The sequence below is a fragment of the Dendronephthya gigantea genome, unplaced genomic scaffold, assembly GCF_004324835.1.
Source record: "Dendronephthya gigantea isolate DGI-Jeju-01 unplaced genomic scaffold, DenGig_1.0 000076F, whole genome shotgun sequence".
Classification (NCBI taxonomy): domain Eukaryota; kingdom Metazoa; phylum Cnidaria; class Anthozoa; order Malacalcyonacea; family Nephtheidae; genus Dendronephthya; species Dendronephthya gigantea.
Genome location: NW_021163086.1, coordinates 158,727 through 291,426, shown reverse-complemented (window position 1 = coordinate 291,426; position 132,700 = coordinate 158,727). Strand labels below are relative to the sequence as shown.

The window sequence follows — 132,700 nt, the reverse complement described above, 5'->3', positions numbered from 1 at the left end:
AGCCTGCGCGCAAACGCTATATAGTAATAATTTCCGGGCGCCAACATTCGGGCTACAAATATTTGAATAATTGTGGAACGTTGTATCGTTTTTCTCACCATCTATGTTACATAGGCTAAGGTGAATATCGCTGAATTAGAACCGAGTCGCGAAGTCGAGTCGGTGAATAATTGTTTTAGGGAATGGTCTCCCAAGTGCAAATCGATAGTTCGAATCCGACTATTTATAACTGCATTTCACTATGACCTTCGACAAAAAGATAAAGTAAATCAAATAACCACATGCAGCCGTTCGTTCAGCTCAAGATCTCGTGGTCTAGCGCTGAAGACAGTGGTCTCACAAGTGGTAAGTCCATTGCTCGGATTCAAGCATAAAGATTCATATAAGGAACCCCCAATTTTCTTCGCCGTTGAACACAAGCTTAAATTCCAGCATTTTGGCATTGAAAAAAGCTTGAGCGTCCTTCAGGATTTCAACTTTGATATAAAGGCAAGTGAAATGGCATTTTTTATGGAAATGGAAAACTAGTATGGAAATTCTATAGAACTTTCAACATTTTCTTTCTTCAATTAAAATCATAGAGCTCGGTGATTAAAATTCAATATTTCCACCGATATAAAGAGACTTTTTGGGATTGCAATGATAATTGACAGATTATGTTTCATCTTGGAGTTGGAGGGTGGGATTTTTTATTTAATTAAGCAATACTAACGCATAATATGGCTGTGCAAACTCTGAAACTTTTAGAAACTTGAAAATGAAATACAAATTTGTAAGGTGTGTGCTGCAATCTCTGCCGCATTACGTGTTTTTTATTGGTTTTAACTTTTAATACTGTAGTTCAATATACGCCACCAGATGGTGGTTGCGGTGGAAAGCTATAAATGGTCCAATTTTAGTCCTATGTAAAGATTCCAGCATGTTTGGCGTTAAACAATATAACCATGCTTTGGTTATGATGTCAAATATTTCAATATGGGTAACCACGCTGTTTTAATGCCTTTAATATTCAAATTTTTGTCCTATGTAAAGTTGCAAGCATGTTTCGTGTTCATATACAAACATAAAACAATAAACATGCTTTGGTTATAATGTCAAATATTTCAATATTGGTAACCACGCTGTTTTAATGCCTTTAATGGTCAAATTTTTGTCCTAAGTAAAGTTGCAAGCATGTTTCGTGTTCATATACAAACATAAAACAATATAACCATGCTTTGGTTATGATGTCAAATATTTCAATATGGGTAACCACGCTGTTTTAATGCCTTTAATGGTCAAATTTTTGTCCTAAATATTTTGACATGGATAACCATGCATGCGGTTTTATTGGTCGAATGTTTGTCGTATCAGTCTTAGTCCAATGGTGAAGACAATGGCCTCGTAACTTTTAGGTCGGTGATTCGTTCTAATGAGACGAATATATTTTCATTATGACTTTCAAAAGGGATTTAGATAAAAATAAATAAATGTAGCCTTTAACAACAAGCGCTTATGCTCTTGTAGCTAATCCTTGAAAGACATGCCTCGTGCATGCATGCATGTGCGCGTACTGTATTTAATTATCAACCTTTGTGATCTGTGCACTATTGCAATATTAAATCAAGAATCAAGAATGTTCTTTATTCACATCATTTCTTAACTAAATCAACCTTTTTAGCTTATAGTAAATGCAGTGAGGGAAAAAGGATACTTACGGTTATTAAACATACTTAAACGCTATTAGAAAACGATAAAAAGTCGAATTTAGAAGAAAGAAACCCCGCGCAGTCGCAGGGAACGAATAATAATACCACAATCTCCACATAGATCAATGTCATATCGCATGTCTTAATTATAAGCGGAAAGATTGAGTTATGCTTACATAATGTTTTTCATTCATAATGATTCGAAAACGTCGTGAAAAGGAGTGGTAAATCCATGGTTCGAATAGTACCATAATCGTATTCTATTATCTATGAACTTCGTGAAAAAGATAAAGTAAATTAAAAAACCATTGCCGTTCAGCACAAGACCTTGTAGTCTAGTTGCGAAGACAACGGTCTCCCAAGTGGTAAATCGATTGTTCGAATCCTACCATAAACGTTTTTCAATATGAACTTCGTGAAAAGGATTAAGTAAATTAAATAACCATTGCCGTTCTGTAAAAGATCTTGTAGTCAAGTGGCGAGGACAATGGTCTCTCAAGTGGTAAATCGAAGGTTCGAGGCCTAACTTAACTGTTTTTTATTATGAACTTCGTGAAAAGGATTAAGTAAATTGAATAACCATAGCTGTTTAGCACAAGATGTTGCAGTCTAGTGGCGAGAAAAATGTTCTCCCAAGTAGTCTATCGAGGGTTCGAATCCTACAACAACCGTTTTTCATTAGTGAACTTCGTCAAAAGGATTAAGTGAATTAATAACCACAGCCTTTCAGCGGAAGATCTTGTAGTCTAGTGGCTGACACAATGGACTTCCAAGTGGTAAATCGATGGTTCGAATCCTACACTAACCGTTTTTCATTATGAACTTCGTTAAAAGAATTAAGTGAATTAGATAACCATCGCCGCTCAACACAAGATCTTGTAGTCTGGTGGTCAAGTTGTTGGTCTTGTGTGTTGACTGTCGAGGGTTCGAATCTCGTTTTAGATGGAAATTTTCGTTATTGCTATTACATATTAAGGTTATGGAGAATAAGTTAGTGGAGGCTTCCAACAATCGCCAGTTAGCCTTGTGGTATATTCGTGGACTATCAAGTACAAGATCGTGGTATCAAGAACAGTATGGTACGTTCCTCATGGCGGTGGCAAGAAAAAGAAAAAAAATAAAGAAAAAAAATGGTAGGAATGTTGCTCGGGAGAGGTTTGTACTCGATTAATCTTTGCAAATCAAAGTTAATCTTTAGGGAAATTTAGGGGAATCAGGGGATAGGTAGGGTGAATGAGGGGTATATGAGTACAAAAAGACTTAGTAATTGGGCGGCCTCGGGTGGCCTCGGCTCCCGGGGCAAGGAAAAGGGGGGATAGGTGAGAAAACAGTATATAAAATGATTAAGTCTTTTTGTACTCATTTAAACCTCTTTACCCCTATTTATCCTCCTATTTACTCCTATCTATCCCTACTTTTAATTATCCTCATGTATCCCTAATTAACCCCTAACACAATTAAATGATTGAAGAAAGCTTGCTTTGAAAGTCAGGAAAGCCGGGGGAAAGAGAACCCCCCTCAGTCTACTCCTCGCCCAAGGCGAGGGCATATTCGCCCTCTCGCTCTACTCCTCTCACACTCACAAATTCTCACTTTATCATACCTTGTTCTTTTTCCGTTTATCCGGGGGCTTGAACTATTGACTGTATACTTTGCAGATCACCGTCTTCACCACTACACCACCAGTTCTTGACGTGTAAGCCTAGAGTTTTTTATTTTACTTAATCCTTTTTGGAAGGATTTTTAATGAAATAGAAGAAAAAAACATTCCCATCTGGGACTCGAACTTTCGCCTTAAACTCGGAGAGCACTGCCTTTACCAGTAGACCGCACGATCTTGCGATGAATGACTCTACTTTTTTATATTACTGAATACTTTTTGGGTAGGATCTCAAATGAAATAACAATTCAAAGGAGTTATCTTTATTTGTTCATGATTTATTTTCTTGTCTAAAACACGCACACAATTGTATCTTACGCGTAGCTTGTAACCTAATATATAGTAGCCATTTGTGTTCTCGCTAAAATATCACAATCAGGTATGAAGTGCCTTAAAGCATTGTTGTTTCCATAAGTTAGTTGTTATATGCGGCCCAAGTGAAGTTAATGGTTACGGTGCGATGGTTTTGTATTTTTAATGAAGTAGATTCAAAGTAAAGTACAAGAATTAGGAAAAGCCGAATACTCATGTTACTGAGACTGGAAAGTTGATAGCCGTAAAAACACGTGTGAATTGGGATCTGGAAATATACGTGTGATGATGCATGGTTCGGGTTATGGGTAATCATTACGATAATAATTGTGTTTATTTTCCTTAGCCTTGTTCCGTCCTTGCATGACCGTGCTAATATTTCTGAAACTCAGTCTGATTTATCCGTCTAATTGCGAATTTAAGACGAGTTTCTCTTCCAGACGGAATTCCCGTCCAACTTACCCGACTCTATTTACTACGGGAAAATTCGGACCGCAGAAACCCGTCTGTAATTCACATCAGACGAGTTTCCCGTCTTCGATGAATTCTCTGTCTCTAATATATGAACTCGACTAAATGTATAACAACTATTTAACGACCACATCGTTTGTCGATATGCTATTGTTCTTTATTTGACTTAATCGTTTCTTCGAAGAACTTTTAAATGAAATAATTATGAATCGTTGTTGTAATATTGTTAAGCTGCTGTTTGTTTGTTACCGCGGTTAACTGCGGAAACTTGTGCTTTGAACTGAACATGATAGAACATCGACTTCGTTTTTCTTAGCGTATTTAATATTCGACGAACCAGCTAGACAAGCTAGTATTTCGACTCTGTATACAACAAAGCCTTACAGAAATAAATAGTCAATGCTGTTTAACTGGATATTTGCTTATCAATTGAGATTTCAGATGTGATCTATGAGAGTACGAGGTTCAGGTGTTTGTTGCCTCATGACTATACGCGTTATACACATTGAAATACATTCTTAATTTTTGTACTTTTTTCTTTTAAACCTATTTTGAAATGCACTGTTAATTCTTACTTTGACTTCACTTCATTAAAAATACAAAACAATCGCACCGTAACCATTAGCCTCACTTGGGCTGCATATAAACAACTTATGAAAAGATGGTGATTTAAAGCACTTCATACCTGTATGTGATATTTTAGGGACAACAGAACTGATAGCTAATATTAGGTTACTAGCTACGAACAAGATACAGTCGTGTGCGTTTTAGACGAGAAAATTAATCATGAACATTAAAATGAACTTATTTAATTGTTATTTCATTGAGATTCTACCCAAAAAGATATTAAGTCATAAAAAAGTGTAGCCTTTCACCGCAGGTACGTGTGGTCTCCTGGAGAAGGCAGTGCTCTCTGATTTTAAAGGCGGAGGTTCAAGTTTGGGTTGAGGATGTTTTTTTCTTCTATTTCATCAAAGCTCCTTCCAAAAAAGGATAAAGTAAAATAAAAAACTCTACGATTACACCACAAGAGCTGGTGGTGTAGTGGTGAAGACGGTGTTCTACCAAGTATACAGTCAATGGTTCAAGCCCTGAATAAAACGAAAAAGAACAAGGTAATGAAGTGAGAATTTGTGAGTGTGAGAGGAGTAGAGCGAGAGGGCGAATATGCCCTCGCCTTGGGCGAGGAGTAGACTGAGGGGGTTCTCTTTCCCCCGGCTTTCCTCACTTTCAAAGCAAGCTTACTTCGAACATTTAATTGTGTTAGGGGATAGTTAGGGATATCTCAGGATAGGAAAAAGTAGGGATAGATAGGAGTAAATTGGAGGATAAATAGGGGTAAAGAGGTTTAAATGAGTACAAAAAGACTTAAACATTTTATATACTATTTTCTCACCTATACCCTCTTTCCTGCCCCCGGAAGCCGCGGCCGGCCGCCCAATTACTAAGTCTTTTTGTACTCATATACCCCTCATTCACCCTACCTATCCCCTGATTTCCCTAAAGATTAACTTTGATTTCCAAAGATTAAGCGAGTATAAACCTCCCCCGAACAACATACCTACCATTTTTTTACCGCTGTGAGAAACGTGCCATCCTGTTCTTGATACCCCGATATTGTACTTCATAGCCCACGACTTTACCACAAGGCTAACTGGTGATTGTTGGAAGCCTGCACTAACTTATTCTCCATAACCTTAATATGTAATAGCAATAACGAAAATTTCCATCTAAAACGAGATTCGAACCCTCGACAGTCAACACATAAGACCAATAACTTGACCACTAGACTACAAGAACTTGTGCTGAACGGCGATGGTTATTCAATTCACTTAATCCTTTTAACGAAGTTCATAATGAAAAACGGTTATTGTAGGATTCGAACCTTCGATATACCACTTGGGAGACCATTTTCCTCGTCACTAGACGGCAAAAACTTCTGCTGAACTGTCATGGTTATTTAATTTACTTTATTCTTTTCACGAAGTTCATAATGGAAAACGGTAATGGTAGGATTCGAACCTTCGATTTACCGCATAGGAGAACAATGTCCTCGCCACTAGACTACAAGATCTTGTGTAGAACGGCTATGGTTATTCAATTTACTGTATCCTTTTCACGATGAGTTCATATAATAAAAAACGGTTGTGGCAAGATTCGAACCGTCGATTTACCACTTGGGAGACCATTGTCCTTGCCACTTGACTACAAGATCTTTTGCGCACGACTATGGTTATTTAATTTACTTTATCTTTTTCACGAAGTTCATAATAGAATACGATTATGGTGGGATTCGAACCTTGGATTTGCCGCTTGGGAGACCATTGTCTTTGTCACTAGACTGCAAGATCTTTTGCTGAACGGCTATGGTTATTTAATTTACTTAATCCTTTTCACGGATTTGAAATATCGATTTACCACTTGGGAGACCATTTTCGTCGCCACTAGTCTAGAAGATCTTGTGCTGAATGGCTGTAGTTATTTAATTTACTTTATAATAACCTTTTCACGAAGTTCATAATGAAAAATGGTTATGGTAGGATTCGAAAAATCGATTTACCACTCGGGAGGCCATTAGACTACAAGATCTTGTGCTCAAAATTAAGGTAAAATGCCCTGGGAACGAGGTTGAATGGATATATCGATGTCATGGGTTAAGATCCGCATGCAGCACCTGCAAGCTCTCGTACATGGACACGCGGTACTTATTTTAAGACAGAAAGACTGCAGTTTTAATAAAATTATGTCAATATTTCTCTTCGCCGTCTGACAGTCGATTCGTGGGATGCAGTTTGTATCACTTCTTTAATAGATGTATATAATCATGCGTCATGATAGTGAGAACTTTGCATGGCTACAATAAACATTTTCGGTTTATTATTTTAAGAAAAGCAATACTTCAGCTTTGGAACCAACAATTATGAAAGAGGATCCTCGATTCAGTTACGAATACTGATATTTAATCAAGGTTATACCCAACAACAGGCGATTTTAAAGCAATTGAAATTGCTTTAAAACTGTCACCACTATCCAGTGGATAGCATAGCGCTATCCGGCTTTCAAACAACCGTCCCCTGAGCATTCGCATCTACTCCTTCATATGGACCAAAAGACGAAAATCACATATAAAATTGCACCTAGAATTGCAAGTGAAAACGGGCCTTATATGCATGCATGCATAAATTTAGATTTTATTAAAAGTTTAGCTTCCTCTCATATTTCCATGACAGGTGTTATGTCAAAATGAGAAGATAAATATTTTTCACGAGAACGAAACAGGTGCATATACTGCTTGTAGAGCCGCTAAATTGAATACGCGACGCCGTGTTTAACCATTTTCCCGCATATATCAGTAACGGCTGTCAAAATGGAACCAGGTCTTTCATTCAACGGAGTATTTCTTTGTGTGATAAATGTATTTTTTATGATTGCGGGGATGTCATTGAATATGGTGGTCATCATCAGTCTGAGAGGATCGTCACAAATTCGAAAAAGCATTTGGTACTTTACAACTTTTGTTTTGTCTTGTTTTGACCTTATTGTAGTGTGTATCATTCATCCACTTACCGTAGTGGAAACAATCCTTAATCTTACAACGAATTTGTATCGGGAAATCAAATTCATTCGACTGAAGATATATCCATCCGTTTGCATTCTCGTTGCAAGTTTTTCGATGTTTTCTTTGTTAATACTCACACTCGAGCGATTTTTGGCACTTGCATACCCGTTCTTCCATAAGACATCAGTGACCAAGTCAAGGCTTATGATGTTCCTAGCAATTTGCATTGGCTTCGAGCTACTCCTTTTGCCAGCATTACTACATTCAAACATGGATGCATTTGACAACATCTATGTATCTATTAGTATTCTATTTCACTTGTTCATTTTCATTTTCTTGAACTACAAAATGTTAAACATTGTGCGGTCTAAACGAAAAAAAGACAGAGCTGCACCAAGCATGACAAAGTCGACTGGTTTGAAAAGACGGAGGATAACCTTTAAAAGTATATCTACATGTTCGTTAGCAATTGGTTGCTTCTCGATTTGCTATTGTCCACTAATGATTTTTTGTATTTTACATCTGACATTAGCCCATAGCAATATAACAGATGACTACATTTTATTTTGGGTTGTTACATTGGTGGCTATGAACTCCACATTTAACTGTCTAATTTTTTTTTGGAGGAACTCGATTCTACGACGCGAAGGAATAAAGTTGCTAAAGCGATTAGTAAAACCTTAAGACTTCGCGTACTTCAATCATTGGATTAATAAATACTTTTCCCATGCCCTACACAAGGCCCTGTATATTATGCAGACTGTGGCGATTGACAGCTTGCAGACAAACTGCACGCAGTAATATAAATGTAATCATTATGTGTAGACATGCGAGACCGCATCATGGGTAGATTCTTGTTTACGATAGAAGGCCATGATAGGCTACTTTTTTTTAAAAGTATAATGTCCAATAGAGTTTGCGCGTCGGTCCCACTTAAAACAATACGGGACCTGATAAAAGTGCAAATTTGTAAATTTCTGTAAATTGCTGTATGTTTGAAATCAAGAAATTGACGATTCTCGCGAGAAAATTAACTGTATTCTAGACGAAAAACATTGAGAAAACACAAAAAAAGTTGACTAATGTTAAAATACGTTATACGGTATATAATACGGCTATATATAGAAATACTTTTATGAACAGCTTTTACAGTATGTTTGGCTATTCTACAAGTTCACGATATTTTTTCGGTATAATATATCTTTTATAGACCCTCCGCTCCGGGGATTATCACCAGTTCGGGAAATATTTCGCCGAATCCTCCTCACTGCAGGTCTATCAATGATAAATATTCGCCCATTGTCGAATATACCGTTTCCCGGTGTACCCGACCATGACTGAATATGCGGGGAAAATGGTAAACGGCAAACGGCATATTCGACCATGGTCGACTATACCGGAGAGCGGTATATTCGACAAGGTCACGGGTATACCGGAAAATGGTATATTCGACCATGGTCGAGTATACCTGAAATCGGTTTATTCAGATACAAACATGTCTTAAGCGGAAAAATTAAATCATGAGAGGAACCACGCTGTTTTAATGGTCAAATGCTTGTCCTATGTAAAGTTTCCAGCATGTTTGGCGCTCATATACAAACATTAAACAATATAACCATGCTTTGGTTATGATGTAGAATATTTTGATATGGATAACCACACAGGTTAAATGGTCTAATTCTGACGCCGGAAAACGGTATACTCGACCATGGTCGAATATACCGGAAAACGAAATACTCGACCATGGTCGAACATACAGAAAAACGGTACATTCGACCATGGTCGAATATACAGGAAAATGGTACACTCGACCATGGTGTAATTTTGGCCACGCTGTTTTAATGGTCATGCAAATGCTGTTCCTATGCAAAGTTGCAAGCATATTTTTTGGTTATATACAAACATTAAACATTTTTTTTTAATTTTCTAATAATTTGTCACATTTTAATAAACAAAACATTGAAGTTGAAATTTAAATATAGTTGCAGAATTAGATTCTTTGATATGAGATGGCAGAGTGTTCTAAAGTTCTACTGATCTGACGAAGAACGAATTTCTAAAATAGTCGTATGTTGGTGTCGTATTTCTATATCACTGGGGTGAAAAACAGAGTGAAAAAAGCATTCAAAAGATTAGCTTTCTCGTGACTGTTGGTGATATACGATCGTCCGTTTCTTAGAAATTTAATAATTTTGAGTTTGATTGGATCTTGTTGTTGGATCTTGGGTTTTCGAAAATTGACTCTTTTAACATGTTTACGTTTCCATAATCTCTTTTCTTCTTACAGATAAGGATCTTGGATTCACGACGTAACTGTTTCAACTTTTCAATGTCAACAGGACTCTTTGATTTTCGCAATTTCTTTCTTATAACCATATAAACAATATAACCATGCTTTGGTTATGATGTCAAATATTTTGACATGGATAACCACGCAGGTTAAATGGTCTAATTCTGATGCTATGTAAAGCTTCAAGCATGTTTGGTGCTCATATACAAACATCTATATATAGTTACAACTTGCAACCATCGAATATGGCCGGAAAACGGTGTACTCGACCATGGTCGATTGTGCCGGAAGACGGTATACTCGACCATGGATAATCACGCTGTTTTAATGGTCAAATGCTGGACCTATTTAAAGTTTCAAGCATGTTTGGTGCTCATATACAAACATCTATATATAGTTGAACTTGCAAGCATGGAATATGGCCGTAGAACAGTATACTTGACCATGGTCAAATGTGTCGGAAAACGGTATACTCGACCATGGTCGGCCCTGTTTGAATGTGACAAATTTACTTCTTGGAAGTCCTGGTCTTCGTCGGCGGGTTGGGGGTTATTACGTGCAATAGCATATAATCATACATATCGGACCTAAATTTGCAGTAATGCAGTCAAGTCTATAACGTTCAAGCATATCAATATTAGAAATTTGTTCCAGGAACTAGCCATCGAAGCTGTCATTTGACATTTGTTTTATTTTATGTGGGTATCTATATTATTATTGCGAATTTGGCGAAAAAAAATACTGCGGCCGAAATATTTTTCTGGCATTATCTTGTCGCCAATATTAATACCTGGTACTTGTGCTGTCAAAATGTCCGCCGTTGATGTTTGTAGAAAATTGGTAAATATCACCTATAACTTTACTGTTACTAGGATAAGTTTAGTTGAATTTGGATGTTTAGAACACTCAAGATATCTACTTTCTAAATTTTTATATATTTTTGTATGAAACCTAGGGAGAGGACGGACGCGATCTCAAACTCGCTGGCAATGTCGGCTTTGTCAGCCTCCCTGATCAGCTTGTCAACAAAAGAGTGAATTGTGGATTCTACTTTAATATCTTGTGTGTAGGTTAGTAAGGTTTCGTCAGATTTACATAAATTCACCGGTCATTTGTGTGTGATTGTCATTTGTAATGTATCAAATTATTTGTGCGACACTGTAAAAACCACTATGCGAGGCATTTCCGGTCAAATTTTGTGTGTATATTGCACAAATTTTCCTTTTATTTTATACTTATTTAGTGATTGAAATGATTTTTAATACCTGGATAAATCTTCTCGTTAAATTCACCCGTCACCTGTGTTTCAGTATTGTTTCTAGAACTAGAAGTATATATATAAAAAAAGCAATAATAGATAAACCATGAAATGTTGATGTTTTGAAACATAGCGAGAGGGCGTGTTATTTATAATGTAAATTATTAACAGCTGGTTAATTTCAATTTGTACCATATAAAAATTGATTTTCATTGTATAGTGATGCAGTGATTGCCCATTTTATGCTATATCCGGGCATTACAACTGTATAATCACTCTTTGGTTCATGTTTACAATTTGTTTATAGGAAGTAAACATGTTAGAAAGGCAAACTTTAAAGAGTCTTTCTACTCATATGTGATTATTTATACTAAATTAATTACATAGTGAAAATAAATATATTTCCTAGTTACTATCCAGTTGATTTATTTTCATAGGGGAAACAGGCATTGGCAAATCAACATTAATGGATTGTCTTTTCAAGACAACATTTGACAGTAAGTTCACTACATGCTAAAATTTAAAAATTGGTAATACTTTCACATATCAAATGCAGATGCAATGAACAGGGTTGAAATTAGAAATGCTATACCTTCACATATCAGAGTAGATGCAATGAACAGGTTTGAAATTAGAAATGCTATTTAAGTATAACATATAATTTCACTGTGATAGTACTGACTAGAAAGTAGAAACTTGCTATTGTAGATAATCCCACCTTTAAGGATTTTTTATTGTTTCATAATTATGTTCAAGTTTTGGACATTTCCTTCTTCATTTTAATACTATATTTGGTACACCGAATAGTGCATTTCCCAAAAGCAGTGTTCTATGTAGTTGGATCAATATACTTTGCATCCCAAGTGTAATTTAGTAGTCAAGATTGAGTTCAATTCCACATTAATAGTTATAAAATTATAGGCATAATGATCTTTGAGCATATTTTCTGCAACTCTCAAACAAATGTGAAAAATAAAAATCTTTGAAAGGTAGATAAGTGCCTATTGTTGCATGTCATAGGATTCTTAAATATGATTGATTATAGAACAGGGCCAAAATTTTATATAATATATTATTGTAAATTAATGGATTCTTCAGGGCTTGACCTAATTTCCAAAGTCCAGAGCAGTAGGCTGCAAGTCTTATTTTTTCGATAATAAATCCATGTTCAACATGTTGAAGTCATGGTCAGGCAACATTACAACTAGACTTATGAAATGAAACTCCAGTAACTCCAAAAAACTCCAGACTCATGAAATCACAAATTTTAAACTCTTGATAAAGACAGTCATTAGCGAAATATAACATACTATACCAGCTGCCCCTGAGTCATAATCTTCATACAGGCTGGGATTCAGATGAAGAACCTTATTTCAATAGTATTATTCTATAGTATTTTTCCTTCAAGTAAGATTTATCAAGAATAGGGCAATGTTTTAAGTTTAAAAGTGCTTTATTTATAGTGAAACAATTTTCATCATCTTAAAAAGTTTTTCTAGAGATTATAGTGTTTTGAAATTAATTTTCCATGTCACAATTCCAAAATTCAAGGAGTAATCCTTCCAGTAATAGGATAATGAGTCACACATGTGCAGTTTGGTAAACTGTCAAAACTTGACTCGGTTATCCAGTAACATTTACTGGATGGTGATTTTTACAAACAATAAATGTTTGGCATATGAAAATCTTTCACCATTTTATAGATTATGGATGAACTCAATCTGTCTTAAATGTGTCAGGCCTTTTTAAACGTCGTGTTTCTCATATGTGCTGAGTTTAATAGTTAATTAATCTATTGTTGTTATTAAATGCGTTCGGAAGATGAGAAGCAGGACGTTTAAAACAGGCCTCTACAGGCTCTAATTTTCGTTGAATAAATTCAATTCATATTTATTCTCTCAGAAACACAGCTTACTTAAAGCTTTATCACAAAGTTTTATCGAATAAGTATTACTGGATTCTTTTGTTTAAAATGCAAACGTTTACAGTACCTATATGTACATAAAGTCATTGACGTTGTTAAAACCAGGCGCTCGTAGCCTCATGGCTTATAGTTATACCTATGACTATGTGAAGATTTTAATCTATACCGTCGCTTTCCTCTAGCAGATTTGCAAAAATAATTTTCGGTAACTGTTACGGATACTGTATATATAAATGAAATAAAATCGGGAAGTACCTTAAAACATCAAATATAATCAGCTGGCTTCCAAACACTCCCCTAGGCCTAGCTCCCATTTTCCACTTCGCTGAGAGCAAGTCCGATCAGGTTAGCCTGATCAAACGGGTTGAGCCAAGTTATTTTTGATTTGAAATTTCTCACTTCTATTGTCGACCGATAGTTTAATATCGACAACTTATTAGCCTTTCCAAAACATGTTACACCTGCAGTGCATGGTGGATTCAGGGTAAGTCCGAACAAATTACACGGCCTAATTTCCAATTTAAAATACTTTATTGAATATTGGTTATTCATATAGTGGATTAGTGGTGTAGTGTAGTAATTTATTCTGACTTACGGCGGTGTTACACTATGCAACTTTCCTTGCAACTTGCAATGCAATTCGATCTATACTCCTGAGGCATCTAAGGTTGTCAAATATGAATATTTCTTACGATCTGCTAACGTTTTCTTAGCTTTTCGAACGCTCTTCACAAATTAATATCCCTCCCAAAATGAAGCGCATTGCAAGTTGCAAGGAAAATCGCATAGTGTAACAGCGCCTTTACCCTGGACCACCAAATTCGAAAGTCCCATGGGAGATATGGACAGACTAGCTGGCGCCTATCATGCAATGGCCTCCAAAAATGTATCAAAAGTATTTACTATACGACCACATATTTGACATAAATATTAAAAACGACATTTTAATTTCATTTCAAACCTCCTTTTTACATTGTATTTTTGTTCCACCGGTAGAATAAGCTTAATAAAGATCACTCCCCTTGCGGCGGGCGCCACTTTGTACGAACAATGTAGGATTGAATACTGTAATTTATGAAATTTTAGACTATAATTGTGAACTTTTTAATGCACATAAGCAGCAAGGGATTTCAGTGTTGATATACTGAACCCTCACGATCCGGGTAACGAAAAATTTGTGTAACCACGTGGTACAATGTCACAGGACTTCTCTTTAAGAATAAATGCAGTTAAATAGCAGACTTTGCAGGCTTACAGATTATATAAGGATTGTTTTGTTAAAGAAATCTAATAGATAGACGCAAAAACGTTATTTGGGTTTGGTTAGAGGTAATCTGGAACATGTGAGGCAACTATACAGTTTTAGCAGTTTTAACTGCAACTATACAGTTTCTTATACAGTTTTAACCACAATGTCAATGAAAACTGCTTTAATAATGAGCCTGATTTGCTAATTTGGTTTATTGCATTATTTTCAGGTGTCCCTCACACGCATCATTCACCTGATGTTGGTATTGAAGATCATATGTATGGTGTGTAATTTTTGTAATTAATTATAAGGTTGTCCGGTTCAAACTATTAAACTCTAAGCGTCCTAGATACTATGGAATATTTGCTTCTATAGGCTCGCCGAAATACAAGACCTACAAAGATAGACCTACAAAGTTTTCCCCCCTCTAATTTAGCCTTGTAATTAATACACGCTCTATACCGACATAACACAATACTACGTAATTCGTTTTCAAATTCCATGACCATGTCATTGGACGTTTTCACACTAGAGACGCATAATGCGTCTTCAATATTTTTTGAATTGTTATTCGTCTTCAGTATAAAGACGGACAAACAGACGCATTATCCGTCTAGGCGAACTATATACCGTTGGTTATGCGTCTCTAAGACGAAAAACTGAACATTAATCTCCTCGACGTATTATGCCTCTGTTGTCCGTCTTTATTGTACTGAAGACGAATAATCAGTCAAAAAATACTGGAGACACATTATGCGTCTCTAGTGTGAAAACGGCCATTATTTTATGTAGAAAATTAACAGTGCATATTGGAATATGTAGTTCTGTTTGTTCGCACAGTAGAAAACTGACGTAAAAACTTCTGCTGTTATTTTTTTTGTTTGTGCAGAAATACAAGAAAGCAATGTGAATTTAAAGCTAACAATTGTCGATACAGTTGGCTACGGAGATCAAGTGGATAAAACAGACAGGTACTGTCACTATTGTACTTCGTTTTCTACTTCCAAGCTATAAACAGGAGAAATCCCAACAGAGGACAGGCATGAGTTAATTAGAATTGACTGTTGTTCAGTGAATGAATTGTGTAATATTATATATATAGACATAGACTCTATAATACCATTAATGCATAGCTATATTAGTATATATGTTTATTTTTCACATTTCACAGCCACCAGAAAGTTGTCGAATACATTGATAAACAGTTCGAAGCGTATTTACAAGAAGAGCTAAAAATTAAAAGATCATTGAGCACTTATCACGACACCAGGATTCACGCTTGCCTTTATTTCATTTCTCCAACAGGGCACTCGTAAGTATCTATAAATGTGTGCAAATACGGCGTAAATTCATAAAGGATTAAAGGTGCATGCATAGTTCCGGTTGTATTCTTCGCGACTTACAGTGTATGCTGAGATTGTATATGTACTGTACATATATTATTTAATTTACATGGAATCAAACGTTCACGTGGAATTCTCAAATTGTCAAGGACCATCGTACTACGCTTTTGAAAATGGGAAAAGCGGTTTCATTCTAAAACGTTAATGCGTGACTATATATATATACTGTTTCAATTTGCAGCTTGAAGTCATTGGATCTGGTCTGTATGAAACAGTTGGATAAAAAGGTATATATATGTAAAAATTACATATTGTAATTCGGAAGCTATATATACGTGTCCTTCATGCACACGTTCAAAAACAAGGGGCAATTTCGTTTTAGAGCAATCCGCGGGTTTGTTTACATTTTCAATAACCCAATCAGAAAGCATGAATTGTGACTTCAAAGTATTAAAAATTTAGGCATTCTGATTGGCTTATATATTGTAAGATCGACAAATATGCCAATTAGTTTAAAACGAAATTCCACTTGTTACGTACAAGAGTTTAAATCCAATTCTTTATAAAGACATTTAGTATTTTTCAAAGATAAACAATATATATTTATACATATACACATGTAAGGAACTACGAAAAACTGAAACTAGCTCCTACTGTCAATAATTTGTTTAAACTGCAGGTCTGTAGCACCATTACCAATTGCAATTTTTATGCAGAATAACTGATATTCATGTCGTTGTCGTTTTCAATATTTGTCTGAAAACTCGGTGGATTGAATATACCATAGAAATCCTATATGTAGCTGGTGTTTAGGATTATCCTTCTGTAAAACAGACGTGTTCTTGTTCCGTATACAGGTTAACATCATCCCGATCATTGCTAAAGCTGATACCATCTCGCAATCGGAGCTGAAGGAGTTTAAAGAAAAGGTATATAACTTACTGATGCCATGCAATGGACACAACTACGACAGCGGCTAAAAAATCTTTATATCTTGTTTCTATAATAGGCGTACAAACGACTGAATAACTATATACGACAGTAGTCAGTACAGTGAACTTTTTTACTACTTTTTAATATCGTTGCATTTATCACCATTTTATAGATTATGGATGAACTGAATTCAGATGATGTGCAAATTTACAAATTTCCGGTCGATGATGAAAAAGAAGCCGAACTTAACAGCTCGATGAATGTAAGTCATGCTATATGTTAAGTCATGTTAAAATCTTATTGATTACAAATTCATTTCACAAGTTGCGCCCTCGTGATTGTATGTATATTCGATACAACACGGCCTCTCGTGTTGTAAACATTACTTCTAATTCAATATTGTTTTGCTTTTAGATTAAAACACATTAAATTAATAAAGTTATGCAATAAATATGTAAATCAGTTACAAACACTATATAGTAGTTGTATTTTTGCGATATTATCAATTTTTATCAAACTTATTTTTGTGGGGCCGGTATACAGGGTGTGCATATGACCTAATTCACAAAATTTGGTTGGGTATAAAGCTCATTAACTATTCTCATGAATATAAGGTGTTTTCAAAAGGCGTTACAAAGGTTGCTGCATGTACTTTTCATTCGATTTAGGAACAAATTCCGTTCGCTGTTGTTGGCAGTCGAGATGAAGTGACTGTTGGTAAAGACAGAGTTCGTGCCCGACAATATCCATGGGGCACTGTGTTAGGTATTATAGTTGTCAAATGAATTTGGTGTTTAGTCCTTGGAAATGCAACCTCGAAATAACACTTGCACCTTTTTTCTTTAGTTGAAAACGAGACTCACTGCGACTTCGTTAAATTACGTGAGATGCTTCTAAGGTATATAGACGCACTGTTGGTTTCAGGTTTTATCATTGTATATGGTCTCCCATTTTTCAAAATAAGCAGCTCTGATTGGAAATGGCTAGTTCTAAAACTGAGAACTACGTTTCCAGAGAAATTGTTTCAAAACTCCTAAATGCAAACGTGAACTTTTCTCAAAACGTCCACTCAGAATGCTGAGATGCCATTTCAGATACCTTAATTTCACTTATTAATTAGCAATTTCTTAAACTGACCCCGCACAGTTTTTTTGATCAATAAATTAAGCCGTTATAGCCCAATATATAGGGTTTAATCTCAATATTTTATGGTTCATAAAAGCGAGGCAATTTAATATGTAAACGCTATTACTTTAAATAATTTCCTATATATTTTGAGGGTATACCATGCCTTATATACATAGGACATCAAGGCAAACAATGCCATTGTATGTATGTCGAAGGTAAACAAAGTATGCCGTCTATATAACGTAATGATAACACTTTTCGTTATTTGTTATTTCTCAGGACTAACATGGCCGATCTAATCGAGACAACCCACGAAAAACATTATGAATTGTACCGTAAAAACAAACTTGCTGAAATGGGCTTCGCGGACACTGATTCCGAAAGTCAACCACTAAGGTGATTGGAAGTGTTTTGTAACCATGTGAAATCCCGTATCTAAAAAACTAAATGCATCGCTATATATACGCCCCGCATTTCACCATCATATTTATTAAAAAAATTACCAATAATTTTATGAGTATAAATTGGCTGAGCGATTTAGTCGGCAAACCTACAGCACTATCATGCATGCAATCCTTGCGTTCAGAATGAGCTCTGAATGAAAATGCATGGATTAATTTTTTAAACATATTTACAATACAGAACCATCATAAGTTAATAGCCAAATTTATGAGTTATATAGCATGCATGTTTTGTCAGGCATGCAACGTTTCTGTGATTCGTGAGGATTTCTTTATTTCGAAACAAAGTTCGCGGCCTACACATGCAGTCATATATACTTATAGTATTTTTTTTTATTTTTTAAAGTTTGCAAGAAACGTATGAACAACGACGCAAAGATTACATGGGTGAACTTCAGAAGCGTGAAGACGAAATGAGAAGCAGTTTCATTAAGAAGGTGAAGAGCAAGGAAGCAGAACTGAAAAAAGAAGAGCAGGAGGTATTGTTGTGTTGTAACAATCAAACGATTAAACAGAATTCTCAGCATCTTGAACAAATTAGCCGTGACGATAAAAACACGTCCAGATATAGGAAGAATTATCTTCTTTTCATAGTAGCCAATATATACTGTACATCGTCGGCCATTTTGAGAATGTTAATTCAAATAATTACATGCGTGTATCGTTTTTTTATCTGTTTCTTGCTTTCTAGCTTTATGCAAAGTTTGAACATCTTAAGAAGGAACAAGCCGAGAAGAAGAAAAACATTCAGCACGAGCAACAACAATTGGTATGTGTTTTTTTTCTTATTGCTTATAGTTGCTTTATTTTACTTTATTTTTTCTTTTTTGGTCATTAATGCAGGACGAAGAAATTAATCTTTTTGAGCAACGCAAGAAGCAAGCAACATTAATGGCGCAAGGACAAAAAGACAAAAGAAGAAAATAATGGTTTGATATATTAACAATTATTTTTGTATTCAATATTTTGAAAAAGTTAGTGGACAACAGTACATGCATATATTTGTAGTTTTGAGGATATGTTATAATGCACAAGCTACTTACCTATATAGTATACGTCCTGTGTATTTAATCTAATGGATGCTGGTGAATCAAACTTATTCATTATTGCCTAATCCATTCTATATTATAATACGTTTTAACGCCATATACATAATATGCATTGAAATATTAATTTCCTTTAAAATGTGTCTTAATTGTGTATAACAATGAATATACACGCGCGGCGCACTTGTCGGGCAAAGCAAATGAATATCACCGTCAAAAAGCGATTTTCTTCCCATATTTTTCGTGATTAAACCGCAGCCACTTAATTCGCGATATAAAACCGTATCACGATGTACGAGTTTTGGTAACGGCATTCTTTTCTACTAAAAGAATATAACCACAAGTATAAATGATTTCAATTTTATTTAATCTATAATTAGGGAAAGCAAATGAAGAAATGAAAAAAAATTATTATCTCAAACGTGCTATATTTAACGTAGAAGTTGAAATTTAAGTGCTGAGAAAGTCTCCATGTATCGATGCATCACTACACGCTGACCCTAAAACAACCTCTATGTCCAATCCCGTTTCGCCTGTAGAAGTTACCCAGCGTTGCCCCTTGGATAGAGTTCTCCCGAATAGGTACCAATCTCACAACAGCGTTACTACCTCCCTGAAAAGTAGAGGCGAATGGGTATTCGTCACAGTTGTAACCAGCTCTACGACCAAGCTGCCGACATCCTGACGCACGCCTGTTTCTTCGTATCTGCGATGAGTCCGTTGTCCTCAGCAAAACCGTCGGTTTTCCCATTCTTATGGCGTTTCTCATGTTAGCACAAACGTTTGGCATTTGAGAACACGGGAATCTGATCGTAGGGCATCGTGAAGCCGGCCGACGAGATCGACGAGATCGACGAGATCGATGAGGTCGACGAGTTCGACGAAGGCGGAAGCGCAAAAATCGTGGAGAACGTTCCCTGTTTAAGTGTACCTGTCCTTTTTCATCGTCAGTTAGTGAGGACAAAGATCGACCTTTGTCGTCATCTAGAATGGCAAAAACATTTTAATTTTGGTATGTATTGTGAGAACCAATTTGAATTGGTTCATGCATTTCAAATACATCATATTTATTGATTCATTTTATTTGATAATACATAATGTCGTTTATAAAGCAGATAAAAACGTGCGGAAATCATTAAACACAATCATGAAGACATGTTGCAAATTGTGCGTTTTTGTGCGTGAATGATAGCAGGAAGGACCATAAATGATCACGGAGAACGCGAACATGCATTCCTACAATTAAGAAAGATATATAAACTGTACCGGTCAGTGGCGTCGTAAATGCAATGAACACACTCACGACGCATAGAAAAGCCAACATAACTTTCATTCTTCTTAATTTGACAGGAATCGAATCAACAAAGTTATACTCTGTAAAAGAAATCATTAGGATTCCGCGTTAAAAAAAACTGATCTATCTTCAATCAACCCTGATTCGTCCATTTCGCATATTAGCATGCATATAGCTCAGAAGTTCACCTGAGGTCCGCGATTGTATAGCCAAACTCCTTTCACTATTTTTTTCTCCGTTCTTGAATATGGACTTTTCTGACGAAATGTTATAACTAACGCCAAGTGCAAAAACGGTCCTTACGCCACTGATATATATAGGCGATGCCGAGTGCGGTCAGCAGTTGTTGTTGGATATATACATATAATTAATTGAAGTGTATTAACAGGATGAGTGGATGACGAGTCTCACAAAAAAGAGTTACAAACTTCCGTTATAGCAGTTTTTCTCTTTAACTTTCCGCAATTATGGCAGTTTGTACATTTGCCAAAGTTTGCATGCTCTTCTTCACGCATCTTTTTGTATTGTATTGGATTTTGTTCACGTGAACACTTCAAATCAACATTCGCTTTCGATATCTTATTACAAACGTACAACAGGAATCAATAAGTCCATCGTTGCTATATCTATATATATACTCCAACTCCAGTTATATATAAGATAGATTGGTATGTTTTAACAATTGGTATGAGTAATTTCATTTCGGGCATGTGGCTGCGAAAAAGAAAGCTTGTTACATGCCAATCATGAAATAAGCCAAATAGATTAGAATCGGCAAATAACGACATTCAATTAAATCTTTATGGTATTGATGGTTTTCACTAAGCATTTTAATCAGTGATTTCAGTAGATGGGTCAGTGTCGAATGTTTTATTTTGTTTCATAAATATTGTTGAAACTGAATCGGGTGTGACAATATTGTTCGATGTTGATAACAACTCTGAACAATGTGGGCAGCACAACATTGTTCCATCCTGTTCATATCAATATTGCATCAACCTGATCGTTTTTAGGCGTGTATAGGCGATGCCGAGTGCGGTCAGCAGTTGTTGTCGAATATATACATATAATTGAAGTGTATTAACAGGATGAGTGGGTGACGAGTCTCACAAAAAAGAGTTACAAACTTCCGTTATAGCAGTTTTTGTCTTTAACTTTCCGCAATTATGGCAGTTTGTACATTTGCCAAAGTTTGCATGCTCTTCTTTACGCATCTTGTTGTATTGTATTGGATTTTGTTCAGGTGAACACTTCAAATCAACATCCGCTTTCGATATCTTATTACAACGTACAACAGGAATCAATAAGTCCATCGTTGCTATATCTATATATATACTCCAACTCCAGTTATATAAGATAGATTGGTATGTTTTAACATTTGGTATGAGTAATTTCATTTCGGGCATGTGGCTGCGAAAAAAAAAGCTTGTTACATGCCAATCATGAAATAAGCCAAATAGATTAGAATCAGCAAATATCGACAATTTAACAATCTTTATGGTATTGATGGTTTTCGCTAAGCATTTTAATCAGTGATTTCAGTAGATGGGTCAGCGTCGAATGTTTTATTTTGTTTCATAATTACATGTTCAAAACAACTACTCGATGCACTTTGTCAGACATCTACAGAGCGGGCTTTAGTCCCCTCTCTAAACTATGTATTTTAGGCCATCAGGGTCATCCGTGGCTACTATTCAAACCTTTCAAGTTGGTAATTAAGGTACCTATCCAAAATTCTCTCTTTGTCTAACATTCTCATGATGTTGATCTATCAACATAAATTTAAGACTTGAGTGACCAGCCCCATGACAATCGATAAAGTGATTAACTATCACACACGTTCGTTTCTTATGCTTAAAATGTGCTTGTAATTAGCCAATCTAAGTTTAAAATTAGCAGTTGACCAAATCCTTGAAAATCACAAGCCACACAATGCATGGGCTAGATAAACAACATTCTGCGAGGTACACGTAAGCGACTTGCAAATATTGTACGACCTACCAGTGATGGTATAGAACGAAAAGACACACTGGGGACGAGAAAGTTTTTACAACAATCATACCTCCCGGCCATGGCCGTACATGCAAAGCAACGCTTAACAATTAGCTCCTTACTACTTAGTTCTAAATGGATTAGAAGGAGCCAATAACTCTTTTAAATTGCTAGACCGTTTATATGAAACACGAATAGCACCTTCCGGCAGAATTTGTTTAACCAGCCCATCATGTTGAATAATGTTTCTATGCCAACGAAATATTTTGCAAGTGTCCGGTGCTTGAGGATTGAACTTGCTAGTGGAGGCGCAAGGTCTGCCCTCGTTCTTACGTTTACTCCTACGCGCTTCCTGACGTGTCATATACCTCCAATTTCTTCGAGTACGTTACGAACGTGCTCACCGTCATGCCCACAATCAATCAGATATTGATAGTACTCTTTATAATTACTTTTTTGTTTAAATTCATCCTCATCCGAACATATCCTTCGCAATCTCAATGCAACCCCTCAGTTTTGCAATAAATGGGCATCCGTAGGCTTACTGTAGACAGATGTACAAAGCTTATTGTCCACTATGGTAATCAAAAGATCCAGAAAATGTAAACTTTTTCCTCCGATCTCCATAGTAAATTGATGATGGTTAACAGTAAATGTATTGAGGTCATGAAAATATGCTTGGAGTCGTTCCACCGAACCTCGCCATAAAACAATAGTGTCATCTCGAAACCGAAAGCAGCATTTTGAGTTCGGGATAAATAGATTGCGATAATAAAACTTATTTATCAATTTCTCCCGTTACAATATCAGCATATGAGCAGGCATTTTTAGGGCCCATAGCTGTAATGTTTTTTTGTAACCAAAATTATCCACAATACGTGGAAGGTATTAAGGTATGTAGGTCTTAAATTTATGTTGATAGATCAACATCATGAGAAAGTTAGACAAAGGGGGAATTCTCCTTCGTACCATGTCTCACACTCCGGGATTCATTATGCATTTTCCATCATCGGTTCCAGTTCACCACGACGTTTAAAGCCATTGTGATGCAAATAAGGCCAGGTAGATTAGTAGATAGCTGGCAGCTACACACAACCACGCCATTCTTTCTTTCACGTGCTCAGTTAAATCGTCCGTTCAGTAGACTCATGGCGGACGAAGAACCACAAATACTTGAAACCGAGCCAAGCTATCCTTCTGCGGAAGGTAGTGTAGCTCCAACGGTTTCGGTAGAGCTTCGGCTCAATGCTTTAACAGAATCAGTTGACCGTTTGGTCCACTGTTTGTCTACCGAGACTGGTTTGTCTCATAGAGAGGAAGAATTGCTTCTTGCAAGTGAAGACGGTTACGACCCTACTCGCTCTATAACTGCAGATGATGTCGATGTGGAAGTTGCTGTTCATTCAGAGTTAGACTTAAATGCTCTCACAGATTCAGATTTATTTAACGACCCAGACGAATGTGGCGACGAAGTTTCTAAAGAGTTAGCTTGTATTCTTCAGTTATATTAAAATAGTTGAAGATATTTTAGCGTTTTTAAAACGCAAACGCAGTATGTATTGATATATATATATATATATGTATATATGTGTATATGTATATATATTTATATATATATATATTAATATATATATATATATATATATATATATATATATATATATATATATATATATAATAAAATTTGAGGGGATCTTGAAGACACCCTATGCAAGGTGGTGCGGTTCGTTCTATCCAATCAGCGTTGTAGGTTGCAAGTATGTGTTGGCGTTAGAAGCTCGATCCAGCTCTCATACTTTGTTTACTTAAGGGCGGTGACGCACTAGTCGAGTTGGTTTTTTACTTAATCGATCACTATTAAAACTTAAAATATTTATCATTAACTTAAAGTACAATTATCAAATTATTACTCTGTGAACCGAATCTTAACTTACAAACTATTTTACTAATAATTTGATCGAATTAAGCTTTTCATGACGTAAGGCTTTAAGTGCTTAACCGAGCAAAATATAACAAAGTCAAAGAAATGATTGACACAAACTAGTATCCGCCTAAAACTTATGTTCTTGAGTCGTGACACTTGTACTTTGTACAACATACTATTGTTTGGGAGGAAATCCCATGGGCTGTAACCTCATGACAGGAAAAGTAATTTTGTGATTCCGAAGGGTCATAATAATATTTACTTTACACGTCATTTTATGTGACACTGTTCCCCAAGTAATTTCCTCGTCTATATTGACCTTCTATATATTTTCAATGCTAAATTACATTATATATTCGCATTTCGTAACATCTATATAATCCAGCTCTTGTTATATAAGATTGATAATTGTGAAACTGAAATGATTGCTTAAATAATGTAAAAGACGTGAATGCACGAAAGGCCCTTCAAGGCTCGATGTAGTTATCAAATACTGCGTAGAAATAGAAATAGGCTACACCACTCGTGCAGAATCTTCTTGCTATCAACAAAACAAATAATTACCTCAGCTAGCCAAACCTAACTTTATCTATATCTGCATGTCACTCGCAATCTCGTCTCTGTGAGCATCCCCTTCGAACACGTATATTCTTTATTAATTTTGCGGTTCAGCTATACAACAACATTAATGAGTAACCACCACAGATAACTGCATGATAATTCACAACGTTTAGCTACTTGCAGATTTTTGTGTCCAGAGAAGTATATACAAACAGACAATTGAGTACAACAGATATTTCGAGCCGTAGAGTGGCCCCCGCTCGCAGTAGCAACACCGCAAATACTAATTTGGCTAATTTGAAAAAGGATTTTATGGATTGGATGAATTAAGATTATTTTTATGAAAACTACATTGATGAAATGAATGAAGTGCACGAGTCGAAATATAGCTAATAATTCTATATCATTCGGTAAAAATAGTTATCAAAGTAAACATCAATTAACAGTGAAGTTAATTCATCAACGGTTTACAACTTCCTAACACACCCAAAGGCATTTTAATCAGTATGGACCCTCGCACCTAAACTAAAGTTAATACTCGGGTAATATATGCAGTGTACACCAGATTTTTTGAAAGTTGTTTTGACACAACACACCGTAACGTGAAAAATTACAAAATTTGCAATTCTAGGGTTATTTAAAAAACTGAAAATTTTTATGTATACCCTGAATATAGCTGATCATGCATGCATCACGCATGTAGAAAATCTACCAATAATGTTGTAATGTACTTATGTTTCGTCAAAGTCTTATCAAGACTTTTAAGCCATGCAGGTAAATTTTGATACTGCTCTCGTTTCTCTGGCCGCTCGCGGACGTAATATGTCTTGTTTCTTAATAACCGTTTCTATCAAGGATTGTAATTGTGGCCGCTCTGATGGCGTGGTTTGTGTATTCAACAGATTCGCTTTCTTTGAAAGGATTTTCATCTATTAAACCGTCAAGTGTGTTGCTGCGATTTAATTGAGCTCCAGTTGAGCGTGGAATTGAAACTAACGACTACAAATACTGATTCGTCCGCAGTGTTCTTTCATCTTGAACAAATTAGCCGTGACGATAAAAACACGTCCAGATATAGGAAGAATAATCTTCTTTCCATAGTAACCAATATATACTGTACATCATCGGCCATTTTGAGAATGTTAATTCAAATAATTACATGCGTGTATCGTTTGTTATATATCTGTCTCTTGCTTTCTAGCTTTATGCAAAGTTTAAACATCTTAAGAAGGAACAAGCCGAGAAGAAGAAAAACATTCAGCACGAGCAACAACAATTGGTATGTGTTTTTTTTCTAGTTGCTTATAGTTGCTTTATTTTACTTTATTTTTACTTTTTTGGTCATTAATGCAGGACGAAGAAATTAATCTTTTTGAGCAACGCAAGAAGCAAGAAACATTAATGGCGCAGGGACAAAAAGACAAAAGAAGAAAATAATGGTTTGATATATTGACAATTATTTTTGTATTCAATATTTTGAAAAAGTAAGTGGACAACAGTATACATGCATATATTTGTAGTTGTGAGGATATGTTAATGCACAAGCTACATACCCATATAGTATACGTCCTGTGTATTTAATCTAATGGATGTTGGTGAATCAAACTTATTCATTATTGCTTAATCCATTCTATATTATAGTATGTTTTAACGTCATATACATATTATGCATTGAAATATTAATTTCCTTTAAAATGTGTCTTAATTGTGTAACAATGAATACACGCGCGGACTTGTTGGGCAAAGCAAATAAATATCCCTGTCAAAAAGCGATTTTCTTCCCATGCGTATTTTTCGTGATTAAACCGCAGCCACTTCGCCATATAAAACCGTATGAAGATATACGAATTTTGGTAACAGCATTCTTTTTTACTATAATGAATACAACCACAAGTATGAATGATTTCAATTTTATTTAATCTATAATTAGGGAAAGCAAATAAAGAAATGAAAAAAATTATCTCAAACGTGCTATATATAACGTAGAGGTTGAAATTAAAGTGCTAAAAAAGTCTCTATGTATCGATGCATCACGGCACGCGGACCCTAAAACAATCTCCATGTCCAATCCTGTGTCGCCTGTAGAAGTTACCCAGCGTTGCCCCTTGTTTACAGTTCTCGCGAATAGGTACCATTTTCACAACAGCGTCACTTCCTCCCTCAAAAGAAGAGGCGAATGGGTATTCGTCACAGTTGTAACCAGCTTTACGAGGAAGGTTGCGACATCCCGACGCACGCCTGTTTCTTCGTATCTGGCGTTGATCCGTTGTCCTGTGCAAAATCTTCAGTTTCCCCTTTCTTATGGCGTCTCTCATGTTATCACAAACCTTTGGCATTTGAGGACACGGGAATCTGATGATAGGGCATCGCCGGGAGCGCAAAAAACGGAATAATTGTGGAGAACGTTCCCTGCTTAAATGTACCTGTCCTTTTTCATCGTCAGTTGGTGAGGGCAAAGATCGACCTTTGTCGTCATCTAGAATGACAAAAACATTCTAATTTCGGTATGTATTGTGAGAACCAATTTGAATTGGTTCATGCATTTCAAATACATCATATTTATTTATTCATCTTATTTGATAATACATCATGTCGTTAAAGCAGATAAAAACGTGCGGAAATCATTAAACACAATCATGAAGACATGTTGCAAAGTGTGCGTTTTTGCGCGTGGATGATAGCAGGAAGGACCATAAATGATCACGAAGAACGCGAACATGCATTCCTAAAATTAAGAAAGATATAAACTGTACCGGTCAGAGCAGTCGTAAATGCAATGAACACACTCACGACGCATAGAAAAGCCAACATAACTTTCATTCTTCTCAATTTGACAGGAATCCAATCAAATCAAAGTTATACTCTGTAAAAGAAATCATTAGGATTCCGCGTTATAAAAAACTGATCTATCTTCAATCAACCCTGATTCGTCCATTTCGCATATATGCATATAGCTCACAAGTTCACCTGAGGTCCGCGATTGTATAGCCAAACTCCTTTCACTATTTTTTTCTGCGTTCTTCAATATGGACTTCAATATGAACTGACGCCATGCAAGTGCAAAAACGGTCCTTACGCCACTGTTATATATATACGCGATGCCGCGGCCAGCAGTTGTCGTCGAATATATACATATAATTAAAGTGTATAAACAGGATGACGAGTCTCAAAAGTTTCAAACTTCCGTTATATTAATTGTTGTCTTTAATTTTCCGCAATTAGGACAGTTAATTTTCCGCAATTATTACAGAGCATTTTAATCAGTGATTTGAGTAGATGGGTCAGCGTCGAATGTTTTTTTTTTGTTTCATAATTACATGTTCAAATCAACTACTCCATGCACTTAGTCACATGCACATGTGCAGAGCGGGCTTTAGTCCCCTCTTTAAACTATGTATTTTAGGCTATCACGGTCATTTTTATGTATATGCACATAATTGGGCATAATTTGTTTAAATGTTACTCTCTATTTTATAATTTTACTTTCTTTCTTTTTTGGTCATTAATGCAGTAATGTAACGAAATGTTATAACTAACGCCAACTGCAAAAACGGTCCTCGCCGCAGATATATATATATGTATATATATATATATATATATATATATATATATATATATATATATATATATATATATATATGCGATATAACTGAAGTGTGTATACAGGATGATGAGTCTCACAAAAAAGTTTCTACCTTCCGTTATAGCAGTTTTTGTCTTTTATTTTCCGCAATTATGGCAGTTAGTTTGCTCTTCTTCACGCGTCTTGTTGGATTTTGTGAACACTTCAAATCAACATTCGCTTTCAATATCTTATTACAAAAGGAATCAATGATGTCGGCTGTCGCTATATCTATTACACCTATTCGAAAAAGAGCTGAAAGCTCAAGAGCCTGTGGCGAGTAACGTGATAACGAGGCTAGTCAGGGTGTGTATTACGTTTATGAACATGTTACGCAATTTATAAAATTTTACAAAATTGTACTGTAAACTTTAAACGCTTTTCATGTAAAAATTCTTGTTTGAATTTGGATGCCATCGCACTGTAGTGTACCTCTGTGTTCTCAACAAGGTTACCGGCTCTCAAATGGTGAAAAGGTTTCATATTTCAACTTGCCAAAAGATAAAACCGTGCGTAAACTGTGGATTCATGCAATAAGGCGCGATGAAGGGAACAACTATTTTAAAATCCATGACAAGACGAAGGCTTGTTAATTCTCTTCATTTTAAGCCTGACGAGTGACGACTTTAAGAAATCCTTGAACGGAAGAATATTTGTAGAGGAAGGCAAAATTCCTTCCAGATTTCAGTGGAGACTAGATTAGCCGAAGAAACGACGAGCTCCTACAGTCCGACTGGCACTAGTCAAGTATAAAACGAACAATGTTCCAAGTACTTCTTCACAAACGGATCTCAATGTTCCAAGTACTTCTTCACATGCGGATCTCAATGTTCCAAGTACTTCTTCACAAGCGGATTTCAATGTTCTAAGTACTTCTTCACATGCGGATTCCACAGCCAGGATGACGAGCAAATGTTGAAGAAAGAGATGATGGACTTAAAACGCGTAAATGAAGTATTTGAACGAACAATTAAACAGACTGAAATTGAACTTCACGATGCAAGGGAAGCAATTTCTAACATTCAACTAACAAGAAAAATGATTGCTTAAATAATGTAGAAGACGTGAATGCACGAAAGGCCCTTGCAGGCTCAATGTCGTTATGAAATACTGAATGGAAATAGAAATAGGCTACACCACTCGTGCAGAATCTTCTTGGCATCAACAAATCAAAAAATTATTTCAGCTAGCCAAAACTAAGTTTATCTATTATCTGCATGTCACTCGCAATCTCGTCTCTGTGAGCATCCTCTTTGAACACGTATATTCTTTATTTTCGGTTCAGCTATACAACAACATTAATGAGTAACAACTACAGATATATGCATGACATTTAGCTACTTGCAGATTTTTGTGTCCAGAGAAGTATATAGACAAACAGACAAATGAGTATAACAGATATTTCGATCCGTATAGAGTGGCCCACGTTCGCAATACTAATTTGGCTAATTTGAAAAAGGATTACATGGATTGAATATATTAAGATTAATTTTTTTGAAAACTACATTATGAAATGACTGAAATGCACGAGTCGGAATTTAGCTAATAATTCTATATCATTCGGTAAAAATAGTCATCGAAATGAACATCAATCAACAGTGAATTTAATTCATCAACGGTTTACAACTTTCTAACACAGCCACAGGCATTTTAATTATGGACTCTCACACCTAAACTAAAGTTAATACTGTTAATGTATGCAGTGAACATCAGAATTTTTGAAAGTTGTTTCGAGACAACATACCGTAACGTAAAAAATTACAAAATTTACAATTCCAGAGTTATTTGAAAAACTGACATTTTTTATGTACCCTGAATCTAGCTGATCATGCATGCATCATGCACGCATGTAGAAAATTTAGCAATAATGTCGTAATGTACTTATGTTTCGTCAAAGTCTTATCAAGATTTTTAAGGTAACTTTTGATACTGCTCTCGTTTCTGTGGCCGCTCGCGGACGTAATATGTCTCTTTTCTGGGTGTGACTAATTAACGGAACTGCAGACCACGAAACTGCGGAACTTGCGGAGGTTACGGAACCTGCGGAACTTAATAATATCACCTTTTTCTTGTCAGTAGACAAACAGTATAGTGTGTATTTATATAATATGTATATTGCGAGTCATGCTCTGAGCCAGGCTGAGTTGCCCTTCAGTGTACGTGCCTTTATTCTGTATAACGCGACACGTGCTTAATACAACATGCATGGCAGGTTTTTTAGAGGGATACATACAGTCACACCCGTTGTTTCTTAATAACCGTTTCTATCAAGGACTGTACTAATTGTGGCCGCTCTGATGGCGTGGTTTGTGTATTCAACAGATTCGCTTTCTTTGAAAGGATTTTCATCTAACCGTCAAGTGTGTTGCTGCGATTTCAGCTCCAGTTGAGCGTGGAATTAAAACTAACGACTATAAATACTGATTCGTCCGCAGTGTTCTTTTTATAAAATATCATGCAGTTACGATCAACTGGAGCGCGAAAACGTATGCTGAAATCACTATAGCCGTATGAAATTTCATAAAAAAGACGACTGGCGACGAGTCGCAACAGGGTTTCCACTTTGATGGAAATTTCCATATTTCATGGAAATTTTGATATTAAGGTAAATGAAATGGAAACGAAAAACTTGGAATTCTATAGAACTTTCAACATTTTCTTTCTTCAATTAAAATCATAGAGCTCAGTGATTAAAATTCAATATTTCCAACGACATAAAGAGACTTTTTGGGATTGCGATGACAATTTACTTTGTTAATTAAGTTTATGTAATTCATCTTGGAGGGTACGAATTTTTTTTAATCAAGCAATACTGCAATACTAATGCCTAATGGCCGCAACTCTGAAACTTTTAGAAACTTTGAAAATAAAATACAAATTTGTAAGTTATATGCAGCAATCTCTGCCGCATTCCGTGTTTCTTTACCAGTTTTAATACTGCAGTTCAATATACGCCACCATTAGAAACGGTGGTTGCGGTAGAAGGCTATAAATGGTCTAATTCTGGTCCTATGTATAAAGTTTCCAGCATATTTGCCGCTCATATACAAACATTAAACAATATAACCATTATAACCATGCTTTAGTTATGATGTCAAATATTTTGATATGGGATAATCACGCTGTTTTAATGGTCAAATCTCGTCCTATATATATGTAAAGTTGCAAGCATGTTTGTGCTCATATAGTTCATATATATACAAACATTAAAAAATATAACCATTCTTTGGTTATGAAATCAAATATTTTAACATGGATAACCATGCACACTGTTTAAATGGTCAAGTGCTTGCTCAGTCTTAGTCTAGTGGTGAAGACAATGGTTGGTCGGTGATTCGAATGAGACGATTATATTTTCAATTATGACTTTGAAAAGGGATTTAGGTAAAAATAAATAAATGTAGCCTTTAACACCAAGCGCTGATGCTCTAGTAGCTAGTGCTTGAAAAACGGAATTTGATAGATTTGGTATATTTAATTTGATAGATTTTGGTATTTGATATTTGATAGATTTCGATATATTTGGTGTTTTAATTTGATAGATTTGGGATATTTATTCAGGGTAGGAAATTATAAAAAACTGCACTGTCTTTCATTAACTTCAAAATTTCACTGAGCCAAAATGGTAAGGGTTGTAATTCATTTGCTGCATGTTAAGACATTTCAGAAAATTTTGGCCCAAAAGGGTTACATGCATGTCCGTCACTATTTTGGCAAAAATCAGTATATTGTTGAATTTTTCATTGCTTCGAAACAAATATGTTCAAAAACGAAATACATTAGCCTTAGTAAATATTTGAAGCCATTTTTAGCATGTAACACATTTTAGAAAATTTTCGAAAATCATCAATTTTGAAAGTGAATAAACAACTTAATGTAATGTAATCGGGCTGTTCGTGCTAAACGCGCCGCTTTTATTAGTTTTATACAACTTTTTAACGTCTTCGTCAGCTATTAGAGGTTTATGTTTAGTTTTCGCAAGTCCGTTTTTCTTCAGAGCTGTACATTGAGCTTGGTATACGCTATTTAACTTCATAAAACTCTTTGTCCTTGATGATATCATGTTTTGAAGAGCTTTGAAATACCTGTGTGATCAGTGTGAACCAAATCGATTGAACACAATGAACTTTTCGTGTACAGTGCTCAGTTTGTTTTTCTGACTTCAACGTAAAATTTCTTTAGTATAACGGCTTGTTCTTCCAGCCGCTATATATTTTGTGGGAAATTTGAATTTTTTGCTTTTAAGTAATTTTCAAAAATAGCTCTACAAACTTTTCTTGATTATTTTTGTGCTTACTGAATTTTTTATCCTCGATAATTTTTGAATTTCAGCTTCCTCACTTGAGGAAGCCACAAGCCAACTTGAGGAAGCCATAAGCCAATATTATACCTTCACCAATTCTTGACCAATCCTTACGCGAGTAATTATTGTTATATTTAATATCTAGGTTGACCCTAGTCCCCGCTGCTTACTTACCAATTTGGAAGGTTAGGTGCAGGCTGTAGTCCGAGGTGGCCCGGGAACGAGGCAAGGTCGCAGGTGGCCTGGGAAATAGCACTGGTACTTGGATGAAGGAAAGATCCATGCCAAATTAAGGAAAGATCAATGCCAATGGTATCTTGAAGTGCCAACCACACTCGGATACTAGTGGTGTTTACCTTTCTGGAACAGGGTGGGACGGTGGGTATTTAAACTTTTTCTTAAGCTTGCACGTCGCACGAAGCAACTTTATTCCTTTGTATTTGAGCAATTTGTTCCAGATGGTTGCAGTTGAGAGCTCTGAAACAAAAGTAAAATGTCGATTCACTCGAAAAATATCGCTAGTGGAAAACCGGCTTAACACGTGGGCTGACGCAGCGCACCTCGACAGGAACACCTAACTTCCGGATCACTCGTGGTTTCCTCGCTATTAACTTTGGTTATTGAATAACCTCATTAAAATTTGCATTATTGCACAATTGCAACACAACACCGCTCTAGTCCTAATCACGTCCTAATGTTGCTAGATCACAAGTATGGTTGAGACAAGCAGTGCGAACACAACATATATTATGAGAATAGACCTTTGAGGTGCTTACGTCATGTCGGTCTCGAACAATGAATCGCAATGCAATCTGGGAAACAAGTGGGACAAAATTGTATAGATAGAAAACTGTGTGACGTAAGCACTTCAGAAGGCTATTACCTTTTCGGGAAGGACCACGCGCGCAACCGCGAAATTTAAGTGCTGCGCGATCGCGCGGGATGTCGCATTTAAATTTTAAATACTTTTTGTGAAATTCAAAATGTCGAATGTTTTTGGTTATAGAATATTTAGTAGTTTACCATTTTCCAAGAGGCTCTGCAGTCACAATCAATCCAATCATGTTAAAAACTTTCTTACAAGACGATTTTACCACAAAACTACGAACTACAGTAGACTAAACAGCCCTCAGCTTCGTTGGCTTGGCGTGGCCGGTGCATTTGTCACTGGAACTTGCTACGGGCTTGTAAAAACAAAATATTCCGGTATATCGCAAAATCCTCTTGTATTATCCGCTGCGACCAGCGACGAAGATGTGCCGGAAGTTAAGACAGATTTAACGTTAAAACAAATGAAGTTTGAAGAATATGCTTCTTATGAATATCGGGGAAAGCGTTTGATGTCTCCACAAGACTTCCTTAATTCTTTGGTTGACAACAAAGAAGGTGCGGTGCGGTATAAACCTTGATGCCCACCAAGAATACTAAACCTTGTTTAACCATTAGATCACATGGCCATTTTTTGTGAATTACTATATAGACCGTTTGCCATAGCATGTCATTTTGAATCACCAGATGACTTTTCTTAGAAATACAGTATATAATTTTGGGCCAAATGTTACTTGGGGTAGGGCCATCCTAAAATCAGAAGCAATTAATTACGGAGTTTTCTTTGTATACATAATATTTGGTGGAAATTTTTCTAAATCAACTTTAATGAGTTACATACACACCTCTAGGGAACAATTTATAACACTAAAGTCTAAACCCGCTACTGATGCATGTATTCACTTGCAGTAAGCCCAATAAAATGCATTGTATTACAAATTACCAATATTTTTTAGGAGCTTTGAAAAAAGGTACTAAAAAGCTCACCACACAGGTACAGTGCACAATTACTAACACACTGCACAATTTAACACAGTCAGACTATAATTTGTCAAAACAATGTGGTTTTTTGCATAAAGAGTTACAAGTTTATTAAGTAATTTGCAGTACGTGTATATTATTGCAGCAACTAGTGCATTTTAAGCCCCATACAGACAGGCAAGATTTCCTTGACAAGTTTTCCTTACCAAGTTTTATTTGCAACAATATCTTCGAGCCAATCAAGTGGGTTTTTTGCTTAATTGAGCGGGTTTAAATTTTATAATTTTTGTTTTGAGATTCGGTCATACAGACATTTTATCACAGCTTTTATCATATTATTGTAAAACTGGTCAAGAAAGTTTGTCAAGGTAAACTGTATGGGGCTTATGATTATATCTATTTTAATCCTCTTTTTCAATATAGGATATGGACAAAATTCTCCAATCAACTCAACAACTATCAGAACACAAGGAAGATCTATTTACACACATGGGTGAAAATGGTAAATATATATACACAATGCATGCATGCAGTGTTTTTATTAGCATAGTAAAATTACTGGATTCTAATTGGTTGGGAGAAATACATCCATGGGAAACTTTTGCCAAATATGGACTAGTGAGTTGCCATACACAACAGCTTGTCTAATTTTGGTAATATTTTCTACCAGACCTGTACAATTGTACATTTCATTTACAACTGTAAATTTGTACAATTGTGTCTGGTAAAATATTTGGATATTGGTTGGGCATGATTTTAAAATAGGCACTCTAATAAACTGCTGATTTAGGCCTAGGTTTAACACAGCAGCCCATCCTTAAAGCTAGTTTCACCACCATTTTATTTTTAGCAGCAGGCATTGAAGTAAATACAACAAGTTGTATTTACTTCAATGGTGGCAGGCAACAATTTCGCGGGAGTTTAACATTTTATCCGAAGGCATGTGACCACGAATCGGCCAATCGCAATTACTATAAGCGCTAGCTATATAAAAAAATTGCTGTAAAAGCTGGGTGTCAGTTTATGAGTTATGACAAATATTTTCATTGAAGTAAGAGTATTGGGTGACTTGGATCAGTGGAAAGTTGACTCGGGTCATTACTATGTAGAATATAAAAATTCAAGATTCATTTAATACGGCGAACATACTAAAGAGTAAAGTATGTTTCCAAAGCATCCTCTGTTGAACTTCGTTTTATCGTGTTTTCTTTTTCATTTATCGTCAGTGGTGATAGTAACTGTTCACTGTTGAAAACCCATATGCGAATATTTTATTTATTAACTGCATACTATACCACTAGTCACTACCATGCAGCTAACAGCTTAATCAGTTCATCAAATGTTGCGGATTATTATAACTTTTTTTGGTATAACAACTGCCTAAAACAGACATTTCTCGATGTTTTTTGGTCCAAAGGTCTAGGTTGAAATGTCGGGAGGTTTGCCCATTTTAGGCAGATGTTATACCACAAGTTACTGAATTTCTGTTCTTGTTTATATTTATACATAACACATTTACTTCAGGTTGAATCATTCAAATAAAATCTAAACAACACCTTTGGTAGTTTGTTTATAAAATCGACAAGTTACAAACTGTCTCTGTTTTTTAAATTTAAGTAAGCTGTAAAAAGAATCAGGTGTCGGTTGGTTCTGCAATAAGATGGAGATCTGTCATGCTTGGCAGCTGCACGTACACAGGGCGTTTCTTGGGCGTTTTAGACTTCGGTCTTCGTATCGATTCGTCGATCGCTATGACGCATTTCTTCCATATATCGGTTTTCGATATGTCAGGAACTGAGTAAATATGATAGACGGCTTCCCTGATGACCGACAGCCTAGATGCGTCGAGTGGAAGCTTGCCGAGCTTTCCATTACAATTTCTTCCCTGCAGCTCGTCGGGCCGGAACATGATGTTCAAAAGCTTCACGGAAAAATTTCCGATTGACGACGACTTGCGAGACAGTGCGTAGAGGTCGTTCGTTGTCAGATTATAAATGTTGGCCAATATACTGAAGCTATCTGGAACTGAGTTTGTTTCCTCGTTCACGTTGGTCAAAGTCAGCATGGTAGTTTGTTCACTCGTCGAGGGCAGGGGTGCTATCAGTGGGGCAATGTCGTTACCACAAGGGGGGTGATTCTGGACGCTTACTGCGGTTGTGGGGTTGGGAACAACGCCTGGGGGGTTTGTGTGTTCCGAATGGCTAGGAATAGCCGAAGAGCTGGGAACGTTTTGGGGATTGGAGACGCTTGCGGTGGTTGGAAACAACTGGTACGCGTTTGGAAATTGCTGAAGGAGCACAAATCGGTTCTCCAGTCGGTCTATTTTTTGATTAATGAGTTGCTGCTGCTCGGTGATATGCGTGAGGCATGCAACAATTGTCGCATGATCTTGGCAAGGGCCTTTTGGAACTTTCACATTCCTAGGGCCCGTTCTTACCCAACCCAATTGTTTTCTAGCCCGTTTGACAGCAGTCACTGAAACGTTTAAGTTGAACTGTTCTTGAAGCATTTCTTGAAGATCTGTTAATTAAAATTAAATTAAGATTGCATTTAGTTTTCTTTTTTCTCTTCATTTCTCATGAGTTGAAATGTCCTTCTTCAGTTTTAGTTTGTTTATAAGTTATGCACAAATGCACCAGGGTCTGGTGGGAAGAAGGCTTTTTAGTCCTAGGGGTTTAAGGTTGCTGAATGAAAGTGCATCATTTTCATTATTTTGGTGGTAACATTGTAGAAAGTGCATTTGTTTTTATACCTGAGGGTGAGGAATTTAAAGGCAAAACAAAAAATTAACTCTATGAACACAACAATTAGCCTTTCTCACGATGACAAATGTGCCACCATTTTTGGGGTACTCTTTTTAGTGCAAAGTTTCTGTGAAACTTTGCAGTATTGTGGTGAGTGGCGAAAATTCACATCAGACAGTCAGTCAGTCAGTCATAGTGTAAACTCCGGGGGGCGGAGTGTTTTTTGTTTGTCGTCTTTGATCCTATGTGGGTGGGTATCAGGAAGTTTGTTTGATCAAGTATATAGTTTTCTGATTTGTATATTCTTTTAGCATTTTCCAATTTAAACAAAGTATGAAAGAATTACTGTGGTTATTGTAAATTTTATAACATTCGTTACGATGATATGTGTGTTGTTCCCCCCGGTACACGCGATTTCATCTTGAACAGCGCATTAATGCGCATAAGTCCGCGATTAATATTCAGAAGCGCAAAATACAATAAGGAGCGATGGAGCGACGAAGTGTTGTTTTGAAATATTTTAAGCGAAAAGCGAGCAAATGTTCGAGAATTTGTGAACTCATTAAACGCAAAACCAAGAAAGAATACGTCCACATCCACTATCGTATTTTAACTACACGCATAACATAATATACACGACTTATTTTGATAATGTACTTCACGAATCTAACATGTGTTAATAGCAATTGATACTGCTGTATAATCGACTATGGAGGTTTAAAATTTTTTAACAGTGTTCGTGCTTCTGTTTAAAATGTACAAATCTGAAGCAAATGGCGATATTACTAGCAAGTGCCGATCAGTATTATCAGGTTAAATGGTATGCTAAGGTGCTACACGACATGCACTATTACTACACGTAATAAACACTATATTTGAACTGATCCATTGATGCGCGCATCGTGTTATAAACACATGCATCGCGAATATTACACTGCGCGATTTATTTAGATCGTATACTTCATTGAATAGAGTGCTAGACAACACAAACTTCATGAAGCATAGGATTGTTTTGTATTTTACGTATTGCAGTTAATTCACGCTAAAATGTTGACAATTAAGTGCTAATATTATTTAGTTCGTTTTCTTACAGCACAACTTCATAGAGCTATATTTATTTAGAGCTTTGTATTTTATTTAGGTAGGCTATAGTGCGATTGCGCGCATATGGTTATGTAAATATACGGATCGGTTTTGAATATATACAGGCGTCCAATCAGTCCAAAAGAAGGGCAAAGTAACTATAACATTAATTACGTTAGACCATGTTTCATCTGCGCGACCACATTTTAAAAGTCCCGTACGCCTATGCACAAACCAATTTTACTGTCATAAAAAATGCTTCAAAATGAAAACTGTGGATCCACACAGTAGGCATTCAAGGCTAATTATATTGTTATGGTTGATATCCATATATAATATCGCGACTATAGTAATGTAATTTGAGTATGTTTGGTTATATTTTCGTGCTGTCAGGACAAGTGATCGATTCACGCATCGGTTATGTAAATCATGCAAGGTTTATTTACTTTAAGGTTTATACAGTATAGTGCAATTTGAAAGTATCTTGTGGGATTCTTCTCAGAAATATTTTATTATAAAATATACTCTATTTAGGTTCCAAATTTATATCAGAGCTATAGTTCTTATAACTAAACATAATCACAAAATTTCGAATGGTTCTATCAAGAATAACAAAAGATATAATCGATTAAACACTGCAAGATGGATTTCTATTTTCACAAACTTTCTGAGCGCTGATTGGCTGAAATATGAGCGCGAGATCACCTGGATAACCGCGCATTTTTGCACAATCACAAGTATAACAGCATTTGCATTATAGCTAAAACTTTGCACTATCCTTGGATCCCTAGTTTTAAATTGTGAGCACAATTATGACCTTGTCAGGACAACTGTCTTTAATTTTAGGCTTAATTTATTGTTCAAATGGTCTATGGACTCTTATTATTCTTACATTGCTATTATTGTTTAAATGCATTTAAGAAAATTGAAAGTATCCCAAAAATGGTGGATAGGCTAATTAGTTCAAATTTTTGCACCACTACAACTGTGTTGATTTAAATGGGTATCACAATTTTCATCAATATCTTGTATGTAAATACAACCAATTTTCACTTAATTAAACATGCTATTAATTTTTAAAAATACAATAAAATGTAGCTTTTGATGCATGATGTCTGACAACTAAGAATTTATTTAAAGCATATATGTCTTATGCCAAGCCGGGTTTTGAGAAGTACAGTTTACTGTATTTTACGCATCAAAATTTTTGCTGCAAGATGTCCATCTAGGTCAGTTTTACAGCAATGGCCAGTATTCTTAGGACATCATTTTCTTTAATCGAAAATTTAAAGCAGAAAAGCAGAGAATAGCAGAAAAGGCACACAATATGAAATTATGTTCTATAATGGCAATACAACTAGCATATTGTACAACAGTGCATTGTCTAGAAATGTGGTTTCTTATCAAAGACAAATGGTCAATTTCTTTACTATATACAGTATACACCAGCAAATGAAATCTGTGAGAGAAATTACCCATCTGTATGAGGCTCTGCAGTTTACAAATAGCACTGGATTCACAATGAAGCATTATAGAAAAGGTTATTATTTATAACAGTTAAAAAAATTAGCTTCAAATTTTTAGGCACATTACAGTTTGTTAATATAAAGTTTGAACCATGCAATATGGCCGAAGGTGCAATTTAATACGGCAATATTAATTTTTTATATTAAATTATATTATATGAAGCACAATATATGAAGCACAGTTTTCTAGATTGAATTAATTAAAACCACATTTTAAGCAGAAGACGCCTGGGTACGAGGATGATTCTTGAATTTGAAATATGAATTTTGGCAGTATGTAAGTGGTAGCACTGTGCCGCAAATTGCGACAATTTGTCTGATACAATAATACAACAAACTTTAGACAGAATGTATGATTGCCGACGAAATACCTCGTGCATTCATCTTGTCATCCTTTTCGATTTCCTTGTTTATAAATTCTAAATGTTCTTTTCGAAGCTTCGATCGCGGTCTGGTCTGTTTTTCTCCCGCCGTACTGTCGGTATTGAGACGGGTTTTGGCACATTCACTCGACACACGAAGGAATCTAGAAACCGTCTGTCGGGTTGTTGATATGCCTTCGTCGCTAAGTTTTTGTACGATTTCGCCTACTTTAGCCTGTTGAGAACGTAGCAAGACTATTCGTTCTTGAGCATAACGAGTTAGTCGGGCCATATTTCTGTGGGAACAATGTTATTTGGAAACGATAAACAAGAATCGTTAAACGAGGTTAACAAAGCAACCTGATGCAAAACAGAAAGAAGGCTTCATGCGAACTCGATACTCGAGCCACGTGACTCGAACACGACGTCACAGCCTCGTATTCCGGTTACCTTACGTTTTTCAGGAGGGAAAGTAGGCTAAGGGGCTGACTGCATGGTGTCTTTTTAGCCCGGGCTGAGTTTCAGCCCAGCAAACCGGGGCCAAAGCATTTTTCCATTACATGGCAAGTTTCAGCCCGGGCTGTGTTTATGACACGTCAGAATTATTTTAAAACCAGGCTGAAATTTCAGCCCGGGCTGAGTTTGTAAAGGCTGGTAGTAGACCTATTTCGATTCTTCGAGCGCTTTAAAATCCCGAATGACAATAACTTGACCTGTAAGAAACTATGACTGCACATAAAAGTAAAACGAAAACAAACGAAAAAGCATTGTCAAGGCGAATTTTTCTGTCCGGGTTTAAGTTTATTACGATTACATGACAACAACACTAAGTTTCAGCCCGGGTAACTCAAAGTGGGCTTAAATTCCAGCCAGGGCTGAGGCTGGAATTCTTGTCATGTAATCGCGTGTGCGATTTTGTTAGGATTTTATAAGAATCCCGGGCTGAAGTTTCAGCAAATTCAACTTGGGCTGAAAACACTCAATGTAATAAGCCCCTTACTGACATGCATTGCTCGCAAATTGATAATAATTTAGATTAGCTTGAAATACTGATTAACGCAAGAAGATAGGGTGGGTGCTAAAAATCCTCATTTTAAATTTCGCTCATCAGTCGCATGTTTCGAAACTTTCTCATTTCTGAATATCTATTTTTTCGGCAAATTGTGCAAAGGCCGCTTTTTTCTAATCGTGGGTCGTTGCTAAATATCGGCTTAATTAACACATTTTTGTCTTTTTAGGAATCATCACCTACCCAGAATATTTGTTTCTTTTAACATTGCTAACAAGTACGTAAGCGACGTGTTTTCCATTTGGATTGTGTCCCGTTCAATATATCTTGGGGGATGGGGGATTTGTTTTTTCATGTGGTGATATTTTTAAGAAAAAGTCTCCTACTTTTTCACCTTTTCAAACTTTTTGCCCCACCCCTTTTATGACCGCTCCCCTTGCTCCCTAACGTAACCTTCTTTCCAACATGCAACTATACCTTAATTTCCATGTCGATTTTAAAACAATTATATGCTAGTTTTAATGTGAAAATAAAGCTCGAGTTTTGGCCTGTAACAAGTTCTAGGGGATCAGATCCAAAAATACGTAGTCTCTCCGCGAAAGACCGTGCCTGATATCGACATGTCGCTTGCAATGACTTACCCTTGTTTACAAGAGTAGGACTGCATACGGGAAATAACGGTCGTGAAAAAGTATAGTTATATTGATGAGGCATGCAAGTCTGAGCCCTGAGTCACTTAATTGATTTAGGACGTATTTATATTTTCACGTGAAATTATATAGAATCAAGTCATGGTCTTAATGTTGCGTTCCGTATGCTTGATCTGGATGGTAATGCCACACTCGGCAAGACAGAATTTCAAGCGGTACGATCAGATATATTGCTATATGATTGCAGTTTTACCTTCTATCTGTCGTATATAAAATATAGTTGCAGGTGAATGCTGAACACGCAAAACTCCAGCGTTACTGACCTTCATGCAACGGCGCTGCGCGGACCATAAAAGCAACACAAAACCTGAATGCCGCTCTACATATAACTATTGGAATTATACAATGTTTTCATCCAGTTCTTTATATGGTTTGTCCCAGGAAATTCATGTGTTACATACTGTATATTTGGCACATTTTTTGCAATTTTGGCATATACGACGAATTTAATATTGAAAAAATTCCAAACTTTAGCCTTCTTAGAACAGTCTATATACTAGCTAATTTATTTATTTAGATCGCACATAGTCGTGCTGTTTTTGTCATTGCTTATCGTACTTACGGGAACTTAGAGGGATAAAAAGAAGTTGCCTAATTAGTGAATGCTTAACAGAAAAGAGAGCTCGTTGTCCTTTAATAGATTTGTAGAAAACAGTAATTTAATCTGACATACTGTTATACTTCATCTTAGTAATATTTAATAGTTTCGTTTTAATTGGTTGAGTTAAGTCACGTGGGTTTACCTCGTGCAAAGAAAAAAGGTTGAACACTTGGTGTATGAACTTCGGACAATGCAAATGAATTTGTATTGACGTTATTTGCAATTAAATAACATTTCTAAAAAGCCAGTATTCGTTCTGCTTTTTATATGGAGCCCGATAGGGGACATTAAAGAATCGGGAAACGGCGAAAACAATCAGTTGTTGGCGGTAATAGCGCTTTGTTTGTCGAAGTGTTCGGTGCGGCAGTGTACGTTGGGACTCGCATGGCGACAACATTTCTTTAAATCGGACGGGCAGTAGAGGTATAATTCTTCGCTTTCTTTGCTGATATTTTCTGGAATTACGTTACGTATGTACTTGTATCGTGTCGTACTGTGCCGTATTAGTCTTGAGTGTGAAAATTGAAAATATACTTGAGGTTAATTCCTTTCTTTGTTGGTTTGTACGGTATAATAAAATATGACGGAAGCGACAGTAAGAGTCAAAGGTAGATACAGCGGTCTTAAAACGTATCTAAAAACAGTTTTAAACGAATTGAATTCATATATTTCTTCGGATGACTGTAATCAAACCAAAATTTTGGGATTTAAGAGTACGGTGGCTAATATACTTGCTCAATTAGCGGTTGTTCACAATGAAGTTATTACATTGATCGACCCGAAGGAGGTTGAAGCGGAAGTAATTGAACACATGAAAGATCTAGAACCGACTTACCAAATTTTGGCAGCAGTTGATTTAAAGCTTGAAGAGTTTAAAACGCAAATAGATAGTTCCACCTCATCAAGTTTAATGCCTAGCACTGTTAGTCCAGTCCAGTGTAAGTTACCCAAAATCAAGTTGCCTGAGTTTTCCGGAGACCCACTTTTGTGGCAGGGGTTTTGGGACCAGTACCAGGTGGCAATTCACAATAAGGATAGTATAAGTGACATTGATAAATTCAATTATTTAAAAGGCTGTTTGAGAGGTGCAGCATTAGCTGCAATTTCTGGACTCACCCTAAATAGTGAAAATTATAAAGAAGCGATCCAATTATTACAAGATAGATTTGGAAATGAGCAAATTCTTATCTCAGCACACATGGAGTCCTTGTTGAAAATCAATAAGATTAGGTCCCGAGAAAATATTAAAGGTTTGAGAACACTTTATAATCACATTGAAAGTTGCGTTCGAAACTTACGGTCATTGAAACTTGATACAACAGGGTACGGTTCACTTATGATACCAATATTAAAAGATCGGTTACCAGATGAAATAACGATGGTAATTGCTAGGAAATTTGGTGGGAACACCTGGACCTTAGAACAAGTAATGGAATATTTTATGACGAGCTTAGGGCTCAAGAGAATTGTGCCAGCATGAACACATCTAGATCAAGTAATTATGAAAGTTATAAGAAAGGGGGGCCAATCACAGCAAGTGGGTTGTTTGCAGGAACTAGGGCTAGTGCATGTATATATTGTAATAAAGATGACCATCTATCTTCTAAATGCACTACTGTCTCTAGCCATGAATCCAGGAAAGTAATTTTGCGTAAGAAAGGGAGATGTTTCGTTTGTCTGGACGCTGGGCATGTTGCAAAAAATTGCACATCAACTTACGTTTGCCGGCGATGTAAGAAGGGTAAACATCACATATCAATCTGCAAGTCTGCCCCAAATAAAAACTCGGAGGAACCCAAAGGAGAAAAAGAGGGAGAGAGTAAACAAGAGGGGGAGAGTAAAAAGGACAAAGGGGGAGCAAGTAATGAATTTGTAGGGCATGCTAGTTGCGATAAAAGGGGAATTTTGCTGCAAACTGCCAGGGTGGATGTATCCGCTGTTGATGAACAACAAAAGGTGCAAACACGTGTGTTGTTTGATTGCGGTAGTCAGCGATCGTACGTTTCGGAAAAGGTTCGATCTCGGTTAAAGTTGAAAACGATACGGACGGAGAGAGTAATTATTAAGACCTTCGGTCATGCGGAGGATAGCGAAGTACAAAAACTCGATGTTGTCCAATTTAAAATCAAACATAAGCATTATGCAAATTTTACTCGTGTAGAAGCTTTGTGTGTGCCCACAATTTGTAGCCCCCTTACAAATCAATGCATGTCAAGTGTACGTGAATGCCAGGAATTCAGAGAACTTGAATTTGCCGATTGCGATGATCATGGTTCGGATCGCCCCGTAGGAATATTAGTAGGTATTGATTATTATTACGCATTCATGACCGGGAGGGTGCTAAGGAGCAGCTTAGGACCTGTAGCTTGTCAGACAAAAGTTGGATGGGTGGTAAGTGGTGGAAGTAGTTATAGTTCGAGTAGCATGCATTGTCTTGAGACCTATTTACTGCGCACCGCCGTTGATGCCGCTGATAAACAAGCGGGAGATCAGGATTTAAGGCAAGATCTAGAAAAGTTTTGGAATGTTGAAAACGTAGGATTTTCTAGGGATTGTGTTGTTAACCAGTTTGAGAAAGACATTGCCCACAACGGAACAAGGTATATAGCAAAACTACCATTTAAACCTGACCATGAACCACTTCCTGACAATTTTAGTATAAGTGAGAAACGGTTAAAATCTTTGAAACCTCGCTTAGATGCAAGAAATATTTTGAATGAATATGACAAAATATTTTCGGATTATGAAGAAAATGGGATAATTGAGCGGGTCCCCATCGATGAAATAGCTAAGGAATCGGGAAAAGTTCACTATCTTCCCCATAGGCCAGTTGTGCGCGAAGACAAAGAAACAACTAAGATACGAGCGGTGTTCGATGCTTCCTGCAAGGCTAATGGTCCTTCTTTGAATGAATGTTTGTATCCCGGACCCAACCTTTTAGCTAAAATCTTTGATATCTTACTCCGGTTTCGATTTAACAGAATTGGCATACTAGCGGACATCAAGCAGGCTTTCCTCAACATCGCAATTGACAAAAAACATAGCGATTTTCTCAGGTTCTTGTGGTACGATTTACAATCACAAGACGAGCGCGTGATAGTATATAGATTCTTGAGAGTTGTATTCGGAGTCACAAGTAGCCCATTTTTATTAAACGGGACAATAAGACATCATCTCAGTAAATACATAGATAAGGAGAAAGAAATAGTTGAGCGTATAAGGGATGATTTATATGTCGATGATCTTGTTAGTGGATGTGACGAGCGAGATGAAGGGAAGGTGCTTTACGATAAGACTAAAGCTATTATGTTAGAAGCAGGTTTTGACCTTAGAAAATGGATAACGAATGATTCGGAACTAAGCGAATATATTGCCTCCAAAGAAAACGGAAAAATTAATGCACAAACCCAGAGTGATGATAGTACGTATTTCGAAGTAATGTCTCCTAATATTGATACTCATCAAAAAACGGTTTTAGGCATGGGATGGGACACGTCTAAGGATGAATTTGTTTTTCGTTTTGATGACTTGTTAAAAAAGTGCGAATCCATGCTACAAACTAAGCGGAATTTATTAAGTGTGTCAGCTTCCATCTTCGACCCCTTGGGTTTTGTGTCACCGATCACAGCTAAAATTAAAACTATTTTTCAAATGCTTTGCAAAGATAAATTGAATTGGGATGACGCAATCCCGCAGAACATTGTGTTGATTTGGAGTACCTTTTTAGAGGAATTAAAAAACCTAAAAGAAGTAAGATGTGTTCGGTTTATTCTCGCGGACCAATTTGATCCCGGTATTCGTGTAGAGCTTCATGGTTTTTCTGACAGCTCTAAAGAAGTTTATTGTGCTGTAGTATACCTTCGACTCATTTATTGTGGCAACGTCAAGGTTAGTTTTGTAACTTCGAAAACAAAGGTAGCTCCCTTGAAAACGGTGACAATACCCCGGCTGGAGCTTTTGGGTTGTTTGCTCTTAAGTAAATTAATAAAGGAAATTATTATTGGTTCTAATAATCGTATTACGTATAATGATGTGTATTGTTGGTCGGATTCGGAAGTTGCCTTGGCTTGGATACGGGGAAAGGAAAAGAGCTGGGAGCCATGGGTTGAGAATAGAGTTGTAGCTATCAGGAAGGTAGTTGATCGTAGTAAATGGAACTATGTGAAAGGGGAGCTTAACCCGGCGGACATCCCTACTAGGGTGTCGTCTAATTTAGCTGAGTGTTTTTCTGGGTGTTGGTTAAAAGGTCCGTCGATGCTGTTGTCGCATGACATGGAGTCCCTTGGTAAAGTCAGTAGCACTAATTGTACTATTGACAATTCTTTGTTGGGGAGGGTTGATGGTGAAAACTCCTCTGAAATTCCCGAGTCTTCCTTTGAAGTTTCAAACTTCATCGCACAGCAGAACACGAAAGACAGTGAAGCGCGATTGAGTACCGTCATCAACTGTAACCGATTCAGTTCTCTAAAGAAGCTTATCGTAACGACTGCTTACGTTCTACGATATGTTAAAAACCTTCGCAAACGGGTAAAGAAAGAAGAAAACTTAATTACAGACGATATGATTACTGTTGCCGAATTTAACGAGTCTTTGGAATTATGGATAAAAGAGGAACAACGTTCGCTAAAACAGCAAGATAACTTTCAGAACATTCGATCATCACTGCAGTTGTTTGAAAGCGACGACGGGCTGTTGAGACTAAAAGGTCGGTTTGCGAACTCGTCTTTAAAATATGAAGAACAGTTTCCTATCATCCTTCGAAATAAGGACAGTCATTTCACGCGATTGGTTATTTTGGACACGCACGAAAAGTGTATGCATCACGGAGTAGAAACAACGTTAGCCCGAATTCGATCAAATTATTGGATAGTAAAAGGGCGGAAGAGCGTCAAAGAGATTTTGCGAAAGTGCGTTGTATGCACTCGGTATCAAGGCCTGCCTATGCGTCCTCCGTCAAGTCCCGATTTACCGGATTATAGAGTCGACCATTCTGCTCATGCCTTTCAAGCTACTGGTCTTGATTTCGCCGGACCTCTTTACGTTAAAGGTGCTTCAAAGAACAACAAGTCGTACATTTTATTACTAACTTGCGCGTCCAGTCGAGCCGTTCACTTAGAACTCGTGCCTAACATGTCGGTGGATGGATTTTTACGAGGTTTTAAGAGGTTCATGGCGCGAAGAGGAATACCAGATATGATCATTAACGATAATTTTAAGACCTTTAAATCGGCGGAAGTGAAAAAATTTATGTTGTTGCAAGGGATCACGCAGAGGTTCATTTTGCCTGCCTCGCCTTGGTGGGGTGGCTTTTACGAACGTTTGGTTAGAACTGTCAAGACGTGTCTAAAGAAAACCCTTGGAAGAGCTTTTGTGACTTTTGAAGAGTTACAAACAGTATTGTGTGAAATTGAAGTCGCGATTAACAATAGGCCGTTAGCCTACGTGAGTGATGATGACCTTGACGAAGCGCTGACACCGTTCCACCTCATGCACGGGCGTAACGTCGGAAAAAGAACAAAACCTGGTGATTTCATATTTCCCACGAGTGTTGTACAGTGTAAGCGCCGACTTTTCCATGTTCGAAAGGTGTTGAAAGATTTTTGGGCGCGGTTTCGCGGTAGTTATTTAAGCGAGCTACGACAAATGAACATATATCGAAAATCGAAGAGCAAGAACGTGCGTAGCATAGCAGTAGGAGATGTCGCCTTGATACGAGACGACGAACCGGTTCCTCGTACTCAGTGGAGAATGGGAAAAATTCTACGGCTTGTAAAAGGTCTGGACGGCCAAATACGAGGTGCTCAACTTAAAGTATTGTCGAAAGCGGGAAAACAGACAACTGTGTTTCGTCCAGTACAGAAACTGATTCCGTTTGAAATTTGCGAAAATGAAAACAACGAAGAGAATGCAACCGATGATGCCCAGCTTCTCGAGCTTCCAGAGGAACCAGAGGATGAAAGCTTAAACGAAGAAGTCAAGACTCATGACGGTCCGGAGAGTGGAAAACGCAAGAAAAGGAAGGCGGCCATAGAAGGCCAGAACTTACGTAGACTTCGTGAACGTTTTTCCTAGTTCTATATATATATATATTAATAGCGAACGCTAATTCTTTGTTGGGGAGGATGTAGAAAACAGTAATTTAATCTGACATACTGTTATACTTCATCTTAGTAATATTTAATAGTTTCGTTTTAATTGGTTGAGTTAAGTCACGTGGGTTTACCTCGTGCAAAGAAAAAAGGTTGAACACTTGGTGTATGAACTTCGGACAATGCAAATGAATTTGTATTGACGTTATTTGCAATTAAATAACATTTCTAAAAAGCCAGTATTCGTTCTGCTTTTTATAAGATTAATTACAATCGTTCTAATATATATATACCATTAAAACAAAATACGAGTATACCAGATTTTATTCTATTGTGAAAACCAAGGGCCAGTTGTATAAAACACTAGTTAAGTTTTAATTGTAGTAAAGGACAGAATTGGCCAATCAGAGTAATTTATTTCAGAGTTAACTAGGATTTAACTATGCAAAATGCAGTTAAAGAGTTTTATACAACCGGAACCAGATTTTATTCCAGTTCTTTATATGGTTTGTCCAAGGAGATTCATGTGTTGCATACTGTATATTTGGCACATTTTTGGCATATACGACGAATCATTGAAAAAATTCCAGACTTTAGCCTTCTTAGAACAGTCTATACTAGCTAAGTTATTTATTTAGATCGCACATAGTCGTGCTGTTTTTGTCATTGCTTATCGTACTTACGGAAACTTAGAGGGATAAAAAGAAGTTGCCTAATTAGTGAATGCTTAACAGAAAAGAGAGCTCGTTGTCCTTTAATAGATTAATTACAATCGTTCTAATATATATATACCATTAAAACAAAATACGAGTATACCAGATTTTATTCTATTGTGAAAACCAAGGGCCAGTTGTATAAAACACTAGTTAAGTTTTAATTGTAGTAAAGGACAGAATTGGCCAATCAGAGTAATTTATTTCAGAGTTAACTAGGATTTAACTATGCAAAATGCAGTTAAAGAGTTTTATACAACCGGAACCAGATTTTATTCCAGTTCTTTATATGGTTTGTCCAAGGAGATTCATGTGTTGCATACTGTATATTTGGCACATTTTTGGCATATACGACGAATCATTGAAAAAATTCCAGACTTTAGCCTTCTTAGAACAGTCTATACTAGCTAAGTTATTTATTTAGATCGCACATAGTCGTGCTGTTTTTGTCATTGCTTATCGTACTTACGGAAACTTAGAGGGATAAAAAGAAGTTGCCTAATTAGTGAATGCTTAACAGAAAAGAGAGCTCGTTGTCCTTTAATAGATTAATTACAATCGTTCTAATATATATATACCATTAAAACAAAATACGAGTATACCAGATTTTATTCTATTGTGAATACCAGGGGCCAGTTGTATAAAACATTAGGTGGATTTTAACTGTAGTTAACGACAAAATTGGCCAATCGGAGTAGCTAATTTATTTCACTAGGTTTTAACTAGGATTTAACCATGCAAAATGCAGTTATAGAGTTTTATATAACCGGAACCATATTTTATTCTATTGTGCATACCCCCATACTAAAATTATTTATTGTGTTTCAGCTGGAGAGAATGTTAAACCAAAAAACGTCAGCGAAATCTTTGGTAAGCCAAAACAGTCACTGATAGATTCAGTGCAGTTTAAACCAAACAAGGCGATGCTGGTGTTCATCCGAAAAAGTTAATAACAGTTTCAGAAACTGCGAAACAAAACTTCATCTGAACAAAATAAAAAAAAGTTCGTTTGTATTTTAAATGCCCTTTCTGCCTTTTTTACCAGAAGGAAAAAGAATTGGCGGAGGAGACCTCGTCAAACTCCAGTTTACTCATATATTTCTTTGGCAAATCAGGAAAAGGACAACTGACTTTTGCTGACATGCTGCAGTGAGTTTTTCGAGAATTTTTTCTTCTAGTTTACTGAGGCCTAAAAATCGAAACATTTCGATCTCTCTTTTTTGAATTCGATGAATTTGTACTATTTTTTTGTTCTAGCTTCGTACATTCAGAAATGTAGACTAGTTTTGTGTACTTATATATGAGCCTTATAGTACTGCATCGAAATATGCTTTCGTCTTTAGGTTCACCAGAAACTTGCAAAAAGAATTTTGGAAGCAAGAAGTATCCTTTTATTAAAAAAAATACCAATTTTAAAATTGATAAGTTATGGTCATTAAAATCTATAATCAGTGAACTCCAAGTAAACTCAAACGATAACCCCAGTCATTAGGTCTCTCTGGTCCTATGATTGGATGAAGCCGATTTGAATCCGATTTTCATACTGTATTCATTTGGTAGATTTAGGATGAGGACATGAACGTCATAGACGACGTGAACCTGATGACATGTTTTTGAAAAGTTCAAACGTGAATTTTTGTTTTGAGCCTTTAATCTTGGATTTATGGATGAATGGATGGATGCATTTTGTCTCAGAAAAACGACGCTTTTGATTCGGCCTCGGACATTAAATGGCCTAGTTATCGTTCCAGTCTACTTAGAGTTAGCACTGCCTATAATGCTACTGTATTATAGTTTTGCTGAAATGCCACCGTTCGATAAAAAATTATTATTATTATACAGTATATATATATATATAATTATAATATATAATATATATATATATATATATATATATACGCATATAATTAGCTATATATACATATTTAGTGTGTGCATGACGTTTATGGAGGCTTTCAGCCCGGCCAATGTTATGTTTGTTGGTTTTTGAATTGGTTTGTTGAATTTACCTTCCTAAACAAACTATCAGTTTCGGATTTACTCCGCCGAGAGAGATGTCATGAATAGCGAACAATTTGCCAAGCTTCTGTTACAATCAACACAACTCGATGAAAAGGACGTCGAAGAATATCTGGAGAGATTGGCTGGTCGTGTGCAAACTAATATAGTAAGCGAATTATAGTGGATAAAATATTAAGACAATGTCAGTTTTGATTTTGATTTACCTTTTTATAAAAATGCATGGTATTAAGGTGTTTTTAAATTTAAAATTAAGCCACATTGTTTATTTTGCATGGCTAACGCTAGATCCGCGCCACTGAACAAAAAACTTTTTTAATGTTTTGTTTATGTTTTGTTTATGTTTTGTTTATGTTTTGTTTATGTTTTGTTTATGTTTTGTTTATGTTTTGTTTATGTTTTGTTTATGTTTTGTTTTGTTCATGTTTTAAATTTTCTATGTTTTGCAGAATGTCGATCTGAAAGATTATATTAAATTTGGCGAATTTCTTAACAATCTCGAAGAATTTTCTATTGCCCTCAAGATCTACAATGTGGCAAATCAACCTGTCACACAAGGTACCTAATATATCTTTTTGTGCATGCGTTCGCAAGACTATGGACACAAATATTTTTATATATTTCTTTCAAATTTATCATAAAATAAGAAAAGATATTTAAATATACAACCACAACTGACAATGCATATAGATGTCACCGAAATCTATAGGATTGTCCCTGGCTCCTAATCCGGTGCATGCATATATTATAATATTCATAAATGATCTACTGCATGATCTCTTTTGAAAGGGACGGTGTGTGAACTTGGATCTTAATTTCTGATACACCCTAAATTCAGCATCTATAGGGGCGACCTCATGTATGTGAATATAAAAGGCTATTTACCTACAATCAAATATCACTCTGAAATTTTAGAGGAGTTCAAAAGAGCGGTCCTGATTGCTACTGGAGGAGTTCTGGGTGATCATATCGTGAACACCATATTCAAATTGTTTGATATTGACGGTATACTATCTATTTTATGTTTTTAAATGAACACAAAGCTGTTTATAGTTGCTTTGTAAACTTGTTATAAATTAAAGAGCAATCTAAACACAGACGTTTTCAATGAATATATATATATATATATATATATATATATAGGTGACGGAAAATTGAGTCAAAAAGAATTCCTCGGTTTGATGAAGGACAGGGTTAACAAACGTTTCACGGTGAGTTTAGAATTGAATTGTAAATAATTCACTTTTATGCAATGTATAGTGCATCTATATAATAATTAGTATGTATGCGTTCTTGTTTTTATAAGGAGTGTTTTTAATTGGTTGCATGTACCTTTTGCAGTTGCATGCATGTTCCTTAATTTTTCGCCTCATGAATGTCATTGAATGATTCATTATACAATTTATATTTACAGCAATTGAATTGCTGGTTTGTAAAATTTTTATCTAAAATATAGTGGATCGATCAACGACGCTACATGAGTTTGTTGTTTATATAGAGCATTTGTGTCCTGAAGTCTAGATATAAGATAGCCTGCATGCTAGCGCCTGAAAGAGGAGAATTCCAACCTATATATATATATGCATAATTCGATTAAGGATTTTTGCGACATGCATGTCGCGGGATACATACGCGATCTGTCAAATTACCACTTTTCATGTCAATCGTGGGGAATGTTTACTCTTCATTTCATTTACTGTTTTAGGCCAGAGTCGATGAAGGCGGATTTGTGGCTGGATTTATGAATTGCGTGAAAAATGAATTAGTGCAAGATTAAAATGTGGCAAGTACAGCGATATATGAATATAACTTTAAGCAAACTGAAGTGGAGTTCAAACACTTCGTAAATTTTCCTTTTTCGACGTGCATGTATAGATTGTGGTAGCGTTAATTATCATTTAGCTACGATTAGCCCAAGAACGCGCAAAGACAACAATCGATTATGCATGTTTCCGAAAGAATTAAAGTAATTAACATATTATTTATTAATAATGGTAACTTATATAGATAAGCACAGCAAAATCCAATATACTCATGACCATTGTTGTTTAAAGAGTGCGTTTTTTCATTTTTAATAAAAAAATGAACCTTTCAATATGGCGAACGAAAAAAGAAAAACGCAAGAAAAGTCAGCTTGAGCGGCAAACGACGAGACCGAATTTTCCAACAATACATCGTCCGAAATGTGGCTTTCCTTGGCAAGGATATTGATCTTATCCTACCGAGGAACGTGCGGAATTTTCGAACTCGTATTACAAATGCATGCAGCCATTCCCGTGTCGTCTAACCACGCATGAGACTGAAATGTATAGTTACGTCCGCCGCCGGGGGTTCATGTAGTATCAGACGTCGGCCCGACTTTCAATATATGTTGACGATCCTTTCTCGACAAACACATACAATCTCTCTGCGTGCATGTTTACTTCTTTATCCGCGTTCTTTCTTTGATATAAGGCATTTTCCTTTTCAAAATGCTGTCTTTGCATGTGTACGGTTTAAACACCTTATTGCTTTTAAATGAAGTGGTTTTAAATGAAAATTTTACTCACTGTGCAGATGATGTTTCCATGCAATTCTATTCCACAGTTTTTTTTAAATTCAATCACTCAAAATATTGATTGTATCGTACAGGCATGTATTTTGTTTTGAACTCAAGGGACATATAATATTGGGGATTTTTTACTGGGCAGTATACTAAGTATTCTAAGCATATAAGTATTCGTCCCAACATTATAATCAATTTAATAAAATCATAATTTTAATAATTGTTTTTTAAATTATTTATACATACTTCTGTATTAACATAATTTATTTAATAAATAATTTCATTTATATACATAAGTACTGTAAACGCTTGGTAGAATCTCGCAGGTTGTCTTTTTCACTATTTATAAGACTAGATTCACTTTCAGGGGCGTAACTGAAACGATAAATGGGGGGGGGGGATATATATCTGCCCGACGGATTTCTATTGTAAGCTATTGTAGCTACTTGCAAAACAAATCCGTCGGGCAGGACTTGATATATTCCCAACAAACCCCCACCCCACCCCGTTTATCGTTCTAGTTACGCCACTGTTCACCTACATAGTGATATTGTTTTCATACTCTCAAAAGCATTTTCAAGCCATCTATGAATGATCAAGATCCCCCCGACTGCACTGTTTTTATAATATTATACACCGCCGTATAGGTTCCAGCGAGGCTTCCTAATATTCCAAACAGGAATATAAAGATGTTTTTAGCATGTACCAGCCATGAAAGGTCGTTATAAAATGTTATTGAGTGGATGGCGACAGGAAAAACGAAGCCCAATGATGACATCGATAGCGCTCCGACCAACGAAATCACGTTGTGTAGTTGTGGAATCGCCGCGGCTAAGCCACCTATAATACAGAAAATAATGGTTGATTTCGTGCCGCCTATTTTAACATTAAAATTACCAATTAATGCATGGTCATCATCTTCTACGATATTAGCAATGGATCACTTCAGATTTTACAAGCTACAGTAGCCTACTCCTCTTAGAATTCTCCTTTTGATCTTAGCACATCGTTCAGATAATTATATACTATTAAACTATAGATAATAAATGATACGGTACTATTTGAAAGGCTTTTATACAACTTTCAATTATGAAGTTGAAAGCAATATTTTCACATAAACCCCTATTTTTTAACCTAGTTGACCTGCTGAGATATATAAATGCAGGGGCAATGACGTCAACGTTTCTCCTTATGATTTGTACGAAGCTGTTCCTTTGGTGGTGATGAGTGCAAGGGGGTTGCACCTTATTTTTAATACTTACATGTTATTAGGACTATGATTATCCTGATAGCTGTGTCTATTATTAAGTGTCGTTTTTCGGGGATCAGTTCGAACAGCGGTGGTTCGATGATTTTTATCGGCACGTAGGCTTGGATGAAAAAGGAAAAGAACACGGAAACGGCCACAGCTAACTTTACTATCGAGAAGAATCTGAAAGAAGAAGGAAAATTTTATTTTCATGCATGGCACCCGTTGGAAGGTGCATGGGGTCTGACAGTTTTGGTTCCCTTCAGGCATTTTCAATTAATATGTTAGGCAAATACATAGCCCAATGTTACTATTACGCTTATGCTTGGTTCCCATTTAGGCGTGAGTGTCGTGCATGAACATGTCAAGGTGGCTGATGCCATAGAATAATGTGTGTGCAGTCAACAATGCCCGATATGAATGAAACAAAGACAAATTAATTACATCTGAACTATTTCTCATCGGTGGACCTGACTTGTTCACGACAATTACCACTAAATGATTCTGCTACAACATGTTTAAGATGAGATCTTTAAGGATTATTATTAAGCTGTTTTCGCGGGTAAAACAAGTAAAATTAAGCATCACATTCAACTTGCTCAACTTACACTGTTCCTGGTAGATTAAGAGTAATGCTTCCCTCACAATCATCCACACATGTAAGATACCCGAAGGTTCCCATAGAGATGTATATTACCATCACTACAGTCATTCCAATTTTTACAACATCAGGAAAATGTTTTGGTTCCTTCATATCGTTTTCCAAAGGAAGTACCTATATACATAACAAGAAGCATCATAGTTTGCAATTGTGCGCGGAATTAGCGAGGAAAGAACGGTTATAAAAAATGGGGGTTGTGGTGGTTGTGTACAGTATACAGTATGCGTTCATTGTATTGTTTGCACCTTAGCGCATATAATTCACACGTATAATTATGCTTGCTTTACAAATAAATTTTGCTTTTCCTTGAACAATTTACATGGCTTTCAAATCGATTTTAAAAATTAAAATTGTACTTCGTCTTTGTAAACGAATTTGTTGCTAAAAAAGAACAGTTTTTGGACCACGGTCAAGACATCGTGAAAAGCCGCCCGCTGCTGCAGCCAATCAGTTTGCAGGGAATAAAAAAATATTGCGCGTGTACAAATAAAAAGTATACTTACTACAGGTATCGCCTCGAATGCAAAAACCGCTACACCAAAGAAAAGGGGAAATACAGACCATCCCACAAAATTCGGCAATTTGCTTGGACTGCCAGTATGCGGGATTAGGTAGACAAATATTGACACAATTGCGAATGCCATAAGACAGTTTGCGCCAGCAGATAACCATGAAAGGGTTGAAAGATTCTTTATCATCATAAAGCAAATAAGAATTGGGCTGAGTATAAGAAGCCATATTTCCACTGAGAGATTCAAAATTTGAAGTTGCTGTAGGACCTATATGAATAGAGTAAAAATTTTAATAATTCGTTTTCTTTTTGGACCAGTTGTTCAAAAACCGGGTAGCTTAATCCTGGGTTAAATGAAATTTTTACATAAATTTTTTTAATCGCTTGTTTATGAAGTTGAACATGTTTTTCCATAAATATTTTCTGGATCAATAGAAGTCCAATTTTGTAAAGTCGTGAAACGAACAGCAGTACAGGAGCACATAAACCGAATCAGCGGAGTAAAATATAATCCAGGGTTAGCGATAACCTAGCTTTGAAAAAACAACCAGCCTCTGGCCCTGGATTAAAAAGAGTATGAAGTAGTTTTGAACAACCGGCCCCAGGATTAAAAAGAGTATGACGTCTACTGAATGGATATTCAAAAATTTTGGAAAGTACATGTAGAGCATGCAACTCATGCAACTGTCTTCTTAAGAATATATATAACAACAAACAATTATAATGGTTAATGTTGTAATCATTCATGTTCCATGCAAACTGAATTAACAAATAGTTAACAAGGAACTCGAAAGATAATTAAATAACCTGTTCGACGTTTTTTGCTACGAAAAGAACATAAACAGTGCAGACGCCAAGTTGTGTTATACAAAGGAAAACGTTGACTGTGAATCTATATGGAAAAAATCTCTGTTATATATAATGGACAAGTGATCTGAAAACGCGGGGAAGGACTAGAACTAGTTGTCAAAATAGAAATCCATTTCTCGATTGAAACAACCTAATATCTTCTGAAACATACTTTATTTCTGTTCGAAATTTATGCCATGCAGCTATAGTTCTCGTAGGTATAAACATAAATACAAAATATTAAGAAGTTTATAAAAAAATACCGAAAAATATAATCGGTAATAGGTTATCTTAAGAACTGGGGAATGGATTTCTATTCGGACAACCATTCAGAGCGCTGATCGCTGCATGATTGGCTAAAATAAAAGCGCGCGAGATCACCTCCATTGCATGTGCACTAGTTGATACTGCATAAGAGTTGCAAAAACCGCCACGGGTATGTGGACATGGAAGAGAATATTTAGAGAAGTCAAATAGAGGATTCCAACTGGAGAAGGTATATTAGGTTGTAGCGAAGGCAGCCTTATCGCAATTTCACGCGTCAATTTCACGCGTCAACCATAAGGTCCTAAGCTATGTAATAATTATGATGTATTAATTAATTATGTGTCGTTTTAAAAATGGCTGAAATTCTTTAAGTCTGGGTGTATTTCATGTGTAAGGCTTCTCTTCGATTGTTTCCTAAGGTAAAATGAATGTACCATTTTCTAGAACACTGCATGCCCCCCCCCCCCGCCCAAAACTGCTTCCGGCGCCGGCAGTTAGCAATTACTGATTAATGTAGCGAAAATTGTCCGGTGTGGATTCGATCTTTGGGTACAGAGTTGATTTATACCTTCCTGCTTTTGCGTGTGTAGGGCTTACTATGCGAAGACACTCTTCTGCCGTTTCCCCATAGTCTAAACATGTTCGTTTTTTTCTACAAATTAAAGAAAGAACATGAACTAATCGGTATACTTTAAAGTTCTGCTGTTGTTTTATATACTGTCGAGTATAAAATTCGAGTAGCGAATTTCCTTATATATAGGAAATTCAGAAGAATATGCAATTGATTTTCTTTCTTACATTCTACAAAGTTCACTCGCGCTTTCCACCAATATCAGCATACAATGTGTCGTGATAATAGCCACGATAAACAAGGATATTGGTCCAACCTATAGTATGTTTGAAATAAATAAAGTGAAACAATAGCATACTTGTGTATCCCAAGAACTGCTCCCACAAAAAAATATCTCGTTTTTGGTAGTGTAAACTGGTACTACTGGCAGTCACGTTGGTCCAAATTAGAATTCTCCCATTCCTGCAGGTTTATATTGCCAGCGGTACAAGATCAGTATGTAAAATGCAAAGCTGTTGCCTGATTCTTCGTCTATGAACCGCTAAAAACTGAGCCTGTTGTACTGGGAGAAAATTTGGTATGCAAACTCGGGAAAAAGTATCCAAAAAGTTAGGCATTGTGGAATAATTGTAGAACTCGCTGTCACATAGAGATGGAACTGACTATAAGTGGTGACAACAACGTCTATATTGTAATGCATAAAAACCCATTGCAGATGACCAACAAGGTGCACTTACCACGATCCCAGCGTTCATAACGGCAGCGGGAAGACCTAGAATACCAGTTCCAATGCCCGCTTTCAAGAAATGCATTAGGCTTTGAAAATTTCTATTGAAAATTAAATTTAAAATCATATGGGGTACAAAGTATCAAGTACCAAGCATCTATACCTTTAAACGTGATCTGAATTTGCTGGATTGCTTAAGCTAAAGGTCTCTGGATGGTAATTGATATATAATTCATTCTGGACAACTCACGTAGTTTTATGGCATTTTTTGTTGATTTCTTTAATATCGTCGATCTCTATGAGTTTCATTTTTCCATTTTGATCAGTCACATAAAGTAAGTGATCATCGCTTTCACTCGTTTCATCCTCCTTTCCTTCCAATTCCATTTCTTCTTCAACCGCTTTCACTGAGGTCATCGCGCGGCAGCTAAACAAAACGTGAATAAAACGTATATATATAGATATATATACATGTGATCACGAAGGTTTTTAAAAGCCCGACCATTTAATGGTACTGCATGAGCGATGCGGTATCCCTGAAAAGTATTCACAACCTTTTTTTCGGGATATTTTCATGCAGTGGAGGTTACCCTACGAGGATTTTTTATCAACTTAGTTTTTTCCTAACTGCAAACTGCATGTCTTCTATATCATCATGCAAACTATAACATCATGCAACCTATATGCGATCTTATGTGCCAAGTCATGCATGCCTTATTATTTTTTATAAGCCGGTATGAATCGGACACTGCGAAAATCGGTCCTCCTCAATCAACGTTCGATTAGTGAACCTGCACCGTCCGTGAGAACGAGAACGAACGAATATGCAATTTCGCTAATGTTTTCATTGAAATTATATGAAAAGCTGATTGATTTGTATATTTACTGAACATGCCGTACAAAAGCGACGAACGAATGAACGAAAAAAATCGTAACTGTAAGGCCGTAAATATGCACAGACAAGTATTAGTATTGAACCGGGTATTAGACATATAAGTGGGAATATGCAATATACATGCATGTAAAAATGATCATGCCCAAACGTTTTGAAGCCAAATTTTACCTCCAGACACGCAAGGGTATGTTGCAAGACATTCTCGCGAGGTTAAGGTTTTCAGTTCAATTACTTTATAGTTTTGACAGAAGTTTTTATCGTATAAACGCAGTGCCCAATTCTGATTTCACTATATCTTTAATATGTTTTAGTGCTTGTATGTTAACGTTGACGATTTTAAGAAACGCAATTCTCCGGTGGGTGAAACGACTGGCCATGAATTCATGGCTTTGTCTTCAAATTTACGGCCGGACTAGCGTCCCAGTACTTTCCAGTCAATGACTGTGTTGGGTTAGCTCGACTGTTTATTTGTATATTACCTTTGGACCTATGTTAACACTTCCCACACTATAGGCTGTACTGCTTTCGTATGCCTCGTTGAGCTTGGCGTTTTATGTTCGCTCTGACGACAGCAGCCAATTTGCATCAAACCACAACAAAGAAAGTTTAACAATAAAATTACAGTTGGTAGTCCTGTGGCTGTGGCTGTTAATATATTTTAAAACTGATACTTTCTTGCAAGGTTTAAATATAATTGAAGCTAAAGATATATAGCCATGTAGAATGAAGATGGAAGCAATAGTATTGATGGGGGACGACTAGCTCACCCCAGCTAATCTCGAAATTGTGAATCAGAGATTTAATGCCACTGACTTCCGTCAATTTTATTTTTTTCGCCTAATCTTAAAGCATATTCAAGGTTTCCTATATATTCCGGCAATTCGGCCGCATCAAAATCATAGCTACGCGAAGTACGTAGTATCACAATAAAGATCAGAATTGGCAATTCAATTTTGTAATTTGATAATACGCCATGATCCCATGATGTGGCGATTGCATGGAACGTTTACTTTTTATCTAACACGCTTCAAATACATTAAGCTCTAGATCTAGCAGTGCGTCAGGTTAAACTCTAGCCTTTTCAAATTTCTTTCAAATCAAAACCAACTCTAAAACGCGAACCGTTTGATTCCTTCCATTTATTTACACAATTATATCGAAATTATTATAGCTACGTGTTATGAACGCCGCGTGAGATATCGCCGGCCTACAATGGTGTTAAAAAAGTATAATTTTCACCGCTCCCTGAAATTTGGCATTGTAGGCAGGCGGTTTGTTAAGAATGTTAATTCACTCACCGCGTTGATGCTTTTTCCCTATAAGTTCAGAAGAGCAGGTAGGGATTTGCATTTGCCGATCAACAGTCGCACTTTGGTCTCAAATCGTTCCTTATAATTTGCAGCTGCTCGCTACTTACGTCAAGTTCTCAACAAAATTAGTATGCTATATACACCCCCGCATTTACCAACTCATGCATATGCTGATTATTATAGAGTTATATGACTTATATCGCTAGCGTAACGCAAACGTGTATTTAACAAATATACCACGAGCTCGAGTCGTATATGAGCTGATAACCATCAGTATATAATTGTTTTATAATATAGCATTTGTTGAGCGACAAAAGTATTACAGAATTCTGTCAATCCCTTCTTTATTTACCTCAGCAAACCGGTCAGCCATTTTGCCTTTTCTTTTTTGCTACCCACCGTTTTGCTACCCACCGTATATGCATGAGCTGATATACGGTGGGTATATCTAGCTTACTTTGAGTCCGACCGAAAAAACATCTTTACTTCAGGTAAACAGAACACAAGCCATTCGAAAACCGGTACTGGCGGTTTGAGATGCAAATTTTTAAAAATCTCATGCGAGTACAAATATAAGAGTGAAATGGCTATGCTGTCTAGTGAGTCCACAGAATTTGAATGAAGTTCAGCAAAAGCAGACGGAACCACAAAACAATTAAAATAGTTATCGCAGAAACAACATACACGGGACAACAAAATTTTATTACTGTGGACACGCGAAGGACGGAAAAATCAATATTTCCTTGCAAAGTCTTCAAATAACCTGCAATCTCTGTGGAATCAAGGAATGTATAGAACAAAGAATGAAGTCGATAAGACCATTCGTCAAACAAAGGATGAGAAATTCTAAAAAATTGTACGCTTGATTGCCTTTTTAGGCTTTTAGAATTAGAATGCGAGTCAAAATAAATTCGCTTGCCTACACTTTTCTGGCGATCCTATGCTTTTTTGATTTATGATATCTTGAAATGAAAGTAGGCCCTGTACCGATGATACAAGTACCCAGTAAGGGGATGGGGGACATATTCACATTTTCGTTATTTACATTATTCATTTCTTAAAAAATTGATTGTTTTTAAGGTCTGTGAACATGACTGATATATGAATATGTCCACCCCACTTACCGATGCTGGTGACGCCACAGCAAGTATAGCGCAACCGTTTTACTGCCAATTGCTACGCCTACGTTATTGATTTATTTATTTATTTGGTGTATAAAATATTTTCACTTTTGAGATATCGATAACTATTCTCTTGCATCGAATTGCGGCGATACGTTTTGACGCCATGTTTCATGGCCTATATAAGGCTATATATATGCATGTATACGACACTACACGAAGATATATGGCATCATTTTACTTATAGTTAAGATTGTTATTTATTGTAAAGCAATCAATCGAATCCTACCGTTGAATAATGGGACCTTAAGCATGTAACATGCTTACTGCATGTAGGACGGCATGCATGCATGCAACGCGACGACGACAGGGCTAAAATACTACTATGAATCAATAAATATGCTACGGTTGTATATTATCAATTGTATCAATTTAATGAGATATAAGCTAGACGTTGAAAACATTGGTTTTAATTTGGAACATATCTGTAGGATCTATTCAATTAAGGTAGCGCTCGATGTGTCCCAAAATTCAGACGTTATTGTACACAGGGCATGAAAACCTGAGATCTGCAGTTGTAGGCAGAACGGTAAACGACATCTAAAAGATCAAAACTCCCAAAAGGTCTTCTTTAAATATTTATCTCTTTTCATTGAGGTATTGAATTTATAGCCGCCGTCGCCCGTCGACGTTGCTGCCCTCTGCGTGCACTAGTGGTCTGGAGTAATGCATGGTATATTTGACAAAATTTGCACACGTTGCGTCTGTGTTCGATTGCCAGGCCAGCTCTATCGTGGGTACTTTGCGCAAGCTATTCCGATGTACAAAGTTCATAATATAATAATTGTGTCTGTTATTATTGTAGCAGAAACTTGCATAAAAAAATGAACGTTTATGATGCGAGAAATTTTCAAACCATTTACTGACATGAACCTAGCTACTATATTTATTTATATTTTCACTATATAAAGCTAATTTACTTAAGGTGTCTCTCTGCATGTGAAACAGTTTACCTAAACAGCTCATAGCTAGCACTTCTGCTTTCAAAACATTTTATATTGAAGTAAGTAGTCACATTAAATAGTGTCGTTTTATATCGTAGCCTATAGTATGAATGCTATTGCACGGCAAGTGCATGTGGAGGATAGTAAATTTTTGTTTATATAAATTATATTGCATTTATATACTGATGATTTTCCGTACTTGAATATAAAGCGCCCGCGTATGGGTTTGATGAATCACGCCTTTAATTTAGATAAACTTAGCTGTTTGTAAGTTCATACCTGTAAGAAGACACTATACGTACACCGTCTCGGGTTTCACGTCAGGTTTAGTTTGATCGGCGATAAGAAACTGTTCTTGCTTTAAAGAATGGTCAAAGTTCATCAACAGATTACATCTGCCGCCAACTTCTTAAAAACTGTTGACGGACTTTAAAAATAATATTCTATATGCAAAAATCGTTCTTTAATCCTGTGAACAAGTCAGATTAGCGTTACTAATAAAGCGACTAACAATGTTATAAATTCACTTTCCATTTCAAATCAATAGTCGTCAGTCTGAAATTCTACTGGTACCTGTTGCATTTTGAATAGGCAACACGTTGTTCAACGTGACCATGGAAACCGTTCTATTCTAGCCCTCGAGAAACAACTATAAAACTTTTTGCCTCGAGCTGCGCTGAAGCAGTCACTTTATCCTTTAATTTTGAAGAATTTTCGTTTCCGACTACTATGGTGAGAAGAATACAGCGAGCCATGTACTGCATGGCCCAGCTGCTGCGTCATGTCTATCGACCATCGTTATAGTAAATATAATGTTTGGTTAATGTTTGATTTAAGATTTTAAATAATATAGCTCTGCTTGGTTATCTATCTTGGTTACATATATATATTCAGGATTACCTAATTCTGTTCAAAAAATCTGTCTCTCACATTCTATACTTCTTTATTACATATCCATACCGATATGCTCGCGCTTGAAAAACTTGTCAATAAAACGTTGTCAATAAGTATTTCTTTTGAAGGGCTGATCCCCAGATCGTACAGAAACAACGATAATATAATTGATTCAAAAAGATAGCTAAGCTCGGTTCTTTTTGCTATCCAATTTTTGCATACTCTTAGAATATACATTCGGCTTCCAGCCTTTGTCAGCAATTAAGCCATCAACTTGCAGGTTCCAGCAACTCGCATTATCCTCAAAAGTATAATGTGCAATGGTTGTAACTTGGAAGCCCTACCACTCAAAATCATCTCCCAAGGTTTTTGATAGATTTAAACTCATTCTGCCTCTCCTTGCCCAATTCTCAATATTCCTCACTTCTATTTCTACGGAATCACAATTTTCCTTTACTGGTGCGCATATAATGTCATATTATTGTCATCGAATTTAACTAACAAATTAATTTCTGGTTTTTCAAGTTTCATGTCGTTGACCATAAGAGAGAATAGAAAAAGTCCAATGACAGTTCCCTGTGCATGGCACTCCTTTGTTGATATCTGATATCTACATATTCTGTTGTTATTTGTCGACTACCACTCTTTATTTGTTTTCTGTTTGCTAAGAAACTTATAATCCAGTTAATGATAATTTAATGATTTATATTCGTTCGTTTAAGTTTTTCAATTACTATATCATGTGGAACCGAATTAAAGGCTTTACCAAAATCGAAAGATCTAACCCTTCAGCATCGACATCAGCATCTTCGTCTAACTATTTTACCCAATGCATGTACTAGCATTGGGCAATGAGGGCTGCGATACTGTATTCGTCCCTTTTTTGTAGGCAAACTGATCATGGCCAATGATTGACCTAGACTGTTCCAGAATTTCTTCTTTAAAAGCAATTTTCTCAAAGCGTCTCATAACGATTTTAAGGTCTGTTCACACGATCCAGTATTGTTGGATCCAATTCACTTCTGATGGATGTTTTATAGCCTTATGTTTTATTGTCTTATGATGTTTATGGGAGGCAAATGCACTGAAGCCAATGCAGTACTGCATGCATGCTTTATCAATAACAGACTATACTCCATACGTCAGAAGTGAATTGGATCCAACAAAATTGGATCGTGTGAACAGAGCTTTATAGTCAATGAGATAGGTCTCAGTTGCATCATGCAATCAGATAATGTAGACTCTTTCTGTATTGGTCTGATATTCGCCAGTTTCCATATGAGGGGAACATATTGTTCATTTAATGAGAGATTTATTACTTTGGTAAGGACAGGTGCAAGGTGGTGAGCGAAGTCTTTCCACAGTCAGTATTGGAGTCCATCCGGGCCAGGTGACGTACGCTTTTTGAGATTGTTAGAGGCTGTGGAGGTGTATATTGAGTGTCCGTATTTACATTTTGAAAGTAAGTGTTAATGATATTTGGATCAATGGAAGAACTATAACGCTGTCAGCTTTTGTACTTCTATCTGTGATTTAATTACCAGAAACTTCCGCCAAAACGTCTGGCTTCTGCCAACCTTTTACCCCTTGCATAAACTTCTTATCAGTTTCATTCGACACTGCACAAACTTGGTTTTCTCAAATGAGTTTATTAATTATTTGCTGATGATCGATATTAGTTCGTCTACTTATTTGTTTATTGCGTATGAGGAGGGAAGCACTCATTGAACATGGATTGTATAAAACAATTTCTTGATTCAGCAGTAAAACTGCTTCCTCAGCATTCTTTGTACTGTAAACATTACTACTCCAATCACAAGCTTTTAATTTGTTTTCCATAGCGATTTTACGGTGGTGCCTAACATCTCTGCATGAAAAAACATGCTTACGTTCAGGTTTCGCTTGTAATCTTGGGGTAGCCATAACTGCGAGATGGTCAGATCTAACCAGATCGGAGTGTTGTCTGAGTGTTTAGTGTTATATTCACCTGAGGGTGAATACAACAGTATGATACGTCAAATTTGACCAGTTAGAAATCAGAATGTAGGATTTATTATATTCATGCACTTGTGCAAAAATACTAATTTCGAATATTAACTCTGTGAACCATATCTTACAACTTAAACAAATTAATTTCACTATTAATTACACTATTAATTTCATCGAATATGCTCGACCTCGCGAAAATAGTAGCTACATGCGAATGATTGACACAAGAGCTTTCAGCTGCCTACGGCATGCACGCTTGTTTTAAGATTATCGCCAGTATTCATAAACCTCACTCACAGTGTGACATAGAAATTTTGTTATTACTGATCTGTTATTACCGAGGTTTGAAAACATTGAAAATCAAGCTAATGTTTGACTTAAAAGTGAAAATACTATGAAGAAGATTGAGCCGGATCTCCCACTCAATGAGTTTGAATGCGAGTTAGCTTCGCTTGGGTTCTTAAGGTACGCAAACTTAACAAGTTTACCTGAACCCACAGTTAACCTAAGAACGACATGTAGTTGGCACTAAAACCATTACTACCGTAATTCGTCACTTAAACTCACTTAAGCATCGGCTTGGAAGAGTAATTAATATTCGCGAATGGCCAATATGATATTTACCCATGCGTTTTTGTGGCAAAAATACATACCTATCCACGTCATACAAATTTTCACATTTTTATCATGCATAATATATAACTCACAACATGGGTTGCATAACAATTTCATTTAATGGATATGAACATACATTATGATACAATTTGTACACCGCATGCATGCATGGGAGTACAACCTTTATCGTCATAGGACTAGCACGTCGATTCTTTTACGTCTACTATACATTCTCGTTATTTAAAGATGAAGTCATTTTTCTACCTCAAAGAGGAAGGTTCGCTCAGTTCGCTCCAACCTGACGTGGCGTTTTTTGCCTAGTGTTCCCACAACACTTCACTTTAAAGCGTTTGTCAATGGTTAAGTATATTATCGGAGTAGTTGCTGCACTAACATGTGCTACAACAAGACAAATAAAATAAACACAGGAATGAAATGAAATAAAATCTATTGCTGTCAATAATGCTGCAACACCAAATGGAATCCAACTGATAGAATAACAGGAAACCATTACCAGTGTTTGCTTTTTAAAGCTTATTGCCTTTATTCTTGATGCATTATGTAAGACCTGTTCAGTTCTCGAAATATGTTCATTTAACTTAGATGTTATTCCAGTAAGAGATTTAATCATTATTACACTTGTTACTGTAATCCAAATACTGACAACCACTATCAAAGAAAAGAAGGACACGATTTCTTCGACTAAAGGAACTTTGTTATTGCCTACTTTACACATGCCAAATCCTTTTGTATCAGCGACAAGAAAACCTGATTGTGCTGTTGGAACAAGCACCAGAGATAGCACCCAACTACCTACGACGATCTTTAACGACAAGGCCAGAGTAAGTAATCTGTTTCCAGGGTATTTAATGACATTCTCGTACATATTGTAACACAAAGCAGCCATTGACGTAAGGTTGTTGAAAAGCGAGATGAAATTGGCTGCATGATAAAAAATACAGTATGTTTTAGCATGAGGCATGGTATTTCCTCTCCCCAGTGCTTCACCAGGCAAGCTACCTAGCATTGAAAGAATATTAGCAGCTACAATGTTCACTAAAAACAGTTTGTCACTTCTTAATCCGGACGCTAATTTCTTCAAGACGAGATAAAGAAAGACAAGGTTAGTGGTTAACCCGACGAAAAAGACATGCCAGGCAAAAATTTCTGTTACGGTCGAAATATAGGAAGAACATTCGTATTTATGTGTTACGGTCGCATTTCTTTCACTTGTGTTCGCCATTAGTAGTTCTACACTCCCTACGACTTAGAAAAACGACGCCAAAATTTATAGTGTCCTCATTATGTAAAAAATGTCTTTGTTGAAAGGCCGACTAAGAAATAGATAAAAGGTGATTATCATCACAGATAATGAGAATATCTAATTATTGGTGAAGGTTGCATTTACCTTCTCAAACTCTTGAACTTATTTATTTTAAAGGTCGTCCTTTATAACCTTGAACTCAATTCGTGCGCGTTATAGAGGATTTGTTGTTGCTTAGGCTCGTAAACTTTGAAAAGAAAACTTTCAGAATACCCAAGGTAAAACATGAACAGTGGAAGGCCCGCAGGAGAAAGAAATTACTTACTTTTTCATTTTTAGACGGCTATCATGGCTGACTCCATTAATTCCCATCGCGCTCAAAGTCCAAGGTTTAAAGTTCAAAGCTCCTTTATTAAAATTTTAAAATCAAATCAGCTGTCCCATCTCAAACCTAAACGCCAATTACCAGTATTGCATGATATTAATACAAACTAGGATTCTTTTGTGAGCGTTAGCTGCACAAAAGTTTGAAATTAACTCAGCAGGTGAACGTAAGAAGTAGCATTTTTACAATATTTGAAGTTTCCCATTTTAAGAAAACTTAATCTCGTGTACTGTACGACTACCCAAAAACAATTCTCAAGCATATTTTGAAGGTTCTCTCCATGCATATACATGCAGGGTGTATAAAAAAGGCAACCACTGAATATTATTTTTAATATTCGCTTTGTGAGCTACACAATTAAAAGTACTACTGCACAATTGTGCTCAATATCAATGTTAAGTGGTTGTCTGTTTTAAATATGCGCTGTATTTGAAATGTACACAGCACCTGGATATCCATTCAATTTAATTTATTTATCATGAGCTACTTTGAAATACAGCTCATTTATACAATAATTTTGCAATGTTGCGAGGAGTAAGAGCAGTTTTCCAACAGGCTAAATTTTCAATCGAACTTTCTTTTCCCGTAGTGGATTCCGAAATGAAGCGAAAATTCAGGTTACTAATCACAAATAACTTAATTTTTAGTTTCAAAAATAGGTTGATACCCATCATCCAATGCTCGCCCAACAATTAGGACTCAATGTAAGACGCATTTGTATATTAGCTGTACATGACTACATGTGTATAGAGTCTGCAAAACGAAATCGAACCGGATTTTAATGTGTGTTAATGGAATCAGAAGAAATACCGGTTATTTCGGTTATCAACAATGCCCTTTTAATCTGACAATGGCTAAAAGTTACCAAATAATTGTGTGTTAAAAATGGCCAGTTGAAAACCACATCCTTCCATGCACCGCCATGAGAATTAAATACGCATTCTATTGTCCTAATGGTACAAACTAATGAATCCATCGTTAATTTTTATTTTCAAAGGTATTCCATCATTTTCTGCTGCGATAGAAAGCTAGAGCGGAATTACCGTGTCTACTATCAGTTAAAAAAACCTCTTTTTTTTGAGACATTGACATAAAACAGCGAAATATTCTTACATTAGGCAAACTCGTAACATTGAGTTCTTGTTACCATATATTGATTGGGAAAGCGCTAAATAAGGCTTGCTGTAAAGAATGTGAAGATTTGCAACTTGAGTGCTACAGCTGTGGTATTTTCCCAGACAAGTGAAGAGAAATCATGTGAAAAATTCTTGGCAAGGAAACAACAAACCGCAACTACTAACACCGTTTGTTCATAATTACAAGTTCTACGAAATAGGGCCTTCACTGCTTCACTCCTCGTTACATGACTTTATGCGCTAAATGTAATCTCTAAAATACTTTACTGTTTTGGCACAAGGTAGGCGAGAGTGGGGGTAGTAGCTGAGGGGCGAAATACGCAGGCCCTGAAGCTCGGAAAGGACAGGGCTCGGAGTGCTAAAAGATGGTGCTTAGAAAACCTACGCTTTTGGCAACAGGGTCAGAATTTGAATGCCCTGTATTTTTTTCAAAAATTTTATAAAGACGCTAAAACACGTTCAAGCATGTTCAAGCGCTTCTCTAAGTTGGTTAATGGGAGGATGTTTGTGCTTAGATGAGGATAAGATTCGAGTTTAAATCCGTTCAAATAACAGTTAATACTACCATGGATAATGTAATCACAGTTAGTATAATAATGGATAATAAAGTCTTTTAACTATCCATGGTATTACAAAAATCGTAACCGGAGACTGCGTTTAGGATTAGCGGCCAATCAATCACAGACATCGAATTACTAGCTATATCTTGAACAACCGAACAAGTTCAAAGGATTGGATCAGGAATGCTAAAAATATACCAATTTAATCAGCAATTGCCAAGAGGGTTAGAATTAGAACTGGCAGCTAAGATTAGGGCTGGAATTACCGCAGGGTTTTGGTTGTTCTGGTTATCATTAGATTAGGCCCTGATCAGTGCCCTGATTGATTAGGCTTGGAAACAGTGCTTGGAAATCGAACGAATGTGATGGACAAATATGACAACGTGGGGGAATGGGGCAAGTTAGGTTTTGTCACTTTTGTACTTTGTTTTGGTGTGATGGCAATATGGCGGATGTTGTAGAGGACGCCACGAAAACTGTAGCAGAACCCAGTTCTGAGCAACATGAAGCCGAGGTAAAAACGTTCGAAGAAGCCCAGGCAGACGACAATACGATTGCCGATGAAGTGGCAAATGCTTCGAGCAACGATCCGTCGTTGGATGCGAGGGCACAACTTGCCAATTTAATATCACTTGTACATAGTATTGAATCAAGTACTGGCGAACCAGACCACAAGAAAGTTATATATGAAGTCTTTGGAACGGTACGTTAACATTTCTATGAATGTTATCATCCTTGCGGACAGACACGATAACTATAGATTCGGAAATCATATAGATCCTTTTAAATGATTAAAAGTTAGCTTACGATCCTGTTATCACCGACCCAAGATGGTAAAAAACGGTAATAGTCTTATTTAGTATTCTTCTAATTGCTACACTTTTAGCTCGTTCGTGGGTATTTCGACCTCGAGACAAATTTTACCATCAAGAACTCTCCCAATTTGTTAATTCTGCTGGAATTGTTTCAATACTGCGATGCTTCCTTATCGGTGAGTGTGCTATAATATGCTTGAATGAGCATTGATCTCAAGTGTCTCAATTTATCGGTTGTACTTTGTCACAAAACAAAATGTATTTTTTATTTTTGTCCTAACAATATACTACTCCGCGGTTGTTCGCATCTATTAAATGCTACAGTTCGTAAGCATCAGACTTTTATTGCTTCTAAATCCCTGTTGCATTTTATAAAACAATCAATGCACTCCACGAACATGCAAAGCAATTTACGAACATGCAATCTAAAATTGCAATCCACGTACAGAATGAAATAGCCTAAAATAGGGACCAGTCGTGCTATAAGCATCCATTTTTAGACATGGAAAAAAATATTAGGCATAATGTGAAATTTTTGTTTTGAATATATATGCTGCCTGTCAATTTAAATAAAGTGTGACAGGCAGGTGTTATGTTATATGATTCAGGCTAATTTGATAAGATAGGTCAGTTTTCTTTAATAACAGAATTGCATGGCTAATTTTAAATAATGAATAAGTTGCAATAAGCAGTAATGCTGATCTTTTTGAGAAATTTACCAGGTAACTTACCAGGTTGTATTATATAGTGTGTATGCCTAATTAATCGATATCCCATTATGCGAATATGTTTGAGATCAACTCTCAATTTTGGAAATTGTAGATTTTTGTCAAAATAGCTGAAATAAAGGTGACAGGATTTATCAATATTATACTTTTGCTAAGACAATAAGGAATCAATATATAAGGCTACACTAAAGAGGAGCCTTATTATGAATGCTGATTAGTTGTTTGGAATTACATACAGCGAATACATTGTTGTAAATATATATAATAGTGTTAATTCATAGTAACAATATGATATACAAAGTAACTTTGCTGAATGAAAATTATTGGTGCAGTATGCTACGTATACCATATACCATACTATATATATTCTTGTGTTTCCCTGTTAGGGTTGGATTTGTGAGGTATTCTAATTCTATAATTGCTCCCTTTAAACAAAGCTTAGCTTCCATTAGATCCATCAAACCATGTTAAACAATGGTAGAAATAGCCAGGTTCAGATTTGACTTACCACTACCACACCATTGGTTCACATACTTATCATGCTCATGATTGCATGTTTAGTGTGAATTGTTTAAGTTGTTTAATTTGTTCTTAATGCCACATATTTGCATGGTTAAAATAATTTTATTATTTTATTATTTCCAAAATTGGCAGTGAGTTGGTAATATTGAGTGAGTTGCTATACACCTGAAATTTTCATATTCATTTGAGTGATTTGACAAAGTAATACATCATCTTGTTTTGTGAAAGCTTAAGCCTTTTGGTTTTTTTTGGAATAGTTCGTGGAGCTCTATTAACACTGGAATTTTTTTCAACATCCATTCTATGGAAATATGCTACACCCCATAGTGTTTCCCTACTATTATAGTACCTATGGAAATGGTAATTAGCATGGATGTTATATGGATATATTTCCAGTGTAATTTATAACTGGGTTTATTTTCAAAGCTACAAACTCTCATATAGCCACAAAGTCTTCGCACAACGTTTGCTCCGAATGGTTTCCCATACTTGATATAAGAACACAAGGTGCCTAACTATGACTATGTTTTGTTTGTTGTAACAACATCCAACTTGCATTGAATGAATTCCACTCATCCGTTAACTGCGGACATTTCAAAATTTTACCAATCACTTAAATATTTCTCATATCTTCTACTTAATTTCATTATTTCAACACGATCTTTCTAACAAGCAAACAGGATGTGGATGAAAAGTCCAGACAACCTACAAAACAATTACGCCTTATGCATATCACAGAGGGTACATGCAGTATGATTTACAACTTGTCATTCCCTTGGGATTGCTTGAACGCTTGTTGTTTTGAGTTGACCACTGACCAGAATTGTAAGGAAATAGGGCTCACAACGTGCATCGGTGTCAATCTCGCAACCATAACGAAAATATCTTCCACCCCGTTGCAAAACATTATTAGAAATACTTTAAAAACTCTTACTTTATCAGATCAGATGAAATTTGGAACAAATTTAAAAAACCGAATTAAATTGAGAAAGTCGTTTTCGCTAAAAACTCGTTAAAGATAGGAAATAATTAGATTGGAGTGATATACGTTTGAGGATTGAAAGCAAGCGCAATGGTGATAGTAATGACGAAGTATTGATGAATAGTGAAAGTAATTAACACATAGAGATTACATTTTCAGACTAATTTCACACTCCAGTCTAATTTCATGACATTATTTTAATATGTAGCGCCTGCTAAGAGCGATGCACTTTCATAGACAAAAATCCTTTCAAAAAAAGGCGTCATGCAAGAGTTATATAGCAGATGCTAAACACGATGTCTAGTTGTGATAAGAAAAAACAGTGATAAAGAAATGAATATATCTATTTTATTGACAAAACGTCAGACGAACACTTACAATATTTGAATTTATTACAAAGGAAACGAATTTTAATAATTGATAATGTTGACGTTTCACGTTTAATCAAACTGAATGTTTAAACGGAGTTGCAGCAGCGTCTGTGCAACGGCCCTGTCAATCACATACAGTGAAATTGCTCAAATATCGCATATTTCTTTTTTTTGAACATGTGTAACTCTAGCCGAGCAGTTTTACGAATTAACGTGATAAGTGCAGGAGTGAAATATCGAACATCAAACGTTCGGCGTATGTGTGTTTTATTTTAGAATCAGCATCTACATTAATAGCGTTTAGTCAATATACGTTAGAAATTTTACAGTTTAATATTTTTATACGCACAGTAACAACAGTAACCAATTTTAATTCGGTTACATCAAATTCATTTCTTGGACCAACTTAATAACGTTTGTGTGACATGGTGAAAGCAACCATTTTTCCTTTTTTTTACTGAATAGAATTGATTTGAATTGATTAGAATTGAATTGAGATGAATCTTAGATAACTATATAATTTCAAATTAGTTGTTTTACACGTTGTTCTACGAAAAAAGTGTTATTTTTTCGATGGAAACCAAAACGTTTGTATGAGAAGAACAGAAAAATAATTACTGCTACGTTATGGGGGGGGGGGGGGGGTGTATGTTGATTTAATCATGCTAGCTTGCCGTAAAAACAATTATTTTTAAGAGAATTCATGGTAGGCGTAAGACGAATACTTGAAATTACACTTCCTAATTAGTTCAAGCCATCATCCGGTGCAGTACAATTTGAGATTGAAAGCTTTGAATTTTGAATTTTTTCCAAGCGTGGAGCAAAATAAAAAATTTTAAAGCGAAATCACTATTAATCTCTTATTGTACGAGTGACATACATAATTTGTATGCAAAAAACTTTCGGTAATTTTTGAACAGAAATTGTACTGCATGCATGCAGTAAAGTTAATGAAATAACTGGCCTTCTTTCGACCAATTAGCATCCAGTAATTTAATCATACTAGTCCATGCTCAAGGCGTCTTAAATCATAAAAGAACGGAGGTACCAAAAATGGAGTTTATTCAGAATTTATTTGTCCTGCGATTATAGGTTGAAATTCTTGGTTTTCTCATATCCATCCTGAAGAGAAGCGTCACAAATCTACAAATTTGCACCAGTGTTGGGCTGATTGAGCGGGTTGTTAATCGGTTGCCAAACGAGACTGATATTGTTGCAGGTGAAGTAATGCTCCATGGCTTAATCATGCAACGTTTTTTAGTGTATTCTCCAAAGTATTTTTTTTAGCAAAGGTGATGACATTGACACATTATCCTACTTTTTATCCTTTGGATTGGTCAATCAATTAAGCCCATGATTGGATAGCGAATGCACATTTGTATAAGTGATTTTGTCGGGGGATTTTGGGTTTTTGCACTTTTAACATACTCCAGATACCTGAATACCTAAATAAATATTTAAACTAGAATGCTATCGAACTTAATAGCTTTAAAACTTAGTGTGACTTGTCGATTTTCATTAAAATCGATCTTTTGCAACGTTTCGTTAGATAAGTTCATTGAATTAGTTGGAGTTTTGGCAGCGTATAGTATCACAGTGAAAGAATTGAAAATCCTCTTTGCTGCGTTGAAAGGCGAAAATGGACGATGGGTATGTGTTGTGTTGTGTTGTGTTGCTTTACATTTCGTTGCGTTGCATTGCTATCTTTATTGAAAAGTAGAAAACAAAGCAGTCCTTTTTAAGTTTAGCCTTTCTTTTAGCCTAAACATGCTGCGAGACTACTGCATGTACTCAAGGTTATGCCGGACCGTCGTGGACCAGATGTGTATTTTGATTTCACTGGAAACAACGGAGCAGTGAGTACATTGTTTTATGTGCTAAATTTTACGGATATTTGGCTACCAACATTGTGAAATTATCGTTATAAGAGCGGTCCCTCTATCGTGTATTGTCGTGATATAATTAAAACAGGAACTGTGTATATTCCTGCGCTTAATTGTCTCAAACCTCTCGTATATGCGCATGAGTTCGACCGCGGGTTTGCATGGTAGTGTATTGTTTAATCGAGCTTCGTGGATTACCAATGAAGTCTGCGTTGTGTAATCAAAGCCTTAGTGCACTTTTGTTGTTGTTTTAGGCAATTACTGTACCACCAATTGCAAAGTGGCCTCATCAACCTGGGTTCACATTTTCAACCTGGGTTTGTCTTGACGCTTCTGTAATCACGAATGCCGAGAAGTGTCGGCCTTACTTGTATTGGTAGGTTTATATGATAAAAGATAAATTGCACATGCGTTGTTTGCGATGTAGACAGCACTGCTGCTCTTGATTTACGACCTAAGGTAACCATTTAATGCAATATTCTACAACGGTATTGTGCAACGGTACAGTGAAAAATACAGTACATTAAGTACATTAGTACATTTTTCACTTTTTTATTTAATAGTTTTCGTAACGGAAAAGGCATTGGTTATTCTGCGCACTTCTCTGGTCCCATGCTTGTGATTGAGTCTGCTGTACGCTCAACAAAACGGGAAATACGTTATGTCAGGCATCTTGTTGGGCACCAGTTCCATCCACAAAGGGTTTGTACATTCAAATTTAGTACATATTGCTTATATACAAATGTTCAGATGGCCTGATATCATTGATATGCCTGCTTTTCAGTTTAATTTGAAGGATGTGTTTATAATGAATGATGTTCGTTTGAGCTGCCCACCACACATACAGCATGGGAGCTCTTGGAGCTGATTTGACCTATAGCTAATTCAGCCGATATCATGCCTGTTTCTGTAACCAAATTGTGATGTTTAATATCGTTTTATCATTACTTACTTATCGTTACTATCATTACTTATTCGTTACTATCATTACTTATCGTTTTATCGTTATACTTACTTATCGTTCCTTTTCGTTACTATCATTATACTTATCATTTTATCATTACTAAAAATACATTCGTGCAGAATCTCCTCGCTATTTCAAAACAAGCAAGTCATTTTCTTAACAAGCGAAACCTATACGTTTATATTGTGAAATGATTCAGGAGTCTATACCTAACAATAATATTCAGAAAATTACGTCGTGTATCTTCAAGCAAGCGTTCAGTCATATGCTTTTAATACCGACATCTCAACTTCACCATCATAGAGTGTTTCAATGCAAACTCTCGTTTTAGTGTTTATGCACGCGACCAGTTGTTTATTGGAGCATTTGATAACTGAAACTAAACTTTTCTTTTTTACAGTGGTTTATGCTTACTATTGTCCATACGTACAGTCGTTTTCGGTCAAGTGAAGTGAAATGCTATGTCAATGGTGAACTCGTTTCTGGTGGAGACCTTACCATGGCTCAAATGAACGAGGTGAAATACCTTACATTTTCATCCATTTATAATATAGGTTTCTTTATGGGCGATAGAGAAAAGATATTATACAAATGAAATTCTGTGTAAGATTTCCATATTATCTTCTTTTATCGAAGCAGAAATTTTTTTTATTTTACAGATCAATGTTAAATCAGATCTGGTTTTCGGGTTTAATTTAATTGTTTATTTTAGGAATGGTCAGACCTTTTTTAAATGACTAAAATAGGAAAGATATCTTTAAAATTACTGAAATTCTTTTCGTAAAAATTATTGAAATTCTTGAAAATCTCAAGAATATTTTTGCTTCATATATAAATGCTATCTACAGTATATACAAGTCTTATATTAATCCAAAATCGCTCGTTTAATATATGTTGACGAAATTCACAAAATAAAATTGTAATCACAAATCAACGAAAAAGATATAGATAAGTTGTTTTGTATACACAATACAGCAGTAGAAAAAGGGAATTCAACAATCGTGTTGAAATAGTTTCATTTTTAATTTCAATTGATCATCTGCATGTGGCCAGCGCCTAAAATGGCCACCAAACAAAGGAATTTGAGGCTGCATTACTATGGCGTGATTTTAATTCTTAAAAGATTCGTTAACTGTAGTAACAAAATTATTTCGCACATTGTTACGGTTTCATACGTTCTGTCAGTTTTTGACCATTCTTGTACAGTACTGTCGCGGTACAAACAATAGGGAATACAACAACGGTATTAGTAAAGACTCCTGATACGTTTTCACAAAGCCGACTGCAAACTGTATGCTTCGTGAACAACCATGCATGCATGGGTTAGATACTGTATCTTAGCTTCTTTTTTTCAAATTTTCACTGTACCTCACTGTAGGTAAATCATTGATTGACATAAATTATTCTATCGACGATTTAAGCCCTTTTGTGCATGATTAAATTATATGACATGCATGCATGAAACGTGCATGTCTGTTAATCGTGTTATTTTGTTTAACTCTTTAGGATATTACCGTGCGTATAATGATTTATTATTCACACTTTTATCTTAGCCGCTCGATAAATGCTATATCGGCAGTTCTCCGAGTGCAGATATAAAGAGCGTCTTCCGTGGTCAAATGGGAGCAGTGTATTTATTCACAGATGCTCTGTCGTGGCCGGTCATTCAAGCCATCTATCATCTTGGACCAGGCTACAAGGTATGTATATACACAATGTCAGAACAGAAATAAAAAGTTGATGCAATACACTGCTTCTATTTTCCTCTTATCCGTTCAATCAATTTTTAAACCGACTTTAAAGTTCACTACTGGTTTTAAACGTTTCATTGATAATTTTAATTCTCCTGGATTTAGAACAAATTCCAGTTCCAGTATGAAATTGACACGCCGTTGAGCGAGCAAGACAGAAAGGTATGTTACAGTGAAATATCAGTATATTAATCTTTAAGTTTTAGTGGTTTATTGGCATATTTCAAGCTAAAATGAAAAACGAGAAGTAAAAAATTAAAATGATGGCTGTAGTTTCCGCACATGCATATTAGACTCTTCCCGACAAATCTTTGTGGTTGACGTACATATATAGCTATTTCCAATTTATCAAAATGTGTAAAATAATATGTACATGTTTTGTATGTGCATGTATACTATTGTAAATCTCCGCCTGACATTATAGGTTATCTACGACGGAAAATTGTCTGCCTCGATAATGTTCACGTACAATCCAATAGCATGTGATGGTCAGTTGTGTCTTGAGTCATCTCCTGTCACAAACGCATCCTATTTTTGCGAATCTCCACATGCATTGATGTTGGAAGTAAGTTTTTTTCTTGTATAGCCCTTTTTGGACCATAACTTTGAACATTGAATAGCACCCCTACTGGTAAAACGTAATTTATCGAAGAAAATCCTCATCTCTATGAACTGTTTTACCGTTAACCTTTGCGGATATATAATAATACTAATAAAGTAATTTTATTAGTATATACTGTAAAAGTCGTGTGGATAGGGATTTTTAATCGGTATTTATATGTTCATATATCAAGCTAAATATGTTTACATTTACGAGCTGTTTGAAGCCTTGAACGTTATTGCGATAGTTTAGCTGTAATCACAAAATTACCAAAGCAAATTATGAAGTTGCTGCATCATGAAGCTTAAATGTTTGTGGGTCCCGAATGCAATGTATTTTATTTAGGGTGTGCAAGCCGTTGTCACTCACTCGCTTCAAACGAGCCTACATTCTCTTGGTGGAGTCCAGGTACCATAATGTCTTAGTCGCGTATATCATGAATTGTGGTGAAATACCACCTACAAAGGTCACATTTGTCGTTACCTTTATTGACTTGGAATTATATGGAATACTACTTTTTTTGGGGGGTGGGGTGCAAATGTGACATTATATACCATAAAGCAATTACACTGCATTAATAAGTTGCGCCATTCGCGCATTCATGATTGATACGCTTTTTTGGCTTTGCACAGAAGGAATGTGTATCCCTCATGCATGAAGTTCCTATAAATTATCTGCCCTGCTTTTGCCGCGGGCATTCCCACCGATACCATTTCATTGGAATTTTCCTCTAGATGTTGTTTCCACTGTTTGCGCAACTCGACTACATTCACACAGAAAACCCGGAAGATCGTGAAGCAGACAGGGATATTTGGTAAGCAAATATGGTGGTACATTTCAATTGATGCATATATGCGTCACTAACTTTATATCTTTATTATGAACAGCAACAGTTTTGACTGGAATTTTATCTTTAGTACTTTGCTTCTTTCCCTGCTTTGCGATTTCATGAAGAATTCCGAGACCAGTCAGCAACAAATGATCCAGGGACGTGGATTCTACGTTGTTAGTTACTTGTTGGAAAAGGTAATGTATATAAGCTGCAAACGTGACATTTAACGACATCAAATCATTATATAGTTGTTTAAAGAAAAAACGCAATACGACAAGGTCGCACACACAGTGTTTCTTACTTTGCATTAATTTCACATTGTGAAATATGTAATCACCGTATCAGCATAATGCGCGTCCGCTAAGTTTACATGTAAGATGTTGCTTGTTGGAAGTGCCTGCCAGTAAGAAATTGATCTTTTCCTCTTGCGTAAAAAATAAGCAGTTTAAAAATGTTTAGCTTTTTGAAATCTCATTTATGTTCGCTTGGGCTATTTAACAAATAGATAACATCAACGGTTATGTTATTTGTTTTATAAAATAAAATGGAAAAAATTATTCAATTAAACAGGCAAGCAATTTGTTTCTGTTTTCTCCAAAACTTGGAAAATTAGAAAAGTCAAAATTTCGCTAATATCACGAGTACAAGATCTACAAGAATTGGAGAAATCCTATTGGCTAGCTTAAGACACGTGCTAAAACATATTTAGCTGAAAAAAACAAGGGATGACTTTCTGTGACGTCATTCCGTGCGTCTGCTTGTCCTCTAGTAGTTCATGGCCCTCGACTTTGTTATACGTTGTATAGACAATGTAATGTTAATCCGGTTAAGGTAATTTACTCCAGAACACAAAATGTATAAAGATCAAGTTGCATTACCTTGGTGCTAATCACATATTTTGTTCCACTCTTAGTGCTCCGATGCTGCCATATTGACAGAAGAAGCTTCGGATTATCTTCTTGCCTTGGCAAGGTATTTAATATTTATCTACTTACACGAGAGTAGCAGATCCAGTTTGCTAAAGGCAGACGTTTATGTATGTACATCGTATTCATGCAAACAATTAGTTTTTAGTGTTTTTCTTGATGTCACACTGGTGAAAACACTCGGTAGATCAAAACAGGTTTGAGCAACGCTGTGCTCTTTAGAATATGATTAGGAACAATGTTTCGTTAACTGTAGTAACGGAATCAATAAATGCATTCGTGGATTCAGTTCTTCATGTAGACTGCGGGAACTGATAAGGAAACGGCAATCGAAGCTCACTCATTTTACTCTTTACTAACTTTACTAACTTTACTAATTGCGAGTTCAAGCAAATATTTAATTTTTCAGGTTTCTGCTTTATCAGCCAAGGAAAATACGACTGCTTGGTACTTTGCTTGATCACGTCTTGTTCAATGCTAGATTGTGGATAAACACGCCATTTAAGGTTGGTTACGCGTGTGATGTTAAAATATACTTACAGAGGTATAACCGTTGGAAGTAAGATCGTTCATGAAATCCTACTGCTGAGATGATAAAGATACGACAACAAGTGCCGAACTCAACATGTATTCTATACATCCCTTGCGTTAAGAAAATCCTTTTTTCGCTCACCCGCTGTGTGGGAAGGGTACCAAAACATTCTTTTTCAACACATAAACATGCATCAAGAAAATTTATGACATAAAAAAGTTTATGATTACCACCAAAAGACACAAGATGAAAAAGCAAAGGCATTTTGTAAAGGCATATTGAAATTCTTCAGCTGAGCGATTGAAGCAGTCTTCTTTATGTGCAGTTATTAAAGTGGGGAATGAAAAATATAGAGCACTGTACTGTTGCATCTTTGGATTATTATTTGTGAGGAACTCTCGTTTTAGGTCCAGCTACACTTGTTCAGCGTGTTTGCCACAGATCTTATCTCGAACCCAGGTTGTCCAGATTTGATGCGACGCGAGGTGGGAGTAAATAAGTTCATTGACATGCTACGAACGCATTACTGGGTTGTCAAGCCAGAAAATATCCCGGAATCCGGTAAGTTTGAAAAGTTCGGTTTCGAGGTCTTCGAAAATGCGAAAAATATTTTAGGCGACTGAAAGCGTCCATCAACGTTGGAATGTTTTTGCAGTAATGGGAGAGGTGTGTGGAGGGCAATCATCATCATTTATCAAATGCAACCTTCGTCGCAAAAGTGACCTTCACGAAATTTTTGCCCCTGCCTTAAAAATCTCGGCCCTGTAAACCAGACCTCAAAATTGACCATTCCTGTATATATTCTTTCAAGGTGTCCCACGGCCAAGTAAAGAAGAGTTACTCTCACTTCGAGCATTCATAATGGTTCTTATAAAACAAATGATTGTTCAGGTGAGAACACGAGAATTTATACTGCATCTACAGTATTATGCATCGCGGATCAATATTAACTTCCTGTAATCGCATGAACGCTGTGAGGAAATGCGAGCGTATACATGCAAACACTTCTTTAATTCTTTTTATCTACTTTTTCTCACCGATGTGGGCCCAGTGCAAAAGTTCATATAAGAAATTTGTTTTACGTGGGTAAATAAGGAGTTTGTGAAAACATTTGTTACGGTAGATCTATTTAGGCAAAAGATCAATTGCGGAAACTCCTTTCTCTCCACTTGGTACAGCCAGGTAAAATAAATGCTTTCTTTCAAATGCAGGGTGACCGAATCGAGGACTGTGAACTAGAAAGCATATTCTGTTATCTATGTGCAGTTAAAGAGGTCAGTACCTTGGATTTAGCTACTTTCGGGTTGATCATGCAGGTCCTGTTTTTCCGATTCATTTGAAAGACCAGAAAAGCGAACAGAGTTCGATGTAAAAAATTTTAAATCCCTGTTTATGCCCGTAAATACGTTTTCATAATAATGTTTAAATAATAATTTCAGACACATTTGTATTAACAAATCTTCTTTATATAGTTGTTTAAATTAAGCTCAATACATGTAAACTAATACAAAATAGTTCATGCATGTAATTCAGAAAGTGTAAAAAAATGTGGGTCTGTGTTACAGGAAGAAAATATCGTGGACATTTTGCAGTTTATTCTTGATCTGATGTGTGAGAAACCTATGGCCATCATTATGGCATTAGATAGACTTGAGGGAATCAGGTAAAAAATATAATCCGAAGATAAAACATTAGCAATTCAAAATTATTGGAAAACTCCTGGTTTTAAGTTGTTCAACATGCATGTCATATTATGTGTTTTAGGTTTTTCAATGTAGGTATACCTCAGGGTGCAGAATTGGGCCCGGCTGTCCTTACGATCTACCCTCACTCTATGTAGGCCTAGCTCAAAAATATTATTGATTGAGATTTTATAACAGGACATAGAGCTTTAAAAAACAGAATTTGTTTAAAAAACAAAAAACAAAAACATTAAAACAAACATATTAAAACATTATGTTCACATACATGTCATTTTATATCTTTTATGCTTTTCGATGTAAGTATACCTCAAGGTGACAGAATAGGTCCGGCCGTCCTCAACATCTGTCTTAGGCCCACCTCAATGAACTTACAGATTTAAAACACATTTCTGATAGGACATAGAGTTCTAAAAAACCGAATTTGTTTAACCGTTAAACGTTAAAACAAGCATATTAATACATTACCTTCTTTAATATTGGGGGAAAACTTTCGGTGTCAAACGTAATGCATATTAATTTATGTGTTTTATTTTTTTATAGAGTATTGTTTCGTTTCCTATCAGCAGAGGACGAAGCCCTCAGAATATATAGCCTTAAGTTAATTGGTGCCTTTTTACGATACTGTCCCATGGAGTAAGTCTGGCTGTTTGTTTGTTTTTCTTATAAGTGCAAAGAGCCGCACGAAATACCCTAAAACCTTACATTCAGTGTCCTGGCATTGAATGTATGAATATATGAATATACATCCCCCACCTTTCCGTTTTGAAAGTGATCTGGTTCGATAAATAAAGTCATGCCGTGAAAAAACGGCGGTGAACGCGATACGTAAATAAAGTATTACCTGCACTATTGCACTTTTTTGCCTCTATATAACATCACTCCTATTTACTATTAGGAAGAAACTTTACGTCATCCAGGAGTTTTCGCTGTTTTCTTTTATTGGAGAGAAATTAAAAGTGTTTGAACTCACGCTAACTTCTTACAACGCCCTTTACGAGGTGAAGTCAATAATTAAATAAATCTATTCAGTACATTCCATTTTACTCTTTTGGGGACCGGAAGATGTCAAATGAGTATACCAAGATATGGCGATAAGTGTAGTTTCCAGGACCAAATAGCGCGGTATTAGTAATATTTTCTCGGGCGGAATTAAATTATCGGTCCTGCGATGATGTCCTAGTCTTAAAGCATACTGTATATATAGGTAATATAGGTGTATATCTGTATAAATATATGTATGCCAGTCATCATTTATCAGCATGCCAAATGCAAGTTATTAATACTGATTGCTCTCCATTACAAGCGTCTAATTTAATCCGAATTAATGTTTAGGTTCTGACTGGAAGAGTTTACAAGCAAATCCGCTTTGATCGTCATCCTGAACCTGATTCAACGTATTTACTTACCAATCCAGGTGCGTTTATAGCATTATATAGAATTATATAGATTCAGGCTATATTACTCTAAACGAAGCAATTTTGCTCGGTTAGAGCATGCGGAAAAATTTCGACACAAAATCTTGGAATACAGTCATGTGCAATCTGCTAGCTCGTCCGAATACTGTTTCTCCCAAAATATATTTTATGATAAGCCAAGTGTAGGTAATAGAAACTGAAACTGGCCAGTATGACTTTGGTAATATTAACTGTACTTTGTCCAGCCAAATAATGTCTGGAAAGGAACAAAATTAAACTTCTGCTTTGTTTATTTCTGTGTACACATAAGGTGGCTTTTTACAAAAGGTGTAGCTATATATACGCTATTGGGTGTAATTATGGTGAAACTGAACATTTAAGAAATCGTCTTAACCTCAAATATATAGTTTAACACATTATTTGTAAAAAACGTATAAGTTAATTTCACAAGTGATCTGTTTCTGAAATAAGTATCAGCGCTTCTATAGACCTTTATAAGAAGCCTGTGCTGTAACGTATAGTTTGCGGATAAAACATCCATGTTTTTATTTCGTCAACAGGCCGCAGTTGGTAATCAAAAGAACGTTTTGGTCGTCCGTAAATTGCATGATTTTGCAGACTTTTTACAAAGGTTGATACCCCGGGGTTTTCATTTAGGTTTCATTCCTGTCATGGTCGAGTTAATTCTTGAAGAAGAAAGAAAACAAGACGACAGTAAAACAGACGATGATTCCGACGCTCGCCGTAGGATAGACATCAAAAGAGTATTTCTCTCCGACTTGATGCTCTTGTTAAATCACAACCACAGCAATTGCAGGTATTGTGTTTTCCATGAAGAAAGAATAAAACAAATTAGAAAGGAGTATTCGAATTCTTAATTGACACTTTTTAGCCATATATATGTTTTTCTATCCAGACCGACTAAAACGGTAAATAACGTATTTATTTTTTTACAAAAAGCGGCGTTCGGTTGTATTATCATTGTGTAGGCAGACTGAGCAATGGCGACAAGAAACATAGACAATCAAAACCTCATTTGTTTAATTTACTAAAATTCACTATTCATTATGAGATGTTCATCGTTTTCTATTTTGTACAATCACTCCTGCAACTTTTTCCTTGTGACATCGATGAATGTATATAGAGAATCCTGTGCTGTTTTTTAATCAGGATCATCGGTCACTCAACACTCGTTTTGAAGAGTCGTACGGTGTGAATGTAGTTTTAAACGAGTTAACCAATAGCACAAAAATTGTGAAAATATAGTGAATTTAGCAGAGAGGTTTCTCGACAGTGCATGCGAGGTGAGGCTCTGATTGTGATGAAGCTTAACGCCCCGAGTACAAAGAAGTCACCTTGATTTTGCACGTTCGTGCATGTTCGTTCGTGTTTATATATAGTAAAGGTTTGTAACCTGTGTTCACAGGCGCACGGTATCTTTTGTGTTTGGTGTAAAGTTAGGAAATATTTCTAAACCAGACGAGGAGGACCAATTTACGTACGTTGCTAATGCATGGTAAAAATTAGTTTTAGCAAAACAGGTTTTTTATAAACTGCTCTACCTTATGATTTGATTGGGTAGTCGTCGAATCAAAAATTATCAATTCTAATTCAGAAGACTGAATGTACTGTTTCCATTGAGGATTGCAACTTCTTCGTACATCTTATGATCATTGTAGTATTATAATTGTAAATGAAAAATGTGTAAGAGATTTGTAATATGACGAAACCTGATTATCCATTTTTATTACCTTGGAGTCCTTCACGCACCATCTTCCGACCGAATCATATATGTATATATATAACTTTTGAACGCTGCTTTTCAGGTACTTTTTGCAGATATCATGTTGGCAGGATTTCTTGTTATCTTTGGCCAAGTTCGAGCCTGAATCTAAAGGTAGGTTCATCTCCAATTAAGTATCCAAGATAGATCACAAAAATGGAGGGTATCTGCGATAGGTCACATTTGATCAAAAGCAGTTATTCCCTTACGTCAAACCTTGGGTCGAAAACTGGGAAATATTGCTGCGGAAACATTTGTGACTCAATTTGTTTTTGTTTCATTCTACAGAACAGGTAAAGACAACAGATACTGTATTTTCTCTAATTCGATTGCTCCTTCACCATGCACTTCAACACGAGGCGGAAGGATGGAGAATTTTTGTGGACACATTGGCAATCTTACACGGGCAGGTATACAACGAGGACGTTTTAGGGTTATTAGTCTGAGAATTAAGTTGTCAGAATTTTCATTTATGAACTTTTCCTCTAATTTTTGAGCCTTTTTGATGTGAATCATTCCAGAGTTTATGTTTTTCGTGGATGTTTTGTTCAAATCGTGATCGAAACTATAAATGATCGTACCATAGCTAATCAGTACAACTTGATAAATAAAAGCATAATTTGTTTCATATCCTAGATCTTCAATCGAGGTTTAGCAAACAAGTGGGCTAATGTAATCGAGGACATACCATCTCAAGAACCGGGCGCGGAAAGCGATCCACGCCCGTTGACAAGAACGCAGTCCACAAGTTCCAACGTCAGCGACTCCGGCAGGAAAAAGGCGGTGAACATAGCTACGGTTGATATTCAACGGAAAAGCCAGGTACAAGAAACCGATAAAGACAAGGATTACCGAAAGCAGTTTTTTTACTCAATCATTCAATCGTCGAAGGAGGATGAGGAAAATGCGGAAAGCAAAACTGAACAAAGCATGGTTAATGGAGATCATGAGCCCCCTGTAAATGATAGGGGAGAAGTAGTGAGTACAAACGACCGTCCTGGAGGAGAAGTGGATTTAGGTGATGAAGAAGATGGGGCAGGAAGTGGTCAGAACTCCGCAGGGAAGAGCGATGGCGGTAGCGAACAGGAGCAGGAAAACCGTACAAGCGACAACGAAGGGGACCCCGAAACGTTACCTGAAGACACATCCAATGCAAATAAATCTTCTAGTGAAAACAATAAGGAGCCTGAAGAAGTTGATGTTACGCAAGGGACTCAGGGAAGCTCTGCTAACGATTCAGAGCCGGACGATAATGCAGGCAAAGAAGGTACGGCAACAAAAGAAGAGGCCGGAACGGATCATGGTGGTCATGTTCACGAAGAAGGAACACCTGATGATGATAGCGAAGTAGCTGTTGCTGACGAACTTGGCGAAAAGTCTTCAGAGAAAGAAGCTACCGCACTAGCATTGGAAAACGATTTGAAAAAACCTTCAGACGGGCCCAGTTCAAACGAAGGTGATACACGCGTCGTTAATAACGAAAACGAAACCTCCACTAGGGACATTTCAACCGCAGAGCAACCTGCTCCTGAAAACAACGGGTTGCCCCAGGAGGCGATGTCGCCCGATGTCTCAAAAGCTCATTCTATCGATATAAGCAAGGCGACGAATGGAAGTGAAAAACAGGGAAAAGAGGAGGGTGATGCCTCTGAACCAACATCTCCCACTTCACCCAGCAGTCCACACGAATCGAGGCCACTCATACCAGAATTCCTTTGGTCACCAATGCATCAACGTTTACTGGCCGATGTCCTCTTTGCCATCGAATCTGATCTTCAAGTGTGGAGAAGGTACAGTATAGGTTATCGTAGTTTCGAAGCTGGGTTTCGAAGCGATTTTTTAACGTATTTGAATTGTGAGTTTTGTATTTGCCATGGCAAAGCATGCATGCTCCTATTTAAGGATTTTCTAGAAATGCTTGCAAGAATGAAAACATTACCTTTTAATATTAACCTTAAAAGCAGAATAAGAAAAATGTGCGACATATGGCATGGTTCGATCTTGCGATCTGGGCATTGTCAAAAATGCGTCCAAAATTGATTTTATGAGATAAAAAATACTGTCAGAAATATGTTATGAATTTGATAAGATTAAAACGTATTATTGCAAGGATTGTGCCCTGCATGTGACGATAGATATTTGTGCTACAAAATATATATTTTGCAAAATGCCTCGACCAACTTTCTTTTCGTTTAGTCACACTCGAAAGACCGTCGTGGACTTCGTTAATGCGAAAGAAAACTTCATCTACATATCAAATCTGGCATTTCTCATTTCCGTTCTTGCGGACAGCATGATATTTTGTTGCGGAGATCTTTTGCCGTTGCTCTCCTCGGCAACATCGCCCGACTTCTCACAAGATGTTATACAGCCGTGTGGGGGAATGCAATTGGAGACGGCGTTTTCTTTCTTGAACCGTGTCATGAGCTTGGTCGACACTGTTGTCTATACAAGTAATTTTAGCTTCGGTGGTGTGGAAGTGAGCAGAAGTTTAAGTACCGGTGGTTTTCTGAGGCAGTGTACGAGACTCGGTTAGTAAAATGTCACAAGGCTTTTTTAACCTAATGATTATGTTATTGATTGCTACCGTTCCTTTGGTTTGCTAGTCCAATGCTCTTCCAACTTAGCTATACTAGGGCAAAACAGTTGAAATCAAATATGGCAGTATTTCAGAACTCAATCTAGTCCTTTCCATAACTGCAAAATTTAGTTATAGTAATTGTGCGTATAATTCAGATGAATTAATGTGATGCTGCTACTCTGAGTTACCATCGTGGTTAATTCGTCCCACTGCTTCCCGTCATGCAATGCCACTCAGTGAAATAAGTAACGAGACTTTTACTCGAAATTGTAGTTTGAATGATTCAACGTTTACCTTACAGCCCTTTGCTGTGCAGCAAGGAATCGTTTAGTGTGTCGTCGTAAGCAGCATCGTTACATTCCGATAGACAGAACGAGGTTAAGTTTTAAGACAAAGAAAGACACGCAGGACGCAATAAAAGCGATCATCGCCTCAACCCAACCACCGACTGATCAGGTAATATATAAATAGCTTTTTCCGGATAAATGATGCTGCCGATCTTTTTCGTACATGAAATCGTCTTAAATTTGCTGACATAAAAGTGAAATTATTTCATTGTCACAAGCAGGAGACAAACGTGTAAATACGAATAAGCGTGCGAGCGTTCCCTAAGATTCAATTTTAATAGTTTCGCTCTTGTTCAGAGCTTCAACTGTGCAAAAAACACAGTAAATTTCTGCATAACATCAATATTGGTTCATGCGCTTGTTTTTATCAATCCATAAACGTGCAACCCGTCTGAAAAAGTGTTCATCTTGAAGTTGTACCATCCAGAGCTTACATTCCTAGATATACAACATACTTTTTCAGAATGTTGTACAAAACATGCCTGGATATCTTACTACGATCACTGATCCGGATAAGCTGTTGCAAGATATGGATGTTCATCGACTACGCGCAGCCATATATCGTGATTTTGAGGACAGTCGACACTCGCAATTCTTGGCCATTACTGTCGTGTATTTCGTCGCAGTGCTCACCGTGTCAAAATATCGCGACATTCTCGAGGAAGAGAAAGGTGATCCTCCAAGCAGTCCAAAATCAAATGGCGAAACCTCTCCCCCAGAAGGTATTATAACGGTCATCCTCCCTATTTCTGCATGGTTCTTTGAAGCGAAAAGTGTACCGATCTTGAAAAATCATATGAATTATTCATATTGTGTACATTACTTGCCTTGTTAGAACAATCGTGCATGCACTGATTAGAGCATTAAACTCTCAAACGTTAAATTTTCGTAGTTTCAGGATGTAGTTTCGTTTTAGCGACGCCGGGAAACCCGGGTCGTGGATCGTGAACTCCCCTAATGCCTGACCATTGCAATGCACATAAGTATGCATCTAAATATCTAATGGACCATACTCTGTTTTTGAACTGAGTTCAAAAGTAGAAAAACTCCGGAAAACTACGGTCGAGAACAGCATCTCAAAATTAGTACTATTGGAATGTTGAGGAAAAATATCGCCGTGTGAAGTTGGCAATTTTTGATAAATTAGTCGCACGTGTAAAAAGCCTTATCACTCTATAAGCACCACCAATTTAGTTTACCAACTGCGTGGGAGTAGTTCATTTCACTGTATGCCCATTTTGTATGCTCATGTCATTAACATAGAGTGAGTATTTAGGCCTGAAGTGAGTATTTAGGCTCCTGTTATTAACATAGAGTGAGTATAAAGTCCCATTTAGGCCTACATTACACTCTGTTGGCACGACATGGCTAAAATTGGTACGCGTACCAATTTCATCTGTATTCGGCCTTTAGATTGGTAGCCTGAGCGCTAACGAAATTGGTTACGGGAACCAACTTTAGCTTTGCCTTGCCGAAAAGATGAGGGGATAATGGTACAATCGAAAAGTAGAATATCAGCTGAATTTCTACTTGCATATATATAAATGCCTTTCCATATATTAGGTAAACGAAGTCGTAACACTGCCGCGGTTAACCTTGGCCCTGTACGTCAGTCCTCCAGCTCGTCGGAAGCAGGTAAAGCTGGTGCGGAAAAGAACGGTGAAATGGAACACGTTGATTTGGACAACCTCGGGAAGGAACCCTGTAGTCCGACGTTCACCAGTAGACTTTCAAATCGAATGAGCCTCTCCGAGAAACTCGAGTTGACGTTTGGGACGTCCGGGTTCCTTCTCCGCGAAATTCTCTTGGATTTCTGTTCATTCCTGTCCAAGGTTCTCGTAGGCAGTCATAACCAAGAGCTGCTAATGGAAGGCTTGTCGTGCCTGAAGTCAGAATCCGTCGTAGAACTTGTGATGTTACTATGCTCTCAGGAATGGCAGAACTCGCTGCAGCGGCACGCCGGCTCGGCGTTCATGGATTTGATCAACGAGGGTCGTATGGTTTCCCATGCGACGCGCGAGAGACTGGTTCTGACCACCAGCGAAGCACTGTTCATTCTGCAGAAACTGAGAGATGTCGATGGTCAAAAGCATGAATTATTTCAGACTGCGTCGGATCTGGCCAACGACGTGTTCGTGCACAAGGGCTCGATTCACGATCATATAACAAGCGCCACTCGCGAGAAAGATGAGAATACTGCACGAAGACAGTTCCAAAAGGTAACAACCTGTAAATTTCGACCGAGGTTTGACAGCTATTGGGCTTAAAATGTTATTAACATCCAAAGGAAGCTGGTTTGAAAGCTGAAATGATATTAGGCATGCAATTCGCATTTAAGGCTAATTTGGAGATCATTGATGATTTCAAAGCACTAAAACGCTTTTAATTATTTCTAAGGCCCACTTAAGATATCTTGTGAAGTATATTTTACATTCTTCAGAATTTGCAATAGAATAAATGCAATAGAATTTGCAACTTTTATTTAAAACAAAAAGTTAGAAAGTCTCACTTAGGATAAAATGCTGTCGAGAGTATTGAAATTTTGATTTTCTTGCTTATTTATTGCTCTTGTGGAGCCAATGAAATTGTTTACAGACCTAAGCGCGAATTCAATTTACCATTACGTAAAAAATGGCGAATGCACAATTTTCAGTGATCTGACTTGATAAAATGACACGAAATATACCAAATGACGTGAAAAACCTTTTCTTGTCACACTGCATCCTTCAAACTGAAAGTCGGTCGCTTTTTTAAACAATTTCGGACTGCATGCATTCTTGTAAGATACATATATTCCCTATCTTTTTCTTATCCTTGGATTCACCATATTTCCTCTTCAGTCTCCTGCCGGCAATTATGCTAATCAATGTTTTTTGGCAGATCATGGGTGTCATTACCAGTGAATACGGTGCGTGGAAGGAAAGTGATAAACAAGCAACAAAGTTCAGACGATTGGACAACTGGCAGGATGACATTGGGCGCCGTATGCGATTGGTTAATAACCCCTATGGTTCCACCCACCCAGAGGCCACTTTGCTGGAGGCGTTAGGTTAGTGTTGCACAATTAACGTGCGTAAACTTTGGGGCAACATAAGATGAAAAGATTTTGAGTCCTGATCATAGAAGATTCATATTAATCACACATAAGTATCTGGAAGCAAATCCATACAACTATGTTTATACTTTTGTTGTATACAAAGTTAAACATAAGCATCAAGTATTCAACCCACCTGGATTTTTAGCGCATGACTCAAATGTTAGACCTATGGCGGCCGAGTCATACTATACATAGGAGTAACTTGTGCGAGAAACCTCCCTTTTTTGGACACGCCGATATGGAAGGTTGTTACTGATGTAGTACACTCATTAGACTTCTCAAGCAAGTGATCAATTGCTGTTGTAATATACGAACGATGTTTGACCGGCGATGTGATTGATGTATGAGTCGAAGTAGGAAATGTTTCCATTTCTCTCTTTAATTCAGTATTGCACTGTTTGATAGCCATGCATAATGTATATTATAGGTTATGAAGTAGGGTTGAGGACCTTTGTAGGGGTATTGGTTAATATTTGACTTGGGGTAGTGTGGTGGCGTTAACACTCATATGTTCTCCATTCAGAGACGTACCACGCTAAGACAAACGATGGCCACCAAGCTATTCCCGCCAATGTGAACATCTCCAGCGAGGAAGAGCAACGTCCCGCTGAAGAAGAAGATACCTCCGACATGACTTCAAGCGAGAGTGATGCGAAAGACCTGAGTCCACATGATCATGTTGTTTTAACTGCGTCGTGTAAGAGTATATCACCGTGTATTGCTGCTGTCGGCACCCTCACCATTACAACCACCGCTGTATATTTCTCACTTGACGAAGAACATTCGGATAATCTGAAGTTAGACCCAAAGGTAAGTTTATTTTCTGTTAATGTTGTGTTTAGATTTATGTTGTTATATAACCAGCGTGCCATGATGGTGTCCTCCAGCATGCATCTTCGCGTTAAATGTTGTATGATTCTATAACAACTGCATAAAATAGACAAAAACATTCTTCGACCATTGGTCCTTTGTCAGGAATGTTAGTGTGAAGAGAATAGGGGAGTGCAAATGTTTTGTATGCAGCTAAACACTTGATGAAAGTCAGGCATCTCTTTGGTAACGAAGTGGTATTCTAATTTGTTTCGATTTTTCGTTTCCTATTGTTCTATTTTGTCACGTGTTTTGCTCCTCGTACAAGGGATGTGCTGTCTCATATTTCCTTCCATACTAACGAAGGCACTTCGGTCGAAATTCCGAGAATTGCTTTTCTCTATTTTAGGCAGTTTTTATACCTTTGATGCGAATTTTGCCATGCTTTCTTCTTTCCAAATTTCGGAAATGAAAAGTACAAAGTGTGATCCTAGAAAGGCAGTATGCTGCAGGGTTGAACTATTTATATGATCAACTGCACTGCAGTAAGAATTCACGTCCGGATTTTAACTGCGCGGTTTCATATTGTCCAATTTCAGTGCCTTTTGACTGCGCGATTCGCAACTGCAAGAATTCGCCTTTTTTGAATTCAATTGCATAATGTTAATACATTTTGGTATTACACTTGGTATATGTAAAAGCTGTATGAAAAACCTTAGAATTAGATACCTTCATATAATCGGACTGGAATAACCGCAAGTCGTAGAACGTTTCAAATTCTATTAGATGTGAACTGGCATAGAGTATACAGTATAGGCATCGCAGATTTGTTAAAATTAGGCTGTAATAATTGAAACCGATAATTGAAAAATAGACACTTCCCTGTGCACTCAAGCAATTTCAGCAAGTGTCTATTCGTTGGTTCTTTCAACTTTGGAGTATTATTGCCAAACTGCTTTATGAGGGTGTAATGCTCAAGAAATCATTATTTTAATTGACATTTTTTAATCTCGGTTGCATGCAGAAATGGTTGACTTTTGAAATGCGTAGTCACCATTAAATATTTAACATTAGTTATATTTAATCCTTAACTTAATCAAACGTGCTGTTGCAACTATTTCAAACTAACATGCATGATGGAAGGAAGTAGAAATTGGATGAACTTTTTGTCAAAAATATAGGTTAGTCGTAACTGACTTGGAGTAGAATATCATGTATATGTCTAATACTGCTCTCCACTCACTTCTTGCTCTCTTGGCTACGACTCTGATCAGCCTTATATCGTTTTTGGTGGTTGTTATATTTTTTTTCTTATTCCATTTTTTTAAATTTCTTTATCCATATAAAAACTTATCTTCTCATGATCGATTAGTGATAATCAGCGTTATTGTCTTCCTTGGTGGTTGTCGTGTTTCTGAACATTTTTAATCCACTCTTAAAGTTCTTAATCCATGAAATCTCATCAACAACTGGTTTCTGTGATGATTATATGTTTGCTTGGTTACGCAGCAGAATATGACTTACCGGTGAATAATCTCTTTAAACCAAATAGAAATCGGCAAAAAATTGGTTTTTGGATTCAGACAGTTGAAACACATATAGGGCCAGTAGTTTAAAAAGGTGGATTAACTATATAGTTAGTAAAAGAATTGGCTTGTACTTTTCAGGAAATATAGCTATAAGAGTTTCTATAAATATAGAAATTTAACCAAGCTTCGCGAAATATAGTTATAAGAGTTTCTATAAATATGGAAATTTAACTAAGGAGCAGTGTGAAAGCGTTTCGAAAAACCCAAGGACCTTTGTCGGGAAACTTAGGATGATACTCTGAATCTTCTGACGTAGTCTCTTAGGTAGAAACGTCAAAGAGTCTGTCTAACTTTCGCCCTGACATATCAGGTTCTTCAACTAATATTGAAGCTATTGAGATGCATCCCATTCATTTACCAGGATATATAGTTGGATTGGCTTGCTACAGCTATGCATGCATTCTTTTCCTAAACATATTCTCGATGTGCATGGAAGTAAACGTCATCATCATTACTGCGTAATCAGAAAATAACTTCATAAATTGTTCTTTTTTGTGATCCAGTAATGAATGTGTTTAGCTATATGAATTGTCATGCAACGTGTAATTTTGTTCTTCACAAAAAGAAAATTCCCAGAGGCAGGTGTATCGATTCTTAGTGGTCAATTGAAGTCTATCAATTGCGGGACAAAAGACTGTCAATCATGCAATACATCGTTTTGAATTAGACACGTGCTGATGATGCAGGAGAAGTAGTTCTTTTCTTTTCTTTTTTTCCTACGATATTCTTGTGTAGTATACATGCATTGTGTAGTCCAAGGTACTTGCATTAATCTTTTATCCCTTTATTCAAATCTGACATTCCAACACACGCTACTTATAACAATTTCATGAGGCAATAAGGCTTCATCTTGAAATGTTGGCTTTTTTGGGTGCATGCCATTTATTATAACGTATAATTATTTGAAAGAATCGTTTGATGTAATAACTTCCCATCTATATAATATGGTATAACAACTGCCCTGGATAGATAAAGAAACGTCAAGTTCGACCTAAAACCCTTGTGTGCCATGACATTTTTAATACCGTTTTTCGAAAATATATATAGGCAGTAAAAAATAATTTATATGTACATATACTGGTCTAACCCATGTCTGCATGTGTATGTAAATTTACATAGTGCTATACTTTCTGCCTCCGCAAACACGTTAACGAGCATCCACTTCAATTTTTGTGGTTTCCAATTGTATAGTATTAACAATACAGTGCTTTTTAGAACTTAATTGCCTTGTACACGGACAGAGAGAAATTTGAGCCAATGCAATTGACCTTTGTTTCTTTTCAAAACTTACACGTGTATGTTTGTTTGTTTGCAAATCGTCGAGCTGTTATGCACTTGGGCCTTGGCTAATCCATATTATCCTGTTATATATATGACATATACTTGTAAATTTATTATAGTGTCAAGTAATATAGTAATTTGTATATATCCTTTTTAGACATGCAGAATTAGGGGGGAAATGTATATATTTGTCGAGAAACTTCGTGTATATATAGCCTCTTTGTATGACTGGTCATAAAAAAGGCATTTGAACGACCCTGTTCGAATCCAACACGCGATTGGTTGTTGAAATATATTATAAAACGTACATTCAACTTTGTAACTGCCAATTTTCTTTTTTGTCTGGCACACTAAACCGTTCGAAATGTTCTCACGCTATAGCATTACCCTGTCTAGTATTTCTCAAGTATTGCAATAATTATGGCCAATATATTGTTTGCGGTTTCGAGATGTACTTATCGCGAGGAAAATTATTAAACTCGAATGGATTTAGTCGTTGCACGAAGCCTGCATGCTTATGAGTCGATCCAACACAACGAATGAATGGTTTTTGAGGCACCGGATGGGTGCGCGTGTTGCCATTCTGGTGAGAAACGAATATTGGGAAGTTTATTTTTCTATATAGATCCATTTGCAATACCTGTATTCCCACATGTACTGCGTATAAAGGAAGGAATTAGGTACTTCAATTTTATATGCACTTGCTCGATATGACACTTCAGCTGTCAATTCGTGCTGTTTCTTTGTGTTTCGAGTAAAAAGGCCCTTTCACACTGCTTAGGTGGTACATGCATGCATGCAATTGATATCATTATGAATTTAGTTTTAATGTGATTTTGTTGTGATGAAGGTTTTATTAACACCAATCGTGGGACAAATAGGAATATGATAGCGCGATTCGGAAAACAAACAAACGCGCGGTTATATTTTTTCTCTGATGGAGTGGTTGGTATGAGTTGTCTTCCTAAAATAAACATAACTAAAACTTTTACGTTTTGAGAAAAAAGGCCCTTCATACACCAAGTAATTTTTCACATTCGCGTGTGTTTTTCACATTCAGCTGATAATCATAAAGATCTATATATATTTTGGGAAGCTATATATAAACTGTCGAGGTTGCCCTATATTTTGGATTTTTCAGTCTATAGAAGTTTATCTGGTTTAAAAATGTCGAATCTCATTCCGAAATTTGGACTGCAATTTAATGTAGAGGTTCAAAATACACAACTCCTTTCCCGAATGTATTTTATAAATAGCCGCGTCGTGATATTGATATATCTTCTCAGATCTTAGTCATGCACCCACCCGTTACACGCGGTGGTATCGCGTTTATACGTTTTATTACCTTAGACCTGTAACTTTTACCTTTGCGAAGAATTGCCAATTTTCCCCCGCCTGTGCGGGCAATTGTTCCCCCCTACAGACCGAACGCTAAGTTTCTTTGACAGATGAAGTATAGGACTCGCGTTGTCGGCGGCGATCAAAGTCGATTCCCTGCCCAACTCACATGGTTCAGCTTTTGTACTGACTTCGTCGTTTGATTTATCGCAGTTGACTTGCGTCTCAGTCCATAATAACAAGCTGCCGTATAGACCTATATATATGTGTTTGTTTTTCTCGACGTTCGCTCCCTTTGAATTGCACAAGCTATACATAGTTTCATAATCATGTCATTATACACTTTTGGGCGGTTGCATCAAACTCTTTGCAACACTTCGTGTATTATCAGTAAACTCTGTCATTAACTACAGTTACAAGTTAAAAAGCTTTTTACAAACTGGTCCAATATGTGCCTTAAACTCTGTATAGCGAAAACAATTTCGTACACATTTTACCTATAATACTGTACAGACCAATGAGACCATGCATAATTGTAACTGTTGAAGACACTATTTATTATGCACTATTTATTATGTTCAATTTTCAGAATATAGACATAGTTCAAGTATATTCGTTGTCGACGAAAACGTATCTCGTGTCGGTTAAAAGAGTATCTTCTCTATAGTTTACACTACCTTAAAACCAGGATTATATTCTACTTATGACCGTCTTTATTGTTTTGAATTATATAGCAAGCGTGATAAGCTCTTATTATGAGCAAAATTAGCAAAATTTCTTTTCATTACAACATAACAGTCATTGAAAGCAGAAGGCATGTTCATAGTCTGCTATATAGAGCGAAAGAGAAACCTTTGCGCTCAGTACGTTTGTGTCTTGGCATTAACAAATATATTTTGCAGTCGGAAGTTTAACTGACTGTGTATTCTTGATTCGCTCTCTTTCAATTTTATACATATTGCCTGTGCAACTATGTCGTAAATAGCCTCGTGTAACGTATAACCTCGTCTTATCCTGTGTATGTAATCGATATAGTAAATGGAGTTTTAATATTCATCTTTGGTTTGAAAAGTACAATGCTAGTCGATAGGATTTACAAATATTCCATGTTTGAAATACGAAGTAGTGCCCAGATCGTTGCTATTTCGATGCTGATCACAATTAAACCAATTTTTTGCACAGCAAATTGGAGTATTCAGCTTAGGAGTAATTCTGCATTAGATGAGTGTTTATCATAAGCTTACGCATCATGATTATCAAATTTCCTCTAAAGTTACCCATAATCCTTTTCTCGCTCAGCGTTTGAGGTTTTAGAAGGAAGACTTTTCGAAATAGGCTGTATATATGCGAACACACACGAAAGAGGAAATATAGATTTCGACGATTTCATATCGTTAAACAGGAGCCCTTCGCGACAGCTCGACCAATTTGGGACAAGGCCTAACGTGTTTCGCTAAATAAAACTGTTTAAGTTCTCTTTTACTATTCCTAAGTGGTGATTCGCTTTCAAATGTTTAAAATGATGTTGCATATTGTCAAGCATTGAAGTACAAACTTCAAATTACCGAATTAAACACTCAATATACAGTTATTAATATGGTAATAGTGATGGGAATAATTGCTGTGTGATTGCTTAGCTCTGTTTGGGGAGAGCGTTTGGCGGAATCAATAAGTCATCTCATTCAAATTCTAATATAGCGCCAGCTTTAAAGAGCGCCGAAATCAAAAGTAATCCTGATTATTGATGTAAATATTTTTCGAGACTTTAAGATCAAAGAATATCGAAGTAGCCTGTCTGCTTCGGTCGGGGACGTCCTATTTCGAGCGAAATTCGCCCAGGTTTGCGTGTTCCGCGTATTATAGTGTCGCTCACTTCGTCACTGAGGAATTTCGGTCATGTAGAGTCGCGAAATTGCTCGTCATGTTCACCGTCCGTCTCTCCAGACTTCGAACCCCTGCCGCCTTGCTCAGAGTTGTTGTGTAAACAGACCTTTCTGTACGCTTCCGATTTGAATAAAACCACAGAGCTGCAAACGCGCGGTAATTTCAATCGAGATTCCTCGGTGAAAGGGAATTAGCAATCGTTGTACAGTTACCTGTTTATAATAGCGATAAGATCTTAAGTAGGTCCGAGCTTCAAAGGCATAACAAACGAACTTGCCGGGCGAACACGTTATTTATTACAATCTTTTCGCACACCTATTAATACATAATGCTTCGTGATAATATTACTCCGCCTCGCCGTGAAAAGGTGTGAGATTAGGTCACTGAAATTGATCATTAAGTAATTAGCGCTAAATTTCGTACAGTTCGAGCTTCTCACGGCAATGTCACACTTGCTGTCCCGTCGTATTGATTTTGAATGTTACGAAATACGCCGCGCGGAAGCGTTGTTGGTCGTAGCGAGATTCGCTAGATCTTGCTTGCGTGTTCGCGCAGCCCTTTGCCGGATGACTTGTTTCTTGGGGAAGTCAAGTATACGTCGCATATATTGGAGTGTAGCAAAGACATTGCCGGCATGCTCGGAGTGAATGTTTCATTGCAGCCGCGTGATCAATTTCACAGCTTTTGCACTAAGTCGGTGGGCGGTCTTTGTTTACTCATCTCGATGTGTTAACCAAACACTAGTGCAAACAACGATAAAATTCATGTTCTTAAAACAACCGCTCATTACCCGAAATGTCTGCTCGTCGCTTGGTCTATTTCCCGCTTCGTCGTTGACGTGGAGTGGTTGCTAACGTGGCGTTGACGGGCACAAGTTTTTTTGCTGGTTCATGTGGTTTGCCATAGTGATTCTTTGAACGCGCTTGTCCGCGTGACTAAAATACTTAGATAAGCTGGTGTTCTGTCAATTCTTTGCTTGCCTCGAAGAGAACGACGAGTTTACTCTGATTGGTGCGTCTTCGTGTGGCTTTGTCGGAGACAAAGATTAATAACGTGTGACAAGTTTAATTGGGTACTGAACGCGCTCATGCGAACTACTACATCTCGAAGTCAATACGGATTGTCTAAAGTCTTCAACGCGGCCGCTACGCCGATCGTCGAGCCTTTGCTGCGAGACCACATCGCCTGACATGGCGTTCTTCGTGGAACTGAACAAGTTCATTCTGCAATACGTGCAAGAGAGGGTCCGTAATCGAAGACACGAGATTGGCCGAACTTTAGAAAGCATTGTTGCCATCATCAACGATGTTCTTTCCTCTGTAGAAAGTCTCGAACCCAGATTTATATCTTCCTTCAAGAAGGAAAATGGCCGCTACTCTGGGCTTCGCGTCATCACCTCGACCCGCTTTGAACTGCATCTGTTCTTGAATCAGATGGGGGTGTTTAACTTCATCGACGATAACTGCCCGCCAGGTTGTGCGATGCTCAAGCTCAGCGACGAGCGAAAGCGTTCGATGTCGCTTTGGACCGAATTTATCACGGCGTCTGGTTATCTGTCGGCGAGGAAGATGAGAGCTAGGTTCCATTCGCTTGTGGCCGAAGCCGTTTTGAGATGTTCCGCCAGGGAACAGGTTCGAGTCCAACGCGGAGTGTCGTCTACCGTGCTCGTGATCAGAGACAAGTATACACTCAGTCTTATTCCTGCGTTCAAATGTGGCGCGATATGGCCGCGAAACGTTTGTGTTTGGCCAACGAATGACCAGCTCTGGCCATCGCAGTCCGAGATCGAAGTGGTGAAACGTCGGGGCTTCAACCTTCTCGCTGGCGACATGTTCCCAGGTTACGAGACGCAGGCGGCCGAAGGTGACGCGTGGGTTTTAGATTTTTCTGAAGGTGAAGACGTGCTCTTGCGAGGAAGTTGCCGTAAACAATGTTTGGCCATACTAAAGACTTTGTTCGAGAGACACTTGGATCTTCCGGGAAAACCTATTCAACCTTTACTTATGAAAACATTGCTTTTGTACGAGTGTGAGAAACACCCGCGCGAAGACGAATGGGACGAGACATCGCTCGGCGAGCGCATCAACGGCATCTTGCTGCAGTTGGTGTCGTGTCTACAGTGCCGTCGCTGCCCGCATTTCTTTCTGAAAGGCGTCGATTTGTTCGTCGGTAAATCGCGCGAGGTCCTGAACAATGCCGCGCATCAAGCATGGAGGCTTACTCGCGCAATAACAACGAATCCCAATTCTACGGAAATATTATGAAATATAAAAGAATGTGTATAAATATATAAATGTGTATATTTAAAAAAGATATATATAATAATATACTAGAAATGTAGGCTATATGAAAATAAGAAGAACACTATCCTATGATGCATGCATGCATATATATATATATGTTTCAATAAAAAAGGTTTATCTTTAATAACGCGCTGCTGTATTGCAGTCCGAAATGATTCTTTGCCTTTAAACAACACATAATCGATAAGAAAAGCAAACGTTAATCCCATTAAATTATTCGTGTGTGACAGACAGTCTGTGATATTTCTGTGTGCCTTCTATATATATTTATATACGTGTAGATGCAGTATTTGTTACTCTCGCAGGGCCAGTGTATACGTTTTTAACGAACGATCGTTTTGTGGAGATATCGGAGATTAGACCTGCATGTACTATTGGCCAGCCATATAATAGATCGATCCATAGTGCAGAAGTGGTATGGCCACCTAGAGTTTCATTAATGAGCCGATAGAAACACGTTTTCAATTTTAATGAAAACATAGCCATTCTTTTCTTTGGTAAATGCCGATCGTTGCTCTTCGTTTGCATTACCTATTTGATAAAACAAACACCGACAGCGCGGTTTCATTTCGTGTCCATATATTGAAGTCAAGAGGGCGACTTCAGCAAGTGCAAATTGATTAAGTTTTTCGAAAGATAAACTGCTTTTGTTCTAACGGTTTTGTGTACATCTGAATGTATAGCGTAGCCCTTGTGCGATTGTTGATCGAAGGTGAAATACACTGAAAGTTCTAGTTTTCTGTTTGTCTGCCACGTATGCACGGAGCGGTTGGACGGCACAGCGTCTTCCGATGGTTTCAATGCGCGTTTTGGACTCGCATTTGAATACGCGTTTTTTTAAATTTCCCCTTTCAAAATATTTTTACGCCTGTTGATATATTGGAACAGTTCATTAATGCTTCATGACTAAATTTTTCCATATAGGGTGGACATATCTTATGTTTCCGGCAAACGGTAGCGCAGAAGTACCGAAATGAAATGTTCTTCAGTTTGATTGAAATCATGCGTCGGCCCAACTTCTGCTTGTAAATAATTTCGAATTTAAATGTGTGCATGTGTTTATAAAAGAAATGTGACGATATATTCATATATTCGCGCAATACGTCCGTTCCGTATATACACATGCAGTATCTCTTAAAATGATTTGTCACTGTGCATGTATATGGATATATACAGCACGACTTATTGGACGTTTTACCAATTCAGAATGAAAAATTAGGAGTGATTATAGGACACGAATCTTCTTATATAGTGAGGGTATATAAAATCAAGCCCAGGAACTGGAAAAAATAGGCACATTTTCGCTAACTATCTTACGGTTATATAAGGCATATAGTTATCGGTTTCATTTTCGCCCCGTGTAGTCGCGCAGCCTTTTATTTGCAACTGCTCAGCCGTTCCCTTGTGATTAAATGATATAATGCTATATATAATTGTTCTTCGTGTATAGACGTCGCCGCCTCCTGTGGGGAGGGACGTGCAGGGGATTATGATAGGTCACTATGTTTCAAACTGCACATTCTATGTTTTGATGGAAATTACTCGCAGCTTGCAGCCAAATTAAAAAGCAATACAAGCTTCACAGTCTGTACGATGTTTTGGTCGGTATTAAAATAGCCTGAAACCTAGCACAGACATCTGCAGGGCCGGCAATTTATCACGAAATTCCCTTTGTATATGCTAGGTCGGTAACCTGTACACTTTAGCAATGGATGTTATGGATATCTCTTTAATTAGGAGCTTCCTGTTACAGGCAATTGAAAAGGATTAGGGAGAATATTGTAATAACAATTTGCTTTCTTAGGATTAAGTCAAGATCGTTTTGATCATTCAGGCGCTTATTCAATGCACTAATTTTGTGCGGATAGCAACCGCTTTGAAGTTGCTCCATTTGGTAAATCAAAGCAGACAGTATAATCTCATGAAGAGAAACAAATTTAGTTCGTCACCTGCATGTTGTGCACGTTGAGTGTTCCCCTTTGTATGAGCATGCATGATATCCATATATATTAACACTTTTTGGCAGTGTTGTCACATTTTCGATGTGCTTCTAATATATCAAGAGGGAAAAATAAGGCTTGACAATTTTGTTTCCTGCGTTGAAGAATAAAAATATTCCACGTTTTTAATGAGGTTCTCTCCTGCTCTTCTCTCCTGTTCTTCCTATACCCAATTTCCCAAAGCAAATTTTCGATTAATTTTAGATAAAGTTTAAGATCATAGCCGTCCTGTATTCGAATTGTCAGTGGAGAGAATATTATTTTAGAGAGTTGCTTGGCAGCTTTCGAGTATAATTTTGGCGGTCCTATGCACACGGCCGGAAATTAATGCCCCGCTACTCAAGGTGCCTGACCAAATCTGGAAAATAATCATGATTTTAAAGGAGACCTAAAAAGATTCTGTCTGTCCAAGTATTTTGATACCGAACTATTGAACTATGGGTTTTATGCACGTTCTCTGTGGTGCGTCAGTTTCTTACCGATTGTGATTGAAAAGCAATCTGTCTATATATCATATGTTAGCATCTTTTGCAACAAACAGTATAGGTTTCAACCAACCAAGAATCGATCCTTTCATTGTACGGCCTTAAGTATCGTTAAGAAGTATTTTAATACCGAACTACCGGGACAGACATTGCTATTTGGCGTGTGGTCTATTTCCAACAGATATTAATAGGAATTATTTCTGTTTTTTCGAATAAAGGCATATGTAGCAGCATTAGATTCAATTGACAATCGACCGTTTTATCGTATACAGCCTTAAATTTCTTAAAGAAATATTTTGATTCCGAACTACGGAACAGATATTCGTAGTTAATGTTTTCAATTGTGGTCGATTTCAAACAAATTTTAATTTAAAAAATTCCGTTTATCCAAATAAAATCATTTTTAACAGCAATGGATTCAATTGAAAATCGACCGTTTTATCGTATGGCCTGAAGTGTCATAAAGAAGCATTTTGATACCGAACTACCGGACAGATATTGGTGTTTGATGTTTTTTCTATATATATTGTATGTAGTCCATTTCCAGTGGACATGATTGAGGACATTGAAAACATGAATTAGACGAAAATCGGATTAACTGTAATAAACTTGAAAATGTGCTGTTTTTGTTCTTCTTTTTAAGTTTTACGCAACAATTCGAAGCCAAATGTTAATTTTGCCTATGTCAATAAACACTTCGACGACGAACGTGTCGAACATCATGAATAATGACATCTTTCAAATTATATTCGTTATTGACGGCGCTTATAACACATCTTGAAATATATTGGAATGAAATTGTACGTTAAAGCCAAATCTGACCTACCGCTATGCGGTTAATATAATTCATTCTTTGCTATGTATTCTTTCGCATTGTAAGATTTCATTAGGTCGAACTGTGAAATATTGTTTTGAATTTCTGTTTACGAAAAGTCTGCCGCATCAGAAATATATTAAACTATTTCACACGTTAACATAAGCGAGTGATCGTTGATGATGAAATCCTTTATCGCTATATAAACTACATGCACGTGCATTAAAACTTGAAACGCATGCAGTGTCTATTTTAATAGAAACGTTTTGCTTTTGAGTTTCTATACATGTCGAAAGACCTCTGATCAAGTCTGAAAAGTAGTTGAATTACAATGAAGTTGAATTACAGAAAAATATGGTTCAGTTATAAGGTTTGGTAATCTGCAAGTCCCTTAATCGCCCCCAAAATGTCGGGTTCAATTACACATCTCATTGGGCTTTTTTGGTGAAATTTTTTTCTTACCGCCTGTTGTCTCATCTTCCGTTTAACGGCCGTAATACAGCCGTGCCAAGAAGCGTTACGAAAAACTTCAATTAATCAATTTGCCTAAATTGAAGGAAGTTATTGAATTATTCCCCTTTATTCTAATAATTCCTTTATAATCAAATTGATTTTTTATATTTTATTTTGAGGCATTCGGGAATGTTCATTGTGGGCCGGTCCTACGAAAGCCGGATAGAAGCATCCACCAAATAATTTTTATTTCTTTGATCGCTATGGTTGTTGGTGGTTTTGGAATGCCTTTTATTATTATATATCACTTGTCAAAGTTTGCTGTTAGTTTCTTTTTATTGGTCGAGAGCGAATCACGTGCGAATGACGAAATTCGCCCGTCCGACCCCCTGTCGTCCACAAAACATAATGTTTCCTTCGGTCGCGATAAATAAGTGTTAAACCTAAATGTAAAGTAGAGTTGCTCTTTATCGATTGCTGGGTCAGCATCTGTGTTCTATTCATAATGTACCACACGCCTTCCTTATTTTCAATACCACCAGGACATTTAGCCCAAAATTCCATTTTCCATATCATCTTCCAAGATAATTGAATAATTTGAATAATGGACCACCTTGTTCAGATTTTCTAACCGGAACCGTCCTGATCTCGAATATTTTCAATTTCGTACAACAGTATGTTCAGTCGTTTTCAAAAAATGAAACTGATTCCACAGACGAATCGCAACAATTTAGCTATATCTACCTAAAACGCGGGTAGTTGCACAATGAGTGATTCTATTGAATTTTCTCAATGAGTAGAAGGAACCCTAGTCACGGGCGATGCGAATCTTTTCCACGCGGAACCCCATACTATTTCTTCATCACGCGTACGCACAATTCCACTTTCGATCAAAAATTGCCTTTGAAATCACGTCTTAAAACTTAAAAGTATGTTTTTTGAAGATTCAAGGAATTGATGATTGAAATACCTTCTTTCAGGTAACCGTGTATGCTGACTTTTTGCATGGGAAGTGGTCTTTTGAGGACATCAAAGCTGTTTTTTCAAGACGCTATTTACTTCAAAATTGTGGTGTGGAAATATTTCTTACGTCGCGGAGTAAGTACTTTCACGCCTACGTTTTTTAGTCCCCTCAACTCACTGTTGTACTGGACGCACTGGAAGCTATGTGGGTGAACGGTGAACTTAAGTCTTCAAAAACTCAAGTTACGACCATGCTTCATTGGAATTTCCCATCGAAATATACCAGAGGGATGAGTCTGAATGCATTGGCGTGCGGCCAAGTTTTTTTTAGGCTCGTTTTGTAAAACGATCGTTGACGACAGGATTGGCCTATTAGCATTGTTTATTTTGTAGTAATTATGATTTAACTACCCGACATGTGGAAGAGTTGTATACCAACGCCCCTTTGTCTTTATCTTATTCTGCTTTCTCTTAGACTCAGTGATGTTTGTCTTCGATGATCATCAAACCGTGCGAAAGGTGGTTCGGGCTTTGCCTGTCGTGGGGGTTGGACCTCATTATGGGTTATTGCAAACAAGGTATAGATAGTTGTTTAGAGCAAATTTGCGACGTTCACAAGAAAATGAAGGCATAGTACGTATAAAATAAAGATTTTCCCAAAATTCGACATTCAACTATTCAATTGAAGAAAATCAATCGCTCAACAAAATGATTATAATCTTGCTTTTGAAGAATCGAGGAAGAATCGCTTCTATTCCAGAAAAACATTTTGAAATATTCCATGCTGTGCCTTGATATTAAAAAAACTGTCGAGCAATGTTTCCAGGGGGAGTTTTCTTGTGGATCACTTTAAAATTGGCTTGCGCACAAAAATTGAAACAAAATTATAAATCAGAGAATGATGGTAAAGTTCATTTTATATTCTCTTACGAAGTTACGTCCGTGAAACAGGAGCGCCAAGTTGACCTATTAGCGACATTGCCTCATTTCTTACGCAATTTGTGCAATGGTACCTTAATAACAATACATTTTTGTAATGGGCATTTTGCATGTGACTCCTTTACTTCCGTTTTAATGAAATAGAGCTACGTCAAAACCTTCTACTCTTCTTGATATATCCGCTTATATACGAAAATGTTAGAGATTCCGTGCATTTTTCCTGCATTTTCCCTTTGGCCCCATATCTAATTAATTTACATTTTTGTCAACGTGGTGTTTGTGTCACAAAAAGCCAGACTAATTTGAGTGATATGCAAGTACAATATTTTTACCGAATTTTTGCACCATGCTCTTTGCACATTTGCTATCCCTCAATCCGCCGGACTACGCATGCCCAAACACAAGTTTAATTGACGTCATAGTAGTTTTATATTCTGAATTTTGCTCCCCAGTATATTGCAACCTTTGTGTAAAAATGAATGAACAAAGCCGCTGCCCGTAAAACAATAGGCATGTTTAATATTTCTTTTCGTTATCTAATAGCAAATACGTATAGTTACTCTCGACCAATGAGAAGTGTATTTGGAATTTGAAAAAAACGTCTGTTCCGGTTTTATTTTCTAGAGCGACGTCTTTGGCCAGTCCGAAACAACTGTTTCAGAAATCAAATATGACTCAAAGATGGCAACAAGGAGAGATTTCTAATTTCCAATACCTTATGTTCATTAACAAGATAGCGGGTACTGGCAGGATAACTCTTAAGAAAAGATTTTTTGTTTATCTCTAAAAAGCGTTTCTGTTTTGAAAATACAACGACTCACTGTGTAACTGTTGACTTATAGGACGCACATACAATGATTTGAACCAGTATCCAGTCTTTCCGTGGGTGTTAAAAAACTTTACGTCTGAAAAATTAGACCTCCATGATCCAAACAACTATCGCGATTTGTCAAAGGTAATGTTTTGAAATTTGTATTTCGTTGTCTTTTCGATTCGTTTAGGCATGTTACAAATAGTACATCACTATAAATGGAAGAATCTGGTTACACTAGCTGTGCAACCGTATATGCCTCAAATTCTACGAGTTATTCGAGAATGAATTAGTAGATATTGACTTCCTCTTCTCCTCAAAATTAAATACAAGAATTTTCTTCATCGCCTGCTCGGTCTTTGTGTATAGATTCGCTCTAAAGAATGAGTGAGTTCAACGAAAAAGTGACAAATAATGGCTGAAAATAATTTCCTTACTACTTTACCTTGTATACTGGTCAGATGAATGGTTTATTTTTAAAATCATCAACAGGAAATTCGTGCAGCAGTGCAAATACCCTCAAAATATGTAACTTCATAGGGACATTAAGTCTGGAATGCATCTAATAAAGTACGATCTTATTTGTATGTGTTCTGCAAATGCAGAATTGTTCAAATATAAAATGTTGTGTGTCTACTTGTGTTTATGTTTGTTTCTTTCTTCCAGCCAATTGGCGCTTTAAATCCAGAAAGACTCGGACAATTTTTGGATCGCTTCAATTCCTGGGACAAAAGTGAAGACATCCCGCCTTTCCATTACGGCACGCACTACTCAACTTGTGGTTTTACCTTGGCTTGGTTGATAAGGCTTGTAAGTATTATTAATTCTGATATGCACAACTTCTAGCGACTTCTGGGTAAATAGAAATGCTATGTCAAAGCTACATTGTTGCGAAGAGGTTGTTGGAGAATTTGGGTTTTTAGCATCTCATATTGTCCAGTAACTCTATTTTTGTTCCGTGAAGAAGTTAGTTAATTAGTAAAATGCAAAAACCCTAATTAAAAAGTTACATGTACAATTTAAGAAGATATATGCACAAGGTAAATGAACAAGGATGGCGTTTAAACGTTCCATCTCACAGAACATATTTTTTAGGAGCCATTTGCGAGTCAGTTTTTGAACATGCAAGGTGGCATGTTCGATCACCCAGGACGCACTTTCTCCTCTTTGGCTTATGCTTGGCAAAACTGTCAACGTGATACATCAGACGTGAAGGTGAGTCAAACTTTAAAGTATCATGCTCAACTGTCATTTACGCGTTAGTATATTCAAGAAATTTGGCAAGAAAATATGGACCGGTTGCATATAAAACAATATTTTATTCAAATACTTGACCACTATTTTAAACCTTTAGTATTACTGAAATTTAAGCTTTCGACTAATTTAACAGAATTTCACACACAATACAATTTTCAATAACTAGTGGTGAAAACCGTTTTCTTTGTATATGTTTCCTTCGGATTCGCACGTCTCAATGTATTTCTGGATTTTTCCTTCTTTTTCTAGGAGCTAATTCCAGAGCTGTATTATTTGCCTGAGATGTTCGTTAATTCTAACAGGGTATGTGGCAGAGAACTGCGAGCTACGTTTATTCCCAATCAAGTACAATTGCATGCTTTTTTATTCCATGTAAACGTTGTTGAGAACTCGTTTCTGTATTATATTACCTTATTTATTTTAGTTATTGCAACATAGAAAACCATCTATTTACTAAAAGATACATGATGCAAATTGCATAATTTATTGTTCACTTTTTAGTTTCAATTTGGAGTCGACGATGACGGAAGAGTTATCGATGACGTTCAGTTACCTCCATGGGCGAATTCTCCCGAAGATTTTATTGCTAAACATCGAGCTGTAAGTAGCACATTCCACCAGTTAGTAGCATAACCACTGTGATTGCTGTACATCGATCCCTATAGTGTCCACTTCACTTAGGGATATTCGGGGTGGTATATGCAGTCCAGTTTCCTAAACTAACAATAGCGCCGTTGTTTTGCACCCCCTTCCGTTGAATCAAAGATGAATAGATGGCGTTCGCGTGTTTGAAATACCCTGCGAAACACTGTTACTGCCTTCACCCAGGCGTTCATAAGATTTTACCTAAATTTTACTTCCGTAAAGAAAAGACGAGGCATTATTTGTTGTTGTTGTTGTAGGCACTGGAGTCTGACATTGTCTCGTCCAATCTTCATAAATGGATTGATCTTATTTTTGGTTTTAAACAAAGAGGTAGGTGATGAGTAGGTGGTATATCTTCGCAAGATTTGACGTGTATTCCAACATGGGCAGTAGATGGTAATTAGTAAACACCAGTGAAATGTATTTGGTCATGTATTTTGGTGTATTTAGTCACCTTCATTGACAGTTCGCTTTTTGTCTGCAGGAGTCGAGGCCGAGCGTGCTGTTAATGTGTTCTTTTACCTAACATACGAGGGAAGAGTGGATCTAAACTCTATACAGGACCATGTCATGAGAGAGGTGATTGACTGGCTATCTTCCGTGTATAGGTCGCAATAGAACACGTGTTCAGTTTGTTTCCACTTTGAAGTTCGTATACTTAATATACGACCCACTGTCTGTACCATGACGTGTAACAGACATGCCTATCTACTAAATTCGACTTTATGTTATATTCCAGGCTGTGGAACAACAGATTAAAAGCTTTGGCCAGACACCAGCTCAACTCCTTACTGAACCACACCAGCCTCGCCTGTACCGCAAGGTTTGCCTTTGATTATACACATAGTTCTAAATAAGTCGTTATACAACTCGTTATGGTTCCATTTCTCGTTCATATAATTGATTGTTAACTTATCACTTGTTCCACCTGGCGCAACACATCACCCAACCAGTCTCTTCAAAAATCAAAAAAGTTATTCAGAAAAAATTTGGGGAAATAGCTTGTATATAATTAGTCGACACATTTTTCGATTCTTGTTTTTTGTAATCTTACTGTTTATTGATGTTTCATCGTTTAATACATTCAATTTTAAAAGTTTTTCCTCTTCTCACAGATACCAGAAGGATTCGACTACAGTAAATGTAAGAAACTACTCTTGAAATACTTAATTATCCACAACATTTATTTACCACAAAAAATTGTGTTCCTTAGTTGTTTCCTCTACTTTCCTGGCTGAATCTTGAGTCCTTATTAGCAGCATTTTAACGTAAAATTGTCGCTGTTAGCTAAGCAAGTTCCTCTTGTATGCAAACATTTTCGTTAGAGTAATACGGCTTTCAACTAGCAACAGGCTGACAAGGGTAAAGATCCGGTATATCATGAAGCACCCCAAAAGCCCAAATACTTCTACTTATAGAAAACGATAGCTATAGCATTATGACTCATGATCTCAGTATAGAATTATTAATATCTTTCGATAAATGTGTTCTTACTTCGTTCGTAGGTGCGTACCTGGAATTTAGTATCACACCAAGTATTCCGGTAACCCAAATTGCTCTAAACATATCGGTGCCGCAATTTCCTGGGCTAGTGGCAATAAGCTGTAACCAGTGCTTCTCTTTCAATAGATGGATAAGCCTATCAGGTTTGTGTTTCAATTTTAGACAGAAAGTTCAAAGTTTGCGAGTTTTGATTTTTTATTTTCTCCTCGTCTATAAAGGGGACATAGACGTCGAATTTTGGTCGTGTCTTAAGTATTTTGAACAATAGATAATATAAGATAATAAAACCTTGTTTTCCTGTCTATGTATTGTTTGAATTTAAGTCCACTCAACCAATATTCGACGTAGGCATCAGCTACCCTATGCATATTCTCTTGATATACGGGTGATTTTTACATTTGCATTTCAGGTCCTCCAGGAGAAACGCCTTTACAAAATATCCAAATTGAACCGGATCCTTTGATTGGTAAGTTTGACTTTGAACATGAGGAAATTCCGAATTTAGAGTTTAAAGTTATATTCGACAATTATGCAATGAGCTTGAGACATATGTTTTATGAGGCGACAGCCATAAAGTGCCATAAAGTACCACAAAGTCCTATTTCACAGCCATTGAGTACCATAAATACTTGGGCTTAAAGCTTCATTTACACTACTCCCAATTTTTGGTACGGTACCAAAAAAATGGTTCGGGTGAAATTTTAAACCACCAAAATATATTACCTGTAGGTCCAAAATTCATCCGTACCAAATCTAGAATTGCGCGTAGTTGTAACTGATATATTCAAAAGTCTCTTTTTGTGTAAAAAGTGAAAATGGTTTTGGAATGAAAGAAGAATATTCGACGATTGCACTTGCCAGACTGATGGTATTGTTTTTATAAGAAAGTTTGACAATTATTGAATTTTTTATTTTAGGTTCCAAAACTGTCCATCCTAGCCGTCTTCTCGGCGAACCATTGGACCAATCGGTTACCCCCACTTCATCTTGTTTCTCTGTCACCGCTGATAATCGTTTTATAATCGCCTGTGGATACTGGGATAAGAGCTTCAAGATTTTCTCTACAGATACCGGTAAGTATATTTTTTGCTATAGCTTACACAGGCAAGGTGCGGCAACTCTCTCCAGCAACCATTACTTATGCATGGGAGGGGTACTCTATACTAATATGTTATTTATTTTATTCTTTTTTTTCTGTCTATTGCCAATCCGATTGGCCTATCGCCCTACAAGTTCCCCCTATATCTGTATCCTTACATGAATTATGTTTTTGTGATTCATTAAACATATTTTTCCCGTTGTGTGAGTAAACACACGTAACAAGATGCAATATGTCATTTACTCAATGTGTCAATCGTGTTTATATATAATATATTATCACTTGGCATTTGGATTTTCCAAAGCAGCTTTAATGTATTGGGCATAAGTTAGAAATATGATTAAAACGATACTTATACATATGACTGAATAATACTTAATTGTCATTTATTTTTCTAATATCAATATAATTTATTCTTAGCTGACTGGTATCTAGCCAATGTAATGCTCTTTTTTGCATCCAAAAATTTATTATTATTCATGAGCGTAAAGATCGACTTTTGTCGACTTTTATGATGAAGTTGGTGTACTCATGTTACCAATTTATTGCTGTAGTGGGACGAAACATAGCCTGCCCACAAAACATTATAATATAGACGAAACATTATAATATTGGCCAGGCTGTTATGAACAAATTGCCATCAAAACATTTGGCAGTAATTGTCGAAATATGACAGGTTACTGTGCCTCTTAGGTAAGCTTCATCAGTGCGTGTTTGGTCATTGGGACGTCGTTACTAGTTTGTCGTATGCCATCGATGCCATTGGCCAGAATGCTAACGATGCAATTATTGTTTCTGGCTCACGTGATGCGACCCTGCTCGTGTGGCATTGGAACGATAAACAGCAGCGGATATCCGCTAATGGCAGACCAGGTTTGTCTTGCACGATTTAAGATTAGAGACGATTCGAATTGACAATAATTTTCTAGGTGAATTTGATCTTCCATTTTATAGAAATTAATCTTGCCCCTCCGATTAGAAATACACTTGTGCTCTCGTTCAACTAAACACATTTCCATATCCATGCAGGATGATTGTTTAAAATGATCTATTTATTAAACAAGTGAGCTGAAATATTTCGATGTAAAAAGTTTAATTTTCATAATATGGAAGTACATATAGCATAAGATGTACGTACGATTCACAAGATGTATGACAGTATTTCTAAACTTCAGCTTATCCACTGTTTAAGCTAAGCAGCATTCAAACAACCGGCCCCTGCATGGCATATAACATTAACGTCCAACTCAGTTTTGTAACTCAATTTCTAGGCGATTCAGCCTCCCCGCGTGCCATTCTCACCGGTCATGAGACTGCTGTACTTTGTGTCGCAGTGAGCTCGTCTTTAGGATTGGTTGTCAGTGGTTCACAAGGTATGACATATCTATCATTGATATCGTAGCTAGTGCATGGCTTCATTTCTTCTTACAGACAGTATTCGTCTAGCGATTTTTTTTGGCATTTTTGGAATAGGATTTGAGGTTCGCCTCGCCATTTTAACAATTTTGTTACCAAATAGGCTTCCATGTCACGTATTTGTAGCGTTTAACGAAATGATGAGTGATGTATAAAATTTAAGACTGCAATTGCGTGTTATATTTTGTCGTTGGCAACAGTAATGTCAGCATTGTGCTTGTGGCTCATCTACCCGTGCATTCATTGGTAATTTACCCTTTTAGATGGTTCGTTCTTACTGCACACGCTAATGGGTGAACTTTTGTGTACTTTGGTGGAGCCGTCAAGCTGCAGCCATCCCATTGCCGTCACAATATCGGGTGAAGGATATATTCTTGCCACATATGCAGACAAAAAAGGTGTTTTAGCATTGTTTTCGGTGAATGGAAAACATCTTGCAAGCTCAGCGCTGGAAGATCAGGTTCTAGTAAGTTGCTTCGTTTTTATCACATCTTGTTACAGATGGTTATTTTTTGAAATTCCGTCATGAATATAATATAATTTGGAAGTAAATCTTTTAAAAGACCATGCAACCCCACACCTGACGACATCACAACGATGAGGTTAAAATTAGTGCAATAAATTAAGAGTCATCTTCTACACACGAGTCATTGATACGAACTTGCGCACATTTTTTTTTTTAACTAATCACAATACCTGCGCATACATGGAGTGAAAAATTACCACATTCCGATTGCCAAGCCTGTTATACCACCATTGGAATCTGTGGCGTAACGTTAAACCTTAGAATATTTGTAAAATAACCATCTTGATGTTAACAACCATCTTCTTTCATGTACGAAGAAACTTCCCTCTCATCTTTCTTACACATGCGTGCAATCCCTATCTTTAGGTGTCGTGCTTCTCACGAGATGGTAATTTCTTTTTGACTGGTGGATTTAGTAAGACAGTTTCAGTCTGGCGCACCAGGGACATGCAAAAGGTGCATTCATTTCCACCATATGGGAGCAGTATACGTACAATGTCTTTGTCAGAAGATTGCAAGTAAGTATAAAAAAAAAGATACTACCTTTTCTTTGGGTGTCGTTCGTTCAAATTATTTAAATGGTTGGATTTATTTTAAATTGCCATGACCATCAAATACGTGCATTGCAAATCATTTTAACCGCATTAGTTTCTAAAATTTTATTACCTTTCCAGTGTGTCGCGAATTACTACTTTACACACGATTTATTGAATTCACTATACCGCTAACAATGCCTTTTTTGTTTTATTTATATAGATGTTTGGCTGTTGGTTTAGCATCAGGAAAAGTTATAGTTTTGGAAATGGAATTCAGTAGATGGTCTCTAACATAGTTATTTATTGAAATATAGTTCAATTAGGTTCGTAGTAAATGATGAAGAATGATCCATGCAATGACAGTGCGAGATAGTTGTGGCTTGTGGCCAAAAGTAGTAGTTGTGCCTGTTATGACACTCACATTTAATAGTCTTTTTGAAGATGTCCAACTATTAGAATTGTTTGCTGCAATTTAACCGATTGAAAAACTAGGATCTATACATTTCACATTCCTGTTGGTTAGTTAGCAATGTTGATGCGAGCATTCGGCATATCACTTATGACACTATCACGTGATTTCAATTTTATTATCGCCACGTGACTGACTACGTTATGCAGAAAACTTTACAAGGGCTGTTTTATTGGATAAGGAGAAATTTTGCGCGTGGATTTGCGTCTCGTTTTATATAGTTAACTCGTGTAGATATTAGCGTCCTTACTATACAATATTGCTATCGAATGCTTCGAGCTTTCAATTTTCTGCTATCTTAGCCTATATGACTTCGAAACAATCCATGTCAAATTAAAACAAAAGTAACGATCTCCCTCAGCAACATTTATTTGTTATATATAGAACAATTTCAAGCTACACCGCACTGCCGTACAAAAAAGGCTGAAGACGTTTTTAAAGGAAAATATTGCAGTTAAATTTTTCTGTCACACGTGCAAGATTTTAATAATACTTTTACAAAAAGTTGTTAAAATTTTTTTACAAATTCTCATTCATTTCCTTTGGGATACTTGTGAACAAATATCAAATAGTTGACGATAGATACGCGTATCCAAGATGGCTGAGAACGTAACCATTCATTCGAAAACGTTGTAAACTTAATTAACTGAGTATGCCTATAACTATGCTTATGACGTTCTACTAATAAGGAGAATTTTTATTTCTATTTCCTTCGAGAGTATCAATTCCTTACCATCCGCCGATGTACATGCATGCACATGATAAATTTTATACTCGTCGTTCAGCTTGAAACCAGTTCACATGCATAAGAAATTTTATACTTATAGTACAGCAATAAACCCCTCTATAATTTATATTACTATACGCGTCCACACGGACCACGCCAATCTAAATGAGTCAAAAAATTTCCCATAAGAGATAAAACGAAGCTTTTCATGCAGTAATTTTAAGTACTTTGTAATAGCCAAATGCATGCATAGTATAATTATGAACGCGAAAAGCGACACGCTGCTAACGTGAACAATATTTAGACAGGTAAATGTGTTGAAATGTATAGCATTGCGTGTGAATGTAGCTACTAGGATTTTAGATACGCGTCGTGTAAACTTTTACTCTTACCGAAATAAATTCATTTTAAACCATAAGCTTTTATTTCTTTTATTAGTTTTAGTTTAAGATATGTCTTCTATTACTGTTAGTATTTATTCCCATTCTATTTTTTTTTATCAAAGAAAATGAGTGCACCAGTGTGGTTATTTTTATAGCTGCAAGCTATCATATTTCATTTGTGGGCCGAGACTATTTCGTGCTATTTTCCGGAATGAAAAGTGTAAATTCAGTCATCCGGTAGGCATTGACGTATTGACCTCACTGGGTATTACCCACAACTGAAGAAGAACCGTGCCAGACTGTCGTCTAGGCCTGGGTTGTATTAATATCGGTCATTGTCTCTGGACACAAATAGAAATATTCTATCACATGAGCCACCTTGTTCTTAACATGTTCATACAATCTTTTCAATATGTTTTTATATAAAAACATGTTGTCACGGATTCCTATCTTTTTTGTCAATTCTATTTGGTAAAACCAACCAAAAAATTGGTTGTTTAAGTTTTTTAGTAATTTAAAAAAAAAATTGGTCCAATATATTATTGTTAGGTAACCAAGTTAAAATTGGCCCCGGGTTAACTAGCCAAAAGCTTTGCATGTATAACAAATACACCTGGGTTTCGACAAAATGATTATTTAAGTTCTACTTTCAAATTTTGTTGTGCACAACCAACGTGTTGATAACCACACGCAGTGTCGCTATACGTCTCCACTCAACTGTCAACTATCACTTCTTAAAAAAATCGCACCGTAACCATTAGCTTCACTTGCGCCGCATATAACTAGCTTATGACGTAGTAATGCTCCTCCTTTGCTCAATGGACCATACCTGATATTGATAGTATTAGGTTATTAAAGCTACGAATAAGATTCAATTTTGTGCGTTTTAAACAAGGAAATTAATCATCATCATCAAAGTAAACCTATATAATTTTATATAAAATCCTTCGAAAAAAGGGTGAGTAAAATAAAATAGAGTAGTAATTCGCCTGAAGTACTGCCGTTCTAGCGGTGAAGGCAATGCTCTCCCATGCTTCAAACTGTGGGATCGAGTCCAAGCATGTCAGTTTTCCATTATGTCTTCAAAAGCGTAAGTAAACAAAAAACCATGTCCGTTCAGGAAAAGATCTCGTAGTCTAGTGCTGAAGACAATGGTCTCGCAAGTGGTAAATTGATGCTTCGAATCCTATCATAACCATTTTTCATAATGAACTTCGTGAAAAGGTAAAATGAAAAAAACCATGTCCGTTCAGCACAAGATCTTGTAGTCTAGTGATGAAGGAAATTGTCTCCAAAGTGGTAAACGATGGATCGAATCCTACCATAACCATTTTTCATTATGAACTTCGTGAAAAGGATAGGGTAAATTAAATAACCATAGCCGTCCAGCGCAAGATCTTGTGGTCTAGTGCGAAGACAATGGTCTCCCAAGTGGTAAATCGGTGTTTCGAATCCTACCATAACCGTTTTTCATTATGAACTTCGTGAAAAGGATGAAGTAAATAATATAACCATAGCCGTTCAACACAAGATCTTGTAGTCTAGTGGTCAAGATGTCAGTCTCATGTGTCGACAGTCCAAGGTTCGAATCTCGTTTTATATGAAAATTTTCGTTATTAATAAAATATTGTAAGGTCATGATGAATAAGTTGGTGTAGGCTTCCAACAATCACCAGTTAGCCTTGTGGTAAAGTCGTGGATTATCAAGTACAAGATAGAGGTATCAAGAACAGTGTGGGACGTTGCTCATGGCGCGAAAAAGAAAAAAGAAAAAAAAAAGAAAAAAACAGTAGGTATGTTGTTCTGGGGAGGTTTGTGCTCGGTTAATCTTTGCATATCAAAGTTAATCTTTAGGGAAATTTAGGAAAACCAGGGGATAGGTAGGGTGAATGAGGGGTACATGAGTACAAAAAGACTTAGTAATTGGGCGCCACGGCTCCCGGGGGCAGGAGGGAGGGTATAGGTGAGAAAACACTATATAAAATGTTTAAGTCTTTTTGTACTCATTTAAACCTCTTTACCCCTATTTATCCTCCTATTTACTCCTATCTATCCCTACTTTTACCTATCCTCACATACCCCCAACTATCCCCTAACACAATTAAATGTTTGAAGAAAGCTTGCTTTGAAAGTCAGGAAAGCCGGGGGAAAGAGAACCCCCCTCAGTCTACTCCTCGCCCAAGGCGAGGGCATATTCGCCCTCTCGCTCTACTCCTCTCACACTCACAAATTCTCACTTTATTATACCTTGTTCTTTTTCGGTTTATCCAGGGCTTGAACCAACGACTGTATACTTGGCAGATCATCGTCTTCACCACTACACCAGTTCTTGTGGTGCAAGCCTAGACTTTTTTATTTTACTTAATCCTTTTTGGAAGGATCTTTGATGAAATAGAAGAAAAAAACATTCCCATCTTGGGCTCGAACCTTCGCCCTAACACTCCGAGAGCACTGCCTTTACCAGTAGACCGCACGATCTTGCGATGAAAGGCTGTACTTTTTTATATTGCTGAATACCTCATGGGTAGGATCTCAAATGAAATAACAATTTAAAGGAGTTCTTTTTAATGTTCATGATTTATTTTCTTGTCTAAAATTGTATCTTATGCGTAGCTTGTAACCTAATAGTAGCCATTTGTGTTCTCGCTAAAATATCACATACATGCAGGTATGAAGTGCCTTAAAGCACTATAGTTTTCATAAGTTAGTTGTTATATGCGGCCCAAGTGAAGCTAATGGTTACGGTGCGATTCGGTTTGGTATTTTTAATGAAGCAGATTCCAAGTAAACGGTACAAGAATTAAGAAAAGCCGAATACTCATGTTACTGAGACTGAAAAGTTGATAGCCGTAGAATTAAAACCCGTCTGAATGTGAATTGGGATCTGAAAAATTTATACGTGTGGTGATGCATGGTTCGGGTAATGCGTAATCATTGCGATAATAATTGTGTTTATTTTCCGTAGCCTTGTTCCGTTCTTAACCATGCTGATATTTCTCAAACTCGTCTGATTCACTGATCCGTCTGAATGCGAATTTAAGACGAGTTTCTCTTCCAGACGAGTTTCCCGTCTTCGATGAGTTTCCCGTCTTTATGAGTTTCCCCTGTATATGAATTCGACTAAATGTATATAACTCCTATAGTCATGAGGCAACAAGCATTAGCCATTACATCTGAAATTGCAAATAAGCAAATATCCAGTTAAACAGATATTGAATATTTATTTCAAGACTGTTCGTAGCCGGTTCGTCGAATATAAAATGTACTAATCTAATATTTAAACCTTTGGAGTAAAGAGACCAACGGCTTAACAACTGTTTGACGACCACATCGTTTGTCGATAAGCTATTGTTGTCTATTTGACTTAATCGTTTCTTCGCAGCTTAAGAACTTTTACGAGGTGCATGCTTGTTGCTTTTTTTGCGAGGTGCATGCTTGTTGCCTCATGATTATACGACGTGTTATACACATTGAAATACATTCTTAATTCTTGTACTTTATTCTTTTAAGCCTATTTTTAAATGCATTGTTAATTCTTGTACTTTACTTTGACTTCAGTTCATTAAAAATACCAAACCGAATCGCACCGTAACCATTAGCTTCACTTGGGCCGCATATAACAACTAACTTATGAAAACAATAGTGCTTTAAGGCACTTCATACCTGCATGTATGTGATATTTTAGCGAGAACACAAATGGCTACTATTAGGTTACAAGCTACGCATAAGATACAATTTTAGACAAGAAAATAAATCATGAACATTAAAAAGAACTCCTTTAAATTGTTATTTCATTTGAGATCCTACCTATGAGGTATTCAGCAATATAAAAAAGTACAGCCTTTTATCGCAAGATCGTGCGGTCTACTGGCAAAGGCAGTGCTCTCGGAGTGTTAGGGCGAAGGTTCGAGCCCAAGATGGGAATGTTTTTTTCTTCTATTTCATCAAAGATCCTTCCAAAAAGGATTAAGTAAAATAAAAAAGTCTAAGCTTGCACCACAAGAACTGGTGGTGTAGTGGTGAAGACGATGATCTGCCAAGTATACAGTAGTTGGTTCAAGCCCTGGATAAACCGAAAAAGAACAAGGTATAATAAAGTGAGAATTTGTGAGTGTGAGAGGAGTAGAGCGAGAGGGCGAATATGCCCTCGCCTTGGGCGAGGAGTAGACTGAGGGGGGTTCTCTTTCCCCCGGCTTTCCTGACTTTCAAAGCAAGCTTTCTTCAAACATTTAATTGTGTTAGGGGATAGTTGGGGGTATGTGAGGATAGGTAAAAGTAGGGATAGATAGGAGTAAATAGGAGGATAAATAGGGGTAAAGAGGTTTAAATGAGTACAAAAAGACTTAAACATTTTATATAGTGTTTTCTCACCTATACCCTCCCTCCTGCCCCCGGGAGCCGTGGCGCCCAATTACTAAGTCTTTTTGTACTCATGTACCCCTCATTCACCCTACCTATCCCCTGGTTTTCCTAAATTTCCCTAAAGATTAACTTTGACATGCAAAGATTAACCGAGCACAAACCTCCCTAGAACAACATACCTACTGTTTTTTTCTTTATTTTTCTTTTTTGTGCTATGAGCAACGTCCCACACTGTTCTTGATACCCCTATCTTGTACTTGATAATCCACGACTTTACCACAAGGCTAACTGGTGATTGTTGGAAGCCTACACCAACTTATTCACCATCACCTTACAATATTTTATTAATAACGAAAATTTTCATCTAAAACGAGATTCGAACCTTCGACTGTCGACACATGAGACTAACATCTTGACCACTAGACTACAAGATTTTGAGCTGAATGGTTATGGGTATTTAATTTACTTTATCCTTTTTACGAACTTCATCATGAAAAACGATTATGGTAGGATTCGAACCATCGATTTACCACTTGGGAGTCCAATGTTTTCGCCACTACACTACAAGATCTTCCGCTGAACGGCTATGGTTATTTAATTTACTTTATCCTTTTAATTTTACAAAGTTCATAATGAAAAACGGTTATGGCAGGATTCGAAACGTCGATTTACCACTTTGGAGATCATTGTCCTCGCCACTAGACTACAAGATCTTCTGCTGAACGGCTATGGTTATTTAATTTACTTTATCCTTTTAATTTTACGAAGTTCATAATGAAAAACGGTTATGGCAGGATTCGAAACGTCGATTTACCACTTTGGAGATCATTGTCCTCGCCACAAGACTACAAGATCTTCAGCCGAATGGCTATGGTTATTTAATTTACTTTATCCTTTTTACGAAGTTAATAATGAAAAACGATGATGATAGGATTCGAACCATCGATTTACCATTTGGGAGTCGATTGTGTTAGCCACTAGACTACAAGATCTTCTACTGAAAGGCTACGGTTATTTAATTTACTTAATCCTTTTCGCGAAGCTCATAATGAAAAACGGTTATGGTGGGATTCGAACCATCGATAGACCACTTGGGAAACCATTTTCCTCGCCATTTGACTACAAGATCCTGTGGTGAAAGGTAGGTCTTTTAATTTACTTTATCCTTTTCACGAAGTTCGTAATGAAAAGCGGATATGGTAAGAATCGATCCTTCGATTTATCACATGGAAGACCATTGTTCTCGCCACTAGACTAGATGATCTTGTGCTGAACGGCTATGGTTATTTAATTTACTTCATCCTTTTCATGAAGTTCATAATGAAAAAGGGTTATGGCAGGATTCGAACCATCGATTTACCATGCACTTGGAAAACCATTGCCCTAGCCAATAGACTACAAGCTCTTGTGCTGGACAGTTATTTGATTTACTTTATCTTTTTCACTTAATTCATAATGAAAAACACTAAACAGTTATGGTAGGATTCGAACCCCCGGGAGAACATTGCTTCACAATTAGACCAGCAGAACTTGTGGCGAATTAGGACAATATTTTATTTTATTAAACCTTTTTCGAAGGATTGTACATAAATTAACGAACTCAATGAGTTATGATGATTTCTGTTCTTGTCTATAAAACGCACATAACTATACCTTATATTGGTAGCTTTAACCTAATATCAAGCATTTGTGTTGACGTAATATAATCACAGGTATAGAATCCCCAAATGAGTATTACCACAGATAAGCTAACTACCTCACCATCAGCTAGAGTTATATGTGGCCCAGGTGAAGCTAATGGTCACGGTGCGATTGTTTACGGTTAATGAAGCCAAGTCTGATTTCACGGGTAACAAATTAAAATTTAAGGAAAATGGTATTTCATGTGGTAGATTCATTAGAATATTTCAACATTCGCAACTAATTTCACAGCTGAAATTCTCTTAAGCTCCTTTATGATGCCTCACGAAAAAAAAACAGTTCAGATAAATTATATTTGAATTACTCCTCTACAGGAGGCGGATCTAGCATTTTGCTGACCGACGCGATATTTTGAACTATACCGCAGTATACACTTTTGCATGGGTGGTTTATATTTTGGTACATTCGATCTTACCAAATACCAAGGTTAAATTAATTGTACTCTTTTATATTCGAGCGTATCAAAGTCGAATATATCATATTCCGGTATATTCAACCTTACCAAGTTCGAATATATCATACTCTGATATATTTGACCTAAGAAAGTCGAATATACAACATACCTTCACTTCCTTTGTATCGTTTTACCTTTCCATAGATTGGTTGACCCTGTCCAGTATACTATATATCGGTATATTTACCAAGAAGTTTATAAGCTAGTCTTCTTTTTTGCCAATATTTCGTATTTAATTTTTGTATTGGTGAAATTTTGCATCAATCACATCAGTTTGGATTTGCCCACGTCTACATACTGTAAAATTGGTGTGTAATCATACCCCACAGTTAACAAACAAGCCAAATATTTAATCACAATTTGTTCACAAATCACAACAGCAATTTAGTTCAAATGAAGTGAAAATTTTTATTCCACGAGTCGAACAGGGAGTTCTTTAATATTTGATGAGATTTAAACAAAAGATGAAGATTGTAAAAGGTATATAAAATTATATAAATGATACAATTATATACATGCCTCCAATCATTCTTGTAAGATAATGATAAACTAACCATAAAACCTACTATTAAACCACAGGCAATACACATGTAGTACGTGAATTTATGTGCAATACAATTAATTTGATCAATTGAAAGGGTGGATCTTGTCGAGGATAAACCTTTCCTGTCTTTTCTAACTATATATTTCGCCTTTTCGTATCTCTCGTATGTACGCATCATAACTGATTAATTTCAATCAAAAATGGTTTTTTAAGTCCTTATGAATTAAATGTTGTAATCATACCTATACAACTATAACTATAGTAAATACTATATTAAGTATAACAATGCTGTTAGCTGTTTAAACCACCTTATTTCCTTTAATATCCGAAGATTATAAATGAATATTCCTCATCTAGTAAGACTAGTATACAGATGTATGCTGAACGTCGCGGACATCATGATCGCGTTGACAACTATAAAAACCAAATGGATTAAGTTTATGTTTTTAAAACGCTTTTAATATGAATAAAATGTGTCCAATACTCTCGCTTTGTTTCGATGGATTATGTCCAATTCCTTTCTTGGAAACCTCAAAGTAGATCAAATTGTCCCTCCACAAATCCATGCTTCCCAGAACCTTTCAGACTTCTTCAATATAATCTAGGACATGAAAGGTGTTCTTAAGGATTCCCATTTCCCATCTATTTCTTCCATGCATCTCGAAGCACGTTTGCGTTATAACCATATAAATAGCAGAAGAAAATATAATCATTATCTCTCGAAATTCTTTAACGATAGCTACAACCACACTATAGTAATGAGTGACTATATATATCCTTCGAGTACTATTCGTTGGCGATATAAAGATATATAAACATATATAGCTGCAGAAGTAGCTAATGACTGTTTCTCGAAATACATTTTACATACATTGGCGATAATAACCGGCATAGCAAAAGTAATGACTATATATCCACACATTGAACACTAATATCTCGGTGAATTATTAAGTAAAATATAACTGTACTATACCAAAGTCTAAGTTATTAACGTGAAGGGTATTATGACTATTATCAATCAAACCGGAGTTCATCAGTTTTTTGGGACACCCATGCATACTTTCTTTTGCGATGTAACCAAAACAGAAGTGTATAATGACTGTATCTCTGGAAATACATTGGCGATGTAAACATTGCAGCCGAAGTAGCATGACTGTTTCCCGAGATACGTTGGCGAGATAACGGCATAGCAAAAGTAATGACCATATCTTTGGAAATACTTTCTTTTGCGATGTAACCACAAAAGTATAGTAATGTCTGTATCTCTGAAAATACGTTGGCGATGTAAACATTGCAGCCGAAGTAGCATGACCGTTTCCCGAGATACGTTGGCGAGATAACGGCATAGCAAAAGTAATGAGTATATCTTTGGAAATACTTTCTTTTCCGATGTAACCACAGAAGTATAGTAACGACTGTATCTTTGGAAATACGTTGGCGGTATAAACATAGTTGCACTAGAAAGGACTATAAGTAGCTCGAAATATGTTAATTGGCATGCAATATAAACTATATAACATGCAGAAGTAATAATTATTTTCTCTTAAAATTCTTTGGCGATTTAACCATAAGTACCAGAGTAATGACTATATCCCTCGAATATTCTTTGTCGGCAGGTAGCCATATATAGCAGAGGCGATTATTATACTTCTCAAAGTATACGTTGGCGATACAACCACACCAGAAGTATTGGTTAAGTGTTGGTTAATTGGCAATATAATCATAGCAAGCAGAAGTAACGAGTGTATATCTCTCAAATTACGTTGGCATGCAAAATTTCTGGCAAATATAGCAAAAGTATAATGAACATCTCTCAAAGTACACGTTGGCGATACAGTCTTGGCAGAAGCACTTATACTTTCTCTCGAAATACGCTGGAGATATATAAAACTGGCATAGCAAAAGTAATGAGTATATATCCTCAAGTATATATATATCATATTCGTTGGCGATATATATAACCATAGCAAGCAGAAGTAATGAGTATATATACCTCTCAAAATACGTTGGCAATACTAATGATGGCATATATAGCAAAAGTAATGAACATCTCTCAAAGTACGTTGGCGAAACAGTCATGCCGAAATAATGACTTTCTCTCGAAATACGTTGGCGATAATAACCGGCACTGTAAAAGTAATGATCGACTATCCTCAAGTACTCTATTCGTTGGCGATATAACCATGGCAGATGTAATGCCCATGCATCTCGAAACACGTTGGCGATACAGCCACATGCAGGAGGTAATGACTATATAATCCTCAAGTGAGTGAAGTGACCATAATCGTTAGCAATAAAACCAACCATATAGCAAAAGTAATGATTATAGCTCTTAAAATAAGACATAGCAGAAGTGAGGTTATCCTATATATACTATTCCGTCTATTCGTTGGCAATACAACAATAGCAGGGCCGCGGGACGGTTGTACGAAAGGTGCATGGATAGCGCTATATATATGCCATCCATATGCACGGATATAGAGGCTTCTCATTGGAGACCTTCTGCGGTTAAGACATCATTTATAGTGTATTTTCTTACTTCCCTGATACTACCTATGACCTGGAAACAAGAAGTGACATCAAAGCCGCGATATATAAACGATGTTTCGAAATTTATACCCGTGAAAAAAGGTAGAAAATGCGAATCTATTTCAATAAATCGGCCGCCTCGATCACGTCTATTCTACTCGGTTAAAATAAGTGACAAAGATTGAAACCAAGATGATGGATCAACTTTGTCAGTAGGGAGCTTTAGCAGCGACTACGAGTGCGACTACCAGTACGAGATTCGTCATTCCCGCGCGTTGTTTGCTTACGCCATCAGCCGAAACTCGTAGTCGTTGCCCGTTGGACTTTCGAGTTTGGCTGATGGTGTATGCAAACAACGCGCGAGAATGAGGAATCTCGTACTTGTAGTCGCTGCTAAAATTCCCTACTGTTGATTGGACAACAGAAACACGTACATGCGAGTGCACCAGGTAAATAGGTAGGTAGTTTGTTTGGGAGGTGATTCCAAAGCACATCGCCGCTGCTATATTAATTGAAACTTTTTTTCAGATATTCTCGATTCGGCCTAGGAAGAGTTAGGTCCGCTGCGGTACTTCGGAGGTGATAATTAGTTTGATCTATTTCTCTTCTCACGAAGGACCCCCGAAGACCCGGCGCGTTGTGGTCATTAAGTATCTTGTACATTTATACTGACTTGGCACCAGACAGTCTAAGTTTAAGTGTATCCTAAGTTTTGCAAGTTGGCAAAAGGTTTTCAGTTTTTTTTATAACCGATAGGTACAGTGGAATGGAAATTTTATTAGAAAATCACAATTTGAGCAAAGGCGTTTATTGCCTCCTGCTGTGAGATAACATTTCCTGTAAGTCCTTCTCTTAAGTGAAAAGTTAATTGAATAATACACCCGCTAAATTACACCCGCTATTGCATTAGTCGAACTTCATTCATTAAATGGGCAAGACACATCTGAAAACACGACAAAACAAGTTTAATGGATGGCTCTTCTTACTCGTTATAACTCTCTGGTTATCAATACGTCTGAAACCTATAATAATCCATCTCCATATCAAAACTACTCCTCAAAACATCTGTATTTCCTCTCAACTTACAAGCCTACCGGACAGATTATGTTTTCTTTGGACTTCTACTCGTGATAACAAGTTGCGGAGATCAAACCATGCTATCAATCTCCGCTATGGCCTACAATTCCAAATTAAGCAAAAGGCATTACATGTTGTCCTTCTCATCCTACTCGCTGGCGATATTGCCACCAATCCTGGACCCCAAACCACAACTCAGCGTTGGCTATCATTCAATGCACAAAGTCTTCAAAGCTTCAACAGAAGAGAAGATGGAACATTCTCAAGTAATCTAAGATCGTTTCAAGACCTTGTTTACTCGGAAAATCTCGATGTAATATCAGTCACTGAAACATGGCTTAATGACAGTGTGAGTGATCATGAAATATTACCTTGCTCTGAATACAACATCATCAGAAAAGATCGGCCATCCAACAAACGTGGTGGCGGTGTACTATTAGCTTTACGTGAAGGAATAGAGTACAATAGAGTTACCTCGGGGACTTGGTCTGACCAGTTAGAAATTGTAGCTGTCGAAATTGTCACTCGTGTGTATTCTGTGTGTTTGCTATAGACCACCGAACTGTGATCATGAAGAATGGCGTATCCTGTTTGAATCATTCTTACAAGACGCTGAGAAATACGAAAAGATTATAATAACGGGAGACTTCAATTTTCCTGAATTAAATTGGAACTATAACACTACCTCCAGCCAAAATGTTTCAGCGAATTCTATAAAGTTCCGAGATCTCGTAAATGACTTTTTCCTTGAACAAACTAACCCATTTCCGACGCGAAAAAGAAACATCCTTGACTTGATCCTGACCAACACTCCTGAGGCCGTTACTGGTATATCGTGTATATCGCCAAAGGCTATGGACGTTTTCAGCGACCATAATCTTCTGTTTTTTGAATATAACGTATGTGCCAAGTTATCGTCCTGCGTCACGCGAACGGTTCTAGATTACAGTTCTGCAGACTGGAAGGGTCTATTCAAAACGCTATCATCAATTGACCTTTCCTCGTCAATAGTCTTAGATAAATATAATAGTGACAGTTCCGGAAAACTCCCTAACAACTCCGACAACCTAGAAAATAATTCGAGCGACATTGACGATGATTGGCAACGTTGGTGTGATCGTTATATGAATGCTGTGTATCGTCACATTCCTACCAAAGTCATCAAGAAACGCAAATCTCCACCTTGGTTTGACAGTGACGTTCGACATCTACTGAAGAAAAAGGAAACAGCTAGACGAAGAGCGAAAAGAACATCTAACACCAAACACTGGGAATCCTTCCGTGAACTTCGCCGTTGCTGTAAATCCCTACTTTTACAAAAACGTAAAAAATTCTTCCAGAACTTACCCAACTTAACGAGATCTAACCCGAAGAAATTTTTGTCGCTGTTTAAATCCGTGTCAAAAACGTCCACTGTGCCAAGCAAAATGACCTGGAAACGAAGTGAAGAGACTATAACAGCTGAAAACCCAGAGGACATTGCAAACCTTTTAAACAACTACTTCCATTCCATGTTTAATCCTCCCCTTTCCCAGGACGAGTATAATAATCATCCAACTCTGATCACCTCATCCTGTGAACCAATTACAGATATCCACATTTCCTCTGATGCTGTCAGACGTGTTCTCCTCTCGCTTGATGTCAGCAAAGCCACAGGCCCAGATAAAATCCCTGCAAGGTTACTCAAATACAGCGCACCCTATATCTCGTCATCGCTGAGTGATCTATTTAATAAGAGCTTGCATGCAGGAAGAATACCAGCGGAATGGAAGATATCAAATGTAACACCTATTCCTAAAAGTGGTCAAAAGCATGAAGTCTCAAATTATCGGCCAATCTCTCTGCTTTCCATTGTATCGAAAGTCTTAGAGCGTTGTATCTACGATCAACTAATTAACCATCTATCCTGCCAACTGCATAATCTCCAGTTTGGTTTTCTCAAGGGAAAGTCTACAACATCACAGTTACTTCAAGTTCTTCATGAGATTGGCAAATCGCTAGATAAAAGAGTTCAAACAGACATTCTATACCTAGACTTTGCTAAAGCATTCGACAGAGTCGATCATAAACTACTCATCAAGAAATTACAAAGCGTTGGGGTTGGTGGTAACTTACTGGCCTGGTTTGAAAACTATCTCACTGACCGCTATCAGCAAGTTACAGTTCTAGGCAAAACATCTCAACCAATACCAGTGCTGTCAGGTGTTCCTCAGGGTTCAATCCTTGGTCCATTATTATTCCTTGTTTATGTGAACGATCTACCACAAAAGGCGACTTCATCGTCGGTAGCGCTATTTGCTGATGATACCAAGTGTTATCGTGCAATACAAACAACAGAGGACGTTAACAATCTTCAAAGTGATCTCGACGAAATCAACCAGTGGTGCCAGACGTGGCGTATGAGCCTCAACCAGTCTAAGTGCGGTGTTCTCACTGTGACAAGAAATCGAAAGCTAGTTCCATCAAGCTACAACCTGACAAATCACGATCCTTCAATCACATCAATGATCAAAAACCGAACTGTGCAAAAGGACCTCGGGGTTTTTATAACCTCAGATCTCAAATGGAACCACCAATATCAGCTGTATGTACGAAAGCTAACAGAATGCTGGGGTTTGTAAGAAGATCTTCTAACAACCTGAGTGATCCTCGTATCCGCTGCACACTATATAAGACCTTGGTACGAAGTCAATTTGCATACAGCTCGCAAGTCTGGTCACCACAGTCTGTTTCTCTTATCCTTGAAATGGAAAAGGTTCAAAGACGTGCAACAAGAGTCATCTTGTCGTTGCCGTTTGGATCCAAAACAAGCTACAAAAACCGGCTGCTAAAAACAGGGCTACTCCCTTTGAGCTACTGGCATGAGTACCTGGACCTAATTCACTTCTTTAAAGAAATGAGACACAGTCAAAACATAGAAGTTAAATTAAGTAATCGTGTCACAAGGAGCGAGACATTGAATAGCGTTAGTATAAACATACCAAGAGTAAACACCTTAACATATCAAAATAGCTATTACAACAGAACTCCTAGAATCTTCAACAGTCTACCGCCACATATACGTAGATCAGATGTTACCATTGGACAATTTAAGTCATACTTATTGGATTATTATAATAAGATGACTGAACTGGTATATAACATTGATGTTCCGCAATCTTTTAAAACTATCTGTGTTAAATGTCATTCATGTCGTCCGTTATGTAAACTTTGATAAAATGTGCTGTAGAGGTTGATTCGCTGACCTCAGAATATTTCTAATGAGCTTCTCAGCCTTCACTGTTCAAATTGGTAATATTCTTGAAACATATTACTATATTAGGAAACTAATACAATTTGTTCAATGTCTGGTTGTTTCTATGAGGGCAGCGAAATAACCATTATCTTGTAAATGTTGTTTGTGCATGCTTAATGTAATTTTAGGTACCCTATTAATGGAGCAATAAGCTCTGTAGGGATCACTGGTCAGAATTGACAAAGCATGTAAATAATAATAATTCCCTGGAAAGTGACAGAACCTTTATATGCCTTGTTATATAAATATGACTCATTCATATATTATTAACACATTTTCAGTAGCTATATAACAAGTTTTAAGAAATTTAATTCTATTTTGAGGTCACAGATCAAATTCAAAATTTAAAATAATAATCGTGAAACCTAGACTCGGCTACCCGGGTAATTATATTATTTATGCATGCAGACACATTGATATCACAGAGTTATGTAGGATCAACAATCCGGTGCATGTAGTTCAGTATAGCTTCCGTATAGCCAAGTCATGGATTTTTATGTTCAAGTCGTAACGCCTATGCCAATGCACCTAGGATGTAGCTAAAACTTTATGGTCTAGTCATAATCATGAGTAATGGGACTGTAAACTGTCAATTGTAATGGAGAAATAAACGACAGGATTCTCATAGTCAAAACTGTACTCATGATCCCACTGTTCAATGCGAGCATGAAACGTCAACCACGTTCCCATGCATGCAGGGTATACTTATATACCAGTTCTTGGTAATCCTGTAGTTCAGTATAGCTTCCGTATAGCCAAGTCATGGATTTTTATGTTCAAATCGTAACGCCTATGCCCATGCACCTATATAGGATGCAGCTAGCACTTTATGATAGTCATGTTCAGCTATATTGTCAAGTCATGGACAAGTTGATTATTTCCTAATCTTTTTCCACTTTTACTCAATCAACCAGAACATATATATGTATCGCCTTCAACTTGGCAAGCAAAGACTCTTTGTCTAATTAAAACTTTTCATTGATCTTCTCTGTATGGGAGACCAAAGCTGTCACTATTTCCGAAAGCGTGCATGCACATGCATTTTAAAACTTTTAAGATCCGAATCATTTGGACCTCAATTTGGATGCATGCAATGTAACTACAGACTTTACAACGACTTACGCGCTAGTATTCTAAACATGCATCCTCACTCAATAGGCTTGGCCTCCTTTAAGGCGACGTTACACGCGTGACAAAATTATAAATCACTCGCAACGCAGCAATAATAAGCAAATATTTAAACAACCGATATTGTGTGGATAAAAAAGTTCATAAACTTCAAGTTGTTTCTCAAACAATTTCCTTGTTCTGAACTGGCTCATATACTTTATCCCATCAGTCGACGAGTAAACCGCGTTGCGAGTTGTTGTTGGAAGTTGTTTCGTCTAAGGTACTTTTACTGAATTAACAGATTCAGTGGCGTAAAACGCAGAAAATCAGGTTCTAATTTAGGAATCAGTTGTGAATTCCCATACTCCAGCGAACTTCTAAAATATATATACAGCCGATAATTTTATAAATATATAATAGCTACATCACGATGCGACGCTAATCTCAGATTATGTTGTAGGCTATATAGCTGTATATAGCCAGCTCATTTATTGCAGGCGTAAATCATCCATATAATTATATACATTTATCCTTTTTATAAAGATTTGGCAAAAATAAAAACGACAAGCATATATATTTATATTATATTTATTTATAGAACAGCATGATTATATTCAATATTATTTTTCTACAGATAGCATCAGTCCTACAGGTAACATCACCTCTTATCGCTGCTTTTTTTATAATTCGTCTAACTTGATAACATTGTTTGCTTTTGAAATATAGTGTAAATTTAACTGTTTGTGTGAAGTTGATTACAATTCGAAGAAGGCCCGGAATGCTGACGTTAAGTTTATCATCATAATTATGTAGCAATTTAAAACAAAGCTATCTATAATTTGTTTAAATATAGCGCCTGCCAGACTGACATAGCCCCTAACTTCCCCTCCAGCAATTTAGTCAAACGTGTCTTAGACTGCTTTACGAGGTTTACTCGTATATTCAGTCTAAATCGGCTAAGCGGTAATCAATTACCGCCATACTGCTTCTATAGATTTTCGAGAATATGGCTGCCCCATTCGCAAAAGTTACAAAACTTTTTTAAAACAGTTCGCCAATTAGCGAGACACGCTGTGACTGTGTGACACATTTGATTGTTCCTATTCAATTCAACTACGTTATTATCGGGAACATGTCAGCTCAAAACGTCAGCCAAAAAACTCATTACGGAAAGTGTTGGCTTGCCGATAAAGTCTGGCGTGAGCGATAGCTATATAATTAGCGATATACGGTGAAGACCCACCTATTCCTAATCTCCTAATACCTGCCATTTACCATCACACACACAAAGACTGTCAAAAGTTGCAAGGGCACCGTGCTATGTCGTA

The 132,700-nt window shown here is 36.8% G+C and overlaps 7 protein-coding genes and 2 long non-coding RNA genes across 12 annotated transcripts; 4 read left to right on the top strand and 5 right to left on the bottom strand.

Annotated features, from left to right (window-relative positions):
* Positions 1-10,761: 10,761 nt before the first annotated feature.
* LOC114531921 (septin-6-like) lies at positions 10,762-19,448 on the top strand. The gene is made up of 15 exons (XM_028553518.1): positions 10,762-10,820; positions 10,936-11,050; positions 11,676-11,735; positions 14,641-14,694; positions 15,301-15,382; positions 15,583-15,723; positions 15,996-16,041; positions 16,612-16,683; positions 16,860-16,949; positions 17,356-17,452; positions 17,534-17,585; positions 18,095-18,211; positions 18,623-18,755; positions 18,968-19,045; positions 19,120-19,448. The coding sequence occupies exons 1-15, from the start codon at positions 10,791-10,793 to the stop codon at positions 19,201-19,203; spliced, it is 1,251 nt and encodes a 416-aa protein (XP_028409319.1). The 5' UTR covers positions 10,762-10,790; the 3' UTR covers positions 19,204-19,448.
* A 258-nt stretch (positions 19,449-19,706) lies between these two features.
* LOC114531922 lies at positions 19,707-20,901 on the bottom strand. The gene is made up of 3 exons (XR_003687898.1): positions 20,805-20,901; positions 20,589-20,696; positions 19,707-20,306 (listed from the first exon to the last, which is right to left on the bottom strand). It is a non-coding gene; the product is annotated as an uncharacterized LOC114531922 (long non-coding RNA).
* A 6,127-nt stretch (positions 20,902-27,028) lies between these two features.
* Positions 27,029-28,137, bottom strand: LOC114531983. Its single transcript, XR_003687905.1, has 3 exons — positions 28,061-28,137; positions 27,847-27,956; positions 27,029-27,569 (listed from the first exon to the last, which is right to left on the bottom strand). It is a non-coding gene; the product is annotated as an uncharacterized LOC114531983 (long non-coding RNA).
* A 5,863-nt stretch (positions 28,138-34,000) lies between these two features.
* LOC114531886 (calcium uptake protein 2, mitochondrial-like) lies at positions 34,001-54,245 on the top strand. Of its 2 annotated transcripts, none has more exons than XM_028553484.1 (13): positions 34,001-34,404; positions 34,803-34,840; positions 35,251-35,329; positions 41,781-41,828; positions 42,334-42,416; positions 50,493-50,534; positions 50,713-50,813; positions 51,008-51,047; positions 51,694-51,831; positions 52,133-52,241; positions 52,599-52,688; positions 52,827-52,894; positions 53,389-54,245. In XM_028553484.1, exons 1-13 carry the CDS (start codon positions 34,002-34,004, stop codon positions 53,458-53,460), a joined length of 1,311 nt encoding a protein of 436 aa, XP_028409285.1. In that variant the 5' UTR covers position 34,001; the 3' UTR covers positions 53,461-54,245. The 2 variants fall into 2 exon arrangements, with proteins under 2 accessions (XP_028409285.1, XP_028409284.1); XM_028553483.1 differs by having other exon boundaries at positions 50,710-50,813; positions 53,389-54,243.
* On the bottom strand, positions 36,074-40,965 carry LOC114531887. The gene is made up of 2 exons (XM_028553485.1): positions 40,552-40,965; positions 36,074-37,347 (listed from the first exon to the last, which is right to left on the bottom strand). Exons 1-2 carry the CDS (start codon positions 40,832-40,834, stop codon positions 36,461-36,463), a joined length of 1,170 nt encoding a protein of 389 aa, XP_028409286.1. The 5' UTR covers positions 40,835-40,965; the 3' UTR covers positions 36,074-36,460.
* A 249-nt stretch (positions 54,246-54,494) lies between the features above and the next one.
* LOC114531956 (proton-coupled amino acid transporter 1-like) lies at positions 54,495-63,892 on the bottom strand. 3 transcript variants are annotated; one of them, XM_028553551.1, is made up of 11 exons: positions 61,257-61,388; positions 60,438-60,520; positions 59,314-59,490; positions 59,074-59,164; positions 58,564-58,652; positions 58,334-58,417; positions 57,457-57,541; positions 56,642-56,917; positions 56,086-56,252; positions 55,491-55,660; positions 54,495-55,068 (listed from the first exon to the last, which is right to left on the bottom strand). In XM_028553551.1, the coding sequence occupies exons 3-11, from the start codon at positions 59,478-59,480 to the stop codon at positions 54,824-54,826; spliced, it is 1,374 nt and encodes a 457-aa protein (XP_028409352.1). In that variant the 5' UTR covers positions 59,481-59,490; positions 60,438-60,520; positions 61,257-61,388; the 3' UTR covers positions 54,495-54,823. The 3 variants fall into 3 exon arrangements, with proteins under 3 accessions (XP_028409352.1, XP_028409353.1, XP_028409351.1); XM_028553552.1 differs by lacking the exons at positions 60,438-60,520; positions 61,257-61,388 and adding an exon at positions 63,673-63,892; XM_028553550.1 differs by lacking the exon at positions 60,438-60,520.
* Positions 63,893-67,067: 3,175 nt separating this feature from the next.
* Positions 67,068-68,218, bottom strand: LOC114531964. Its single transcript, XM_028553558.1, has one exon. The coding sequence runs from the start codon at positions 68,132-68,134 to the stop codon at positions 67,175-67,177; it is 960 nt and encodes a 319-aa protein (XP_028409359.1). The 5' UTR covers positions 68,135-68,218; the 3' UTR covers positions 67,068-67,174.
* Positions 68,219-70,076: 1,858 nt separating this feature from the next.
* Positions 70,077-116,325, top strand: LOC114531987 (neurobeachin-like). The gene is made up of 53 exons (XM_028553583.1): positions 70,077-70,939; positions 71,123-71,227; positions 74,747-74,873; positions 75,204-75,304; positions 75,415-75,510; positions 75,792-75,913; positions 76,101-76,239; positions 76,902-77,018; positions 78,055-78,201; positions 78,358-78,414; positions 78,677-78,817; positions 79,199-79,261; positions 79,588-79,667; positions 79,771-79,879; positions 80,599-80,657; positions 81,021-81,117; positions 81,551-81,704; positions 81,955-82,034; positions 82,355-82,417; positions 82,709-82,806; positions 83,387-83,479; positions 83,742-83,844; positions 84,179-84,260; positions 84,919-85,078; positions 86,088-86,158; positions 86,333-86,454; positions 86,681-87,834; positions 88,241-88,575; positions 88,927-89,081; positions 89,436-89,694; positions 90,536-91,191; positions 91,853-92,021; positions 92,593-92,879; positions 106,007-106,124; positions 106,465-106,567; positions 107,553-107,668; positions 107,771-107,883; positions 108,406-108,549; positions 108,835-108,954; positions 109,246-109,299; positions 109,498-109,596; positions 109,899-109,971; positions 110,126-110,220; positions 110,381-110,464; positions 110,757-110,784; positions 111,147-111,287; positions 111,554-111,610; positions 112,062-112,217; positions 112,937-113,116; positions 113,515-113,616; positions 113,923-114,125; positions 114,552-114,703; positions 114,942-116,325. Exons 1-53 carry the CDS (start codon positions 70,628-70,630, stop codon positions 115,015-115,017), a joined length of 8,127 nt encoding a protein of 2,708 aa, XP_028409384.1. The 5' UTR covers positions 70,077-70,627; the 3' UTR covers positions 115,018-116,325.
* LOC114531988 (putative nucleotidyltransferase MAB21L1) lies at positions 99,731-101,500 on the top strand. Its single transcript, XM_028553584.1, has one exon. It carries the CDS (start codon positions 100,162-100,164, stop codon positions 101,233-101,235), a length of 1,074 nt encoding a protein of 357 aa, XP_028409385.1. The 5' UTR covers positions 99,731-100,161; the 3' UTR covers positions 101,236-101,500.
* Positions 116,326-132,700: the final 16,375 nt, after the last annotated feature.

Coding starts and splice junctions, on each gene's coding strand:
- LOC114531956 (XM_028553552.1), bottom strand. CDS start 59,480: ATGACCTCAGTGAAAGCGGTTGAAGAAGAAATGGAATTGGAAGGAAAG. Junction 58,418..58,563: donor GCGAGTGAACTTTGTAGAAT/GTAAGAAAGAAA, acceptor TTTAATTTGTAG/AAAAAAACGAACATGTTTAG. Junction 56,253..56,641: donor CATTCGAGGCGATACCTGTA/GTAAGTATACTT, acceptor TTATGTATATAG/GTACTTCCTTTGGAAAACGA.
- LOC114531886 (XM_028553483.1), top strand. CDS start 34,002: ATGTCGAATGTTTTTGGTTATAGAATATTTAGTAGTTTACCATTTTCC. Junction 42,417..50,492: donor GCAAGACAGAATTTCAAGCG/GTACGATCAGAT, acceptor ATTGTGTTTCAG/CTGGAGAGAATGTTAAACCA. Junction 52,242..52,598: donor AAATCAACCTGTCACACAAG/GTACCTAATATA, acceptor CTGAAATTTTAG/AGGAGTTCAAAAGAGCGGTC.
- LOC114531988 (XM_028553584.1), top strand. CDS start 100,162: ATGGCGTTCTTCGTGGAACTGAACAAGTTCATTCTGCAATACGTGCAA.
- LOC114531964 (XM_028553558.1), bottom strand. CDS start 68,134: ATGGCGAACACAAGTGAAAGAAATGCGACCGTAACACATAAATACGAA.
- LOC114531921 (XM_028553518.1), top strand. CDS start 10,791: ATGTCCGCCGTTGATGTTTGTAGAAAATTG. Junction 16,684..16,859: donor TGAAGGAGTTTAAAGAAAAG/GTATATAACTTA, acceptor ACCATTTTATAG/ATTATGGATGAACTGAATTC. Junction 18,756..18,967: donor TGAAAAAAGAAGAGCAGGAG/GTATTGTTGTGT, acceptor CTTGCTTTCTAG/CTTTATGCAAAGTTTGAACA.
- LOC114531987 (XM_028553583.1), top strand. CDS start 70,628: ATGGGGCAAGTTAGGTTTTGTCACTTTTGTACTTTGTTTTGGTGTGAT. Junction 83,480..83,741: donor TTACGATACTGTCCCATGGA/GTAAGTCTGGCT, acceptor ATTTACTATTAG/GAAGAAACTTTACGTCATCC. Junction 108,955..109,245: donor GTGATACATCAGACGTGAAG/GTGAGTCAAACT, acceptor TTCTTTTTCTAG/GAGCTAATTCCAGAGCTGTA.
- LOC114531887 (XM_028553485.1), bottom strand. CDS start 40,834: ATGGCCCGACTAACTCGTTATGCTCAAGAACGAATAGTCTTGCTACGT. Junction 37,348..40,551: donor TGACAAGATGAATGCACGAG/GTATTTCGTCGG, acceptor TTTAATTAACAG/ATCTTCAAGAAATGCTTCAA.